This window comes from Clytia hemisphaerica, unplaced genomic scaffold (genome assembly GCF_902728285.1).
Source record: "Clytia hemisphaerica strain Z4C2 unplaced genomic scaffold, Clytia hemisphaerica genome assembly, whole genome shotgun sequence".
Taxonomy (NCBI): domain Eukaryota; kingdom Metazoa; phylum Cnidaria; class Hydrozoa; order Leptothecata; family Clytiidae; genus Clytia; species Clytia hemisphaerica.
Genome location: NW_027104489.1, coordinates 1,039,053 through 1,161,017, shown reverse-complemented (window position 1 = coordinate 1,161,017; position 121,965 = coordinate 1,039,053). Strand labels below are relative to the sequence as shown.

General features: G+C 35.6%; 5 protein-coding genes across 5 annotated transcripts; 2 read left to right on the top strand and 3 right to left on the bottom strand.

Annotated features, from left to right (window-relative positions):
- Positions 1-895: 895 nt before the first annotated feature.
- On the bottom strand, positions 896-26,065 carry LOC136821555 (uncharacterized). Its single transcript, XM_067077781.1, has 21 exons — positions 25,569-26,065; positions 23,979-24,299; positions 23,012-23,657; positions 22,408-22,644; positions 22,129-22,197; positions 21,439-21,536; positions 21,102-21,177; positions 15,088-15,284; positions 14,413-14,551; positions 13,036-13,291; positions 12,253-12,472; positions 11,681-11,849; positions 10,445-10,585; positions 9,486-9,673; positions 8,905-9,091; positions 8,296-8,453; positions 7,588-7,659; positions 6,799-6,897; positions 5,930-6,134; positions 1,564-1,719; positions 896-1,123 (listed from the first exon to the last, which is right to left on the bottom strand). Exons 1-21 carry the CDS (start codon positions 25,851-25,853, stop codon positions 912-914), a joined length of 4,131 nt encoding a protein of 1,376 aa, XP_066933882.1. The 5' UTR covers positions 25,854-26,065; the 3' UTR covers positions 896-911.
- An 8,081-nt stretch (positions 26,066-34,146) lies between these two features.
- On the top strand, positions 34,147-46,269 carry LOC136821512 (uncharacterized). The gene is made up of 12 exons (XM_067077744.1): positions 34,147-34,945; positions 35,252-35,464; positions 36,182-36,307; positions 37,510-37,694; positions 38,214-38,241; positions 39,847-40,065; positions 40,861-40,959; positions 41,265-41,357; positions 41,898-43,276; positions 43,585-44,329; positions 45,033-45,164; positions 45,878-46,269. Exons 1-12 carry the CDS (start codon positions 34,430-34,432, stop codon positions 46,031-46,033), a joined length of 3,891 nt encoding a protein of 1,296 aa, XP_066933845.1. The 5' UTR covers positions 34,147-34,429; the 3' UTR covers positions 46,034-46,269.
- A 667-nt stretch (positions 46,270-46,936) lies between these two features.
- Positions 46,937-109,379, bottom strand: LOC136821507 (DNA (cytosine-5)-methyltransferase PliMCI-like). Its single transcript, XM_067077738.1, has 42 exons — positions 109,225-109,379; positions 99,035-99,059; positions 98,696-98,736; positions 98,354-98,402; positions 97,793-97,932; positions 97,148-97,190; positions 96,796-96,876; positions 95,887-95,996; positions 95,468-95,586; positions 95,089-95,181; positions 93,714-93,799; positions 93,460-93,525; positions 93,272-93,349; positions 93,016-93,125; positions 92,705-92,762; positions 92,037-92,239; positions 91,462-91,537; positions 91,208-91,273; positions 90,608-90,691; positions 89,765-89,995; positions 89,117-89,220; positions 88,008-88,116; positions 87,087-87,151; positions 86,629-86,703; positions 85,967-86,012; positions 84,895-84,985; positions 84,341-84,422; positions 82,537-82,610; positions 74,034-74,155; positions 73,600-73,671; positions 71,935-72,070; positions 69,529-69,680; positions 67,941-68,072; positions 60,231-60,377; positions 51,785-51,840; positions 51,446-51,557; positions 50,829-50,975; positions 50,182-50,348; positions 48,539-48,705; positions 48,091-48,164; positions 47,592-47,708; positions 46,937-47,202 (listed from the first exon to the last, which is right to left on the bottom strand). Exons 1-42 carry the CDS (start codon positions 109,266-109,268, stop codon positions 47,026-47,028), a joined length of 4,227 nt encoding a protein of 1,408 aa, XP_066933839.1. The 5' UTR covers positions 109,269-109,379; the 3' UTR covers positions 46,937-47,025.
- LOC136821508 (uncharacterized) lies at positions 62,603-67,678 on the top strand. The gene is made up of 5 exons (XM_067077739.1): positions 62,603-63,010; positions 65,054-65,120; positions 65,531-65,632; positions 66,138-66,206; positions 66,492-67,678. Exons 1-5 carry the CDS (start codon positions 62,685-62,687, stop codon positions 67,545-67,547), a joined length of 1,620 nt encoding a protein of 539 aa, XP_066933840.1. The 5' UTR covers positions 62,603-62,684; the 3' UTR covers positions 67,548-67,678.
- A 2,039-nt stretch (positions 109,380-111,418) lies between the features above and the next one.
- Positions 111,419-119,047, bottom strand: LOC136821526 (dipeptidase 1-like). Its single transcript, XM_067077750.1, has 7 exons — positions 118,920-119,047; positions 116,791-117,053; positions 115,469-115,742; positions 114,464-114,600; positions 113,632-113,837; positions 113,000-113,205; positions 111,419-111,977 (listed from the first exon to the last, which is right to left on the bottom strand). Exons 1-7 carry the CDS (start codon positions 119,008-119,010, stop codon positions 111,712-111,714), a joined length of 1,443 nt encoding a protein of 480 aa, XP_066933851.1. The 5' UTR covers positions 119,011-119,047; the 3' UTR covers positions 111,419-111,711.
- Between the last annotated feature and the right edge of the window lie 2,918 nt (positions 119,048-121,965).

The following is a 121,965-nucleotide window of genomic DNA, read 5'->3' as shown; positions in this document are numbered from 1 at the left end:
TTGGTATATAATATGTCTATGTTTAAAGTTAAAATCCGCCATTATGGAAATTTGTGTCTGATCCAAATAACGCCACACACGTTTTCTGACTCTTCAAGGACTATACTTTCATGATCAAAAGAAAAAATTACTATACGCCGATGTGCATACGAGAACTAGCACAGCCCCTAGAGTATAAATGACTGTATTCTGTGAAACTCATCGTGGGTATACTTACGATTTGGTCAATTTTCACCCTACTATTCTTATAAAAGATATTTTTATAAAAAAAGCGTATATCATCGAGGGCGATAAAGTCAAAAATACCAAATATTTCATAAAGCAGAGATATAAAAAATTATAAAAGATTTCGCAAAATCGGGCATTTTCAAAACATCGAAGGGTTCAAACCATGAAAATTCAGCTTGTGAGTTTCTTCTTACAATCTATTAAGCCCCCAGGAATTAATTCCTAGACCAAACACCAAACTGATAAATCAAAATAAAATCTCTAATAATACCAGAAATCACCATTTATACAATGTTGAATTCATAATTTCAATGAAAACCATATTGAGTAAATCAACCCCTATAGGGTAGCAAATCTCTGAAACTCCGATCAAACAAGGATGGCTTAGGTATCAAAGACGAAAGTTTTAAAGGTTTTGTTTTTACATAAGTGTTTCCGTTTCATATCAGACACATATTTCATATCAGGACAGTGTCTGCCTATTGTTATATTGTGCTGATATAAGCAAAAAAAATATTTTCTTTTCCTCTTTCTGATCAGTTTTGCTCCACATCCGTGTCAATCCAATGCGAAAAACCTTGTAAATTGAAATTGTAAATGAAAGAGTAAGCAAACGCTATCACTCTTATCTAAATACAAAACCAATTATTTCAGGTTGGATCAGTTTATAAAAACAATATTCCTCACCTGTGCCATAGAAGACTCAAAAACTGCATCAACAAAACAAAACCATAAATGAAGAGGAAAGCAACAGCTGCAAAGTCTGATCCAAGAACGTTCAATTTGTCACCTTGCGACATGACAGTAATCATAAAGGCAAGCCATAATACGTTAGCCACAGTGAGTACCATCAAACATGTATCTCTGAGGTCGCCCAACTTGTTGACCAAATCACCTTAAAAATGTCAAAAAGAAAATGTATCAGACTTACTAGTGTCCTTCTTTATGAGTAATTCATGATATGCACCATTACAATGTCTTCTGACATTACATCATGGACCCAATAGCTGATTGTATTGACTGATTTTACGTCATTTGCAACCAATCAGCTGTTGGGTCTGTGGAATATATTGCAATGGTGCATATCATGAATAAAGAAGTTTAAATCAGTTTAGACAAAACATTTCAAAGAAAGTTTTTTAACACGTTCAACAAGTTTTCAGCAAAGATCTCTTTAAGCAGGGCTAATGGAGGATGATTAGAGAAATCAAGGAAGAAGCATAAATTCTTTTTAATAGACAAACTTGCCTAGATTCCAGTGGATAAAATTTATTGAAAATTTGATGATAGTAGTACGAAACCAAAAAACGAATATCGGAAAAACTAAAAACATACCTGATTGGTTAAAAGCGGCTTGTTCAGGTAACAAACAAATTTCACGCAACTCATTCCAAAATTCATACTCTTCACCCCCGTCAGCGTTATCTGTCTTCAATTGACGCACTGGCTCCGCCATCACCGCCTTCCTCGCTTCACGAATCTTTGTTTGAGCTAAGAAATGAGAAAAGGATAATAAAACCTACTTCCTTATGGCCAAGACTTAGATATCAAAACTCTTAGAACTGTAGCCAAAGGTAATTTAGGCATCAATAGACGATGCTATCTTCCGTTTAGAGGGTCAGTAAACGCGGGAAAATATATAAGCACAAAGTCAGGGCGTCAGGGCGGTTTAAGAATAGTGGCGGTAGAGTTTTGGAACAAAACTTACAATAATAATAATAATAATAATAATAACATATGTTTTAAGTGGCATGCTCCGAAAAATTCAAAAGCTTTTAGGCAGCTGGAGAATTGTTTCCACGAAGGGCCACTGTGAACAGAACAAGAACGAATACGGAAACTGAAACAAGAACGATAGGCAACAAAGAATGACTTCACGAATATTTAAAAAAAAAAGAAAAAAAGATATACATATTATATACTAATCTCTGTATGATTATTACTTACACTGTAAACACCTCCGCCACTGTTTACTCTGCCCCGAACTAAACTCGTTTTCAAATTTATCCCGCCTCCTGAATTATTCTAGGGAGGGGACTTAGAAAAAGAAAATTAGAAAGAATTTAGTGGCATATGTATAAAAAGAAGAAAAAAATCAAAAATTTTGAACGGGGACCCTTTTCAGGACCCTTTTCAGGGTCCCCCCGGTCCCCATTTCTGCAGGGTACTCAGCGCGACCCCGGACCAAAAATAGCCTAACACCAACTTTCTTAAAGCATAGTCATGTAGCATATCAAATTATCAGAAATTTTATGCTGATTCCAAAAAAACATTAGTAGTAGGGGTCAGAAATAAAGCTTAAAAAAGTTATGACCAGATCTTGGACCGGATTTTGAGTAAATTGCATAATACACGGGTTTCGAATTAAATCTGGCGCGAGAGAAAAAATCAAGTAAATAAAAGGAGCGATAAGGGGAAATGCCTTATAAAAGGTTGATAGATTTCCTTTCTTCTCTTTTGAAAGCCAGGTGTTCATTCAAAAGATGTTTTTCTATTTTAAATTCAATAAAAGAAATATGATTAAACGATTGACTTTTTATTTTAATGTTTTTTGTTTTCATAATGATCATAATGACCCATAAAGTCTGTCAAAATGGAAAAATGAGCTAAAATTGCTTGATACACGGCCAATTTTCGTTCTGTTTACTTGATATTTTTCGTGCAAATTTACATGGGATCAAAGCTAAAGCTAAGCAAAAATTTAATTCGAAACCCGTGTATTCGCAAAAAATTCGAATAGAATCTTGATTATGACTAACATTTCATGTAGTTAGTAGTTAAACTTTGGTATAATTCTCGTTGATTGAATGTAACTGTTTTCATGCTATGAAGACCTTTTCTGGTTTATTTAAGTTTTCTTTAGAGCAGAAGGATTATGAATGTAGACAATGATGGTGAAGCTGAGGTACTTCGAACAAGAGCAAAATATGTTTTATCAAGCCAGAAGTTGCCAAGTAAAAAATCAAAACAAACACAGAGAAATAAAAAGCATCACAAACTGCCACATGAGTGGACAGATGAATGTAAAGATTGTAATACCTGTGTTAAGTTTGAGATGTTGGAAAGATAACCTTTGGGTGTTCTACTAAATGTCAAGAAAGCGTCGGAATATCTACTCACCACTAAGATGGTCAATACAGGAAAGAGTAAGAATTTTGAAAAAACTGTTGAAAAGGGTGTTGTATTGCAATGGATTTCTTGCAATGTTTATCCAAAGAACTATTGAACAGTGGAGCACGATATTGAAAGATTTTTATTACAATTTTATCTTGAAGTAATGAAAATTATTGTTTCAATACTGACAGTTTCATGTTTTTTCAAACAATCCTCACTTGAAAATAAACTTTTTTTTTAAACTAGAGTTCCGTTGCTCTTACAAAAAAATAACATTGCAGGGTCTTCTAGGGTCTTGTAGCGATTTCAAGTTTCTCCGCGAGACAAAGTGAGCATTTCAGTGACGAACGGTTGAACGGTGGGCACTGTCGGATGGTTTTCCATGCGAATTTTGGCGATGGGTTTTTACGTTTAAACCTCCAAACTTCTTTTGACAATTCCATCTCTTTTTCGTAGGGGTGGTTTGCGAAAGAAGACTTGTAGTTTGCGAAACGTTTTTTGAAAGCAGGTTCAGCAAGTCCGATATAAAACTTCTCGTCGTAATCTGGTTCTTCCTCGCATGTCACCGTAGCTTGGTATACTGATCGCTCAACTAAACACGTTCCGTTCAGGGGCTTTTACCCTGCAGTTACACATTTATAAATAATTAAAATAATACATAAATAGTTATGAATCATTGAAAAAAAGAAGCACTTCGAAGAAACCAGATGATTACTGGCCTACATTTGAGAAGTACAGCTTAAAGAATTGTTTGACATTATTGGTAAGATTTCTCTTTGATTATTGAATAGTCAATTGCTAGGGCAAATTCTCTCCTAGGACTGACAAGTGATATCCAATTAAATTTTTTGCAATTTTTGTTTAGGTATACAAGTTGAATTCAATCCATAGACCATGATTATGACACCTTTAAAGTTTACATTTGCAGGATGCAGAATGAGGAGGCAGAATGGCAAGAGGTTGAGTTCAAGGGGGGTTATCAAAATGGGTTAAAAATATATTTTGAAGGCGCCAGATTAGCTACCAGTATCTCAATGGCAAGTCTTAAGAGCATCCTCAGTGAATTGGAAAGTAAAAAAAAGAGGGTCTATCAGTGAAACTGGTACAAAACCCTTCTAGTGGGATTTGTTTTTGGTTATTGTAAAATGTCCGGTCATTTTGCCACATTTTTACACCCAGGTTGTTTCCTGAAGCCTTACCCTTTCTTTTGAACCTTTAAATAAATTTAGTACCAATCAATGACTGTACCCTACAATTCCTTTTCAAATGAAAAGTAAACTTTAAAGGTGCCATAAATCATGGTCTATGGATTGAACTCAACTTGTATACCTAAACAAAAATTGCCAAAAATTGAATTGGATATCACTGTCAGTCCTAGGAGAGAATTTGCCCTAGCAATTGACTATTCAATAATCAAAGAGAAATCTTACCAATAATGTCAAACAATTTTTTTAATCCAAAGGTTATCTTTCCAACATCTCAAACTTAACACAGGTATTACAATCTTTACATTCATCTGTCCACTCATGTGGCAGTTTGTGATGCTTTTTATTTCTCTGTGTTTGTTTTGATTTTTTACTTGGCAATTTCTGGCTTGATAAAATATATTTTGCTCTTGTTTGAAGTACCTCAGCTTCACCATCATTGTCTACATTCATAATCCTTCTGCTATAAAGAAAACTTAAATAAACCAGAAAAGGTCTTCATATCATGAAAATAGTTACATTCAAACAACCAGAATTATGCCAAAGTTTAACTACTAACTACATGAAATTTTAGTCATAATCAAGATTCTATTCGAATTTCTTGCGAATTATGCAATTTACTCAAAATCCGGTCCAAGATATGGTCATAACTTATTTTAGCTTTATTTCTGACACCTACTACTAATGTTTTTGGAATCAGCATAAAATTTCTGATAATTTGATATGCCACATGACTATGTTTTAAGAAAGTTGGTGTTAGGCTATTTTTGGTCCGGGGTCGCGCTGAGTACCCCGCAGAAATGGGACCCGGGGGGACCCTGAAAAGTCCCCGGTCAAAATTTTTGATCTTTTTCTTCTTTTTATATAATTTGGCAGCTTTTGTGCATATGCCACTAATTGTTTTTTTCTAAGTCCCCTCCCTAATTATTCCCTTTTTCAGTGATGTGTAGACAATAGGATCGTCTAAGGCATTAATGACGTGACGTGACGTGACGGGGTTTCAAACTCTTATTTTGTGTATAAGAAAGATTTAATTAAAACATCCATGATTCTAAAATAAATTAATTCATAATCCAAAATTCTGTCTACAAACCCATTAGAAATTGAAGAAGCTTAGTTCAACTTTTTAAGTAAAATAAAAAATTCGAGGAGCACGAGGTTAGACCATCAAAACAAAATAAATATCTGAATATCAACCAAGTGTTGTAACTGATCGGTATAAAATTTGACAGTAAAACATTCGCCGATAAAAATGACGAAATTCTTTCCTAACGAATTTTTATTTTGTCGTCGAATTTTTTGACCGACACAGTTTCTACCGATAAGGTGACAATCGAATGCTCATTTGTATCTATTTCAACGAAAACTGAAAATGAACTCACATTTGGTAGGGTATTGAAGCACGGATGTGGCTGCTTTGATTCTCTTCAAATGACCTTCTTTAGATATCCCAAAGATGGTGGTAATATTCTCTGACGTCATATACTTGATATCTGCTAGGTCACGTGGTTCAGTGTAAGAAGATTCGTAAAATTTGGGCCAGTATTCTTCCAATGCTAAGTTGATCAACCATTCCTCCACGCTTTCCTATTATAGAAAGAGAAGGATTCAAACGTTAGAGATTCGAATTAGATAAAGTCAAGGGTCCAGTCTGGAAAATAAAAAGTCTAGGGGGTTTGGTTTTTCGGGGGGTCAGTAAAGTAGGGTGGAAAATCCAGTAAAATGAGGTTAAAAAATATGAGAAAAAGAAATCCAAGGGGGTCCTGAAAAATTGAAAATAAAATCTCAGGTGGGTCATATCCCCCTGGCTGACACCCTGCCTAAGGTTGCTCTTGGGATTCGAACACAATCCGTTGCGGTGCAAATCTGTGATCGAAACCTTCACACTACCAACCGGCAATAAGAAATGTAATTGGCTGTAATATCTAAAAAAAGTTTTAATCCATCTTCAGGAATTGTTCCATTATAAGGAGCAACCAATTCACACAAAACACAGAAGACAACCTCATTTTTTCAAAATCAGTTAATGTGATGTTTCTAGGTCGATGAAACAATAACCTCTACTTGCAAGCTCCTCTTGTCGATCACTCCCGGACAACTAACCACAAGGACAACGCGGCAAAAATAATTGACTGTTTTATGAAGATGATATTACCGAAAATTTGGAAAAATTGAGCTGTCACGTTGATAGGATGGAGCTCTTATTCATCTTTCATTTTATGGGACCAAAACATATTGGCAATCGACTTACTGGGACATCAGAGAACATGTCTTCTGGTGGCAAACTATCAATGAAAAACATCAGGCGCTTTCGATGACCACGATTTTCGATTCCAAGGTCCCGTAAATCCTGTCATTGAAGAAAAAAGGAGATGATGAATATACATATCTATATAAAGAATAGATCCTTTTTTATAAGCAACGGGAAAATCGGGTCGAGGCTCGATATGCTTAGCAAAATCTCATTTTCAGCCTTAATTTATGCTTATTTATATGCTTGTTGATTTTTTTTGGGTTCATGGAAATTTCGAATTTTTAAGTAGAAACATTGATTCGGCTCAAAAAATTACTAAGAAAGCTAAAACAGCTTTGAAAGTAATCCTAAAATGGTCAGCCTTTTAGAAAAGCTGCACAAGTTTTTTTTGCATTTCAGCTTGGAGGTATGCTTAGCATTATGCTTATTTTTTACCGAGTTTGAGCCGAAGTATGCTTATAAACGTTATGCTTACAAAAAAGAAGAGTGTACAACAAACAAAACAGGTCAATGACGTCATGTACAGTGACGGCCGAATCTCAAGGAGCCAATTCTTCTCGCAGAATGCCAAACAGATTTTTTTTACTAAAAGTTATGACCAATTAAATATACCCTAAATATCAGACTCCTCGAGTATACTCGTAGTTAATATCTTTCCAACTATGCGTTGGTGCAATTACAGTAACACAATTTAAGACTTACAGAGGCATATTCAAAATGCTCATCAAACAAGAGTATTACCAACATTTACAACAACAATCACAAAAGAACAGTGGTTTTTCTTACTTTTTCTTTGATGTTTCCAGCAATAAAAGCAACAGTATCATAACCTTGTTGCTTGAAATTTGGTGCATAATTCTAAAATAGAAATATAGAGAGAAGGGATAAATCGACTTTTACAGAAGATTTCATTCGACATTCCCGGTGGGAATTCCCGTTAAGGGGTGGGATTCACCAGGGGGGAATTCTCCGGATACCTGAAATGTCTAAGGAACCACAGGGGAAATATGAAAGATCAAGCTTAGATCTAGTTTTTTGTGTTTCTTAGGTCAGGGTTTTCAATAAGCAATTCAATTGTTGCAATGGCAATCGTTTAAACACCCCTGTCCTACAGCCCCGGTGGGACTTCTTCCCAGAGCAGTGATAAAATGGCGATGGAAATTGTATTGATCAAATGTATAATACTATAAGGAGGTTAGATATAAGATTGAGTAAGTAAAAGTCCTAATCAGCCTAAGAAAGTCCAATGGAGATGGTTTTGGTTTTCGAATGGGGATAATATCAAAGTCAACTTCTAATTAAGTGAATCTTAAGTGAAATCCTAGGGTATTTATTTTCTATAAATTACATAAATTTTATAAAGCATTTGTCTGTTTTTTTTGGGACAAATGCTTAAATAAAATTTATATAAACATTATATAAACAGTATATAAACTACAAACTTCGAATTTATGAAGAGCTGTTTTCATTATCTGGCAGCAACGTAATTTGTACCTTGAATTCAGCAGGTAGCCATTCATCGACAGTGGTGGCAGCATTGAGTTTGGGAAGACTTTTGGAGAATCGAACGTGTCCATGGTCACCAGGGAATCTGAAGCTGGAATTACTTCCACTGCTTGATCGCAATCTTTTCTCTTTCTCGTCAAGCATTTCTGAAAAGTTGAAAATTTTTAAAGGATAATCAGATGGTTTGAAATATTTGCCTGTAAATTATTGGCAATGGTTATGAGCGAAGCCTCCATATCTTTTTCTTTGATTTTTTTCTCGAAAAAGCCAGTTTCCCATCACAAAGGAACGATAGTCGATCATCATTCGGGCTCTACCTTCCAGATTGACAGGTGTAAATTTAGTACTGCATCGAGTGCAAGATAAAGATATAATGTTATGTCGATGTTGACTAGGAAATCTGTTTGACAATTTTAGGTTTTAAAAAGAAATACCGTATGATTTCGAATAAACGCCCACTTTTTTAAAAAAACCCTCGAATAAACGCCCCTCCTTGGAGGAAAGATTTTTAAAGAACGCCCACTCGAATAAACCAAAATATCAAAATAAAGACCCAATTCTAATCCAATGGAGCTTTTAAAATAATAAACTACTCACCGATACTTGGGAATCGTTTCAAAGATCCTGCTTTCTTCATTGCAGATTTTTTCGGTTTGAGTTTTTCTTTTTTCAAAAGAGGTTTGTTTGCGTCATCAACTTCTTCTCCGTCTTCTTCAATGTCTACCAAAAGTTTTTCGGTGCCGTCAGTTTCGTCCAAATCTTCACTTGATGTGTCATCGTCCGTCTAAAAGAAAATAAGTGAGTTTATTTATCATTCTACAACGGAGACGGTTTTAGTATTTTGATTTGATTTGATTCTGGTTAATTGAAGGCTGCACGCATCCCCTTTGATATGCTTTGATATAAGAGATGCTCATTGATTTTAGAAAATTTTTTTTCCTTAAAAGGCTCATTCAAATTGTATTTCTTCTCTCATATTAGTTTTAGTCAAAGTATGTCTTAAACAAAGGCTGCAACTTTTGATAGAATTCGAACTAGAAAGCGGTTTTGTCTGTTGAAAAGTTATTCAGGAGTGGAGTATATAATCAGAAATTCAATTGGAACTAGAAAGTTTACAAGACGGGTCAAAAGCTTGTAGAAAATTAAAAAACAAACTAATCTTTAAGTTAAAAATTCACCTCCTCTCCACCGTTTCCTTCACCTTCCTCGGTTACCACTCTCGTTTCTTGTTGGGCGGCGGGCGCTTTCTCACGTAAGTTGGGTGGTACACAACACCAACAGAAATACTTGAAATAGCCCGCTAGTTTCTCATACCAAGTCATATCGGCCGTTTCTACGGCGCTTGCTGTTTTTCCTTCACGCGTTCCTACGAGAAAAATATTTCAAATTGTTAAAGGGTTAAGATAGAATGTTTATAGTAGTAGTAAACAAATAATACCGGATGTTTACAAAAATTGGGCCATTCCATTTTATAACCATACAGACGAACATTTCCAGGGGTTAATCAGGGAAGAATTTCCAGAAGGTCTAAAGAAGTGTTTTTTCGTGTTTCTAGGGGGTAAAAAGCTATTCTTAAACTTTCCAGAGGGTAAAGGACTGATATTAGTTCGTCCACTCTCACTTTAAGTCATGGAAATAATTTCTCCAGTTTCTTTTTTGCAAATTTTGCTATTTTCCAGGGGACATCCACACATTTCAAAGAAATTCGTTTTGACTTGAAAATGTTCGTCCACTCCCCTGCATGGAATTTTTTTGCAACAGTCCATTATACAAGTTTGAATTGAGATACTGTGAAAAGGAGTGATGTCATATTGGTTTAAGGCGTCAGTGCAACAAATCATGGAGTCGCGGTTCGAGTCCCCACTATAGATTCTTCCAATGTTCTTGATAATAAAACTAACATATACGAAAGCTCTCCTATGGTGGAGAGTCCATTTTGATTTTTCATTTCTAATTGATTAGTACACTAAAAAACGGCCGGTACTAAAAAATACACGAACGTTCAAAAAGCACGTGTCCTAGTATTTATTCAAAATCTGGAGCTAGTATATTCGCAGGTGCTTTTTAGTTTATACAGAGTTTATATATCTAAACCTACCCTTGCGTAAATAAATACCAAATAAAACTCATAACTCACCCCAACTCCTGTCTGTCAAGTTTGCCACAGAGTAGATGGTCAATAGTAAATAACCAGACGGTAAACAGAGTAGATACCAAAATCCATGAATAATGCTCAACCCTTCAAATCCATGCAACATGGCCGTCATAAAGAAAATACCTAAAGTAAAGATGGATAAATAAAATGGAAAAGTTTTTTAACAGATAAACTGAACGTTAAAACGTATTCACATCTAACTCTCGAGCTCGAACGGCGAGACTAATTTGTTCGAATTAGAGAGAGATTCGAATAATAGAAAAAGCATTTCACAAAAGGTTTCCCCTTGACGGGGACTGAGAATTAATTCGAATTATAGAAAGATTCGAATAATAGAAGTTGGAATTATTGAAGAAGGAATTAAAGCCAGTTAATTAGCCTGTATCATTGATAGGCTTTTCTGAAAATCCGGAAATTCCAGGAGGGTAATTTCCAATAAGGTATAGCCGAAGGCTAGAGTCAAATAGCCTATGTAGGATTTCAGATCGCATATTTCCTGTATAAATTGCACGGCCTACGTGGATTTTAATAAACGCTTGTTTGAAAGTAACAGGTAACCAGGATTCGCAAAATGTAAAATACGAAAACAAAGCAAATACTAGATTCAATCTGCCATCCGAAATGATGCAAAATTATAAGGGATCGATTTTTGCTTTGCCTCGGAAAGGTTGAAGATTCCAGTGTAAGTGTAACGGTGGAAATTTCAGCAAATTTTTTGGCTCTAAGTGTTGAAATTTAGAGAACAATGCACTGCACGGGTATAAATTTCACCGATTTTATGCTGCACTATAATGGTACGATTCTAAATCCACACACACCGCCAGTGTGTTTGCCACCACTTCTCTTACTCAATAGATAACTAAAATCATGGTGAAAATTTATTGAGAATTTAGCTTATTTCCTCGTTTTTCGAAATTTGGAGTTCGGGCGAGAAAGCCGCTTTTGGGCTAATTGATAAATTTATTCGAGTATTTCAATTCGGGAGGGGTTTATAGACTTCCATGCTATATTCTGAGCCTTGTTAGACCATTCTTGAACTTTTGGATCCTTAGATCCTAAGCTCTTAAGTAATTTAGAGCGCTTCCAAATCGTTTGTGGTTATAAGATTCCGTACAGGAATTTCCCTTTTTTCTTAAATGATACGACTATGATTGTACACTGATCGTAAAAAGCTTTTTTGATGAAGTACTTAGTTTTTATAATAAAAATTGAACATACCTAACAAAATAAATAAATACCACGTGGGCGGGGTAAACATCCACTTGTAGGTATCGTACACAACCGGCGCTTTTGTGGTGGTTACAGTTCCGTTATGCCATCCAGGCGTTTCTGTGGTGGGCGGTTTCACAGTGGGCGGATCGATATAACGCCCCACATCTTCTACAGTCTGAAAGATTAAATAATTTAAAAATGTAAGTCATCACTTTTGAAGATTTAGCCTGTCCTAGTCTTTGCTCGTTCCCAGACCCCAAAAAAATAAAAATTTTAAAGTCGAACATCTCAAGGAATTCTCAGTAATCAAACTCAAGTAATTGTCATTTTTGAATAGCGAACCAATATGCAAACATCTTTATCGTGGTCAGCCTTTCTTAATATATCTAACATAAAATTTAAAAGAGTATATCCTAGAAAGTGCGAGCGCAAACGCAAACCAAATCGGGAAATCAAACCGGAAAGATCGGAAAATCGAACCAGACTATCGCGATTAATCGGATTTACGCACAATTACAAATGAAAAACACTGATTTTAAGAAACTCCTTGACCGGAGTTTAATTAAATTAAAGCCAACCTGTAAAATCATTCCAACAAACACAATAGCCATGATGATTGCGAAAACGAAAGTGAGAAATTTGGCCCATTTGAGTTGAGTATTTTGCGAGCAGAACAAACAAACAATGGTGAATACTGTTGTCATTATCACCATGGCAATTAGAGCACCAACCAAACTGATGCTTTCTTCGTAGGCGTATGAAAGACCACCAGCAATAACGAGAAGAACAGTAGCTGGCCTGAAACGGTGAATATAAAGATATTAGAATATTCGTTTTTTGAGGTTATTAAACAATACAGCTCTCACAGTGGAGTCTCTGTAACTCAAATACGCACCGAACGAACCCATTGTTAACTGAATGAAGGGACTAGAAAACTTGTGCAAGTTAAGGAAATATTCGAGTTAAAGAGACTACTATATTAACTCTTAACAGAGCGTTTTAGGAGACTGATGTTGATTCTGTCAAAGTCATCGAATGTTGACGTCATTCCCCCCGGGTAACTCTGAACCAGTCTCCCCTAGCTTCAAGGGTATATAGGTGTATTAGATTACTCCTCACTCCTACTTATAGCATCTGAGCGTTTTCCTCAACTGGCGCAGTTTCTTTAAGTCCACAGACCCTGGCAAACCTAATTGATAGGTGATGCTGGAGATAATCAGAACCCCAGAACGACTCCGCAATTAACAGTAACAGCTTGTGTAAATTTCGTGACCTTATTCTTGCGAACCTGAGCATTTTTAAGACGTCTTTTAAGTTAATCGACCATTCCGATTGTTAAACTACTACCATTGGTTACATACCCGATGATACTTGAGATCAGCAAGACCACTTGATAAATAATAAAGGGCATTGAGATGGCATCATTATTTTTACGAATCTCTGCATGTCTTTGTAACACAATGACTGAATTAGCGAACGTAGATGGACCCCATCGTCTGCGCTGTTTGAAAAACTCGTCAAATTCTTCAGGACAATAAGTACTATCTTCAGAAGTAGCACAATACTCAAGTTTCCATCCTGATTCAACTAACAGTGTACAAAACCATCGATCCTCACCTAAAAGATGAAATAACTTGTTAAATCAAAATAGGTTTAGGACAGAAACCGAGCGATCTCTTAAAATAGCTCTTTCTTCCCTCTCTAGAATATTCAATAAAAAATTGAGTCTCCATAACTCAAACAGGACACAAGGGGATAAAAATTTGTTCGAGTTGAGGAAATTTCGAGTTATGGAATAAGATATATGAGAGATCGCTAACTGAAGGAACACTTAGGAAAACTTATTTAAATTTAAGGAGACATTCGAGTTAAAGTGACTCTACTGTATTTGGTATGATAGGCAAGGCACTTGAAATTGTTAGTCTTTTGTTTGGTATTAATTTTAACTATTGTATAAGGCTACGAAAGGCTGTCTTTATAGTAAAGTAAGGAAGGAAGGTTTTTCGATAAATAACTAGCGGGAGCCTTCTATCAGGAGACAATATATAAAAGTGCAGTCGGAGTCTAGCTTCAACTCAAACCTCTACAGCTCCAATGTCTCCTTAACTCGAATAAGTTTTCTTGTCTCTTCAGTTAACAATACCTCGTAAACCAATCTCCATAACTCTACAATATTTGAAATTCCCTTAACTCGAACAAGTTTGTGTCCCCCATGTGTGTTCGAGTTATGGAGACTCAACTGTACCTTAAAATCTTTGAATTGTGGATGAATATAAAACAAACAAATCCTCCATGTCGTAAGTTTATTGTGGCCTGGATCACAAAATTAACGTTTGGCTACGTTTAATGTTTTCTCCACTGTATTTACTAGCACCCTCTGATTACGCATACTTTAGGCGTACAAACTTTCGCGAGCAGAAACTTTCGCGATGTTCGCGTATTTTAGCCCTTTTCGCGAAAGTATAAATGTCTTTGAAAATTCTTAACGGGGCAATTCGCGAAAGTTAATGCTCGCGAAAAATTCTCCAAAAAATTGGAAATCCTTAAAACCTCGAAATCGTAATAAAATGTCAAATTTTCGGCATATTATCATCCTTTAATGCCTTTTTAAAGTCGAAGAGCAACCGTCTTTATCGGATTTAATGAATAATTTTCACTTTTAAGGCAGTTTTTAAATTCAAAACCTTGCTCGCGAAAGTTTGTACTCCTAAAGTAATCTGAAGGAATAAAATCCTTACCCATGTCTTTGATCAAAAAGTCCATAGCGCAATCAACACCTGTTGCGTATTGAGGTAGTACGTCACGAATAGCACGTGCACGGTACACGCTAAAACAACCAGGTGAACACAACACTGACCCCATAACATGATTTGCAACCTACAGATAAAATGATATGAGAAAAATGTGAATTTCATAGAGTAAGATAGATAGATAGAGTCGATAATTTACGTGGACAGCCCAGTAATCTAGGATTTTTAGACAATCTTTCGATTGTTTTCACGGGGTCCACTGCCAGCCGGCCACGCTATCTATGAACTGAACAGAACGTTGGAAGGAGAGCCCCTGGTTTAAGACGTTGACGCCCTAGACCACTTGGCCATCGCGAGGACAAAAGTTTATTTACAGGCCTGACCGGCCATTGAAATTTGAAAATGAAAATTAACACCAGATATGGCAGATTGTTGCCGATACTAAAAACATAAATTGTGGAGTCTAAAACACCCGATTTCTGTGGGAAATAGAAAATACTCACATTATGGTGAAAATAAGCGCTAAGAACATAAATATAATAAACTCCCGGGCTATTCTAGGTGCTGCCGTCGAAAACATTACGTCATGAATATCATGAATAAAGCAGTGAATTTTATAACAGATTTCGTCATTCAAAAAAAATCAAATTGAAATCATAATACCTTCAACAACCAATGACCAATTGCATAATCGAATATTTGATACCAAACCATAGGTCCTGAACCCATCGGGTGAGTGCGTCCACATACAGCTCCCACTCTAGGGTTTCTGCTCATCAAATCCATCAAAGCCATGACGTCAGTTGGTGCAAATCTGACGTCAGCATCAGTGGCCAGGATATAGGTTAAATCGTCTTTCGCTGAAAATGCAAATGGTGGATAAGTAAGTAACAAAACAAAAGAACTGAACTGAACTGGTTTCTAAATGCCGTCATCAAAATAAATTTTTATTAGCAAATTTCAAGTCTAAAGATTGATCTTCACGCATATAGAACGTCTATAGAGAATTATCATTTGTATTTATGACCTTAGGGATTCATTTCAATTATACATTTTTTTAAACAATTAATCAATCCAAATTTTTCAACATAAAATCATAGCATTTGTCAATTTTCATTTGATAGCTGACCATTCCATAAAGATGAAACTTGAAGTACTATAATTAAAATTTGGTATTTCTTCTACACTGGATAGTAAGTAATCATTATAATAAAATTTCCTTTTTCGCCCTTTTTATACCGAAATTGGTGCTCCCACAAAAAGAAATTTTCGGCTGCCGTTAGTATTGATTTGGAGAGTAATTCAAAAACTTGAGACATGATAAAATATAGATCTTTACTTGTACATGTATCCGCAGAGTCCATAGAATGCTCAAAGAACTGAAGTTCTGACCTAGACGATCCTATCGTCTACACAAGATCACTAAAAAGGGAATAGTTTAGGAGAGGCGTGATAAATTCGGGTGGAGTAAGCAGTGGCGGAGATGTTTACAGTGTTTACAGTGTTTTGTTCCAAAACTCTACCGCCACTTTTTTCCCGTAAACCGCCCTGACGCCCTAACTCTTTCTCGCATTTACTTTAAACGGACGATAGCATCGTCTAGTTCTGACCGTAATACATCTCTTACTTATAAAGAGTATAGAATTTTGCATGTCCATGTTATCCCTGCAGTCCTTAGAACGTTTCAATCAAGGTTCCGATGATCGAGACGATATTTTAAGTGAAAAGATAGCTATAGCTCGAGCACCTCACTAAAAACCGGGATTTTTCATCTCGTTTCTTAGTGAGTTCCACTTTGACGATTTTCGAAAAATAGAAGCCTTTCAAGTGCTTTGACGCAAATTCGATTATTTATTATCAAAACATTGAATTCATTTGTGAGTTTGGTTTTGAGAAGAAAACATTTTCTAAAAATTAAACCTAAAATATTGTGATTTAACAGCAGCTGCATTTTCTTTTTATGACTATTAAGCAGTTATTGGACAAAGTCGAATCCAATCTGCAAAAATTTTGGGGGTGCAAGAATAGATATTGGATATCTTTTCTCTTAGCTTATGAGATTGCGTCCTAATAAGTGGTTTATTATAAAAATAAGATTTTTGAATATTATTCAGAATAAAAAAACCAGAAAGAGTTTAAAATCTGGGATATCGGAAAGAAATCTTCAAGAAAGCATCGTGATACAACCAAAGTCTTTCGTGTCATAAGCAGAACTTACTTTCTTCTTCGCATTTATACAAATTTATTCCGTCTCGCAGTCTGAAGTGGTGCTAGACAAGGTCGAAAAATCCTGAAGAAAAGACTACCGCAGTCAAGGTAGCGTGAGAGTGAGGGCGAACGTGTACCTCGAAGAAAAGACGCCCGCAGTCAAGGGTGCAGAGGGTCAGTTGGACTGACAGGCTCGAATATTAAGCCCGAAGAAAAATCCTCTGCGGCCAGGAGGTAGACGCGTCTCGCCGAACGAGTGAAGAGTCTAGAATACACCACACTTTACCCTGTCTTGCCTCAGAAATGGCGACAGGATGTGAAAAAGACGAGGTCCGTGACCAATCGACACCTGGTCCAGGCCTTAAGATAAGTGAAAATACGAAGAATCTTGCTTGTTCCTCGACAAAGACGATACAACCAGCGAAATCGTTCTTTCAGCTATTTTCCGAAGCAATAGCGAAACCTCGACCGCAGGAACAAGAAGTATCACCAAACAACAAGAACCTCCCCTTATCCCAACCAAGACAAAATCATTCAGAAACCTACTCATGTGATGTATGTGGGAAAGTATTTCAAAACAAGGGTGGAAGGACGAGACATAGAAACAAATGTGTCAAAAAGCAAGAAGACATTCCAGCGCCAACGACAATTTCACTATCAGAAAAAGTGACGTCAGAAAACCCAACCAACAATGACGTAAACGAGAATGTAAAAGCTACCCATGATGCGGAACTCAACCCATCCAACACGAATGAGCTTAACAACGAACCACAATTATGGGGTCCACACACAATCGAAGATCTATCACAAATTCTCAGCGCAACATACAACGAAACAACCAAATGGAAGAAAAATTTGTTCAACCTCCCCAGTGGTGCTGCTGGCAAGCGCTTTGTAGAAGAATGCACCCGCTTGATCAATGAATGGAACAACAAATCTACTTTATCGAACATCGCTCTCAAAGCTCTGTTTATCATGCCCTGTCTTTTGCTACAAAAACCTTCCAAGTCATCGAAATCCAAAGATCACATCAAATTTTTGGACCGACGACTGAATCTTTGGGAGCAGGGTGATTTTGACGAGCTGACAAGAGAATGCAGAGCTATCCAAAATCGAATTCTCAGCTCCACCATCAAGAAGATATCCACGATCAAAAAACGATTTAGTGATCTGATGTTCCTTGGTAAAGTCAACGCTGCATTAAAACTCTTGTCAAATGAAAGCTCGACTGGTCTGGTTCCGATCAATGACCAGATCATCAACACACTTCAAGAGAAGCACCCACAAGCACAACCCAAATTTGACGATCTTCTTCTTGAAGGTCCAGTGGTCGATGTTCATCCCCTAACATTTCATGTGATTGACGCAGAACTGATTCAGAAGATGGCGGCTAAAACAAAAGGGTCATCGGGGCCCTCTCAACTTGACTCAAGCATGTGGCATCGATTGTTGCTTTCAAAAAGTTTTGGTGACCGCTCACACGATCTGGCGAAAGCTATCGCCAAAATGGCCATCACGATGTGCACCGAAAAATGTGATAAAGAGAATGGCCGTGACATGGAGGCTTTTCTTTCGTGCACTCTCGTACCACTCAACAAGAATCCAGGTGTACGTCCCATTGGCATCGGTGAAGTACTTAGAAGGATTGTTGGGAAATCAATAACAACAATTTTAAAGAAAGACATTCAAGATGCTGCTGGAAACCTACAACTATGTGCAGGACAACTCGGAGGTTGCGAGACTGCTGTTCATGCAATGGCTGATATCTACAACGACGTTGAAACTGAAGCTGTTCTTCTGGTGGATGCAAGCAACGCGTTCAACAGCATTAATCGTGCCGTCATGATCCAGAACATAAAGATAATTTGTCCACATCTAGCATTGTTTGTTGAAAACTGCTATCGCCATGAAATTCGATTATTTGTAATTGGTGGCGTCGAGCTGAAATCCACTGAAGGTACCACACAAGGTGATCCCATTGCAATGGCTTTATACGGTCTAAGTTTGTTACCACTAACAACTCATCTCAAGAAGAAATCAGCTCGAATCAAACAAGTAGCATATGCAGATGATCTTACACAGAGCTGGCAAGATTAATGCCCTGAAAGCTTGGTGGGGGATGTTCTATCTGAAGTCGGTCCAAATATCGGATATTACCCGAAATCTTCCAAGTCGTGGTTGATAGTCAAACCAGAATATGAAGAGTATGCTAGAAGCGTCTTCGCAACAACTTCTATCAAAGTGACTGTCAAAGGACGAAAACATCTCGGCGCCTTGATCGGGAATGCAGCTTTCCGCAAGGATTACATCGAAGCGAAAGTTGCAGAATGGGTCAAAGAGCTTACTCTTTTGGCGACGATAGCATGTTCACAACCACAAGCTGCGTATGTGTCATTCGTAGTTGGATATCGCCAAAAATTTAACTACATATTCCGTACGGTCAAAGACCTCGACGAATACCTGATACCACTCGAAAACGTCATCAGATTCCACTTGATTCCCGCCTTCTGCGATGGAAGACAATGCAATGATACTGAACGTCGCTTGATGGCTTTGCCGACGAAATTCGGGGGACTTGGTATCATAAATGTAATAGAAGAAGCGAAATTCCAACACGAAACGAGTCTAAGTGCGACGGCCGAATTACGAGATCGTGTCGTAAAACAAAGTGAAGAGCCCGTTGATTATACAAATTCAATTTCCATAATCAAATCAAGAAAACACCAACGACTAAAGGACTATGAGAAAACTCTTCGGGAAATTGAGCCTTCTTTACCATCCATTGAGCGCAAAGCACTGGAAATTGCTCAATGTCCGGGTGCTTCATCGTGGCTGACGACTCTTCCTTTGAGGGAAGAAAATTTCATATTGAACAAGCAAGAATTCTTCGATGCGATTTTCATGCGGTACGGTTGGCAGATGAGGAGACTACCGGTCAAATGTGCATGTCAAGCATCCTTCTCCATCGAACATGCACTTTCTTGTCACCTCGGTGGTTACGTCATTCATCGTCACAACAACATCCGTGATGCGTTGGCGATGATGTTGAAAGAAGTTGCACATGATGTGAAAATTGAACCCGCATTATTGGAACTCACAAGAACTGATAGTGCTGATTTTAAGAAATCCGCTATTTGTGGTAATGAGGCAAGGGCCGATGTTAGTGGTAACGGTTTTTGGACACGGTTTCAGAGAGCATTCTTTGATGTTAAGGTTTCAAACCTTCTAGCTCCGAGTTATCGTGAAAAATCCGTTTCAACTACATTAGCAAGCTTTGAGAAGCAGAAGAAAAGAGCTTATAACCAACGAATCCAGGAAATTGAGAGAGGGACTTTCACACCATTGACTTTTGGTGCTACTGGCGGAACTTCCCGTGAATGTTCGATATTTCTAAATAGACTTTCTGAGAAAATCTCAGAGAAGCAAAATTGCATGAAGAGTGTCGTGATCGCCGGGATTCGACGCAAGATTTCCTTCATCTTGATCCGATCAGTTGTTGCTTGTCTGAGAGGTGAACGTGCGAGTCGCACATTTACCCCAGACCAAGTAGCACTGAAAGATCAAAAGCTGAACGAAGTCTTGTCGTCTTTCCGTGAGTGAGGTTGTGAGGTGTGATATTTAAAAAATATTTTCATTTTTATTTATTTATTTAAAGACAATTAACTTTTGTAACACAAAAGACCCGTGCCGGGACTGGCTCCGGTAATAGTATATACTATATATAGCAAATTTGTTCTGAAGAATTCTCTCAACATTATAATTAAAAAAAAAAAAAATATTGTGATTTTAATTATTTTGCTACTGCAGGAGCTTCGAAAGTTAAAAGTGACGTCAAAAAATCGAATATTAAGAGCCCGAAAACCCGGGCTCAAAACATTCGAAAAAGTTGGAAAGTGGAATAGACGTTAATTGCGTAAAAAAACGCGGGCGAGGTCTAGTATAGGCTAAGATAGCTAGTAATCTTATGAATTTTAAAAAGCTCTTCATATGGATTCACAGAGTCGACAGTTAGCCAGCAGAACAATGAAAGAAGTGGGGATTCAGACCAGCTCCTCATCCTACCTTTTGGTGCCTGACTTGTAGACTTTGCCGTAGCTCCTGCTATACTTATCATAACGATTCTTCAAAAACATTAAGTTTTTAAGTTTCCTTGTGCTAGAAAAGGTCCCTTTCTCCATGAATACATTTTTTTCTTTTATAAGAATAACGTTTATAAAGATCCACCTCCTCCGTTTATAAAGATATACAGGCTCAGTCTTTGGTACCTAAACAATGGCTCTATTGTTTGAGAACAATAGAATGCTAAGCATAATGTGAGCCTGATATGGGGTAAACACTTGCTTATAAAAAGAAAACAACATGTAAATGTGGTAAATCGAAATTTCCGAAAATATAAATATAAAACAAATGAAAAAAGAGACGGAAGACGAATGATAAGTAATAGGGAATATAATTTCAGCCCAAAGCACATACATTTATCTTGTTTGAAATCCAAAACATATATGACATATACATCACTTGACTCCATCTTTTCTTTGATTTCACCTAAAAGATAATTGGATCATTTTTAAAGGATTTGCGGACTCTAACCGCATGATTTCTTAGGAAAACGGTTAAAAATACTCACAAAATGGTGAAATTATGAACATGTGTGAAACATTTTTAGGCTTAAAACCTAAAAAGTTAAGAACATCCGAAGGCTTCAAAATTTTAAGATGTGTGTATTAAAGTGTATTAGAATAAACCATTAACCATTATAACAAAAATGTTATAATCTCCATGGAGATGACAATTGTCATTCTATACCTTCATTTTGTCTTTCAAATGAAGAACGAACGGCATTCCATTAGGCAGAGCCCATTTTAACTGCATCCCATATGGTGTTTCAAGTTTAAATGCTTTGGCTGAAATGAAATTAGAATTATCTCCGTGTTAAGCAGACAGACATGAGAGACTTAAATGTCCATTCATTAAATCTCTTTAACACAAACCACTCTAACCTGAATATTTCGTTAACTAGAACAGGTTTTATGGTCCCATCAGTCAAAAATGCCTCGTAAACCTTTAATATATTTTCTCTGTTTGTAAAAAAAACGTCACCGCCAAAATATGACTTCAGCAAAGATACAAACTTAGAGGATAACACGTTTTTTTTATAAGAATACATTTTATAAAAATGTCCATGATGAAAATGGCCAAATAATTAAGAATATGGTAAGAATATCACCATCATGGAATTTAGCAACTGAAGCTAAGCATGCCAATTTTAATGCATTTTAACCTGTAGATTGCCAATTTCGATCGTATAAACCTAAGAATACCGTAAGAATATTTTTGGATGATTTTCACCAAAAAGTTAAGAATATCCATGATGAAATGAAAAAACACCATTCTTATAAAAAAAGCATGTATAAAATGGTTTGGTTATTCAAAGAGTTATGAGATATTTTTCACAGAAATCAGCTTACGGACGAGAGAAGGAAATTTATATTTCACCTGGTTCAATACCCATTGTGTCTTTGACCAATGACAATAGTTGTAAAGCATATAATTTGACAACGTCGCCTTTATAAACATAAAAACAATTGAATCAAAATAAACAAACAAATTCCATAAAAAAGTAAATCAGATGACAAAGATTTTGGTATTATTTCAGCAGGGTAATCCAGGAAAATAGAGAAAACATCCGAAAAATGTTTGTGCCTTTTTAAATAAGGAGAGGGTGAAATCTTATTTCAAAAACGGAATATTTCAAAATAGCTCAAAAGAACTCACCCCTTGCACCATCATCAAAGAAGATATGTGCTTCAAACTGTCGACCACATTCTTTACGAGCCATGTCCACTTTGGATAATGATTCCAACAGCTGTTCCATTTCATAATCAGCTTCGTGATACATTGTTGTGCAAATGTATATACAACTATTTCGAACAATTTCATGGTAATTCACAAAATGTTCATCAACGACTTCATTCTTTCGGTTCAACAACATATGTTGTTCTAACAGACAACCTAAGAAGAAAAGATATCACCAGACACAATAAACAAAAAATTTTTTTGTAAGGGGAAAAACAACAAGCAATAAAATGATGCATAGTGTGTCTAAAAAAACATCATATAAATCTTATACCTAAATGGATTTTTATGGCCTAATTTTTATTTCATTTTTTCCGGACACAGTTTAAACGGTTTCCGGTTGACATATCTACTAAATTTTTGTGAACAGCTTCAAGTACATACTGGAAGAGTGCAGTTTTAAATAATACAGTGAACAATATTAACCTTCATGCTTCATGAGATCAAAAAAATTTAAGCTGGTATTATTACACAGGTTTATTAGAATTGTATTAAAAATACTATTTAAAGAGCTAACTCGTACCATTATAAGTTGGAAGCCAAAACAAGAGTTCTTCGCCAGCCATCAAAAATTGTTGTGATTTCCAAAACTGGAAACTGTACGAGAAGATTTGTGAAAGCCAAAGTAAAAGTCCAAGACCCAGCGTTTCATAATCGTCTCCTTTATAATTATGACATGGCTCCAAAGTAAGCCAATCGCAAACCTGGTTCACTGAGACTGCAAGAGATAATGGTGTTGCCAGGAGTAATGGAAAAACAAAACAAACCTTTTGTAGGTTCATTGTGCATGCTAGACCGCACATGACGTAACCTATAAAGCTACTGGCAATTTGCAGGGCGAATAAGGTGTACAAAGTACTATTGATGCTGAGATAACTATGTCCTCTTTTGAAAGCGGTAAATGGGTTCGTGTCATCTGTAATATGAAACAAGGCAGCCAAACCAAAAGAGATAAGAAAAATCAAGAAAATTTTGTAGAGTGAGCATATGAGAGTCATTTTAATTCGTGATGATTTTACACGAATGTTGTCGACAGGCGCTGCATTCATTTCTTCTTCTTCTGTAACTTGTTGCGGATTGGTTTGACGCTTAAAGATAGTTGGTGACCATGCCAACGAGATGCAAAGCATGAATAATGGGATGGTAATACGATCGGTCATCGATTCAGTCTAAAATGAAAGAAATGAAAAAGTCAGTTTTTCTAAAATGTTTTTCTCTGTCATTTTTTATGTATATTCTCAAATTTCTTTAACGAATCAAATCCTTCTTGTGTATTTGACACAATTTATGGTAGAAACCTCATTTGAAATTATACTTATTTTTCTTCCACTTCACATAACATTTTCGGAAATCACCCATTGAATATTCATTTCCAGCTTCCAGACACTAGTTGAGGGGGAGGATCCAATTTGGATTCTTTTTAGTAAGAAAACTAATTAACTTAATGAGAATAACCATTGTTTATTGTTAATGACAGTAAAGATATTTACCAGATACATAATATAGCCGAATCCACCAGCAGCAAAAATACCAGCAATGAAATATAGTATTGATTGACATAAATGTCGCCTCTTTGCTGCTTTTTCTTTCACTCTTTGTTTTTCACTTTCATAAGGTGCATAAACAGCCCCATCATCAGTGGTAGGTTTCTTGCTTAGTTTTCTACATTCCATAAGAAAGCCAAGTAATATTGGGAAGATGAATATACCGTTCATGTATAAGACAGTTCTACCAAAATTCTGTGATGTTGCAATTAGTATGAAAGCAAAAGAACTCAATCCAATGATTTCGAAGGTAGAGCCAGTTATTCCCTGTCAAAAGAAGAAAGAAATGTTTGGCACTGGACCTAGAATAGTTAGGTTTAGGCAGTTTTATTGTACTAAATATACAATTTTTCAAGAATTATGACATCACTACTAGGTTAGAAAGCATTGATTGGGCCCATGCTCAATGTTTTCATTGAAAAATTATTGACAAATTATTGATAAAAAATAATTAACATTGACTGTCAATCAATTTTCTTGAAAACTAAAAGAATATTTTGGCTGTCAATATTTACAGTCAAGTACCATGGCATTGACTGTTCATTACTTATATTGACAGCTGGCAACAAAACAATCAACAGTCAATACAAAGGATTCGTACAAAAGAAAGTATTGATGGTGAATGTAAGCAATTTGTTGTCAATAATTTTCAATTGACGGTCGATAAAAACTGTTGAAAGTTAATACAAAACTTGCTGACATTCAATGAAAAAACATTGAACATGGGCCTAATCAATGTTTTTTGACCTTAGTGATGTCATCTGAAAAAATACAAGAAATAATGTCGGGCGGGCATTTTCTAGGCAAAGTGAACTAATTTGCTTTACCTTTCCAAAATTAAAAATAAGGCATCATTCTCAAAATTAAAATTATGTTAGACTTTTTCAGCTTTTTAAAAAATTAGTTCTTGGCAGAATCAGTCTCCTTAATAATAAAGTATTCGCATAGTGTCTCCCCCCATGGATTCAGGGGGGATGGTTTTTTTGAGGCCAAAAGGACGTATGGCGGGAGGAAAGAATTTTTTTTTGAAACCAGGGTGGGGAAAAACGAGGGGGATGGAAACTGAAATTTTCATTCTAGGCATAGGAAGGAAAACTCACCAAAAGCAATTCAAAATTGAAAAACATCTGGTTTTATGAGATAATGTTGTGATCAAGAATATTAAGACCATAGAAGATTTGAGTAGATATATAACTTATCTTTTTAGGGAAAACAATAAGCGCTAAATTCATCAAATTACAGCTTTTTATGCTTGAGGGGGGGGGGTAAAAAATTTTGGAGGCAGGGTTGGGGCAAATTTAGGTGGAGAATTTTCATTCTAGGCATGAGGGAAAGAGACCCTGAAGGACACTGATGATTAATGATATGCACCATTGCAATGTGTTCTGGCATTACATCATAGACCCAATAGCGGATTGGTTGCAAGTGACGTAAAATAAGTCAATACATCACTTTCAACCAATCAGCTGTTGGGGCCGTGGAAGACATTGCAATGGTGCATATCATGAATAGAACAATATAGATGATCATACTTACATATATGACTGATTTACATGTAGGTAATGGTTCTGATGCAGAGAATGCAGCCTTGAAAAATGTACGTACGAAACTGATAATATTTGGTACCAGTAAGATGTAAATCATCATAACAAAAGCAATGTCAGAATTACAGCCTCCAGCATCACAAGTTTTATCTTCACCACTGAAATTAGCAGGTCTCATGAACTGACCTATTGAGATGACGGTGACTTTACTGGTAACTAGTGAAGCAGTTGTTAATAAAAACATGATCACTGTAGCAATCCATTTGATTACAGACATACCAATTGTTGTTTGTTTACCAGTTTTCAGTTTCTTATCATTTTGTTGTATTTGATCAATTTTTGAAGTTCTTTTACAGTGAATTTCTCAGGTTGCTTGTCACCCATTCTCTCTGTGAGGTTTGCTAAAAAGTTTGTGGAATCCATCTCTTTCACCAATGGATCGATATTATTATGAATATTACTTTGAGCCAAACATAGCTCAGAAATCCTAAAAAAGATTATCAAAATGGTAACAAGTTGTATTGTTGTAAAAACTGTTACAATGTACAGTAAACCTTAAAACCTTAAAACAGAATATTCAACTTTTGAAAGAACTGGTGATAAATTAATGAGAAAAATAAAATTCTTGGTGCGCATAGTTTTAGACTGGTTCTAAAACAAACCAACAAAATCCAGTCAGTCAGTATAATATGGCCAAATGCTCTATGTATTGCTAAAGTGTAGGAAAATACAGTAAGAATTTAAATCTGTTTTTAATGAATTTCTTGCAAACTTCTAAGAAGTAACTTGATATCATCGAATTTTTCCAACTACAAATTAGGGTAGAATTTGTTACTGGACACTGAAAGTTTAAGAGTAATGGATCAACATCAAAAAATACCAATCCAATTTTATAATCATAGCCATATAGAAACCAGCCCTCTTCACATGAAGAGCCGTTTTTTCCTGAACTTCCTGAACTACCTAATTAAAGCTAAAACAAGGGGATTTTCAATAGAAACGATCAGAACACTTTGGAATCAGAGAAGCGCTTTTTCTATTTCTTTCCATTTCTCTGGTTGAAGCCCCATAAATGAGTCTGAGATGCCAATAAAATGTGTAAAACAAATCAAAATGGGTGCGAATCATAACTATAGACAGATTTTTACTGTCAGACTTGTAATAGACCAATTAAGCTAAATTCAGTTAGTTACTACCGTAGATTCGTCTATTATCGACGGGAAAATAGGTTAAAGTTGATAGGATAGAGTTGCTTGTGGGTGTGGCTCTTATGCCCATGTCTTAAGCGTGCCAATTATTTTGATCACATGACTTGAAGCATAATATAAATAAAGTTGTAGAATTCCAATGGCGGACACGAGAAATTTAGCACGTGTCTAATGTGTTGTTGTGCAAAATTTAAAAGAATTTAAAGAATTTTTGAATGTTCTAGCTTGATGGGGGAACTTGTTTGATAAGAATTATATCAAGTAATTAAAGTTGATCCTAATAATTCTAGTTATAAGAATAATACCACATAATTTAAGTTGGTCTTAATATTGAAATAATCAAAATCTCCCCAATAAGCCCTCGTACATATCATAGTCGCTGAGATTATCGTACGCAGATGCTCTTTGAAATTTATCAATTGCTACGCACCGACTGAGGAAAGTACTGAATCTTCTAAAGACAGCTTTTATAGACTACTGAGAAAACAATTTGAATTGACAAATAAGAAAAATAAAATTCTTTGTATTGGGGATTTTAATGCAACGAGCTCGGCTTCCTGGTCCAATACATCTCTACATAAAAGTACTGTTATCGAAAACCTTACCCTAAATGACAATGGTTCATCAACTCTTCAACAACAAAACACTATCTGTATTGAACACCTGATTCACACACAAACAGTGCTGTCGTATTACATGGCATTCACCGGACGAAAAGACCAAGAAAGTGGACAACTTTATCCTTTCCTACAGCTGGCTGACGTCAATATACCACCAATTGTCGTGTTTATAACTCTTTTGACTTTGACAGTGACCGCAGACTCGTTATAGCTACCCTGAATACTCCCTCTTCCCAGAAAGCAAGATATACTGCATGAAAGAAATCACCTGATAAATCAAAAATCGGTTTCTCTTCTATTAATGATGAAATGATTAAAAATTTGTTCCATGAGAAGATGTCAAACTCACTAAATGATATTGAAAATTATAAAGTGAATACTAACTTGATTAAACATTTTGTTGATTCTGTGCAAGCAAACAGAAGCAAAGGCAGAATCTACTTTCCCAAAACAAACAAAAATCCAAACATTTCAACCGTGGCACAATGATGAAAAACTTTTCGACCAAAAATCTGAACTGATTAATTCAAATGCTGACCAAAAACTGATCACAGCTATTCGTAAAAAGATTAATAGTATGCGAGCTAGATGTTTGCAAAATGTACACTTCAGACAGGAAGCTGAAAAATAAACACCTTGGCAGTTAATAGACAACTTGACAAACTCTTTTGTCGTGCTCACAGCCAAGAGACCACCTTGAAACCAAAAGATAATGAATCATTTTCAAACCCACTTCAATCCAAATGATCCATCAAAAGATTCTTCCCCAGATGAACTACACAGTAATTTACCAACATTTGTTACAGTATTAAGGATTTACAAAAACTCTATGATTGAAGAAATCCAAAAGTATCTGCAAGCACTTAAACCAAATATACAATAACATAGAACCTGAGTTACTTCGCCATTGCAACACTCTGATAATGCTTGAAGTTATACACATGATTCTTGATTTATGGAACAATTTAGATCTTCCAAATGTGTGGGGCAACTCACAGTTAAAAACACTTTGGAAAGGGAAGGGATTCAAAAGAGATCCAACAAACTAAAATTGTGGCATTAGCATCGGATCAACTGCAAATTAATCATAAGTATATCATCCTATGAAATCTTGGTACCAAACACAACTTTCTGACGAGCAATATGGTTTTCACCCTAATCGTGGAACAACAGATGGTAATTATGCAATTAAAAGAACGCAGTAAATTCGCAAATCGAAAGCAACAACCATTATATTTTCTCTTTATTGACCTCAGTGCAGCATTTGATCATATTCTAGGAAAGTGGCTCTTCAAATCCATCAATTTATGATCATCTCCATTTTCATAATTTTGAGAAAGTTTCAAAAAATGCAAAGCTGTGACTCCATTTCTTGGAGTTACGGCTTTCTTTTTCCAAAAAAGGCTGTCTTGATGCATCAAGAATACATTATTGCAAGGCTGCACTCGAGGAAAAAATCAGAAATATCAAGTTTTGCGCTTCCAGACGAGGTGCATCTATACCTGAGAAATTGGCCCAAAAAGGTGAAAAATTGCGAAAATTAGCTGCATTTGAGGAGAAAATAGCGGAACTCTGCACTTGGGGTTAAGAAACGGTCTGCAGTTGCACCTGAAAACCTCAAATTGTTGAGTTGTGCACTCAATTTTTTCCGAGTTGATCTCACACTGTACTCTGCAAACCGGGTATCTTTAAACAAATGTCAAACAAGCTGCCTGTTCCTAAATGCCATAAAAATTTTCACCCACGAAACAATAAAAAACAAAAAAATTCACTGGTTCAAGTGGGAAATATTTAGAGACTTTGAGCTATCAAGGTGCTACTAAATCATCCTGTACATATTTTTTCTACCACCATCGTTCACGTCACAAGAAATTGGTCTATTCAGCATTCCCAAAACACGCCCTACAGTGTATAGCTAAAAGAAGACCCTTGTAGTGCACTCTATAAAAAAACAGCCTTACACTGCATGTCGAGGGTCTAAAGAGCTTACTCTTAAGCTTTAATTAAGGGCAGCATATATGTATCCCGTCATGGCCGTGGTGCCGTCCCAGACCAGGGGCCAGGCTGGTGTATAACACCATAAAGAAGCACATGAAGTTGCAATAAAACATAATTGTCTACAGTTCTTATGACGTGACCAGACCCCTAAACATTTATAAAACAAACAGTTCAATCTTGAAAATGAACGAAAATGAAATCCTAAAAAATGCCAAACCCATTTTCTTCGAAACAGAATTCCTAGAAAATACTTTCACTTTTGATAAAAAAAAAACTTCTCATGTGATTCTTTTTTTACGGCATCGAAAACATAGTTCAAGGTTCAGATTGAAGTTGTACGCCCGCGTTTTATCAGATAAACGCCCGCGCGCAACTCCGCTGGGGCGGGGATCACAAGTTACTTTATTTATTAGGTTAGTAGGATGTTAGGCCATGTACCTTTAAGGTTAGGCGTACAAACTTTCGCGAGCTGAAACTTTTGCTATTTTTGCTAATTTCAGCCTTTTCCGATGCCCTTTTCCTCCAAAAAAAAATTGGCCGATGGCGGGTAGCCTCTACCCCCTGCTGCCACCGACCACGCTATTTATTTTGGCGGGAGGCGGTGCGCAATAAGCATCAGGTGCATGCCATAGATTAGTCTAGCAAGACGACTAATTCAGACATATTAGAAATAAAGCAAAAAAGTAAATTCTAGTCGTCTAGAAACCATTGTGCACTAACTCCAAACAAAAAAAGTGTCAATATCGCAATTAAAAATTTTTTACCGCTCAAAAAAAATTCTTGAAAATAAAATGTGTGTGGATTTGTGTGTTAAAAATGTTTCATTTGAGTTGATTTTATTTTGAGAGTTTGTTGTTGCTTAATAAATTGTTTTCTCGCTACGCAAGTTTCTGCGTAGCTAGGCCCGGTATCTATAAGGCTGGAACACCGGATTCTTCCAGTCGTTTATACAAACTAAATCCCGTATCATTATTTGTGTTTATTATTAGTATTACATGCAATATAAACGACCCCAGTCTAGCCATAGATAGGACCTCACCGCAATACATAAAGTCATAAACAGTGTTTTCAAAAGACTGAATTCCTGGGGAATCAACCGTGAACCGTCACTGGCCCATCATTCACCGATAAAGAGTACTTCAATTCAACTTTAGTGTGATTGTAATTAGTCTGTCAGCATTTCGAATACCATAGTCGCATAGATATTTTCACCAAAGACCGATATATACCGTACCGGACAGAAGAAATGCCTATACTATGTTACCACCGAAAACCTTGAAACCCTTAAAATAATTTAAAATCTACAGGTATGTACTGCACGCAGGTATTTCGAGCAGATATGTTTGATTTTAATCGAATAGCAATGACATCTAATCTGTTCAAACTTTGCGTTCCATCGGCATCAGTTAGTAAATTCATTTCCATTTTCTCTCCTCTCTTCTTTTAAACTACTACCTGTAGTTTTGTAGAGGTCTAACATTCAGACTAAGTCAGCACTTCACCCGGATGAACAGCCGTAAAAGTGGGGAGGCTAAAGGCTTAAAATATAAAATTCTCTAGAAATTTGATTAAAAAATCTCATTTGCTCAAAAGTGGGAGGCCGAAGCTGGGGCTGAAGTCTCCCCAGGCTCCCCAGTCTCCCGCTTCCACCGCCGGGGTCACTTGGTTGACAGGACAAGTGTTACTTTTAGTCTATCCAGCTACAATAATGAGCCGGGGGGGGGGGTACTTAGGCAAATGGAGGGTACGGTATGTGACGCCCTTAAGGTAACCTTTTTGGATTTCTAAAGTCCCGCTAAGGGTCGGAAAAATCAGAAAATCAAATTTCAGTCACACTAAGGGTAGGAGAAATAGGAAAATTTTAACTTTTTGCCCCCAGAAAGATGGAAATTTGGTCAAAATTGGTCAAATTTGCCCCGGTAAGGGTAGTAAAATTCATTCAAAATCAAATTTTCCTTTGTTTTCACCTTTTTAGTCCCGGTAAAGGTCCGAAGGTAGAAATTCGGGCGACACCCCCCCCCCCCCCCCCCCGTCGGCTCCCAACCCGAGTAATGAGCGTTTCTCAAAACTAATAAAAACTACCAAAATTGCCAACTAAAACTCTCGCTTAGTCGAACTTCTATTATTCGAATCTTTCTATTTGTCGAACTTATTTCAAGTCCCAGTCAATGAGAAAGACTCTTAAAATAGTTTCTGTAATTCAAATCTCTCTGTTATTCGAACAAATGAGATTCCCCGTTGGAGTTCGAAATAGCGAGAGTTAACTGTACACATATTAAAATATCAAATCATCACCATATGTTAAATTACTTTACGTCTGTCGTCGATCACCATCTTTCTCACATGATATAATGATATGGACAGGAAACTCCTCTTTCCCAAACGGACAGGTATGTATACGAAGACTCATTGTGAATACAAATACTAACATGAACATAGCACGAATTTTGTATCAATAACAAGTAGAATGTTTTTGTTACAATACCTAATGTTCTCATCATGTTCGACTAAAGCTTCTCCTTATGATCCATTTTTTATTGACCCATACTCCAAAGAAATACTCTTCTAATTTGTATTATCTGTTTTACAGAAAAACCAGCAGTTTTCAACAGTTTTGTGTATGAAGTCAGCTCTGAAAGTGTTGTCTTACTCTCATTTCTTATAGAAAGTATAAATTATGTAATGCATGCCATGTAAATAAAATAAACAGAGTATTTTTGACATAAAGAATGCACGACAAGGCAAGAAAGAGAAAGTAATTCCTCGAAAAAACATCGTTGGGCAAAAGAATAAAATTAAAATTATGAATTGACCGACTGATACTTCACACATCATTTACTGTCACTCATTCCAGAACTCGTCAAAATCTGTTTTTTTTAATCAACCAACCAATCAATCCTTTTTTTTATTTTTTTATTTTTTTTTGCCACCGCAGGGAGCCTAAAGCGACCGAAGATGGCATTCATAGCTTCACGCCTAAGGATAGTTGGACAAATAGCTCACAATTTTGCGCACTTGTTCGTCACTCTTCTAACACCGGTAGCGCTCCACGTAGGTTAAACAAACGTGTAAGTACATTAGTAAAATAACATAAGACAGCAGTATCCTTAGATACACAGTTTTTACAGAAAGCCAATAAATTATGGCTCTGGGTGGGGTGTTCTGAATTTTACGATTTTTTCAGACTTAAATGTTCTTGTCATATTAATTAAAACGGAAATCTGTACTTCTCAGTAAAGACTGTTCTTAGGTTTTGGCCAAATTTCAGCATTGTATTTTTATAAAATTGTTCTTATAAAAAAGCGTGTAAGGCAAGGCACGGATGTTACCCTAAGTAGACGCCAAAACAAAATGGGCTTTACTTTTGAAACTATAACTGTAAATCACTCCCTTGACACATTTGTTAGCATTTGAAGATTGAATTTTGTCTCAGATCAGATTAAAAGTCAAAAATTACTGTAGGGCTAATACCATTCATTTTGAAAGCAAATTCAACTCTATGTGTTCGTTCTTTAGTGTGTTTGAACAACGATCTCTTTTCCTTCAATTTTGGATTTAATTCTCAGAAAAACTTCGTTTACAAAGATAAAGTTGCACAAGCACAGTTTGGTTGATTAAAATTGTATTTTAACATGATACACATTTTAATGACTAATACAATAAGAAAGAAAGGGCGATTAGGAGAAAGAGAATTCCACGAAATTGTACTTTTAACATAAGAAGGAAGAAAAAACTTATGAAGTAAGCCGTCTGTTGGACTCGTTTTTTACCTTTTTTTTAATTTGAAACAACATATTTGTGCCAATACCCAAGGGGAGGGGGGCACTCGATTAAAAAACGACCATACGTGCGGCCCAAAATTAGGGCCAAAATTTTGCAAATTTTGAGCAAATTTGAGCGACAAATCGACCCTTACCGTGCATTGTCTTGAACATTTTTGGCCATTCTTAAAATATGGTTAGATTTCCGAAATTTTACACCCCTAGAGTGCAATTTTTCTCATCTTTGCTGATTTCGACCCTTACTCCTGGGTACCTAATAGCCGGGGGGGGGGCTAATTAATTTACCCCCTAGGACATTCTTACTCCTTTCAATAACAATTAAAGAAAACATTTTGAAAGACAGATCCAGGTCTTATGTTATGATTTAATACCCGTATTTTTTTACCTTTTTTCGACTTTTCTGAAAAGTAATGTTTTAGCATTTAGACAATAACTTTTATCAATTTGACCAAATTTGACAAATGACCCCTCACAATTTAAGTTTAACTTTCCTTTTTCAAATGCAAAAGGATTCTTTCAAAGTTCATATAACTCGAGAAAACTCACTTCAAAGAGGGGGACATCTTTCTGGGAAAACCAATACTAGTAGGAATATCTGGTGGTAATCCAGTAATAAAACTAAAAATCATTGGTGAACTGCTTAGAGATTATAATAACCCAAATTCAAATTATTTTTTAAAAATACGTTTGTTGGGTTAGTTATAAATTTATAATCGATCTTTCTCGGATTTCCTGAATTGAACACAGAATATTTTCTCTGAGAAGATATGAATGGAAATTGAAATTCATAACCGTCAGCGATCGCAATAAAGATATTTTTCTTTTTGAATGTAACAGATGCATAATTTATGCATAACCGAGTATTCTCAGTCATAATACACGAGCGAAGATGAATTGATGAAGAATATTTCTTAAAAATTTAATTTCAATCCCCTTTCTACAAAAAAACTTTTATTATGGTCAAATACAAGATTGATATATTCTTTGATGAGATTTATTTTTCGAGTGAGATATCATTGAAGGGCCATTTCAAGTTCATATTGATATTTTACAAAAGTGTATCATCGTTATGGTTAAAGCTACAAGGCTTACAGATTTATGATTTTTAGTGGTCTATGAAATGTTTTAATTTTCATGAAAAAATGATTTAGAAGTCCAGCTGTCATAGTGGAAAATCGGAATTTTATGAAAAACTCATTGAACTCTAGAATTTTGAATGACCTAGGAGGAAAATTTTGGTGAAATATGGTCCACCATAACAAAAATCGAAAAGATAAATTTCAAAAACTAGCAGAAAAGAATGGATTAACATCGAGTATAAATTCGAACGCTTCGTTTGCATCCGATAGTAATCGAGGACAAAATAACAGCAGAATCGATAATGAATATGATCGACCGTTATCGAAATCATCGATGATATCTAATAACTCGAAACATGGATCGAGTAATCATCGAGTAAAATTCGCAAATGATCGAACGAATGATCGAGCGAATGAAGTCTCAAATAGTCGAATTCAACGTATTCGAGGTAGTTTTCATAAACGAAAACCGAATTCAACCAAAGTCTTATTATTACGTCGAAATCGGGAAATCGGGTTCGGATTTAGTATTCGAGGAGGAGTCGAGCATGGAACGGGTATCTTTATCTCGAACATAAACAAATATTCGGATGCGCAGGCGCAAGGGTTACAGATTGGTGATCAGATATTGAGAGCCAATAATGCTCTCTTTGAAGGTATCGTCCATGATGAGGCAGTTGGGGTAAGTTTAATTTCCAGTCGGTAAAAAAAAACGCTAAAACAACGTCATCTAATGTTGATAACAGCGAGGTTAAGCAAGTGTTTATTATCGGCTTGAAAAAATATCCGTAATTTGAGCCCGTACTCAATCTAGTCTAAATCGCAGATCTCTATATATCTACTTACTATAAGAACTTTCTCATTGGGGAATGAGTAGAGGCCTATCCTCATTTATCAAGGAAAACTTTGGTCTAGTGAAGATCAATTCCAAAGAGATTTAAATGAAGTGCAAAAAATGTCTCTCCAAACAAGATTCTTCACTTTTCAGTATATTCAACGACAGAAGATTTTACAACTGATTGTTCTCTCACTTGGAGTTATCCCTGGCAACAAGATAGCTTTAACAGAATATCAATGGATGGATTGTTATGGTCAGCCATGTTCACCGATGACGTCAAGAGCTGAAGAACGAATCAATGAATCTCAATTGAAAAGTATCAATCCTTCAAGGCATCTTTTGTCAGCAGAAGATGAGAGAAAGGTATATCTCGGAAGGCTAGTTCGGTAGCTTTAATAGCCTTAATATCTATTTCTTTTTGATAGACTGGAAACTGTACTTTACTTAACTCAATTCAGCATCTGCAAACATGCAAAAATTATTAGAAGGCAATGTTAGGTAAGACGCAGATTCTAGTCAACAGCTATAGTCGTCCCCAACAAAACTAAATAAAGTCATCTTTTGAGCCGTTAAGACTTAGAACCGACTAATTCGATCTTGCAGTCCTCTTAGCTTGTGTAATCAGGAAAAGTAGGCGATAAATTAGAATTCTCACCTCTTAGACTGGCGAAATTCTATAACATGACCTCCTCCGGTAGAAATTTCGTGCAAGAATCAGCTGTACTTTTCTACCAGGGCCGATATCTATAATATATTTATACTGATCATGAACATCATCGTACTGTCTAATAGTTATAGATTCATTGTTTAATCTATGACAGTCAGACAAGTTAGAACCTTTAAAAATGATTGAGTATTAACAGTGAAGTAAGCGATTGAAGGATCTTGTTCGGTTCCGTCGTCTATTAGTACAATCTAACTGTTGTAAATTGAACCCAATCGTGGACACTGTTTTTGACAACCAGCCTTATAGCCCTGATCAGACCCTCTAACATATCAAATAACTCTGTGAGTAACCCCTGCACTCAAACCGTAAATTTACAGCTAAAACACATCAAATAAATTTCATTTACTAAATAGATCAATATCGATGTTGGTAACAGTGCAACATTGGGGTTGTTGATTCGTGGAGGTAGTGAATATGGTCTCGGTATCTTTGTTGTTGGGATTGATCAAGACTCTGTTGCTGACCAATGCGGTATCATGGTAAGAATGAGCCTATTCGCCAATTTTGGTGCAATTTCGCGATTAATAAAATTTCTAACTTTGGCGAGAATTAATTTTGGCGAACGACCCATTTTTTGTTCAATATTTTAGTTGAAAAAAGAGGAAAAAAAGGGTTTTTAGGAGAAATAGAGACTAAATTGAAAGAAAATTAAATTTGGAGAGAATTTATTTTGGCGGATGACCTATAAATTTAAATTTGGCGGAAAGAAATATTTTCCCTTAAGGTAGCTTATAGCAAGTATATGATATTATTAGCATGAACATGATAATAATGATAGTTGCGATGTTCAACTTCCCCAGCTGGCAACACAACGTTGTTTCAACGTTCATCTAACGTTATATGGACGCTGTGAACGTTAAAGAAACGTTGAAACAACGTTGTGTGCCAACTTCAGTATTTCGCAAAAAAACGCTCAGCAAAGATTTGTTCCCAGGCCCCGAAAACAGGAAATTTACCCGATGTTCAGCTATTAAGGAAAAATTAAAAATCCTTTAATTTTTGTCTCGATGCTGCCAAAAAGCTCAAAAATTGAACCCCGCTCCTTCTGTGATCCAGATAAAACAAGCTTCTTAAAATCAAAGAATCAATTTTATCTATCAATGATAGTTTAATCATGTTTTTCTATCAAAATCTGTGAAAGTCACCATAGAGGGTATTCTTACAATTTTTCCAATTTTCTTTATGATATTCCTGTAGACAAGATCGTTTAGTCTGCTGTCTAACAAGAAGCGTTGGAAAAACATATCGAGTGAGCGAAAAATATGAAAGGAGTTCTCCTCTCTTCTTCATAAGAAGAATGACTACATAACAGAGGGTTTCTCATTCTCTATAAAAAATTCGAGGATGTTCTTTTTCCCATGTGTAGCATACACCGATATCTTACTACCTGATTGGATCAATATTAATATGTCCAGCTTATCAGCTGTCTTGTCAGCCATGTTGTTTACATTTCTGGAATTTCTGATTTCTGATGTTTGATTTCAACCAGGGGATTTGAATGCTTTGAATCTGAAGCGTTTGAAAAACGATATAAATAGAAAAAAAACATGGTGGACTTAAACAGCTCAAGCGCTGGACACACTTCCACGGAAAATCTGTGGTTAGTTATCTAGTAAAGGATTTTGAGATCTGTTAAACCTTATGAGTGGAGTTAGTATGTTTTATCAAATAATCTTTTTAGGTTGGGGAGCAGATTCTTGAAATCAACGGTATCGATTTTGTAAACATTACACATGCTGACGCAGCAGAAATTATTCGAACCAGCCGGCGAATGACCATGGTGTTGAAGGACGTCGGTAAAATCCCTTTATCTCGGGTTGTTTATGATCGACAGGAATGGATTCGGAAAAAACAAATCATGCAAAGGTAGGATCAAAACTGCTTCACACCAGACAGTTTCTCACTCAAAATATTTGATCAGTAAAGTACATACAGTATAGAAATTGAAAGAGATAATTAAAAACAAAATTTAAATGTTTTACCTTCCGGACATTATGACTTTTGACCACCCGAACAGTATGTCTAACCCCCGGAACCCCCCGGACAGCATGTCTAACCCCTGCTCGGGCAAGCATTAGATGAACAGGAGTTCATTCAAAATTACCCTCAAACAGAGGAATTTACCCCCCCCGGACACTATATCCTCCACCCCCATGTATGAGCATTTTCTGGAAGAGCCCAAAGGCTAAGCTGGATGGATGACAAAAGTTGTTTTAAGATTAAAAAAAATAGTACTTTTTTATGACCAATACCGCTGGATTCATGCACCATTTATGCAATCATCAGTTTGGTTATTAGAAAAAGGAGTATACGTTACGAAAATTATAGCTCAAACAGTATATTTGTATAATCTGATAACAAGATTTACTTTTTAATTTTTCTTAGGGAACAACAAATCAGGGAAAGGAAAAAGGTACGAATCGTTTTCAAATCCAATGTAGATTTGGACAATTTCAAACACACCCATCTATGGTTAACTTGAAAAGTGAATTTACCATCGCCCGGGTCAGCCCATGCCATGTGAGATATGCCTGGCTCTGTGGTGTGGCTTCTTCTAGCTCTGTTTATCGCGAGCACGAGTTGGCAGATAATCAGGAAAGCGCAGTAATTCCCCTGTAATATGATACAGTATATGGCCCCCAAAACGGAGACGGCCCCCAAAACGGAGGTTTTCATTAAAATGAAGATTCTGACTTGTAGATTTATCAGAATTAAACGATATTTGTTTATTTTGAAAGGATGATGGTTATACTTAAAAATGAGCATGTTTTTGCTGGTTTGAGACGGATTCAAAATAACATATTTGCGTCTAAAGGAAATATTTTAACACCAAAATTAGATAAAAATTGCATATAACTCACTCTAGCTCCTTGGATATTGAAAATAAGTTATGAAAACGGGGTATAGGAAACTTTCTACACCTAATGCCGTTCAGAAAATGCTAATACATCTGTGACTTTAGAGGCTGGGTAAAAGATATAGCATCTTGAAAGTCAACCAGTATTTTGGAGCCCTAGAATCAGCATTGACAAAACCGAAAATTCTAAATATGAGAAAAAGCAAAAAATCTTGGAATTCTATTCCTATCACCTTAAGTTAATAGTTTATAACAAAAAATTGACATTATATATAAAAAATTTTCGCTGAATCAGCAAAAACGGCAAATTTTGTCATTTTTTTGCAAAATATAGGAGAAAAATATCTTTAAAGCTTAATATTTTCAGTTTCAGTTAAGCTTTTTTTCTAAAATTTTCACAGCTTATTCCATACATGAATGAAACTATTTTCGAAAGAGATTTGTTTTCAAAAACTTGATTAAGACGTTGTTAAATCAAAATTGTCATTTTGAAAATTTCTAAATTTTCAGTTTGAACTTTGCAATATCGAAAATCTTGAAATATTTCATAAAAATCATAAATTTTACATCCACCGGGTCGTAAATTTAAGGGAAAACACAAATATGTTCATAGTTTTTCCCCCTATTACCACCGGGCTTAATAATTTGATTTTAGCTACACCTCCGTTTTGGGGGCCCCAAACCTGCATTTTGACAACCAGGGGTATACTGTAAAAATTTTATCAAATAGATTTATGCCCAAAACCCTCTAAATCATATTTCAAAACTATGGTCAAAATTTTGTATTTATATCTTAAAGATATCTCGAGAAATCGCTAAAATTTCAAACCTCCGTTTTGGGGGCCATTAGAAAAAAGCTACCTATCTTTAAGCGATTGACAAATATTGTTGAAATTGAAAATTTTGAAAAAGAACTTCCAGGAAATAAAGTAGAGATGTTAAAGGTTTTCATGCAGCAAAAATTTTGTAAAATCTCGTTTCCCCTAGATTTGAGAGAAATTTCAAATTTGATCGCCGTTTTAGGGGCCACATACTGTAGTGAATGAATGCTGTCCTAGATAGAGCCTGTGCGGTTAATCTCTTTCTCTCAATCCTGCAAGAAATGTGTACATTATCGAAAATCATTAATGAAATTCACTCAGCCCAATTTTCTCCTTTTAGGATTTGATTATCCAAGAAGGTTTGCCAGGCAGGCTATCCAGTCACCAATCACTTGCTAGCCCTGTCTCCTTCCAATGGGTGGAAGAAAAAGCAAGAGGTCTCCTTAACCAAGACGAATGGGCTACGTTGAAATATTACATACGTGAATACGCAAGGCAAAATTTGACGGTGAACGAACTTGGACTGTCACTACTCGATCTGTTTGATTCTGATGAGAAGGTGATTAGAACATGTATTATAGGAAATTATTTCAAAACTTGTGACACTAAAATCTACAGCTAATCTGATATATCACAAAACATCGGGCCTCGTGTTTTAAACATGTGGCCGCGCATTTAAGATTATTCAAGATACGCGGCCGGACGTTTAAAACACACGGCCGCGCATTTAAGATTATTCAAGATACGCGGCCGGACGTTTAACACACGCGGCCACACGTTTGTGATTTTTCAAGATGCACGGCCACACGTTTAAAACACACGGCCGCGCATTTAAGATTATTCAAGAAACGCTGCCGGACGTTTAAGACACGTGGCCTTACGTTTTTGATTTTTCAAGATGTGCGTCCGGACGTTCAAGACACGCGGCTGCACGTTTGTGATTTTCAAGATGTGCGGCTGGACGTTTAAGACACGCGGCCGGGCGTTTATAAAACAGAACACAAACACACTTGTCTAAATCAGCCACGGTATTAATGTATCTAAACTTGGATTATCACTCCTTGATCTATTTGACTCTGATGAAAGGGTGAATAAAATTTTGTTTTGAATTTTAAAAGGAAAAAATTGTTTTTTACGCCTCCCTATATATTGAGAAATAGTGGAAAAGTTTGAGATACTTAAATCCAATCCAAGCCGATACAATACAATAGAATATGTAATATCAATTTGTCTTGTTAATTTAAATACAGTCCACAATCTAGAGTGAAAATCTAATTCTTAACAACTGAAATACCAGCTTTATCTTTAACTTTATCTAAATATAGCGAAAAAATATAATCCGTTTTTCATCCAGATGACATTGATAGATGAGATTCGAGGTATAGTGCCACCGCAAGACATCGAACATTTTGATGAGCTCATGTTGAGCATGGAAGTTGCATCAATGACAAAGGTTTGTATAACGTGATTGAGATACAAGTGATCCTTTGAATGAAACGGAATATTTGACTTCAAGAGCAGATCATTTATATTTACGGGTGCATATCGTATAAACTAGGCCTCTTAAATCTTTCTGGAGCAAACATGACCAGCCTGCTTGGTTATTTATCATTAATATAAGCGTGAGCCGGAATGGAAATTTATACATGAATTGCAGTGATTTACCTTTGCCAATTGCGTTTCCCGTACGCGTAGATGAAGCTGTGTATTGATGTACAAAATCTTTTTGATACGTAGTGATCTTTCTTTGTTTCGTAGAACCGTTCAAACAGACAATCATATAGAGCAGACGTTTCGCTACGAGGCCGTTTCCATGGTAACGATGAAGAATACGATGAAGAATATGGTGACGTAAGCACTTTTTAGCTACCGATATCGACGTCATATCAAAATAGAAGTAAATCCTAGTCTATAATATTTACTCCGATCAAAGATGATATTAGTCTATTTCAAAGGATTTGCGTATCTGTATCATTCAAGCTTGGTAAAAAATAAACGAAATGCAAAAAAAACTTGTGCAGCTTTTGTAAAACGCTGACCTTTTTAGGGTTACTTTTAAGGATGTGTTAGCTTTCTTAGACCAAAGAGTTTCGCCTGCGGCGCCAAATCACAAAAAAACTGTAATTTTTTGAGCCGAATCAATGTTTCGACTTAAAAACTCTAAATTTCCATGAACCCAAAGAAAATCAACAAAACGAAGTCTTAAGCATATAAATAAGCATAAATTAAGGCTAAAAATGAGATTTTGCTAAGCATACTACGGAGCCTCGACACGATTTCCCCGTATGCTTATAAAAAAAGAGTGTTTCTACTGTAGTACTGAAAAAACTCAAATCGTTCATAATTGAAGCAAGCAAATATTTTATTCTTGTCCACTTGATATTTTTTCAGCAAAATCTTGCAAACCGAAAAGGATCACGCGTTGAGTTTGGTTACCAACCCAACCCAAGTAACACATTTGTCGGCGATACGACCGATTTCAATTATGGAGTTTTAAACGAAGACACTTATCAATCGGTATTCGATGAAATCACCGATGAAACTGATCTAAGTACGACTCAATCGACTAAACATCGAACATTACTCGATGATGCGATGAACGGATTCGATAAACTCGAAACAGTGGATGAAAACGAGGATGAAATGGAAGATGAAGAACCGTTGTACGCGAAAGTCGTTAAACCGAGATTAACCGAATATGAAAATAATCGATCACCACAACAAGAATTGAAGACATTCCAAAGCCCACAGAATGAACGACACATATATCAAAGCCCACCTAAAGATCGAAAACCTTTAAAAAGTCCCGCCATTATGAGGCGTTGGCACGACGACGAAGAAGAAAATGAAGAGGAAAATCAAAATGGTGGAGAAGAAGCAGGAATTGATAATCTGGGATTTGCATTTTCGTTTTTGGGTTCACAAGAGAATTCGAAAGAAAATTCACCGAAGATTTCTCAAAGGGAAGATATATATTCTTCTCCACATTTGTCAAATTATTCACCGAAAACATCACAGAGGGAGAGCGAGAGGTCTATAAACAGTAGAGGAGGAATGGGGAATAACACTTCCCCGTTGGTGTCAAATGGAGTTTCACGGGAAAACAGTTTTCATTCTTATCAACCAAAATCGTTCGGTATGTACCAACAAGAACCGTTAGGTCGCTTTAATTCTTATGAAGAAAAAAATGAAAAAAGAGAACAAGAAGATAAATCAGAATATAAAATTGTTGGTAGTTTTGAAGAAGCTAGTTATTCTAACAAAAAATCAGGATCGTCTCCCACAGTCGACGAACCACCAGAGTTCAATCTAACAAAATCCTTAGATAAACACTATTCTAATTTCTCGGTCAACGATATTGTACGTCAAAATTTCCTTCCAACAACGAGAGTTTACGGAGAATCAAGCGAGCAAGAAAACGAAATCAAATCCATAATAAATACTCGGAATAACTCAACAAATATCGGGGAATCTGGATCGGGAAATCGATTAAGCTTAACCCGATTAAGCAGTTTGAATATTCAAAACCAGTACCAATACCAAGAAACATCGCGCTCGTTATCCCCGACTCCTGAAAAAACAGATTTTCTCGGTTCTTCACAGACTTCAAACATCCTTTCTTCAGAGACGTATGGTAAACCGGTGGTATCACCAAGACCACCCATTGAGAATAATTCAACGCCCTCAGAGAACACCAATTTCACACCCTCGCCTCTACCACCGCCCCCGCCAAGTTTACTGGAAAATACACCAGACAACACGATTGAAAGGTAAGTTCTGTTCTGTTTATTAAAAGCGAAGTCAAAACCATTACTTATGATATTAAAAATCTTTTAGGAAATTGGGGTGTTTACATCTAATTAACAGCCTATTACCTTATCGGCCCTTTTTACACCGGCCCTTATTGGCGTTATTTTTGGGCTCGTGGCGTAATAAGGGCCGGCGTAAAAAGGACCGATAAGGCAGATAGATCCCTCCCTCGATTTTTGTCACGCGACCCTCAGCAATCTCAACCTCGAAAAAAAAATTTAAGCCTTGCTGTAATGATATAAAATTACATTTTTCTACTTTCTTTTAGACTTGGTAAAATATTTAACAGCACAACTACAAAATATACTCGACCAACCCGATTATTTCCGAACGGAACAAATAATCCGATTACAGAACCCGAAATTAATTATTACAGTATGGATCGATTAAAGAAAACTGAACGAGGTGATGCGTTATTGGGTCGAGGAAATGCATCGATTGAAAACCTGAATAATATCGATCCACAACTTGAATCACCAGTTATCGAGTATAGAGCATCGAAACTATTAGGAACAATGTCGTTAAGTATCGAGAAACTCGATGAAAACGATAACCCAATTATAACATCACCGCCAAGGAGAACGTCTCAAAACGATAGAAACCCGATAGATTTCGCATTTCAGAGTCATGAAAACCGATCACCTCGATTTGATGTTTCGCCTAGGAATGCTTTATCGAGCTATAATACGGAAGATATAAACATAGTGCGAGGTTCACATCAAATCGTGGAGGGAGAGACAAACGTTTCCACTCTACGAAGAAGAATAGACCAATCCATACATCTACAAAACACATCAGCGGTGAAGCCTAAACAACACTCCGCCATTGTGACTGAAAATCAAAAGACACTTCCGAAATGGGTTAAACAAACGGATTTCAGACCAAAGGTTACCAACCCGAAATATAAAGATGTTGCATCACCACGCGAAGCGTCGAATCAGTTGAAATCGCGGATCGATGTTTTCTCGAAACCGAAACATGATCCGCAAGCTTCGATTGAGAATTTCAGAAAGGTAAGATTTTAATCTTATTTTTTTCCTGAGATGCTTTTAAATCAAAGTTTTTGTTTCTCCTAAGAGTCGAAAAACACTGTTTTTAAAGGTTTTGATTTTAAATAAGAGTGATATCGTTTGCTTACTCATCAATTTTAATTCACAAGCTTTTTCACATTGGATTGACACGGATGTGGAGCAAGATTGGTCAGAAAGAGGAAAAGAAAAACATTTTTTATGGTTATACCAGCATAATATAACAATAACAAGACACTGTTCTGATATGAAATATGTGTCTGGTATGAAACGGAAACACTTATGTAAAAATAAAAACTTTTTCACTTGAACAGACCACTTTCTTGAGTCTCTAACATTCGATGCCATAATCTTATGGGGCAAATATTTGCAACGTTAATCAGGAGGCTTAAATTAACTCTATACTGGAAATGGAATTACTGGCACTAAAGGATACACTTTTTCTCCTTCATTTTTTGTTTTTATTTTTCATCTTAAATGTTAAAGTACTCTGAATTATATTTCCAACGGTAGTTTTAAATTTGAACCACTAGTGAAAAAAGGACAAGGAAAAAATTATTATGCACTTAAAAACAGATCGAATTCGAACTCAATTTTCAAAGAAATGTGACCCAACACCTCAGCTTAAATCATTTGCAAATACAGGTTTTTTAATAAGAATATTAGACTTTTATCACTATATTTTCAGATTAAGAGGGGAAATGACGGATTACCACGGACAGTTTCAATACCAAACATGAGAGACGACGACCCTGGGTTTTCCGTCAATGTGCGAACCAATCAGAATGGAGAACAAGAAATTTACGTGGCCAAAATAACGGTAAAGCGTTTATCAACAACATATATCCTGGACTTTGGGATAGGAGATAATCAATGCTTTCTATTTATAAAATATTGAAATGACTTGGGCTCTTCCAGAAAATGTCCGTACATGGGGGTAGAAGATATAGTGTCCGGGGTGTAGTGAAAACTACAAAATGTACCTTGTCCGGGGGGTAAATTTGCTCTGTTTGGGGGTAGTTTTGAATATCCAAGGGGTTGTCTAGGGGGTTAGACCTGCTGTCCGGGGGGTCAAAAGTCACAATGTCCCGGCGGTAAATTTCCAAGAAATATTATATCCTGCACACCCCAAATTCAATTTTTTTCTGGAAAATCCCATTCACACAATTGATAGGCTGATTGCATCCCCTCTGATATGCTTTGGTATAGGGGATGCTAATTGTGTATAAAATTCTCGTCCGAGAGTTACCCCTAATTTGGGGTAACCTGTTTCAATTTTCTTGATCAAAAAGATTTAGAAATCTAATGATTGCATTACCAATTCAAATTTTTAATGCAAATTTAGATCTCTTATATGAAACATACAAAAGCATAAAAACGGGGGTAACTCTTGAACGGGAATTTTATACACGATAAGCATCCACTATATCAAAACATATCAGGGCGTGCATCCTATTTTGAACCTTATTATAAGATGCTTGTCTGAATTTGCAAATCGAAATATGATTCCTTTTTCTTCTTCTTCTTTTTTAGAAAAATACATTACACCAGATAGAGGTCGATGACGTCATTATAGTTGTTGGTGATCATAAATTCAAAGCTGGTGTAAAGCAAGGATTAGCGAACTTGATTATCAAGAATAAATTCAGCTCAACAGAAGACAGTGAGGTTACGTTGACAATAAAGTGATTTTCGAAATTCCTAGAAACGCTAAATTTTTTTGGGAATAAATTTCCCCATTTTTTTCCCGGTTTTTTATCTCGAAATATCTATTCAAAATGGTAGCCTTTGTTTTGATGGGATCAATTTTTTAGCGAAAAAAAACGAAATAAGAACTTGGAGCTGGTGGATCATAGAATAGCATGTACTTTGTACTAAATATAATTGTAAATTTAAATGGTGAGATAGAAAATGATTATAATGCATTTAGTTAAAATTTTCAAATTATTTATTTCCAGAATTTTTATGATGGTACATACAATAAAATAAAAGTTTGCTAAAACTGATTAAATCTAAGTACAGTAAAGTATCTTTTAATTTTTTTATATTAAAGATTTAACTCCAAGCACTTTAATTTTTCGAGTGAAGAGATGGCATAAAGTGTTTTCAAGTTTTAGTAGGTCGACATCGTAAAAAATCTATCCTCTATGGTTAGCTTAAAAAGAATTAACAAAATAGAGAAAGGAAGGTAATACCATTTTCAGTTAAAAAATATTTTTTACGCTAAAAAATCTTACAATTTTATTTTCTATACATTAAAAGCAAAAATAATGGCATGGCCTTACTAAAAAATTGCAAGTATAACAAAGGAATAAAAACTGAAATATTTACTTCAAATTTTCCGGTACTTAATAATAAAAATTATGATGAAGTATGGAAAGCATGGATTGTCGAGTTATATTCCAAGATGATTTCCACCGAAAATTCCACCATAGATCCAAGTCTTTGAAAGTATGTCTTTTAGTGATATTATTTGAATATTGAGTAGCCTTTCAAAATGGCGAATCATCCTCCTCAATACCAAATTTTCCAACATGGCCATGAAAGGTTTTTAAGTAGTTTTAGGTCTGATGAGTTGACCTGACCTTTAAAATTCGATTAATCGTTCAGGTGTGTATCGATCGATAGAAAGGCAACTTTAACCGATTTTAACGTTAACTTCAATTTTAATTAAGGTGTGATCATTCTTCTGACTTCACACTTTCATCCTTTTTTTGTACATTTTCATCAACTCTAATATTTTCTTCATTTTCTTTTGATTTTACGATTTCTTCATCCTGCTTCAACTTTTGAATGATCGATTTGCGGAGTTCTTGGCCGATTGCTGCTGCCATGGGCGGTGCTACAGCGTTCCCAATCTAGATTTAAGCAAATCGAAAAATATTATTACGCAATGCGAAATAAAAGGGGCAACTAAAGTACAGTGACCAAAGCTTATAGGTATAGATTTTATGCTGCCCTGTATAGTTCGTTCTGATTTGTAGATTAAAAGTTCGAAAAAAGGTACAGATCAATTTCACTTCCTAAAAACTTTGAACTGAAAAATCATTAAGTATTGAATAGCTTTTATTGGAATATCTACACAAATGCCCTGTTGTAATTTATTATGACTTAGTAAATATCTCCTGGGCCCATCGTTAATAATTCTGGTAAGCTTCAAATTGTACGGAAGAAATCATCAAAAAGACACCTAGAGTAGAAAATGAGTGAAATATGAAAAGATGAAAAAGTGAAGAACGGTTCTTACCTGTCTATGTTTATCCAGAATGCTGCCATAGAAACGCACCGAATCGGGAAAACCTTGCGATCGTGCACACTCACGCACACTAACCACACGATTTTGTTCTGGGTGGAGTACGCGACCCTGAGATAATATTCGCGAAGAAAATGATTTTTTTAATATTGTGTGAGCCTGCATTTCTTGATTGCTCAAGAGTAATGATTATCGACAAGTAAATGGTCACGTTAATCTTCAGAGCCATTAAAACCACTTAGGGAGTAATTTGTGTTTGTGCAAAGCGTAAAAAGGCCACAAGCCCAGGAAAAATACCATTAATATGCGTTCTACTCGAGAAAAGGACATATAAAACCTTCCAGAAACAGCATTGTTTCAATATGATTTCTCTCAATCAAGCATCACTCGCTTTTAGGAAAATTAAAGAAATCGTAAATTCAACCAGCATTTAGTTTCAGAATAGACAAGAGCCCGAAATACATGAATGAATGCATATAAAATTTAATCATACCTGCTTTCCCATTGGTTCAGGGTTAGTAACAGTTGTACTGAAAAAACCATCCCATTCCAATCTTCCGTAGAGACCTATGAAAAGAAGAAAAGAAACAATTATGTAGACCTTCCTCGACAAGAGAGTGTAGTAAAATCCATAGATGTTTTAAGACTTTTTGTCTGGTAGAGGATTCAGACACTAAAAGGTAACCTGATGATAAAAGCTGGTCATAACTTTCTTACGAGCATGGTAAACCTCTGAAGGCCCTTTAACCATCTGAGGGAAAAAGTCCTCTCGCGGGAAATTCTACAATAAGAATCTTTTTGAGCGCCGGAAAGTCAAAAACTAAATTTTCCTGACACAGCGCCCTATTCATAAACACAATCACGCAACTTTGTTGTCATTCCCAGCAAGAATCGGCTAGGAAATTCGAATTGAAGAGAAAGTATACGAGTAGATGAATTACCAGCCCAATGGTTGTGTCTGTTACTTGTGTGAGGTAGACACCAAGGGATTAACGTGTTGAATTGTCGATCTGAAGAATCACATTGGTTGCCTGAAGCGCATGCGCACACACCACGTAATCCACCGCTCTCGTTACGACCTTGTTTCTTGTCATCATGTAAATAGTGCCTAATCAGAAAAAGTAGATGACATTTATATATTGTTTCCTCCATGAAGTGCCACTCTCTTATAAACACCACCCTCTTTTAAGAGTCGCATCTGAATTTTGAGTTTTGAAAAAAACATAACAATAAATAATTGAGGAAATAGCGTAGGTATTTTGTAAGTGAGGTTTGTGAAACTCTCTCTCAATAATATCATCATAGGATTTCTCGCTACTGTTGAAAGAGCTACAATGGTGAAAATAAAGTAATTCGGCTAGAGTTCAATCTCTAACCTTTCTCAGGCAAGAAAAAGTGAAGCCTTAAAAAATGCGCCGCAATTTTGACGACAGATTGAATCTAGCAATTCCTTTGTTTACGATTGATATTATTTTCGAAATTTAGCGGTAAATTTTAGTTTCAATCTGTCATTTGTGTAAAAACACCAGGCGAGCCGCTCAAGGCCGCGCAACTTTGGTAGGATTTGTTGGCTTCAAATCCTACCAAGGAGATTGACTTCTAGCCCTTCGGGCTTATACTTCATTGGTAGGTATATGCCAAGTGAGGTTTGTAAAATTCTAACCAAATGATGGGGTAATAGAACACATAGTGTGCAAGGGGGTTCCAGGTCCCACCTGAAAATTCAGGTCCCACCTTATCCTAAAATTCCCACCTTCAGCCCAGACTCCCAGATCCCAGCTAAAAATAAAAAAAATATACTAATTCGAGGAACAAAACAAAATTTCTTTACCTTAATATGAAGATGCAATATATTGTTCGTCAATATACGATTATGATTGTTAAAAATAAGAGCAAGAATATTTCTTGCGTATTGTGTAAGTCTAGTTTTTATCATTATTTTACTGTGGTAATTATTCGTATATGTATAGTTCCATTTCTTACATTTTGGTGCTTCTCAAAATACCTTATTACACTTATATAACTAATCATGTTATTAATGCGAATTGCTTACCTCGCGTTAATTACAAATGTTTAAACAAAATTCGAGCCGTGGTTATTTTCGAAAACCCTGCATTTCGCGTTAATAAATTCTCGCACTCATTTTAACCGCGTACTTTTACTTGACTAGTTATATAAGTGTAATAAGGTAAGCAAAAGTAAAAAAAAATCATTCTTAAAGATATTTATTCACACATCAAATGACCTGTAATAATAAAAAGAAAAGTTTAGCATGGTAAAAAATTATTTATGAAGTATATAAAGAAAATATATCATAGAATCTGAAAATAAGAAATTTTACTTTAACTTTTTCCAAAACACCCAAAGTCCCACCTAAAGAAATTAACTCCCACCTTAACTTGTTTCTCCCACCTAAAACCTGGAAAACCCCAAATCCCACCTGAAAATTTTCGACCCAAATCAACAAAACCCCCCCCCCACTATTCTGGGGGGGGGGGTGCACACTATGGAACATCACCACCATTGGCTTTCTCTGTCATGGAAAGACCTGGCATGGTAAAAAGCTAAAACATGATTTACTTACAGTATTTTACTGGAGGAACCATCTCGAAGTGTGACCACCATATTGGGTAAATCTCTCCAATCAGAGCCAGGTTTACAAGGAATATATCGCATGCGCGCTTCAACCAATGGACTCATGTCTTTACAAATATGATCACGTAAGACTTGTTGGTTATGCATGTTCCTCATCTATGGAAATTCAAAAAATAAAGTTTTAACGTCAAAACAGACTAACATATAGGGTCGGTATCCTATTGAATGGAATTAAAAGGTGCACGAAATAGTAATCGTTATGAATGTGAAGAAATCTCATATTATGTCTCTTTTGATAAAACCAATCCTCCATTCGTGTAATATATAACACTTGAATGACAGAGATGGATTTCTTTATACCATAGGGATTTGAATTCCGTTCTAAAGCCTCTCAAAAGTCCCTCTAGATACCTGGGTCAGTTCAAATCCGTTGAAAAGACCGATTATTATCATTTTTCTTAATTGAGACATAAACACAGGGGCACACTACGAACGTATACTACAAAAAACTATTAAACAATATATAGTCCCTTATACCGCTACGAACTTAGAGTGAATCAAGATTTTCTGAAGTATTTTGCAGATGTTTCCAATGCGCTTATTAGATGATTAATCACGAAAGTTAGATTTTCTTACCATTTTTTGAAAATGTGAGATAGGTTCTGTATCATAACTGATCTCCAATTTCTGGTGACCGTTTTTAATTGTTGGTAGATCGCTCATGGCATCGCGAACAGTGATCGTACGGTATGGTGCCGTGTGTAGACGTTTCAAGGCTTGGAACTAGAAAAAAAAATTACTAGTTACGAGTTACTATTGATAATCTATAAATTCTATGGATGTTGTTTTTAATCGAAGGATGAAAAGAGAGGCTTCAAACGATCTAATGTGATAGTATGTTTAGGGGTGTCCCAAAAGCCAGAGGCGACATCTGGCTCAATGTTTCCACCCATTAAACATTGATCCCTCATTTAAAAATTTAAAGCATCAGATAAATTGATATTAGACGAAGTAATATTTTTCAAGTACTTTGGACTATCTGCGGGTTGTAAATGTATTTTGAAGTGTCCTGAAGTACGTTCACTATCTTATTTGAGCCTCAATTATTCGAAACTCGGGTCTCCTTAGCTGCTCACCATTTTTTCGTTTATTGTAATAAAGTTTTTGGTCCCTTAAAAATCAAATCAGAGAGTCAAGCACTTTAAGCTGTGGGTGAGGAATTTCCGGAAGTGTCCGGAAATAGTTTGTCATACCTTTTTCTCGTCAATCATAACTGAAAGTGAAAGTCCTTTAGGTGAAAACACATGTTGTGGTTCTGGATATTTTGGCAACACCTCTCCCGGTGCAGCTGCTATCAGAATAGCCCTGGAAAATGAAGAACGGTAAAATATTTGAAAAACAAAACAAACACAGGAGACACAATGAAATCAATGAAAAGTATAGGGGTTTTATATGCATTCTAAACGCTTTTTAGCTAATTAATCACAAAAGAGTTTTTTAACATCGTTTAGAAATGCGAGATAAGTTTTCTGCGATTCAATGAAATTTCGATTCGAGAGACCATTTTGAATCGGGTTAATCAGTATACTAACCTTCGTCTTGTTTGAGGAACACCATAAGATCCAGCTTGCAAGACACCAAATTCACACTACGAAGGATAATTAATAACAACAAAAAGGTGATAAAACTTGAGCTTTGGAGAAGCTGCAAAGTACACAAGCAAAACTATATATTTGAAATTTAAGGATGGAAATCGTGGCTATTTTATCGCTGAATAGTTCGTTCATTTTATAATACAATAATGACCGGTTAGTGAGGGCTGTACTGAGAAATATTGCCCGAGGTCAAGTAACGACCGAGCTTGCGAGGTTGTTACGTTGACCGAGGGTAATATTTTCAGTACAGCCCGAAAAAAACCGGTCATTATTGTATTTGTTAACCGTTTCCTTCAACTTTGATTGATTTTTAGCGCTTTATCAAGGAAAAATAGCGAAATAAAGCAGAAAAAACAAGCGAAAAGAGATAAAAAATTGCTATAATTTCTGACGTCAGAAATAAAAATGAGAGAAATGATGTCAACGCATTGTTCATTTTCCTTTGAAAAAGTGACGTCACAATGAATTTTCCTAACGACGGGCAACTCTGGACAATGTAGGCCCGTCGTCATGCGAAAAGAACCAATTGCATTGCGCAAAAAGCCATGTAGCCCGCTTCGAAAAAGTAACCGGTTAACAATAAACAGTAAAGTACGAAAACATAAAGGTCATATCGGCTAGTACGAAACGCAGGGTCAGGTTACAGGGTTCAGGGCCAGGGTTCAGGTTTCAGGGTCAGGGTTCAAGTTTCAGGGTTTACGTTAACTCTGTCTACAATGAAGACTGGCTTTTTCAAATTACTGACCTTGCTCTTTACTCCTCTTTTTCGTGTGCAGAGCAGAGATGTGGAGATCAAGCAAAAAAGAGAGGGATGAATGTAACGCATTCACACCTGACTTTTTCTATCTTAACAAGGAAATTCTATTAAAAGATAGAAGTTATAGAAGTTTTTTTATCTTAATAAAAGTGTTTACAATAAGTGTTTCGCTTGAATAATAAAATCAACGTTATTGCAAACGACGGACGATAAATTCTTTATAACACAAATTCGACGAAAATTTTATCAACGGAGAGAAATTTAATTTAGAAAAAATTATCGTTATCTACCGGGTGACCCACGAAAAAGTTCAGACGTTTCCCGACATCTTGAGGCCGAACAAATGTCCCAAAGTGCTTTGAGTTTTGATATTTAGAAAGTAGATATCCTAACTTAAAATTTGAGCTATCACTTTTTAAATTTGACCAACTTGTTCTCTACTTATGAGCTTTTAAAGTCAAAATTCATTTTTCGGAAAGTGTAAAAAACACGTAAAATAGAGGTATTAAGTTTATGCAATCAATTAGAAAATCACTTACAAATTGACTTATTTAACGAGTTTTATGACATTAATAATTAATAAAAACACCTTTAAAAGTAATTTTTGTTTAAAACAAGACTAGTTTTTATAAAAATTGGCGCTTATGATGTAGATTTTTCAGATTTTTTTCAAAAACTGTATATCAAAAACGTCTAAAAATACCAAATTTGATACCCCTTTTTTAATTGTTTTTTACACTTTCCGAAAAGTGAATTTTGACTTTAAAAGCTCATAAGTAGGGACAAATTGGTCAAATCTAAAAAGTGATAGCTCAAATTTTAAGTTAGGATATCTACTTTCTAAATATCTAAACTCCAAGCACTTTAAGACATTTGTTCGGCCTCAAGACGTCGAGAAACGTCTGAACTTTTTCGTGGGTCACCCGGTATTCCAGCCAATTTCATTATACCAATATCTTAAACAACGGATAAGGGTCTATTTTATGTGTGATTCTTTTCTTGCTATGAAAGAAAAGTTACTGAAGTTACTTTTGAAATCTCGGAGAATTCTTGTTGGTTCTGGTTCTGATCTTACTCTTACAAAAAATGATAAAAGTTTTGTAATTTTCTCTTTCGTCATTATTCGGGACAAGCTGGAGTTTTTACAAGATAGAGAAATGCTGAATTCTGCAGAACAGCATCAATTCATCCTTTCTTACTACAATATTTAAAATTACAAAGTTACAGTCATTGAAATACTGAATAAATCGAAATTCTATCAAAATAAAATTACACCATACTCAAGTCCCGAAGTCCCGAAGTCCCAAATTGAAATACATCAACTTTTTGAAAAAAAATATTACACCAACCCAAAGTCCCGAGGTCCCGAAGTCCCGAATTGCAATATATCAAAAATCTATTAAAAAAATCACACCATACCTAAGTCCCGAAGTTCCGAAATGAAATACATCAACTTTTTGAAAAAAAATATTACACCAACCCAAAGTCCCGAGGTCCCGAAGTCCCGAATTGCAATAAATCAAATTTCTGAGAAAAAAAATTACACCAACCAAAAGTCCCGAGGTCCCGAAGTCCCGAATTGACGTATGTCAAAGTTCTATCAAAAAAAAATTTACACCAAACAAAAGTCCCGAGGTCCCGAAGTCCCGAATTTCAATAAATCAAATTTCTGAGAAAAAAAAATCACACTAATCAAAAGTCCCGGGGTCTCGAAGTCCCGAATTGAAATATATCAAATTTCTGAGAAAAAAAATCACCCAACAAAAGTCCCGAGGTCTCGAAGTCCCGAATTGAAGTATGTCAAAATTCTATCAAAAAAAATTTACACCAACCCAAAGTCCCGAGGTCCCGAAGTCCCGAATTGCAATATATCAAAAATCTATTAAAAAAATCACACCATACCTAAGTCCCGAAGTCCCGAAATGAAATACATCAACTTTTTGAAAAAAAAATTACACCAACCCAAAGTCCCGATGTCCCGAAGTCCCGCAATAAATTTCTGGAAAAAATTACACCAACCAAGTCCCGAGGTCCCGAAGTCCCGAATTGACGTATGTCAAAGTCTATCAAAAAAAATTTAACCAAACAAAGTCGAGGTCCCGAGTCCCGAATTTCAATAAATCAATTTCTGAGAAAAAAATCACACTAATCAAAAGTCCCGGGGGTTCGAAGTCCGAATTGAATATATCAAATTCTGAGAAAAAAAAACAACAACCAAAAGGCCGAGGTCGCGAAGTCCCAATTGAGTATGTCAAATGCTAGCAAAAAAGTTACACAACCCAAGTCCCGAGGGTCCCGAAGCCCGCATGGCCGATATCACAAGCTATAAAAAATCACACAGACCGAAGTCCCGAGTCCGATTGAAATACATCAACTTTCTGAGAAAAAAAATTACACCAACCAAAAGTCCCGAGGTACCGAGGTCCCGAATTGAAATATATCAAATTTCTGAGAAAAAAATTACACCAACCAAAAGTCCCGAGGTACCGAGGTCCCGAATTGCAGTATGTCAAATTTCTGAGAAAAAAAATTACACCAACCAAAAGTCCCGAGGTACCGAGGTCCCGAATTGAAGTATGTCAAAATTTTATCAATAAAAAATTTACACCAACCTAAAGTCCCGAGGTCCCGAAGTCCCGAATTGCAATATCTCAAAAATCTATTAAAAAAATCACACCATACCTAATTCCCGAAGTCCCGAAATGAAATACATCAACTTTTTGAAAAAAAATATTACACCAACCCAAAGTCCCGAGGTCCCGAAGTCCCGAATTGCAAAATATCGAAAATCTTTTTAAAAAAAATCACACCATACCTAAGTCCCGAGGTCCCGAAGTCACGAATTGAAATGCATCAACTTTCTGAGAAAAAATATTACACTAATCAAAAGTCCCGAGGTCCCGAAGTCCCGAATTTCAATAAATCAAATTTCTGAGAAAAAATATTACGCCAACCAAAAGTCCCGAGGTCCCGAAGTCCCGAATTGAAGTATGTCAAAATTTTATCAATAAAAAATTTACACCAACCTAAAGTCCCGAGGTCCCGAAGTCCCGAATTGCAATATATCAAAAATCTATTAAAAAAATCACACCATACCTAAGTCCCGAAGTCCCGAAATGAAATACATCAACTTTCTGAAAAAAATATTACACCAACCCAAAGTCCCGAGGTCCCGAAGTCCCGAATTGCAATATATCAAAAATCTATTAAAAAAATCACACCATACCTAAGTCCCGAAGTCCCGAAATGAAATGCATCAACTTTCTGAGAAAAAATATTACACTTATCAAAAGTCCCGAGGTCCCGAAGTCCCGAATTTCAATAAATCAAATTTCTGAGAAAAAATATTACGCCAACCAAAAGTCCCGAGGTCCCGAAGTCCCGAATTGAAATATATCAAATTTCTGAGAAAAAAAAATACACCAACCAAAAGTCCCGAAGTCCCGAATTGAAGTATGTCAAAATTTTATCAAAAAAAAATTTACACCAACCTAAAGTCCCGAGGTCCCGAAGTCCCGAATTTCAATAAATCAAATTTCTGAGAAAAAAAAATTACACCAACCAAAAGTCCCAAGGTCCCAAAGTCCCGAATTGAAATATATCAAATTTCTGAGAGAAAAAGTTTCCACCTATGTCTCGTCTTAATTGATTTTTACCCCTACTCTTTTCATACTGTTACTGCCACCTCCCTTTACATCCATCTCACCCCTTTCTCACCCTCCCTTTGCATCTACAGTATCTCACCCCTGTCTTCATGTATATCTCTGACCTCTCTTTACGGGTCATCTCACCCTTTATCTTGTGTTTCATCCAGTTTCATCAATCATTTATTTAGCCCCTCTTTTTGCTTGAGTTTCATCCCACCCTTGCCTAATTCAACAATCCGATCCCCCGTCTCACCATGTCTAATCTATCATTCTTTTTCTCCGGTCCTTTTTCAACTTTAGTTCCACCCCACCCGTTTTCCTTCCTTATGTGAAAATTTTATCCATGTCCATTTCATTAATCTCACCCCTGTCTCACTGTATTCAATTTATCATTCATTGTCTCCGCCCCTCTTTCACCCCACCTCTTTTGATAGATTTCCAATCTTTGTTTATGTGAAATTCACTAAACTCTCCCCTCTTCCCACTCGAGTTTCCCCCAACTTTGTGTGGAAATTACACACTTGTCTATTTCATCAATCTCACCCCTGCCCAATCAAATTTAATCAATCAGTCATTTCCCCCGGTCCTCTTTCTACTTGAGTTTTCATATTTCCATCGGGACTTCGAGACCTTGGGATTTTTGATTGGGGAAACTTTTTTTCAGACTATACTTTGGTAAATTTCCATTGGGGACTTCGAGGCTTTAGGTTGGTGTAAATTTATTTTTATGGTAGATTTTGATATATTATAATTCGGGACTTTCGGGACCTCGGGACTTTAGGTTCGTGTAATTTTTTTCTGAGAAATTTGATATATTTCAATTCGGGACTTCGGGACCTCGGGACTTTTGGTTGGTGTAATTTTTTTTCATAAGTCTGATATTTCGGGACTTCGGGACCTCGGGACTTTTGGTTGGTGTAAAAAAATTTTTTTGCTAGAATTTTGATATAATTCAATTCGGGACCTCGGGACTTTCGGGACCTCGGGACTTTTGGTTGGTGTAATTTATTTTCATAAGTTTGACATTTCGGGACTTCGGGACCTCGGGACTTTAGGTTGGTGTATTTTTTTTCTTCTAAATTTGATATAGTTCAATTCGGGACTGTCGGGACCTCGGGACTTTTGTTTGGTGTAATTTCTTTTTCATAAGTTTGACATTTCGGGACTTCGGGACCTCGGGACTTTAGGAGGGTGTAAATTTTTTTTTCTGATAGAAATTTGATATATTTCAATTCGGTTGGTGAATTTTCTTTTCAGATAGAATATATCTCAACTTATTCTGTTTTTGCGTTCTGTGAAATACACATCAAAAATCATGGCCGACGTTGTAAAAGTCCAGCTCATCCGCATTATTCTGTTCGCAAATACATTCTTAAATAATAGGGCATACCGGATAAGTGGGATGGGGGAACCTGGGAACCTAAAGTGGGAACCTAAATGAACACCTGAAAAGTGGGATGGGGGAACCTAAAGTGGGAACCTAAATGAGCACCTGAAAAGTGGGATGGGGGAACCTAAGTGGGAACCTAAATGAACACCTGAAAAGTGGGATGGGGGAACCTAAGTGGGAACCTAAATGAACACCTTTTTTAATTATTAATAGAATTGAAATATTTTTCTTTAAAAACAAATACATAAAGATAAGAAAGATATTATATGCAAGGAAAGAAAAAACCTTTTATCATAATAAGAACACCAGTTATTTACTTTTTACATTACGGTTCGCAAACAATAATGTTGAAAATAAAACAAAGGGAATTTATTTATTCAATTAGCTCAAAAAAGCATGTTTATTTATCAGCAGTTTTATAGTGCATCTTTTGAAAGGTTCTTTTTAGTAAATTGACTTAATTGACTTTAAACTTTAAACTTTAAACCGTCATATCTTCAAATCTAGAAGGAATTAGAAGTTCGTTCATAGCTCGATGGATAACTTAGAGCCTCTTCTTTCTTTTGCACGGATCTAATTTGCTTGAATACAGAATCTAGTAAAACATTATTTACGATCTAGTTTTTGTTCACTCTTGATGCAATACACATTGTTTTTTTATTAGCAGCTCCAATTTTCGGGTCAGGGCTGGGGTCGCTTAGCATTTAACGGATTCTAGCTCGTTTTTCTTTCTGTACCAACCAAACAGTACAGCGTGTGAATACACTTCATTAATTAAAAAGTTTTGATAGTAAAATAGAAATATTGCACGGCTTGCCACGTTCAATACACATAAGCATAGATCCACGGGGGGGGGGGGGCACTCAAGGTAAACGACCTACCGTACGTGCGGCCCTTTTTTCCAAGCTTCCCAAAGTACACTGTAAGGGTGGAAATGAGCAAAAATGAAAATAAGTGCACTCTAAGGGTTTAAAATTTGGTCAAAGCCAAGTCCGGCTTTTAGAATTTCATCCGAACAAGTGTCATGTTTTAACACTGGGTAAATTTTGGAACATCAAATATGTCCATCCCTATCAGGATCTGTTCTAGAACGTGTTGACCGAGAAAAAGATCTAGGAGTGATAATCGATAGTGACCTGAACTATGAAGCCCATATATTCAGTAAAATCAAGAAAGCTAACTCTATCGTTGGCTTGATTAGCAGGAGCTTCGAATTTCTCTCACCAGATATGTTTCGAACGCTTTTCATTGCATTTGTCAGACCCCATTTGGAATATGCACATGTAGTATGGTCTCCAAAGCTAATCAAACATATCAATGTAATCGAGGGCGTCCAACGAAGAGCTACAAGGCTAGTTAGTTGCTATAGAAACTACTCATACGAAGATCGGCTACGACTCATCAATCTACCTAGCCTAAAGACCAGGCGGCAAGTTGGTGATATGGTGGAAGTTTTCAAGAACCTCCACATTTATGACGAGTCTATAAGATCAGAGAAATTTACTCCTCGAACACGACCACGACGTCAGCATGATTACGAGCTTCAAAGGAACTTTGCTAATGACGGTATGAGAGGCTACCAAAGCAATTCTCTTTTTTACAGAAGTGTGAAACCTTGGAATGATCTAGAAGAAGATATTGTTGAAGCACCATCCTTACAAGTCTTCAAAGAGCGTTTGATAAAAGAAAGGGAGAAAAAACTTTATAAAATGTAAAATCAAAAGTTCTGTTTCATAGGAGGTCAATAGACGTGCGAAATATATTGCTATAAAAAAAAAAAAAAATAAAAAAAATAATAAAAAAAAAAAAAATTAGGTTCCCACTTAGGTTCCCCCTCCCACTTTTCCGGTGTTCATTTAGGTTCCCTTAGGTTCCCCCATCCCACTTTTCAGGTGTTCATTTAGGTTCCCACTTAGGTTCCCCCATCCCACTTTTCAGGTGTTCATTTAGGTTCCCACTTAGGTTCCCCCATCCCACTTTTCAGGTGTTCATTTAGGTTCCCACTTAGGTTCCCCCATCCCACTTTTCAGGTGTTCATTTAGGTTCCCACTTTAGGTTCCCAGGTTCCCCCATCCCATTTATCCGGTATGCCAAATAATAGTAATTGTTTTTAGTCAATGTTTTAATCTATACCCTTAATTGTTTATTCAACAAATTTTATAATATTTTCTACGTCATTCTTATAAAAAAGCGTGCATTATACCAAACTGGTGGTTGGGATAACTATCATTTTTCCCATTCAAAAGAATCGCACAAAAAAGTATTGTTCACCTCAAAACCATTTGAAAAGTAAATCAATATAAATTATGATACAAACTCACACTTAGCATACGATGGTCTACAGAATATATCCCACAGAGAATTCTGGTCTGTATTGTAGACAATTTTAACCTGAACCCTGAACCCTGAACCCTGGCCCTGAACCCTGTAACCTGACCCTGCGTTTCGTACTAGCCGGGTCATATATAACTTGACTTTGTCTCCAGTAAGATACTTTACAACAGTTTCGCCGAGGAATTTCACTTTTATACTGAATAACCCTGTGGGATCTTGATGGACAGAAAAATAAAAAGAAGTAAGTTTTTTTACCTGGTATCCCATTTTCAACAGTGTTTTCATAATCAGTTTCAAAACCATGCCTTTCTTGAACGATACGAAATTCCGGACATTTTCAAGGATGAAAAATCTCGGACGAAAGTAATCACAATAACTCAAGTACGAAACAACCAATGAATTCTAAATAAACAAAAGTAAAAGTTCAAAACTCTAAATTATCACTAAATCTCAAGACTTTGAGCATTAAAGGTTTTCTACGGGAATAAAAGGAGCTCATTTTAGGCAGTGTCTTCATGCTGAGTCAGATAAATTAAAGCTACTTTTTTACGCAACGATATCGTGCAAACAAGTGAAAGATCGAAAGTTGTATCGAAATGTGACCTCACATTCTATTGCTTTTGTAAACAAAAAAATAGCAAAGTTGATTTCGACTCCGAGAAAATTTACAATCGAATGCCCGGGGGGGCACTGGGTTTGCGGACTGACGGTATGTGCGGGCCAAAAATTGGCTTTTAAAATTGCACCCTTACAGTGCAGCAAAAATCAGTGAAAATCATACCCTTAGAGTGCATTTTCCCCCAAATTTTCGATCCCTTTCGTGCAAAAAATTGTCAAAATTCTAGCATTTTTGGTCAAAATATCTAGATTTTTCAAGAATTTTCTGAAATTTCTACCCTTACAGTGCATCTCTAGTTTTTCCGACCCTTACAGTGCATTTTAAACATATTGGAAAAGGTACCCTTAGGACCCGCACATACCCGTCGGTCCTTTTGCCCAGCTGCCCCCCGGGATCGAATGTTTTGATTATAAAGATAGAAAACGTTCTATTTATTATAAACATAAAAACATTCGAAAGAGTATCAGTAAAAGTCCCTTTGTTTGTGGAATGTTTTTTTACTCAACGTATTTTCATTTTTTCAAAACCTTTTTGTATTCTTGTCGCACTTGTTTCTACTACATCACCATCATCAGACCTTTCAATCAAAACAAAACTTTTAACAATGGTGAGTAATTGAGTCCAAAACCCAACGCTGTTCAGTTTCCAGCATAGACTCGGTTTCGCGGGATTGTTGGCATCAGAGTATCGTATTATTTTAAATAATCGCCCTAACCGTTTATTAATTTTTTGGTATTTACGAGGGTCGTTTTTCGAGGGGGCGTTTAAAAGATTGGGGGACGTTTATTCGAAGTAATATGGTATTTAAAGAAGTTTTTTCTTATGGCTTTGGGCCCAGAAGATGAAAAATACCATCTAAACAAAATCAAATGTATCCTAGCTCGATCTAAATCACTTAATAAAATTGACTAAAAACCTGACTTAAAAAAGGGGTTATTCATAAACAAATAAACTTATACACGTTTTTTTTTATATAAGGAACACGTTTATAAGGAACTCGAGGCTCAAAATGGTCCAAAAAATAAGGAATTGTTTAGGAACTGCTCAGGCTGAGAATAAGAAAACAAGTTTTAAGGAACAGTAAGAGATGGTTATCCAAACTTAGCAGCTATGTAAATAAGGAACTCGATAAGGAACTTTGAGGCTGAAATTCTCTGTAAAAATAAGGAACTCCAGGCTCAGAGCAAAGTTAAGGTTCCTTATAAAAAAAAACGTGTAATGCACTAAATAATACTAAAGAATTCAAGTCAATGAATATCCAATAGGTTTTAGGACAGACAGAAATGTGTGTTGATATAGTAATTTTGTCATTACTAGTTTGATGTTTAGAATTTAGAACCACAGACTCCTTTTAAAGGTTTTGTTCTTTAATCGTTTGCTTACTCATCAATTTTAATTCACAGTCTTTTTCAAAATGGATTGACACAGATATGGAGCAAGATTGGTCAAAAAGAGGAAAAGAAAACTTTTTTCGCTTATATCAGCATAATATAACAAAAGGCAGACACTGCCCTGATATGAAATATGTGTTTGATATGAAAGGGAACACTTATGTAAAAATAAAACCTTTAACTAAAAGTTGGGGTGCTGCGCTAACGAAGTGGTTCGGAATGCTGCGCTTGAGATCGATAACTGATAGTAATATTTAAACAGATGATAGAATAAAGAAATCTGGATTTGCGTCACTACTATCATTGTTAGAGGAATTTGTACTAAAAAATGAAAGTTGTTTTCTAGCATATACATATTTACACTTCCTATACCGGGGGTTTGCATTAATTGAAATTAAGAAATTAACTGCTAAAATCGATAATATGGATTTTGAATATAAATGCAATTCACACAAGCTTTGATATTGTGCATTAATTATATGTGGTTACATATAACTTACTACTTAGTCTTAGTTTTAATTTGACATTCTCTGTCATTCCATAACCCCCAAATTTAGATAAAAATTACATTGACTGCAAAAAAATGCAATGTGTACTTGAGTGGTAAAAAACCCTTCACTCTGCTGTTTTAACTGGTTTATGAGCTGTTGATGTGTTGTTTAGTGAAATTAAACTTACTAATCGATTGAAAAGAAAGTTATGGCTTCGAATAAACAGCAGATAGAAATCGAGGAACAGCAAAGCCTAGGAGCATGTGCTATCCCTGGGGACAGTACGCAATGTTCTATATGTATGGCACCGTTAAAAGAGGACTCTGTATCAAACAAATGCAAGCAATGTGTCAAGAAGATGAATTCAGTGCCAGCTGGGTTCCCATTTGAAACCGCTGGACCGGATCGGAAGGAGTTTGAGTGCGCTATCTGTTTGTGTATTATCAGGAACGCGACAGAATTACCTTGTGAACATCTAATGTGTAAGGAGTGCTTGGAACACTATGAGAAAGAACAGATCTCGCAAGCGGAAAGGTAATTGATTGTTGTTTTGAATAATAAATTGAATAAACCAGCTGAGCTGGAAGCTCCGGCTTAAGAGATTAAAAGATGTGAAAGATGAGCTCGTTGAGTTAGTTGTGTCAATCAAATCAAGAACTTGGAAATATTGACTTCTAAATGTTTATCTCATTTAGCTCCAATTTTGAACTTTTTAGTCGAGGATGAGTAGGTGGGGTTGGTTCTTTAGGCAAGAAAGTGCATGTGTAATCACTTAGAAGAGCTAAACTTCCAGCTGATTGTTTCTCATACTCGATTGTCCAGATAAAATTTCGGGGAGAAAAATAGCCTAAATTAGAGGCAACGGGCTTTTAGCTAAGCATTATTTTTTCTGTTGGGATAATACTTGGGGGAGAGTAGGATAAACCAAATAAAATGGTACAATAGTGTGTATGTAATAGTGGTATATTTGGAAAAAACGGGTTTGAAAAATCTTCAAATAGAAGGGTCGCCCCAGCCAATGAAATTACGACAAAGTCCAAAAAATATCATTTTCAGTTATAACACTGTGAAAATTTCTCCGATCTTGTTCAAATTTACACAGGAATTGTGTTTTAGTATCCTTTATTGAATTCTCATAGTGATATGTTTGTAAAATATCTGTGTCGGGTTTGAAAAATCAAAAGGAACGGTCGCCAGCCGCGATGAAATTACCGCCAACTGCTCCAACTTGGGACTATCTTACGCAACATGGGAGGGTCATTCCACCAACATTTCACCGAACCTCAAAAGTCATTAGATTTGAGTTTAATGAATCGCGTATTAAAAAATACACGATTTCTCTTTCGATTTTACAGTAAGTGAAAATATAGACCAGATATCAACAAGTCCCATGTTGCGTAAACTTGTCCCAAGTTGGAGCAGTTGACGGTACGATACAAAGTTAAAAAACAATCATTTTCAGCCATAATAATGTGAAAATTTCTCCGATCTTGTTCAAATTTACACAGGAATTGTGTTTTAGTATCCTTTACTGAATTCTCATAGTGATATGTTTGTAAAATATCTGTGTCGGGTTTGAAAAATCAAAAGGAACGGTCGCCAGCCGTGATGAAATTACGACACAAAGTCCAAAACGATCATTTTCAGCCATAATACTGTGAATTTTTTTCCAATCTTGTTCAAATTTACACAGGAATTGTGCTTTAGTATCCTTTATTGAATTCTCATAGTGATATGTTTGTAAAATATCTGTGTCGGGTTTGAAAAATCAAAAGGAACGGTCGCCCAGTCAAAAAATGATGAAAATAAAACCACAAAAACTGCTCAGATCGTTTTCAAATTTGCACTGTAATGTTGTAATTTTAGTATTCTCTTTCGAATTCCAATGGATGTGTGTTTGAAAGTTTCATTCCATTGTCAATTTACAGAGTTTTATGGTTTTGTGCGTCCATAATAAAACTAGAGAAGTTAGCCATATGCAAGATTTAAGCACTCGAGCAGCTGACGATTCATGGCCAAAATTTCTCCAAAGTCTTTCCACATTGTTATAGACCAGTATGCATCAAACTTCTCATAAATCATGTCCAAAACATCATGAATAATGATGAAAATGATCACTATCTTTCACTGAGATTTGCAGATAAGCCCACTTTCGGCAGCCAGCTTTTTCTAAATACTTTCGCAATATTATCGAAATCCAGATAATCCGTTTTTATTAAATCGGAATAGATCATCGGATTAGATAAACCAAAAAAAATGTCTTGACCTTCTTGACCGTCGTTGTCGGAAGAGAGAATTAAAGGCTCCTAGGCCGGAGCAATTAAAAAATGGCTTCATTATTTTAAAACACATTTTAAAATTGTCGTCGTAGTATTCCCGTAGAGTCTCGTGAACTCGAAGAACTCAAATTTCTCCTCAACTCGAACTCACCCCTTAACACAATGCCTAACAAACATTACTCCATATCTCGAAATTTCCTTAACCCGAACTCCAGTGCAGGTTCGAGTTATGGAGACTCCGATGTATTTTGGTTTTGATGAAAAGTACTGTAAACATTTTCCATCTTTTTTTTTTTAGGGATGGAAAGAACAAAGAGGCAGAATTTTTTTGTAGTGTTTGTATCACAAAATATGATGTTAATAGTGTAAGTTGACCATATACTATTAATGCCATTCCAAATAAAATTGCATGATAGCCCCTCTGTATACGCACAATAAGATAAGACGCACTAAGCTAGGTATGACTTGTCCGGCCTTATGCCTCTTCCCTTAGATTCCCTAGCCTCGACCAAAAAAACTCATTATAGTTCAAGAAACCTTTTGGACCTTTTTCCCAAAAAGGGGGAAATCCCAATCTTGAGACTTTTTATCAAACCCTTATTATATAGAGGCTTAGGAAGGTCATAAAACCGACCCTTACCTTAAACCTTAAGACTAAGTACCCCGGGTCTTTAGATTAACATAGCACTAAGCTTTCTGATTAATTGTGGAATAAGTGAAATACATTTTAAGCTTCTGTTGTTGTAACCTTTTCTGGTTTTCCTCTCTTTTCCAGAAAACTCCAGTCAAGTCTGTTGACCGCATGGCTCAAACAACTGTCTCAGTCAAATGTTTGCAAAAAGATTGTGATTGGATAGGTTGCATAAAGGATTACGTTGTACGAAATGACTATAACTCATCTTATTTATCATTAAAGTCTTTTTCATGACATAGAAAGGCGCTCCTTTTGACTATGCTGATAAAAGCAGAATAGTCAATAGGCCTTTTCATAAATTATTTTGAGTGAAACGAATGCCTCGTTTTGAAACAATCACCATCAAATGGATCAAATCCCTTGAGTCTTCAAGTGTTACTTTTATAAATAGAGTAAACTTCTTCTTATGAACTCCTCTGGGAATTCATTACCATAGCAATATTTTGAAAAAGATGTAAGCGTTTCTCGTGACGTAATTTATGAAAAGGTCTTAAAATTTGTGCTCGCGCAGCGCGGATTCTTTATAGTTTAGAAATGCTGCGTAAGCAAATGAAATAAGATGCGTTTCTTCACAACCACCTTTTTTTGCTAAGGACCAATGAAATAGAAAAAGATTCTTTCCAAGGCTCACTGTCCATAAATAAAAAGACCAGTTTATAAAAGTTCAATGTTTTTTTCTCCCTTTCAGGGTCACGAAAAGAAATGTCGCTTCATTGTGGTTCAGTGTCCATATTTTGATATTGGCTGCCTGACCAATGTAAGTTTACAATCAGCAGAGCTGCTGTAGTAATTGTAAAAAAAAGATTATTTGTGTCGCTAAAGAGAAGCAGGGTACGCCTAGAATCCTTAAAAAAAGAACCAGATTTTATCACATAAAGATGCATTTCTGGATTCGACTTTCTCAATTTGAATAAATTGAGCCCCGACATTCAATTTGAATAAATTGACCCCAAGATCTGTTCACGGTTCACAAGCTGACATCAAACCATAATTTGTGTACGGGCCTCAACTCTTTAATTATATCCTTTTTTGTTAAATGTAGATCTACCGTGGCAAATTGGAAGAGCATAATCTCAAGGAGAAGCCAAAACACGACTCGCTTCTCTTAAATACAGTCAGTTCACTCGTAAAAGAAAGGATTGTATTCCAGCAGAAAATTGACGACCAAGATATTCGTATTGGGAGGTTAGGACAGGAAAATGTGGATCTCAAGAAGAAGGTTCAAAAACAAGAAAGTGTCATCAAAGACAACGCCAGAAACATAGAAAGAATCGAAGAAGAAAAGTCCCATCTGAATAGATATATTTCCGAGCAGAAAAATACCATCCAGGACTTTGGCATAAATGTTGATATGATGAAAAAGGAGAATTTGGAAAAAACATCCGAGTTAAAAGCAATTGATATAGAGACCAAAAGAAACGGCAATACAATATCAAGTTTGAAGCAAGACCTACAGATACAAAAGAAGAAGTCATCATCTTTGGAAAAATTTGCTGAGCAGATGAGTCTTCTTCATAAAACTTTGAGTCAACCTCGTTCATGGTTTGGTAAGTATACCACAGCTCTAGTGGACGCTGTAGTGGATGCGAATTATGAAGATCATAACGGTGCCAGTGAATGGTTCAAATTTATCGATGATTGTTACAAGAGCGAAGATGAGTGTAGCTATCTCAAGATATTTAGGGAAGCATTGAACCGTTATGAGAATGTGATTTATCCAAAGAATTGGTCTTCGTTACTTAATCACACATGCCTTGTGTTGAATGTTGGAAAAGTTATAGATTACGTTGTTTTACTACCAGCTAATCCCATGCGAAAAATATCGATGACACTAGCCAAATCACAAGAAGAATTTAATACAATCACAAAGCAAGAGAAGTGGTGCAAATATTCTGAAATAATCGCATATTATAGAGATTGGGATAGACAGTGTCTTTATGTTATCACGTATCTACCGATCGCTCTAAAAACTATTTGGCTTCTCGATCAAAGTAAAAAAGATAAGAGAAGAGAATTACCCATCAATGGGGAGATCGTGAATCTCCAAAAGGGAAATTACATACAATCCAGAGTATTGATCCAATTTGAACGCGCTTAAACCCAATTTGAACTTCAATATAATTTTCAACGATAGAACACCCGTTTTATTCGATACAAAAACCGGATGGAATGGTCTTGTGGTCCTTTGCAGGAAGCTGAGGGACTTTTAGACCTTGTTCAGACGTTACGGTTCTGTTCCGTTCCAAACGAAACGGTTCCGGAACAAGTGTGAACGTCGAAATTCGAAACGTCAAAAAAGAAGACGTTAAAATAAAGCAAAACAGATCGAAACGGTTTCGCTCCACTTTTTTTCATCGGAACGGAACTGCTCCGGTTTTTTGCTCCGAAACGTTCCGAAACCAATATGGAGGAGCGGAACGGAACAGTAACGTGTGAACATGATCTTAGTGTTGTATTATTTGTCAGTTAACAGTACTATAGAAAATCTCACCTTGAACATAGAATATTCTCTTGAGTTGAATCGATTCATTCCACTGAAACCCTGACAAGGTGGACCGCCACATAATAAATCTACTTCTCCTTTGCGTGGAAGACGTTGTCCAGAATCATCCGTTTCACGACCCTTGAAAGAGAAGAAACAACATATAATAAGATGTACATAGACTTTTAAAAGGGGCGTTGAAGATATCGGGCATTCCAGGGAGAGTATACCTTAGAGGAAGAAATTTTCGCGGGTAGCAATTTTTGCGTAATTTAATTTCGCAGTTGAGAGCATTTTTTGTTTGAAATACAAATATTAAATTCCGCGAATATTTCTTCCCTTAAGGTAAACAAAGGGGTTAGATATTCGGGGCGGGTAAGTCAATAATATTTTGCAAAAATATTTTACTTTTCAGCTAAGAGGACAAATATTTTAGTCCAAATCACAGAAAGAGCCGAATAATAGAGATTCGAATTAGAGAGAAGTTGACTGTATTTTGTGGGTATTTTGTCAAAAACTGTCTATATCGACGCGGTCCAACAGTTTTATAGGAAATTACACGAAATCTCAAATCCCCCTATATATCTTCTTTCTGAAAAAGTCTAAAAGTTTCCAAGAGAAAATTTGACACCCGAAGATGTACTTCTCAAATTTAGACTCTTCGGATTGATATCTAAACTAAAGGTTTAGCTTTGTAAATTGTAACATCTTATTATTATCTTTAATCATATTGCACTTGATAAACTATTTTGTAAAATTATACTTAAATTTAAAATAGATATTAGTTCATTTTTGACTTGAAAATGATTGTCAGTATATGATAGTTTTCATTTTCATTATATTCTTAGAAATGCCTCAGCGGGGAAACAAAACGCAGGGAAATGTGAATAAATTGATGATAATGTCATAATTTCTTCCTTAACCTTAACTCTCAAGATGGCTTTCTCACGGAATATCTCCATTACATCTAAAGTCTGTCTCAAAAGTATGTGGACAAAAAGAAAGATGTTCTCGAGGTGAATTATAAAGATTGAAGATCTTTTTAAAGTCGAAAATTGAAGAATTTTTCTAGTGGTGCAAATGGCATGACATGACACTGCTGAAAATTCATTTATTTTTCAACATTTGAACCTCGCCAATTTCATTCAAATCTGTGTTCAGATCGTTTTTCGTTTCTTTCTTTAAACTGGTCTTAAAAAGACTGAAAAAGTGCTGACATCATGAGAGTTCTCCACATAATTTTTCAGATTTTCCGAACGTTTGAATCATTGAGTTTCAAGTCCGAAGGGCTAGAGACAAAACTTTAGGCAAGAGAAATTGAAGCCACTTATTTCCCAACCAAAACGCACATAGAACGCGCCGCAATCATGACGACGGATTGTATCTAGTGGTTCCTTTGTTTTTGAGGACTACATATTTTGAAATCTAGCGATAGATTTTAGTTTTATACCGGCGTTTGTGTAAAAACTACACGCGGGCGTTCTGGATAGAAAATAAGTGGTTTTATTTCCCGTCCAGGAGTCTCGCCTCTAGCCCTTTGGGCTCGAAACTCAATGGTTTGAAAAGCTGCTATTCTTATGCTATCAAAGGAAATTACCTCCATAATCATCTTTAATATATTATTACAATCAGCATTGAAAACCACAGCACCTGGGTTATTGAGACGATAGGCTTGTGCAGCAGATGGTTCAAACTCAACTGCCCAGCGACTGTCAGCAACACCAACTTGATGTAAACCTTCAGATAAGCCTGATGAAGAAGTAAATAGGTTAAAAAGAGGAAGGCTCTATGTTAAAAGTACTTTCAGGTGAAGTTAGGGTTAAACTTTCAGGCTTTTAGGTTTACTCTAGGAGTAGGAGTAAGAGTTTTACGCTCAAAACGAAGGGAAAGATTAAGTAACATTAGTAGATGCAAACGCACTAATAGACCTTTTCCAGAAGAAGTCCGTACCCCCTGTTGAGGATATCGGATATCCAGGGGGTTAACGATTTTTGTTCAAAAGTGGATATCCAGGGGGTTAAATATCTACAAGGGAGCGGATATCCAGAGGGTAAAGTGTCTTTTCAATTAAAAAATACGATCTTTATAAGAGAGGATATCCAGGGGGTTGAGCATATTTTTAAGAGTGAATATCCAGGGGGTTCGATACTTCGAAAAATCAATATCCTCAACAGTGGGGTAAAAACTTTTTCTGGAAAAGCCCAATAATAAACCATCAACTTTTAAAAGTTTCCTTTCATACTGTTAGTACTATGAAGGTCATTTATCAAATACAACTTGACATCAAGTGATCCTACTAACTAATAAGAAATCTGGTTAGTCGTAAGGAAAAGTGGGGACGGTCTTTAAGAAAACAAGTGATACTTTTATGGACCTACCTGGTTATGCATTTAACACATATATATATTTGATATCTACATAAGCGTGACCATTAAACAATCATTAAGAACACAAATAGTGACGATCTATTAAAATTAGTCGTTTGTTTCTTATAAAAAACACGTTTAGAAACCAAAATTTCATGACATTCATGCTCTTGAAATATTCTTTCATATTCAAGACTTCGAGAGCAAAAAAACATCTCATCAAAACATTCAGTAATTTTAAGAAGATTGATGTATGCTTATTAATAGTGATTCTTATAGATAAATATGCGTTTTTGAGCTGAAAAATTCTTTTTTTACAAAAATCTGCTTGAGCCATCTTTTTTACCTACTTTCATGCAAAAAGTCAGAAAATAACAAGTCCAAAAAACCCTTTTTTTAGCCGTTTTTTAGCTGAAATTTACCCCAATTTTTTTTCTTCAAAAATCGAGCTCCGTCACATTCGAGGGTTTATAGTTATGCATCTTTGTGCAAAAAATCATAAAGAATAAAAGAGCCGATCTCGAGAAAAGCTAATACCTAAGTAATTGATAGTGTGCTTATAAAAGAATATCGAATTTGGCCAGTTTTTCTATAAAAACAAGCCAAGCAACCAAAATTTCATGTCTAAACACATATATTCTTTAAAAGTAAGCCCTATGAGCAAAAAAAAACATCTATCTCATAAAAAATTGAGTAATTTGACTAAGAACATTGATGTATGCTTATTAATAGTGATTCTTATAGATAAACATGCGTTTTTTGAGCCAACTAAATTTTTTTGGAAAAATCTGCTTGAACCGTATTTTACCTATGATGGTACCTTACTTTCCTGCAAAAAATCCGAAAAAATTAATGATCCAATTTTTCACAAAGTCCAAAAAAACTCTTTTTTAGCCGTTTTTGGCCCAAATTTGCCCAAAATTTTTTTTGAAAATCGGGCTCCGTCATATTCGAGGGTTTAAAGTTATGCATCTTTGTTCAAAAAATCGTAAAGACTGAAAGAGTAAATCTCGAGAAAAGCTAATACCTAAGTAATTGATCATAAAAAAATATCGAATTTGACCAGTTATTCTATAAAAACACGCCAAGCAACCAAAATTTCATGTCTAAACACACATATTCTTAAAAAGAAGCCCTCATGAGCAAAAAAAACATCCGTCATATTCGAGGGTTTATAGCTATGCATTTTTGTGCAAAAAATCAGAAAAAACTAACGAGCCAATCATGAGGAAAGCTAATAACGAACAGACGAACGAACGGACAAAGGTTAATTTATAGGACCTCCACCGGGGTAGGTCCAAAAAAAGCTTTAAAGGTCAGAATACAATGATATTTTGATTTTAAGACTTGTGATTCTGAATCCACGTTTTTTAATAAGAACAAACTATATAAGAACATGTGGTTTCAATGGCCAAAAAATTAAGAACAAGTTAAGAACATTTTAAGGCTTTGCGAACTTTCTTAAGAAAATGGACAAAAAATACTCACAAAATGGTGAAAATAAGAACATGTTAAGAACATTTTTACAGTTAAAACTCAAAAAGTCAAGAACATCCGAAGGTTTCAAAAACTTTGTATGTTCTAATAAAAAAAACGTGTAAGAGACCTTAAAAGAGCAAATCAGTTAAAAATTCTACCTCCACATCCGGCGAAGATATCCAAAGTGCGTAATCGATCAACTTTTTGGTAGATGGGAAATTCAACATTGTATGTATTCTTTTGGAAGAGAGCTGATCCTTTCTTCGCTTTACCTTTCCCTTTGCCACGACTTGCCTAATAATAGTAACAGATGTAAATTATTGTAAGGAAGGTATTCCTTTTTTTCGTAGATGATGATATGAGCCCTCCCCAATGGGGAATGGGTCCTGCTCCTTACGAAAGTAGGAATTCCTCCTTTTTTTCAAGTCAGAACGCTTAGCGCTTTCCAGACACCGATGGTTCTGTGCACGCGAGACACAGATACCATGATGCATAGTGATGACACTCGAACTACACGGGAGAGCATATAGCACGTCGAAGGCGAAAGTGTGTTAATTTGTGAACCGTAGTACTACAGTGGGAATCGAACTCGGACCTCCCAGACCACTACGCCTCTTTTTTTGCAGATAGTTAAAAAAACACGAAAAGTTAATAGCTTGAAATTTACAAAAAGAAAGTGCTCAAAGTTGCTTTATTTCTTGAATTATCAACTTTGACTCTTAAAAACAATTCGCTTTGTGCCTTTACTCCTTGCCGCCAAATTTCAATCACCGTAGTGTGTATCCCCCACGTCGTAGTATTGATTTCGAATCTCATATTCAATTAGACTCATTGGAAGGATTGCGCTCCTTTGTAACAATAAGTGTATTTTCTCGTAAGTTATATACCTGTGTTAAGGTCGGTCTCCACTTGCGCGCGCTTCGATCGCACTTTTTCAAGCAATGCTTCTACGCCATTGGTCAAAAGAAAAATGAAGCAATTCCATTTGATCAATTCGATCTGAAGTAACGGTTGAAAAAAGTTGAAGCGTGTTCGACTTTTTTTTCGAGCGCGCGCTACATTTTTATGACGTAATCCAAGCAAAAAGGATTGAAGCCAAAAAGTGCAATTGCAGCACGCGCAAGTGGAGACCGGCCTTTAGGCCTCATGAGCGAGGGGGCTTCAGTGGTCGTAATAGCAGTCGGTTATCGACCCGAAAATTTTCAGATTTAAAGAGATACCCATTAATATTTGAGTGATCTATATTTAATCCTATACTTTTTGGTTAATGTTGGTCTAGTTAGCTTTGGGAACAATCATTTTCATTCTAGAATTTTCAAGTCATTTTCTCTGCTATGCAATGATCTATCTTTCCTTCGTTCAAAAGATTCATTATTAAAAATAAACCATGTCATCAAAATGAGACAGTTTTAAGCCAACCATGGTCGGCCTTCCGCATAAATTCAAAAAGCCCGAAGGGCTAGATGTCGTGCTTTAAGCCATCGCAGGCAAAAAAAAGTGAATATCGGAAAAATATTGTTGCAATTGTTTTTGAAAACCCACGAAGCTTTTGATTGATCAAGCGCTGAAATTCTATTGTAATGTCACGTGACTCAGGTAGGATTTCCTACTAACCACGGCACACTTTTCAGCAAAAGCTTTACAACTATGGCAATCTATGGCCTTCCAGTGACACTAAACACGAGCGATTCACTAAAATAACCGATCACAACGAAAATGGTTATTTCGACCACTGAGGCTTTAAGTTTTGGGTAGAACCAGACAAGATTGGTGAGGAGTTCTTGATAGTCCATGGATCTATGGAATATATGTTTCATACATACCTTGGCATAAGCGAGTTCAGATCGCGCTTTGTTTGGCGGAATGTCAAAGGATTCGCTGTCCGCATCGTACGACTATAAAAAGAAGGAGATTTGCAAATAGGTAGGGTAGCTTAAGTAAAAATCTTTTAATGACTAGTTCATATAGACAATTCAATACAGCGGGTGTCAGACGAGTCGAAAAAATGGCGGTGAGGTGTCAAGCGGTATAGTCTTTTTAAAAGTGATTCTTATTTTTCAGGTGGAAAAATAACGAGATTATATAAATCACAATCATTAAATAAAAGCGAAAAATTTTGTGAAAAAGCTGTTTAGGTAAAGGGTTTACTCGGGTAGAAAATAAAAAGTGATTACTATCTATTGATTTCAAGAAATTGAGACTTCAAAATTTACGAGCTATCCTATTTTCAAACTGAAAAACCTGCTAAGATACATACCTCATTAAAATAGAAGCGGTCAGGTCCGGCGTCCGTATATTCTGCAATATTGGCTTCTTCATCATCCGCATACAATACGAAACATTTGCCTTCCACGTTTTCATTGAATTCGATAGTGGCGTCTGAAATATAAGAAAGAAAATATTTTCGACACGTTTTTTTTATAAAAATATTCAAAATTTTTGAAGCCTTCGGTTTTCTTTAACTTTTGGAGTTTCAAGCGTAAAAATTGGTCTTAACTTTTTTCCATTTTGTAAGTATTTTTGTCTATTTTCCCAAGAAATTGGATGTTTTCGAGTCCACAAAACCTTAAAAAGTTCTTATACTTGTTCTTAACATTTTGGCTATCGAAGCCTTAATATGTTCTTATAAAAACGTGCATCTATCATGAAATGAAATATACTGTCGGAAACATGAATATTCAGTTGAGTCTCCAGAACTCGAACAAGTTTGCTTGTCCCTCCAAATTTTTTATAAAACCGTCACCATAACTCCAAATCTCAATAACTCGAACAAATTTCAGTTCCCCGTGCGAGTTCGAACTATAGAGACTCCAATGTATTACATCGAGTCATTATGATAAAGACACTTTAAAAATCAGTATCGTTTAAAGGGTATATTTTTGTAATATACAGCATTGCCGCTGTGCCCTTTTGAACGCCGTCTTGAAGTGTCCAGTCTCCAAAGCGCTTATCTGATATTCCGATGGCGTATTGGCGGCCGCCCACGCTAAAGCTCAGAAGGAGCGGGCCAATATACCATCGGAGACCTATAGTAGTCATCGTTTGATGACCCGCATCACAGTCGTGTCTAACTGTCCTTACACTTTTTGCCTGACTATCGGTTGCACCCGACTGAATTTAGCATGAAAATCTCTGCTGCCTGAGAAGTCCTGAGAAACATTCAAACCTTCGATTGTTGGCTGTTTTTGGTTTATTTTGGTGGATTTATTGAAACTTGACAGGTTCATTACTTTTTCAGTATTATATTTAGTACCTAGTGTAATTTCTTAGTAAGTGCACCAAGTTAAAAATGATTGACATTGATTATTATCTTTTGTTATTTATTTGTTTTTGGTGGTTGACTGGTTACATCAAAGAAAGCATATCAGGTATGTTTTATTTAGTTTTATCAATAATTTTTATGCTGGAATTTTAAACTGCTGCATTCCAATTTAGACCTTTAGAGCCTGGTCGACCGCCCTCCATGCAGAGCAGCGGACCGCCGAACCCCAACCGACATCAACAAACTTGTTGATCATGACCTGTGTGTTGTTTATTTGGAAAAGCCAGAATCCTCCTTCATCAATAACAAAGTTGGAGGGAGGTTCCCATATATTGTATCAATATCTTGGGGACAAAGCTTTTATTTTTTGCAATTTTGGTAAACAGGACCATCTTTGCCTGTTTCGCCTAACTTAACTCTATATTTAGAGGCTGACATGCATATTTCAGGTAGTGAAAGATCTAATGCAGGTGTAATTTTCATTTGGTGTGTTGAGGCAAGCTTAGTGATTCTGCAAATAGCAAAAAGTTCACATATTGCTGTATAAATTGGACTAGATTGAGGGATGAAATTTGGCTCATGGCCACTCTCTTCTAACTGTTTGGTTCGTGACATTGCTTTTTTACTTTTTTAGGCAGTGAAAGATCTTGAATAGGTGAAATTGTCATTCGATGTGAGGAGACAAACTTATTTATTTTAGTAGCAGCAAAGAATTTGCATTTTATTGCTATAAATTGAACTGTAATTGGGTTTGGGTTTAGAGCCACTTTCAATAAATTTTTAGTTCGCGTCCTGCTTTGTTTACATTTTTCAGTTCGGAGCACTATGTAGAAATCGCACGGGAAATTTTTTTTGCATGTACACTCTTAGTTCGGGGCACTAGTAACTTTTTACCGTCCCCAGACTCTTTCTAAATTTTACGAACGCGGTCAGGAGAAATTCCGTAACCCAAAGGTTCCAGATGTTAAAATATGCCCGACCTTTAGAGCAAAGCGTGTCGTAGCATATTTCCACATCTGGTACCTGCCAGATAACCAAAGCGCGTGACGTACCTTTGCATCTAAAATGAACCTAAAGCAATTAGCAATTTAATTTATGTTCAATCTCTGTCAGAAGGGGGCTAATATATATAAGAGGTATAATAAAGTCATATGCACTGAAGAAAATACAAACGAACGACTGACCATCTGTAATACACGGGTTGCAAAATTATATCTATGCAGTCAAAACATATTACTCGAAAAAGTTTGTGATTTCATTCCTATACAGCTGGTAACTTTATTAGTGTCAATAAATTCGAACCTATCAGAAATAAATGTCATGTAACAAGCACATTGTATGTAACAAGCACATTAAAATTTCTAGTAAAAGCTTTATTTGTCTTCGGACTTTTTATTTTGCAACCTGTGTATCTAAAAAACCCAATATACACTATATTATAGTATATTATAGTATGTGGAATAGTATCGACATTTAGGCTGAAGGTGGCCGATGGACCCAGTTATCACACAAAATGAAGGTTAGCTTTTAAAGATCTCTTCCCACAAAACTTACTGTAGAGTTAAGACCATTCCGGCTGTTCACAATATACCAAACTTTAGTGTCCGAAAGTGAATTTCTATTTCAGATATAAATATGTAATTACCTTATTACACAAATATTACTAGGCAATTAGTATATGTAATCACATGATAACGAGTGCAATTCGAATATAATTGCACGAGTGATTTTTTTGTTATTAATTTTCCGAGTCCGAAAGGACGAGGAAAATTTGAAACAAAAAAATCACGAGTGCAATTTTCGAATTGTACGAGTTATTATGTGATTACAAGCTAATCGCACAATGACTGTCACTACTTTTTCCCAGTTAGGAAAGTAAATTACAGAAATAACACTGAGATTTTAATCTTTTTCTCTTCTCTTTATGTCTTTCTTTTAGTGTTGTTTTTTGATTTTCTTTTTCACAAAATAAATTTCGAATGCAATTAAAACGTTCGATGCAAAAAAAATGTAAGAAAAAACATTAAAATCAATTTTGTGAACATTGGCGCGGCATTGGAGAGTGTGATTAACGATTAATTGCTCTCTACAGGATGCAATTAACGATTAATTGCTCTCTTCGAGGGCGTGCCAAATAAGAAAAAATAACCCATCGTGCGATTGAATATTTAACGGCCTTGAAATTTGCACCATCTTTTGATTAAGGGGTTTTTGTTAACACGAAATTTTTCAACTCGTGTTAATAAAATGACTAGTAATATTTGTGTAAGGTATTTGGAAAGATGATTAGAAAACCCTGTCATCACATGAACTTGAAAGTGCAGGAAGTGGACATCGACAAAATTTGAAATTTGAGACGAAACATGCAAGCTTGTTTAAGAAGGTAACTCTCATCAAGTTCTGTCAGAAAATTCCACAGTAGTACTAATATATTTATTATTAGAAAATTCTCAACAGCGGTCATATAAGCGGTAAGAACATTTTAATAAGACAATCTTCTTTATAAGAGAGTCCTCCTAATCCTTTCCCACTCCAAGCAGATTCCGAGATTTCGCGCATTGCACGCATTTATTCTCTACAGGCCATTGTTCTGTAAGAGAATCTCTCCAAGTTATTAATGCACAGCTTTGATCTTTATTGTATCCAGATTTGGAGTGAATATTGAATGAGTTTTTGAGCGCGGTGATTGGCTAAAGCAAAACAATTCATGATATTCATGACGTAATGTTTTCTACGGAAATACCCCGGTTGTAGCCAGTAGTGACAAATTTAAACTAGACAAAAGTCGTATAAAATTTGCCACTACTGGCAAAAACCGGGTTCTTTCCGAAGAAAACATTACGTCATGAATATCATGAATTGAAACAAAACAAAAGACAAATATAAACATTAGAATCAATCACTTGCACTTTCGTTTTTAGACATAACACTATTTTTACTGGACAATCAGGTTAGATCCATTGAGTTTCAAGCCCGAAGGGCTAGAGGCGAGACTCCTGGATGGGAAATGAAACCACATATTCCCCATCGAGAACGCTCTTGCGTAGTTTTCACACAAACGCCGGATTGGAACTAACATCTATCGCTAGATTTCAAAAAATGTAGCCATCCAAAACAAAGGCACCGCTAGATACAATCCGTCGTCATGATTAGGGCGCGTTCTATGCACGTTTTGGATGGGAAATAGGTGGCTTTAACTTCTCTTGCCTAAGAAGGGTTAAAGTTTCACCTCTAGCCCTTCGAACTTGGAACTCAATGGTTAGATCGTTCATTTAATACATCTATTTAAAGCAGAGAGTTGTGTGGGCAGAATGGATGATATATAACGATTATAGTTTCATCAGCTGGAAAAGGTACGTAAGGGAACTTTTAATAGTATACCATTATATTTTGTAATATGTTTCTCGAACTAAAACATAATCAATTCTATGTAAATAATAGGACAATAATTTATCCTCTCAAAAATGCCATGTTTGTTGTTGACAATAAAAAAAAAACAATAAAAAGGGGAATTTTCAAACCTACTTTCATTTTAAAAATTTTTGTCAATAAAGCAAGATTGAACGAATTAAGGTTATAGACTTTTCTTTGGTTTGGTTGATGTTTCTCTGTTGTCTAGGAATTATTTTGAACTTTCAGTTTTAATATTTATTCAGCCCTAATGAAGGGAGTAATGCTAACCTTTAAAAAAGGAGGGTCTTGGGACTAAATTGAGTGGAGTTTGGAGTCTCTTTTACTGGAACCTCCATAACTCGAATGTCTCTATAACTCGAACGTTACGTAAAGTTTTATGATCCCTTCAGTTAACAATGCCTTAAGCTTTACACTATAACTTAAAATTACCTTAAATCGAACAAATTTGTATTCCTCGTGCGTGTTCGAGCTATTGAGACTCAAGTGTAAAACTTATAGACAAGTTCAAAATTATCCCCGGATCAAGAAGGAATTCGAGATAATTTATGTTAATTTTGCATAATCTTTGAATAAAGGAGTAAAAGAAGAATGGGGACTAAAATGTCGCGAAAGATACCGTCCAAAACATACACCAATGACATAAGCCTTGAAGAATTAAAGGAGATTGTTGCAGAGGAATTTCATTTTTTGAAAGACTCAGATGGTGTATGGTTGGAATTACTTGATTCCTCCTACGATTATGATTTTTGTGATGAAGACGATACGAATAATGAGTTTTACAGGGGAGGAGAGAGATATTATCGACCGATTGGTTGGAAAAGATATGCATTGAAAGTGAACGGGAAATATGAAGACGATGACTGGCTTGGAGGTTTATCGCAATGGCCTGTCGCTTTTCACGGTACCGAGGATATAAATGCTTACCCGATTTCCTCTGGAGGTTTTCGTGCCTCAAAGGTTGGATATTACGGTGCTGGCGTTTACGTTTCACCCTTGATTGAATTTGCATCAGCTTACGCAAGACCGTTGGTTTCAACCAATGACTTAACAATGGTGATAGTATTGCAAGTCCGTGTTAAGCCAGGCTCTTATAAAAAAGATCATATTGTAGAAAAGGTTTGTCCGAAAAATTGGTGTGATCCACCGTGCATAAAACAGTTTAAATTTTTTAAAGGATCTGCTCTTGAATGGATTGTAAGTGATCCAAAGAATGTGAGACCATACTCTATCTGTGTTAAAGTTCTCAAACCTGGGGAGTTAACACGATATTCGAAGTTTGCAGATGATATATCAAGCCTGCATGCGTCTCCTAAATTATTTATAGGAAAGGATTGGGTAATTATTGAGGATCCATGAACTTTATCATAATTTTTTTGTAAAGTTTGTTTTCATTTGTATTTTTTCCCCGCAAATTCGCTTCTTAAAGGTTTTACTTTTACAGTGTTCCCGTTTCATATCAGACACATATTTCATATCAGGCCAGTGTCTTCCTATTGTTATATTATGCTTATATAAGCAAAAAAATGTTTTTTTCCCTGTCTGACCAATCTTGCTCCACATCTGTGTCAATCCAGTGTGAAAAAGCTTGTAAATTAAAATTGATGAGTATGCAAACGATATTCAAAAACAAAACCTTTAATATGTATACTACATAATTCAAATTAAATTCTTTAATTGTCCAGATGAGATCAATTCAAATTTGTAACTTAGATTTATCTTGATCGCATTATTTTTTTATTTCATAATAAATTTGGGGAGTTTCTAAACATCGACCAGAAATGGCGACCACGACCAGCGACCACGACCGACGACCAGATAAATTAAGGGTCATTAAGTATGACAGGGTCATTAAGTATGACAGGGTCATTAAGTATGATGTTTGTAAGCCTTGTTACACCAAATATTTTAATTATGCTGAATGAGATGCATTTAGTATGAGTAGATAGAACTTGTCAGTAGGAAAAAATTGGGAAGGCCAGTTTTAGAGATATGAATCTAATCAATTATTCTATTGTCCTTATGCTGACAAAATGACTAATTTCGACAGAAATAACAATCTGATGATGAAATAGAAAGCTTCTCAAACCATTTTCAAAAATTTTTGTGCCACTAATTATTCTGATGCCGATAACACAAAAGGATAGAAATTGCCACCACAACCAAGCTCCAAGAGCGTCGAAATGGTTGTTTTACATATTTGACACGCGGCTTTAAATAGATGAGACATGGGGTGAGCTTACTCTTCAATATGATATAATATTCAAATGATTAGGAGAGACACTCTACGTTGGAGAAAGGAAAAAAACTCGATAACCCAGATTTATCTGGTCGCTGGTCGTGGTCGCTGGTCGTGGTCGCCGGTCGTGGTCGTCATTTCTGGTCGACGTTTAGAAACTCCCCTAAATTTGACCCATCTCGTAAATGAATTGTTCTCAGGATAAAAGAAACAGACAAAACAAGGTGTTTATTTACATTATTTAAGTAACATTTGGTAAAATCAATTAAAATGCCGCCAACAATAAAAAGGCCTCCTGAATAAAAATTAAAATTAACGCACAGGCGTTTACATTCGAAGTAATTCTGTACATTTTTTCCTTTGTATACCTTTGTATGTGAATCTATAATTGAGGTGAGTGATTTGAACTGTCTATTTATTTATTACATTACAGTGTCGTATCAAAAGTGAAAGTAAAAAAGGAGAAATTAATATGTCAAGAAAAACACCACCCGGAATATATACCAATGACATCAGTATTGAAAAGTTACGAGAAATTCTCAAAGATGATTTCAATTTTTTGCCCAACTGGGTGGATCTTGTTGAACCATGTTACGATTTTGATTTTTGTGGAGTTAATGATGAAAAAGAAGCATTTCACCGGGAAGGACAAAGGTATTATCGACCGATTGGTTGGAAAAGATTTCCATTGAAAGTTATTAGAAAATATGAGAATGAAAAATGGTTGGAAAAAGATTCGACATCGTGGCCCGTCGCTAATTAATGCTAAACCCGATATGTTCCAACGGCTTTGCTAAATCAAGAAATGGCTACTATGGATCTGGCATTTACGTCTCGCCCTCAATAGAATTCGCTTCAGCTTATGCAAAACCTGTTGTGTTAACAAATGGCTTGACAATCGCAGTGGTTTTGCAGGTTCATGTGAAACCAGGGTCTTAAACTTCACACCACCTTGCTAGCAAACAATGTCCAAAGAGTCTTTGCAGCCCACCATGTAAAGACCAATTTCCGTTTTTCAAGGGCTCTGCTTTAGAATGGGTTGTTAACGATTCGAAAAATGTACGACCTTACGGTATTTGTGTTAAGGTTCTTACCCCAAGAGAGTTAACCAAGTATAGAAAATCAGCTGAAGCAATATCGAACTTACATTCTGATCCGAAAACTAACCGCAGTGATGACAAAAGTTGTTCTATTATGTGACATTCAAAACGAAATGGATAATCATGAACTTCTTAGAAACTCTCTTTTAACTTTTTTTGAAAATTTCATGTGGTGATGAGTAATCTTTTTATCCACACACTTGGACAGTATCACTGATAATATTATGGTATACTATAAAACGCATTTGCAATTAACAAGTTTGGAATCACTTTTTATGCTGTTATCACGAACTTCTTGGAAACTCATAAGGTTTCTTTTATAAATTTTCATGGTGAATTTTAATCTTTATATCCAAATAAATATCAGGCATTTGTATTTTACAAGGTGTGAATCTTTGAATCACCCTTCTGCTTGCTTTTTTTCAAGTATCTGTTGTTCAATTCTAAATTTTAACGAATAGAAGATGTTTCTCCAAAATGTTTTTTTTTGATTTTCAGTTTGTTTTTTTGCATTTTGGAGAAACCATGTGACTAACTTTTTCTAACTTGATGATCATTTTATTGGCATTAACCTAGAGGAGAGGTGTTTATTCAAAAGGGCGTTTATTTGAGGGGGCGTTTATTTAAAGTTTTTCCTTAAGGGAGGGACATTTAAAAGTAGGGGGCGTTTAAAAGGAGTAATGGGGTAGTCCCCTGCGTAACATGCTAGTGACACTGTTTCAGGGTATATAAATATGCTATGGTGTACCTTCATTGGACCAGTACAATAAATTCAAATCTGTATTGTGGGTGCCTTTCATTCCAAGGTGTGTGTTCTCAGGTCTAAAAAAAGAAAATTGTTGAAAGAAATAAAACCTTAGAAATACTTCGTAACGCGTAAATCGTAAAGCTAAAGGCCATATATATTGGTTTCAGTGAGTCTGCTAAATTGCGTGGGTTGCGTGGGTGCGTGGGTGCGTGGGTCGATATTTTTGCGTGGGTCATTTTTTTGCGTGGGTGCGTGGGTCAAAATATTTTTTGCGTGGGTCAAAAATTTTGCGTGGGTCAAAAATTTTGCGTGGGTCAAAATTTTGGTGGGTCAAATTTTTGCGTGGGTCATTTTTGCGTGGGGTCATATTTTTGCGTGGGGTCATTATTTTTTGCGTGGGTCAAATTTTTTTTTGCGTGGGTCAAAATTCTCTCTGTAATTCGAAAAAATGCCTTCCCTTGAAATTCGAACTGGTCACATCCAAAATGTTGGATGTGTTTTACATAACACGTTTTGGTTTATTTTGTTTATTTTGCATAGCTGTAGCTGTCTTTTTATAAGAGGAAGCTTTATAGAATCGTTTTAGAAGCTTTAAAGCTTCTTATAGCACGCTTAAATCTTTTGGGTTTGCTTTGAGTGTTAAAGAACAAAGCAAATGGCGACAAAATCTGAAAATTTTTCTACAGAAGTTTTATTCTTTAGGCGACGGATTACTAAACAATTTAATCGTTGTCAATTATTTTGTCCACCCCACTTGTAATTTCTTTGATTTAAGTACATTAAAAATTGGACGAAATAAAGACGATGTACTTTTTTTCAAAGCAATAGAAGAACACTGGAATCCTGAAATATAGCACGCTAAAATTCAAAAGTGTGATCCTGAAGTGGTGTCTACAAAAATTAGACGGGTGTGTGTTGATTCTGTATAATGTTATAGTAAATAAGTGCAGCTATGTAAAATAAACCACAAGGTGTTACTACATAAAAACTGTGTGCTTTTGTTTAGTTTTCGTAGATATGTACACAACACATTTTTGTATAAGATAACTTGAAAAATTTAATTTGACAAAAAAAAAAAACGTCTTAGCTAACTCGAAAGTTTTTATTTGGTAAAAAAAATCGAGTTAGCTAAAAAAATCACCAAAAAAAATAGTGACCCACTCAAAAAACTTTGACCCACGCAAAAAATAATGACCCACGCAAAAAATGTGACCCACGCGAAAAATAATGACCCACGCAAAAAAATATGACCCACGCAAAAAATATGACCCACGTAAAATTTTTTACCCACGCAAAAAAAATTGACCCACGCAAAAAAATAATGACCCACGCAAAAAAAATGACCCACGCAAAAAATTTGACCCACGCAAAAAATATTTTGACCCACGCACCCACGCAAAAAAATGACCCACGCAAAAATATTAACCCACGCAAAAATATTGACCCACGCACCCACGCAACCCATGCAATTTAGCAGACTCGGTTTCAGTGTGGAAAATTGAAAACTCATTTCTTTTTGGGGTCGGGGTAAATACAAGCGTACTATTACAATGGTTTTAGCGAAGGATGAAGGCCGAATTCGAAATGTTAGTCAGTTCAGTAACGGTTTATACTTTGGAAACACCACGGCTGATAAATTAACCAATATACAAGACGTTAACGTTTTTCTTACGTGGTAACTTCTATTCTGTATAGACATTTCTTGTAACGTTCTGCCCAAAGGTTCTTGGGGTTAATTTTTGCAGTACACTTTCAAACAGATAGACACCCGATCAGACCCGATGCAATAGTTTCACATTAATACCTGTAATATTTTCGGACTTTGATCAAGATGTTCTTATCTTCTCCATAGCTCCCTTTGGATTGTTTAATCTCCATGATACAACCTGCAAGGAAAAAATATTAGTTGATTTTTTTTCATTAATTGTCCAATTTTTTTATTTATTTTTGGCACATGGAAAAATCAGGTAAAAAATAAATTATGGTAAAAAGCAAACATTACATAAAATTAGATTACCGTGCGTTGAATCTATGCCTAACTTTTTTAGCCCGATATACCCATAATATTGTCTAAACGAATCCGATGGGTAAGTTTCAAGAATTATTACATCGAGTTTTTTCCACAGATTTGTAAAGCCCGAAGGGCTAGATTTCGGTAGGAAATCCTACCGAGGTCACTTGACATTACAATAGGATTTCAGAGCTTGACCAATCAGAAGCTTCCCGGGTTTTCGAAAACAATAGCAACAATATTTTTTGCGATTTTTTGGAAGAGCTTTAAAAGCAGGCCATTTAGCCCTTCGGTCTTTATACCGAACTTGTTGTTTTTTTCAGACAGTCTGGATAATTTCCTTTTACCTATCCTGTATGGTGATGCTATATTGGCGTTATTTCCTTTGATGTAATCGTTTGATTTTCGATACAGCTCTGGATATTTTTCTTCGTCGTACTATAAAACGAAAAATAGAAGGGACGATTTTCTTACAGTAGGTTGGTTGTTGGATCTATTTAAGAGTTCTGAAATTCAATCAAGTTGAAAATAATTCTAATTAGAAGAGTATTAAACTCACTGATCTTCATATACCCTGGACAAAGTTTCTTCATCCTGGCCAAGTAAAATATTTGATCGAAGTTTTTTGAAAGTGGTGCCCTTACGGCATCGAGAGCAATAGATCTTCTTTCCTCAAATACTTTTGATGATGTACTGTAGCGCCGTTATAGACGTTAGTTTTTAACAGGTAGCATACTAGTGACATACAGGTACCACTTTTAAAAAAACTCCGATTAAAGATGGGGAACATAGCTTGGTTCAGGGCGTTTTGAAGGTCAGTGATTTAACTACAACATTTCAAGGATGGGCTCAAAATAGAAGCTGTATAATAGTCCTAGTCAGATCGAGTTCAGAAAATAAATCTCTTAAAGATGATAGAAGATAGGATTTGAAGTTAATAAGCCATTCCACAGTCGAAAGCAATCATGGGTAATCAGGACCAACCGATGAAGTATAAGCCCGAAGGGCTAAAATCGAATCTTTAACCTTTCTCAGGCAAGAAAAAGTGAAGCCTTAAAATATGCGCCGTATTTTTGACCACGGATTGAATCTAGCGATTCCTTTGTTTTCGAGTGATATCTTTTCTCGAAATGTTAGGTGTAAATTTTAGTTTCAATCTGTCATTTGTGTAAAACCAGGCGGACCGCGCTTTCAAGGAGATTCGATTCTAGCGCTTTCGGGTTTATACTTCATTGGGACCAACACACTCTTATAACGACTTTCTGTTGGCCTGAAAACTTTCGTGTCCAATCAACGAGAAGCCGTTATGGGTGTGCAATCAATCAGTCCTGATCACCCATTTCGACCGTGACCTTTGGCCTATTACTGCTTTTTATTTCGAATGGAAAACTTGTGTTTGAATTGGGTTAGTAAACTTACATCAAGATCTCGTTTATATTTTGAAACATCATTTTTGACCTTCTTTCTATGTAAAAACAAAACAAAACATACACATTAAAAATGATCCAGATTAGGCAAAAATAAAAAAAATGTAGTGTTTCCGGAAACCGGCGGGGTGAAATAATAGTTGACCGTTCAAGCTATCAAACGTCGTTTGGTTAGATATTCCCGCTTGTAAATCAAGTTGTGTTCGTTAGTAGTCGATACATTAGTATTCAGGGCTTACTTGCTTGTACATAAAAGTTATCTTTAAATTCTATTGCAATGATCTTAAGTTATCAAAAATAGCCGGCCACATGATAGCTTTTTTCCTTCACCCGCATTCCGGAAACACTACAATTTTTATTTTCACCTTAGAAGCATCGTTTTAAATAAATACCTTCATATACGAATATAATTAGACTGAATAAAAATGAAACAAAATATAAAAAATCCATGATAGTTTCTTGCCAGTTTAATTCAAAGTTGTTTACTTGCCTACTTTAGATTCATGTAATTAGATATGTTTCGTGTCTGCTGGTTTCATTGAAATAAAGCTCCTTTTTTATTCTCCAGGCCGGGTCCAGGCCGGGTCCAGGCTTTAGTTTAATCTTTATAACATCATTTTCTTAAGGATTTTTCAAAAAAAAAAAAGAGCTTACTTGAATTTAAAAGTATCCGGGTGTATGTAAACGCAATCTCCAACAGAGTAAACTTCATTTCTCCAAGTCAAATTTCTATAAAAGAATGAATCGAGATTGATTCAAAATTTACTTATAAAAAAAAGTTACTGATAAAAATACCAAATAAATTTTCGGTAAAAAGTTTGTCGGCAAAAAAGTGACGAATTTCTTACCGACGAATTTCTAACCGACGAATCTTTTGCAGACGGATTTTTTTTACGGCGGATTAAAGTAGTAGATACAGAAGATATGAATAAACACTTTTGAGGGCGGTGATGAATCATAAGAATCTTTAACAGAAGAAGTTGAGCTTCTTTTTAAAGGGGACCACAAAGTGTAAATCACTTCAAAATAAAAGACTGACAATTAGAAAAGGATTTCTTGAATTGTAAAGTATTTAACCCCAATACGAGTATCTTTAATTTCAATCATCTTACTTGTACAGCGTCTCGTCAGAATCGAGACAATCTTCAAGTTTTTCAAATAATGCGGGTGTGTTGAACTGGAGGGAAAATGATATAATGATATATTTATATGTTAATTAATAATTATAATAGCGGACGAAGAGTATGAAGGCTCCCACAACCCCTACAGGGCGTGTTATAGACCTTATCGGAGTTTTGGATTTTTCTAAAAAAGCGATGCATTGTGTGATTGTTTTGAGTGTATTATAATAAAAATCTCTTAGGAATTCCTCGAGGGAATTCTATTGTAATACACTCGAAACAATCCCACAATACATCGCTTTTTTAGAAAAATCTAAAACTCCGATAAGGTCTTTTTGTATTAAATCTCGACATCGCTGTCGAAGGTGCCCTCAAAGATTCCTCCACCGATAGTTACCCTATCTAAAAAAGGAAGCGTGCGAACCGTGGTGCAGTGGTAGAGTATCCGTCTACGGTTCGCAAGGTCTTGGGTTCAGCCCCAGCCGGGTCATACCAAAGATTCCCAAAATGGTACTTGATGCCTCTCTGCTTTATGCTCAGCAATTAAGAGAAGGATCAAGGGTAAGTGGAGAAATCCAGGGAGAAAGAGTGGCGCCCTCCCCTACCTTCGAGTAGATAGCTATCGAAAGAGGAGCCTTCGGGTTACCTCCGACTGCGGTCGCAGACTTACTTACTTTACTTTTTTAAAAAAGGAAGGGGAGAGTGCAACTCTTTCTCCCTAGATTGCTTCTCTTCCTCTTGAACATTGTCTTTTACCGCCCAGTATAAAGTAGAGAGGTATCATGTATAATTTATTATGGAGTCTTTTGTATGACCCGTTCAAAGATTGGACTAACGACCTTGGACATCGTAGCCGAAAGAGTGAGGTGATTTGTACTTAAAAAAAAATGTTTAAAGAAATGATAAAAATACCTTTTTCCTTTTGTTATCTCGTTCACAGCATGGACAGTATCGTTCCTCGAAATCTTCTTTCAAAAATTCTTCAGGGAAATCTATGAAGCATCCATCTTCAACGTCGTACCTATAGAGGCACAAATATCATATTCTTTTGCACACTAAAATAAGTTAACTGTTCACAGATTTCCCATGGAAGTGTGTCAAGTTTTGACGTTGACTATGCCTCTATGCCTCTCTATGCGTCACAATGACTCAAAATCTCTACTCTTGTTGAGTAAATATATGGCATGACATATTTTTTTTGTCAACGCTGACAAGGCGTGATAGGTGAAGTTTGAAATTTGTATCCCTTGAAAAAGTCCATCAGTAGAGAATTATCAGGTTTTGCCAAAGTTACACGTAAGTTAAGAAGGGAAATCAACCTTTGTGCCAAAGTTGAAAATTATAAGATCATGTTCACACGTCACTGTTCCGTTTCGCACCGGTATAATTTTCGTTACAAACACGGACCGATCGAGTGTGATCATATTTTCATATTGGTTTCAGAACGTTTCGGAGCAAGAAAGCGGAGCAGTTCCGATGAAAAAAGTGGAGCAAAACCGTTGTGATCTGTTTTACTTTGTAACGTCTTCTTTTTTGACGTTCACACTTGTTTCGGAACCGTTTCGTTTCGGAAGGGAACAGAACCGTAACGTCTAAACATGGTCTAAAGACGATTCCTTACGAAAATCAAACGTTTGATTCAACACAGGCACATAACTTAGACAGACTACTTAACATCCACACACAAACCAACAAAAATACATCAGATCCTTTTAAAGGAGCCATGGTCATATTCTCAGACAACCCTTTAAGGGGTGTTCAAAAAAGCCTCAATTAATTGGAGATTTGGCCTTTAGTGGGGGGTTTGGTTATAGGGGGAGGTTCAAACTTTTTAACCAAATAAATTTATTATTTAAAATTTTATCCCAGGGTTCACGACCTCGGTTACTAAGGGGGGGGGGGGTCTAAGAAATTCATATATAGCGAGGTTTGGCCTTTAGGGAGGGTTTGATTATATAGGGGTTTGAATCACCCAGGAAACTATGGAAACTTCGGGAGAAATGCATAATGAAGGAATTTACCATTTTTGTACGAACAGATCGTAGAGATGCTCTTCGGTGTCTTGGTCAGGAAGATCAGAACCTCCAATGTCTTTCCAATTGTCTTCTGTCTTGTGACAACGAATCTGCAATAGTAAAAAAAAAGAAAAATCCGTCTAAAAGAGAAATTTTTTTAAATTGTTTAGGACGGTCGGTCTTTTTAAAATTCGGCATTGTACTACAAGACTTTTTCTAGCTCAAACGAAATCGTTTTCTGGGTATGAGACACATTGAACTTTCTAATATAATTTTCTAATTCTGAAATTATAAAAATTATTGAGCCCAGTTGCCATTAATTTGAAGAAATATTTTCAACATTTTTTAGTATAGCACTGACGGTCACATTTTTATACCAAAAAGCTTCTTCTTATTCAAATAAACCTAGTTGTTTAAACTCATCAAGCATTTCGTAATAGCGCTCCGCGTCGCATACGTCACAATTATTTCAACTCAAATTTGTACGAAATTCAATCCCATAGTTCATTTCGAAATGATCGGAAATCCGTGAAGTTGTTACCTTTCTTTTATGTTGTGCACGAGCAATTACCGCAAAGGAGTATGGGATTGCAAGTCGTTCAAACGAATTGTTGTTGTTGTTTTTAAATTCACCGCGGTACTCTATTCACTTACATTGCATTTTTCCATGATAGAAGCGAGCGGATTATTATCGCAATCATCAGAGAGGAAGAATTCATTAGGATCACCAGATTCACCAAGGATGGTTTCGGATGACCTATACAGCCATTGTGCATGAAAAGTTTTCTTTCCATTAAAGTCTTCCCACATGTAACGCACTCTGCAAACATACAAAGGATCGGATGGGTTTTGAGGGCACACTTTAACATAGTCACCAACCGAAATCTATGAGAAAGTAAAATAAACATCAATCGTTTTTTCACCGTCAGTAGAACTGTCCCAAAGATGCAATAATCCTAAATCGCTTTCCCAGCCTCCTCCCTGGGGGATCTGTAATTTCTCAAGGTTTGGGGGTACCAACGGAGGGGGGGGGCGTTTTAAAGAGAAGATTAGGGCCGATTCAACACAAGCTATTCCTATCCCTAATCCACAACATGATTTTTGATCACTTTTTTGGTCGATAGAGATTTTTCATGTTTCGCTTTACTTAGCAAAGATAACTAACATTATCCAACTATTCAAAACATTTTTCCCTATGAAACCCCACCAGTGCTTTGCCCCGGACGTACTTGAGGGCCCCTAGACCCCCGACTTCATCAATGTAAAGCTTCGCTGAGCTGAATCCCTTTTCAGGTATATTAGTAACTCGATCAAAATTTACAAAAAACGGCCCCAGATAAAAGTGCTTAGAAAAATCCCTGAAGTGACGCCAGTTCTTTGAATTGGTACTCCAGTGACTCAAATAGTGATGTCCTTGCCCCCCCCCCGGATCACGGGGAAATATTTGCAAAAAAGCTACAGATAGCTTAGCTTTTCATTTTCTCATCATGTTTATACCTCGTTTCCATTGATGATAACACTTTTGTAGAGTTTTCGGTTTTTCTTTTCAAGGTGAGGTTCACATGCCCACTTGATGGAAATCTAAAATAAATGTTGCGTACAGCATTAAGAATCTGGTAAGTACATAAGTCTGCGACTGCAGTCGGATGCAACCCGAAAGCTCCTCTTTCGATAGCTATCTAACCGAAGGTAGGGAGGGCGCCACTCTTTCTCGCTGAATTGCTCCACTTATCCTTGATCCTTCTCCTAATTGCTGAGCTTCAAGCAGAGAGGCATCAAGTACCATTTTGGAAATCTTTGGTACCCCCGGCTGGGGGTTGAACCCACAACCTTGCGAACCTTAGCCGGATGCTCTACCACTGCACTACGGTCAGAATCTAGGAAACCCAGGAAAATATATAACTATGCATCTGTTTGACGCTTATAAACGTTTATGTAATACTGTACAGTAATTTATTGGAATAGACCTTGTATTAAAAAGCATCTTGTCTCAGCTTGTTTAGAAATATTTTACGCGATTTAATCCTTTTGTTTTGCCCTTGCCGTTTTATAAGCTCTCTCAAAAAAATTATTTGTTCCAAAATTCTTAAAACTAACCTTAGAACTATTGCTTTTGCCTTTCCTTGCAGGTTTTGGTGATTGTTGATCCTTTAGTGGCGATTTCTGAAAACATAACATCAAATATGATGGGATATAAAAGACTTTCTACAAAGAAAAGATCATAAATTTACTAAGAACTTAATGACCACTTTGGGTTTTGAACAACTAAAAGTTCTTAAACATCTCGGAGCATCTCTACAGAATGTGTTTAATGCAGTAAACTGTCTAAAAAATTAAAAATTTAGGCATACCAAATCTGGTTGAGCATCTTCATCTTGGCTGTCAGCACAACTTTCTTCTGCCTCTTGCACAGCCATGTTTGGACATCTGAATGATTGAAAATAAATCAGTGCAATTAGTGGTGTATTCTGGTGTGGAGTGCATTACAGAGGTTAAAATTTAAAAAAATTAGCCAACAAAAAAGAGCCAAATCGATATCTTCAAGATAACGCTGCATTGAAAGAGCTGGTTGTATTTTTGATATGCGTAAGTCATTTTTTTAACGGAATCACCCGAAAAAAGCCGGGATTTGATTCCCCCTCTGTTATACTAAGAAAAAGAAACACGGTGGTCAAAATCCGGCTTTTTTGGGTGCTTCCGTAAGAAAATATGACGTCATGTTGACTTACGCATATCAAGAATTATGCCATCTGGGGATGTCATCTCTTAATAGGTTTGTCAAGAAAGGGGGGGGGGAACGACTCACCCCGCTTTGGGATGTTGGAAAAAGAAAATTTGGAGGGAAGAGTTCACTTTTCAAGACTTGAATTGATGTGTGTACAGTTGAAAAACCATAGTCAAATTCTAATTAAAGTAATTTTAATACCTTCTATTGATACAGCACTGCTTTGCTCTTCCAGTTCCTCCAAATTTCACCATATCTTTACAAGCTCTACAATTCCCACAGTCAGGTTGCTGGCAAACATCACAAACACCACATCGACGTTTCCTTTGTGCTGACCCTTTGACGTCCAATTGGTCTTGGAAGAAAGTGTCAAACACATATCTCACCAAAGGTGTAGTGGTTGCCTAAATGAAGAAAAGATAATAATAATTAGATAAAATATGAATAGGTTTTATAATTAAAACCTTCTAACTGGCTATTACTTTAGTTGTACAACACTTTTTGAAGTCAAAGGTGCATTATTTTACAAATACTTTCAGGAATTTTAAGAAAAAACATTTTTGTGAGCAAAAACTTGTGTGAATTTTTGGATAAAAATGATGAATTTCAAGTGAAAACTGGTTTAGCAGTGGCAAATATTTTTTAAATCCGATAAAAACGGTTGTTTTTTTGACTTTAAAAGAAGATCCTAAAGGCTTAAAATTAAATTATTATTAAGAATTCAAAGTTTTGTAAATCTATAACTTTTTATTAAGGAATAATTCCATGCGCATCAGAATTTCTTATTTCGAAAATAGGAGAAGACCTATTCTGAAATCAAATTTACAAATTTGGATCACTTGAGTAACTATAAAAAATAGTTAACTTACGAAAGTTGGTCCAAGAGCTTTCTTCTTTTCCTTGACTTTGATACCCCTCAAAGCTCGTCTATAAGGAAAATCACGATTTTATACAATTTTATATTTAATGTGAAAAGTACCAGGATTTTGACTCGAGTGTTTCTGAAATTAGAAAGAGTTGCTACGTATTATTTGGAGAGTCAAGAAAATTATGACTTTCGAGAAGCCTTTGGAAACAAACGTGACATAGAAGATTATCAGCTTCGACATAAAGTTAATTTTTTTCATTAAGTTCTTTCAAAAGATTTAGACACTATTCATTTTGTAAAGAATAAAGTTACCTTTTTCCAAGAGTAACACCAGCCAACTTGATCAAATCTCGAACACACATTGATGCAATCAAAGGTGGCTCGTCATCCCCTTCAGGAGCAGCAGAATCATAACTTTCAACCTATATAAAAAAAATTACCAAAAAAAATTCAATTTCAGCCTAAGCATTAATGTCAAGTTCTAGGTATTCTCATGATTCATGTCTTAGATAATAACTCATGAATTAAAACAGCTAGCACATTTTCATCAAAATAATTTTTTACTTACTTGTTCAACAAGAAATTGTGCATGTCTGAGAAGTGAATCTTCTGTTAATTTGGAACAATTTTCTGGTGGGACAGTTGTCTAAAAAGCAAAAAGTTAAAATGTAGGAGTTGTTAAAACACATTTTGAGGACAGATAAAATTCATTAAGTAGCATAAAAATCGAAGGTTAAAAATAATTTTAAATTATACCTCTAATTTATTGAGCAACTCTTCATAAGTTGCATCTGGGTCACTTAAGATCAGCTCAATCAAAATCTAGAAACGAAACATGGCAGTAATATTGATGATTTCAAAATTTGAACTATCATACCTGTACTTTTAAATCGACTTTCTAAAATTCATAAAAAGCTTTTTAATTAAAAAGGTTCCTTTAAATGCGTGCTTTAATTAGCAAAGTGTAATGTTTGTTAGCAAAGAATTAAGTTAATTTTGAAAAAGATTACCTTGCTCATACAGATTTTTTCAGAGACAGCGTTCATGAAAGGAGCATAGTCTTCAGAAGGACGAACAAGCACATACTCAGCAAATGCTAAAAAACAAACAAGTCTCATATTCAATTTCTTAATCTGAAATGTGTTGCAATTTGAGGTCAACAAGTGATACTTTTATGGACCTACCTGGTTATGCATTTAACACATATATAATTGATATCTACGTGAGCATGACCGTTAAACAATCATTCAGAACACAAATAGTGACGATCTATTAAATTTAGACGTTTGTTTCTTATAAAAAAAACGTTTAGAAACCAAAATTTCATGCTCTTGAAATATTCTTTCATATTCAAGACTTCGTGAGCAAAAAAACATCTATCTCATCAAAAAATTGAGTAATTTGGCTAAGAACATTATTAATAGTGATTATTATAGATAAAGATGCGTTTTTTGAGCTGAAAACTCTTTTTTTACAAAAATCTGCTTGAGCCATCTTTTACCTACTTTCATGCAAAAAATCAAAGTCCAAAAAACCCTTTTTTCAGCCGTTTTTAAGCTGAAATTTACCCAAAAAGTTTTTTTTCCAAAAATCGAGCTCCGTCACATTCGAGGGTTTATAGTTATGCATCTTTGTGCAAAAAATCATAAAGAATGAAAGAGGCAATCTCGAGAAAAGCTAATACCTAAGTAATTGATAATGTGCTTATAAAAAAATATCGAATTTGGCCAGTTTTTCTATAAAAACACGCCAAGCAACCAATATTTCATGTCTAAACACACATATTCTTCAAAAGTAAGCCCTCATCAAGCAAAAAAAAAACATCTATATCTCAGAAAAAAAAATTGGGTAATTTGACTAAGAACATTGATGTATGCTTATTAATAGTGATTCTTATAGATAAACATGCGTTTTTTGAGGCAACAAAATTTTTTTGAAAAAAAAATCTGCTTGATCCATCTTTTACCTATTATGGTACCCTACTTTCATGCAAAAAATAAGAAAAAATTAATGATCCAAAAAACCCGTTTTTTAGCCGTTTTTTGGCCCAAATTTGCCCAAAAACATTTTTCTTCAAAAATTGGGCTCCGTCACATTCGAGGGTTTATAGTTACACATCTTCGTGCAAAAAATCAGAAAAAGATAATGAGCCAATCTTGAGAAAAGTTGGTAACGAACGGACGAACGGACAGAGGTTAATTTATACGACCTCCAGAGGGGTAGGTCCAATAATAAATTCAGTTGAGCGACCCATAGTTGGGGAAAAAATCAGGAGCAGTAATTTTATACAAGACTGGTGCTGAGCTGAAATATTATACTGAATTCAAAGATAAACACACTGGAAACCAATGATAAAACTAAATTATCCTAATAAAACAGAGTTACCAGTTCCAAAACCAATCAAAGCATTTTCACCACCATCAAATCCAGCAATCCACCATTCGTTAATTGGACCCATCTTCTTTGTGCAAACTCCCCCTGTGAAAAGAATGTAATGTCATTTTAAGACAATTATATAACAGAATAAGATACGAATTACCTATACTTTATGTTAGTTTAAAAAAGCTTTTTAAAACCCTCAATGCACAATGGTTTTTCAACTTTTAATAATCTATCCGTCTGGTAAAATTCTAATTTCAACGTCTTTTTTCAAAATTATTTTCTCTGTAATTATTACCTCTATGAATATATAATGGATAGGCAAAATGATTTACCTATTCTCAAAACAAGGTTATTTACATATAAAAAAATAGGAATCTTTTACCTTCTTTATCAACAGTTTCATCATAAATTGGTTTGACGTAACCGCTGAAGAACAACTCAACATTTTTCTCAATCAAACCAGTATCAAAAGCTGCCAAATGACCGCATTTATCATAAACACTAAAAATACAAACAACAATCTTCTTTTTAAAATTAATTAGAATTGATCTAGATCTATATTATTTAAATATCTATCCGAAAGGACATTTTAGAGTCAGTCCCTAACCTTTTTGGACCAAAGCTACTAAATTAACTCCTCCTCAGCGTCTCCAAGGGGAGGAATTCTTGCTAGTAGAATAGTGTAACAATGTGTATCATCAGTAAAAGGAATTTTCAAAAATTTTGGAAAGGATAAAGCTGAGTATACAGTGTTGTAATGTTATTTTGTTGTCCAGTGCAAATTTGATAATCTTTCCAAACCTGAATTCAGTCAACTTGTGTTGAGGTCTTTCATCATAACTTTCAAATTGTTGTTCATCACCGGAGAGCAATGAGAGGCGAGGATCACAAAGCATAAGAAATTCTTCAACCTTAAATTTTGAAATCAAAATAATAGATGTAACATAATCTAGATCCAAGTTTTTAACAATGCATCATAATAAAAGCTCTTTGAACTAAAAATGAGATTTCAATATAGCGCTCTGCAACGCATACGTCATTATTATTACTTTTCACTTTTTTTTAAATTGGTAAGAGTGGCAATCCCGCAATAAAATGCGGCTCAATAGACGATATCGGCTTTCCGAATTCTCCCCGAATGATTACCCATGATGCATTGCATTGAAAGTCAATATCGTCCATGAATTATTTTGCGCAATGCATCATGGGTAATCATTCGGGGAGAATTCGGAAAGCCGATATCATCTATTAAATATACCTGTAAGTTGTTATATACCTTTTGTCAAATGACGCAAAATAGACTAAAGCAAAAGTTGATGGAATTGGAACTAATACAAACACATCGAAAGTAATGATTATGTCAAAAATAAATTCTATCTTTAGATTCAGTGCGGTGCACTTACTGACCTTTATATATCCCTGGACCAAGCTGTATCCGCCATCTTTGATCGAAGTTTTTTTTGAATTGGTACCTGGTCTAACGATGCTATATCATCAAAAGTTTTCGAGGGGAAGTAGCGCTCTCGATGTATTTACACTGCTATTGAGTAGTGCCGCCATTAGGGTACCACTTTAAAAAAACTTTGATCAGCTTGGCTGGGATTGAGAAACTTGGTCCAGGGTATATAAAGGTCAGTGGGTGCGCTATTCCAGCAATTTGTGTGAAGGGTAATGTCAATAAAATCGTCTAGAAAAATATCTTTAACATACAGCATCTTCTGGATCACCTTCATACATCTTGATTTCATCTTTATCAATGACTTGTCTGCACTCTTTACATCGTTCAACTCCCTGAAAGTATATTGATTTGGGTAAATTATTATGAATGAAACAATTTAAAAGCCATAAAATCTATATAGTAATTTTTATTGTATCTCAGTTTTTATGTATAAGGGAAATTCAAATAAAATCCATTGAACCAAAACATTCCATAGTCTTCCTGACAAGAGAAAAAACAATTAATTTTCATTTCTGTGTGCTGGTTAGACAGAAAATGTACATAACTGATAAAACCAGGTTTATAGAATGAGGAAAAGTCTTTTAAGTTAATTTCTGACTGCACCTTTTTATTGATTGTTGTTTCCATCTTATTAGAATCTTTTTCCCTACAAAAGAAAATAAATAGCGCATTTTTACTTAAAGATAATAACTTTACAAAGAATTTAAAATTTCAGACACTTAAACTTGAGGATGTTTATTCAGTGAAAATTTCAAGCTCTTTAATATCCAAAAAAATCAAATTTTGAATGGAGTTTAAAACTCAATATTTTCTTTTTGTGTCAAGAAATGTCAAAATGATGGAAAGAAAATGAAAATTACATTTCCCTCTATGATTGAAACTGAATTGAATTTTATATATATATTTTTCGGATACTTGAAAACAAAACTTCAAAAGGGTTTCATGTGGGCTCTAAAATGTTGACATTTGCGACACCAACTCTGAAGGCCAAAACTCAACTTCAAAGTCAAAAAACAGTCAGTGATTAAAGTGCTTGGAATTTTGACTGTTATTAATGAAAGGAGTTGAAATCTTCCCCAACAATGTGAAGGTATTTATAAAGGTTTCATCAAAAGGTACGATGCAAAGAGCTTGCTATACCTACAATTCTATATCAATATTGAAAGAAGATGTAAATGATATTTGAAGAGGAAAAGACATCACTCTGCTTCTGGAACTTATTTAGAGCAAATTGAAATATTGACTCACTCTGCTTTACAAGAAGCATTTGAAGCAGACTTTGTTGAAGTTTCTTCAATTTGTTTGCTTGAGTTTCCTAAAGAGCTTGGGCCAGCCGAAGACCCAGAGCTACTTCCTGCAGCACAATCATCTTCAAGTTTTAGTTTTTTCTACAAAATGAAACATTTTTTTTTTAAATAACTGGTTGCTATTCATTTGATAAAAGAAGGTGACCACAGAGGGAGTTAAGATTTAGAGGGAGTTAAAATCAAAACAAAGCTTAAGTGTCGATTTGATACTAGAAAATAATTTTACCCCCACTGTTAAGGATATTGATTTTTCGAAGTATTGAACCCCCTGGATATCCTCCTTATTAGTAAAGACCCCCTGGATATCCTCTATATAAAGATGCTTACCCCTGGATATTTTTACTTGAAAAGACACTTTACCTTCTGGATATCTGCTCCCTTGTAGATATTGGATATCCAATATCCTCAACAGGGGGGGCACAGACTATTTCTGGAAAAGCAATATGTAAAGTTATACAAATAACTTGCTCGAGAAAATAAGGTCAAAAAGTATTTAACTAACCTTTTCTTGTTCAGCATCTTCTGTTTTGTTTACTTTCTTTCTTTTGGAGCTGTAAAAGAACATAGAGATAAAGGAAATACTTTTTTTGAACTATAATAGAACAGTTGCAAAAGTTAAAAACTGATAATTGCAAATTATTTCCAATTAAATTAAATTTGAACTGAAAAGAGGAAATTGATAAAAAATTGTCCTAGTCATTAAAAAAGCAGGAGTTTAGTTGGAGAAAATTGGAAACCAAATGTATCGTAGTTACAGTTCACCAGAAGATTCCATTATTTGTACACCAAGTTAAAAATTCATTTCACTGGATTTTAAAGGAAAGGAATGTCTATTTTTCTATACCTTTTTTGAAACAGGGAGCTAATTGTTGCTTGCTTCTTTCTCTAAAAAAGACAAATTGTACTTCGAAGAAATCCTTTGTTTTCTATCATTTTTAGATACATTGGTATAATTTTGTCAATAAAAACAAAGTCCACTTGATGAGAAAAGTAACACCTAAATCCAATAGACTTTGTAAACATAAATAAAAGGTGTACAAAATACCTTGTAAATGCACTTGGCAGATCAAGTCAAAGATCTGCAAAATAGCAATTCTTTTGAATTTGTAGAATTTTATTTATGATTAAAGGTGCTTAAGTTAGATTTATTGATAAAAAGATGTCAAAAACAAAGGGTTCTTACCGTTTTCATCCTTGATGTACTTTCACTGAAAGTAATAATTTGAAAATATCAATTGTCATTTTAGCCAAACAAAACCTTCTGTGAATAAAATTAAAAATCCTCTTGAAGATTCAACAACCCTAATTAATTTCAAAAATTTCATTATTCCAGACCTGATCAATTGAACGACCTAATATAATCAAACTCCATTGCACAAATTGAAGTTCAAGTAAAAAAATTAATTTAACCTTTTTATAGAGCAATCACAAATTTGGGAGCAAGAGTTTGATTATATCAGTAAAAAGCTATTAGTTCAATAATATCCAATCTGCACCCCTTTTGTTCTGTCTTCTTTCACTTGCAAAAATGTTATTGGGACACACATTGTCCTTGAAAAAATAACTAACTGATGGCTTTCAAAAATTGTGTGAGGTTTTCAAAAACAGCAAAAAAAAAAGAAATTTGAATATCCTTTTTAAAAATAACTCTTTTCAAACGAAACTTCATAATCTATATACTAAAAGTCTAATTTTCTATGAGCCGTGGGGGAGCCATTATGGATTTTTTTCCAAGTCTCTTTTTAAATCGAGCTCCGAGCGGGAAAACAGTACAGTGTTCTTTTTTTGAGACGGAGTACGTTTTATTTTTAGACACGGCACCGGAAAATAGCCTACGGTTCCTTGCCGATCGGGAAACGTCGCGCGGTTCGGAAGCGTATCTCCGTTTTCGAAATTCTACTTTACTGGTAATTTTCGTAAAAGTAAATATAGCAAGAAGCTCAACAGCTATTTTGCTTTTTCTTTCTTTGGTTTCTTAATATTGATTGATTGATCTGGTTTCTCTGCTCTGGTCACTGGTGCCATCGTTTGTACATGGATAGGGAATGGTCTAATGGTCATGGTATCCTGTTTCTTAAATAGAGAACATTTTGTTATGGATTTGTACAGTTGTTCTTCAGAAGTTATTATGGGGCTTATCGCAACCAACCATCTTAACAAAATAAACAAAGACCAAAGACCGACCAATGGAAACATTTACTTTAGCCCTCTTGAAAATTGAGAGTGGCATATTTTTGCTGCATGGTAATACGTCCAAGTAATTTGGTAGTCTTTGTAGGCGGCAATCACAAATATGTTCGTTTCAACGACCGACTGACCGACCAACCGGCCGACTCACTTTTTAGATCGGCCGACCGCCTCACTTTGTAGACCGACCGACCGCCTCACTTTGTAGACCGACCAACCGACTCACTTTGTAGACCGACCGACCAACTCACTTTTTAAACCGACCGACTCACTTTTTAGGCCGATCGACTCACTTTTTAGACCGATCGACCGACTCACTTTTTAGACCGATCGACCGACTCACTTTTTAGACCGACTCACTTTTTAGACCGATCGACCAACTCAATTTTTAGACCGACCGACTCACTTTGTAGACCGACCGACCGACCGCCTCACTTTGTAGACCGACCGACCGACTCACTTTTTAGACCGACCGACTCACTTTTTAGACCGATCGACCGACTCACTTTTTAGACCGATCGACCGACTCACTTTTTAGACCGACTCACTTTTTAGACTGATCGACCGACTCACTTTTTAGACCGATCGACCAACTCAATTTTTAGACCGACCAACCGACTCACTTTTTTAGACCGACTGACCGACTCACGTTTTAGACTGACCGACCCACTCACTTTTTAGACCGACCAACCGACTCACTTTTTAGACGGACCGACTCTTTATTATATAAGAACACTTTATTTTCCATCATTTTTATTATGTTGTAAATAGGAAAAGGTTATAGTTTATTGACACCATCATATGATAAAATGAATCATTCTAATTTCATTCAGATTTATATACATTAAATTTATCACTAGCACTTCTTCAATTAACACTAAACCTCATTATAAAAATATTGACATTATCCTATCTTCCATTTCTTTGCGTTCCTTTAATATTGAGCGGCTGATAGTTTCATTTTATACCGTACAAGTTTTCAGTCCTCGCTAAATTCATATTTTCTGTCTAAATGATTTTGGCCTTCGAGCTTAGCTTCTTGCTTTTAAAGTATTCAGTTATTAATCATTATATGTCTTTTTAAAAAGTAAAATGGTTAACCGGGAGGGAAAAATTGGAAAAGTAAACTTTTTCTAATCTGTCACACATTTTTGTTCCTTGTGTTTTGTTTATATCGGGAATCCGCCATTTTTCTTTAAATCCGTTCACATAGCAACGTGATATACCGTATATTTTATAGCCTGGGCTTTTACGGAAGATAGCTTAGAAACTCAACAAGGCGATATCTCGAGATTGAAAAGGAGTTAAGAGATGGTTGACCCCTCATTGGATCGGGAATTTAATAGAGAATAAGTTGGGAAAGGTAAAAGTGGGCATAAAGAGACTTTCAAAAATACATATATTCGGCCCGATGACGTCATCAGAACCTAAAAAATAGAATATCTAAAGTTTGAGAAGGATTTAAGCAATGGTTGACCCCTCATATTGTATCGGAAATCATCGAGAGAATCTTTTCGGTAAATGACAAATTGATTTCAGTCAAGCAAAACATTCATTACCCTTTCAATGACGTCATTTAGGACCCAAATGACGTCACAAAACATTAAATTTGCAATATTTTTAGTTTTCAAGTTCATCCATTTAGAGTGGTAATTTTTCGTTGTTTGGGCTTACAAATCAGATCTTTTTACCCTCCCCACCATCCAAAGGGCTTATGATGCGTTCAGCTTATCTACTCCTCGGCGGGTGCGACGCCGGGTGACGGCTAGTATTGGTTCTAAAGGTGATATAAGAGCATGAGTCTGCTAATGTCACCCATTTTCGGTTTTGTCAACTTGTCAACTTTAAGGCTCCAGTGAAAAATCTAGGTGCATGCAATAATGATACAAGCTGATGTATTTTATCAGTCTTGATACTGGCAAGCTTAAACAGTCATTTTTTTCACTTTAGAAAGTACACAATTTTTTCAGGACAGCTTTTTACATCAAAATGTGAACGGAAAATGAGGTTTTTAGCAAATTGTCTAAGTTCATTATTTGATAATCTAGGCCAATCATCTCTGATCATACTTAATTTTTGTTTTTATTACAGCCAATAAATATGAAAAACAGAATCTACAAAAAGATTTTTTGAAATTAAGTTTTTCCCAGAATAAATGCAAAAAGTTGCGGACATAACTTTTTCCGTTCACAAAGTTATGTCCGCACACAATTGATTTGTTAGAGAAGTGAAAGTGTTAATATCTACAGTTATTTGATTTTTAACCCTTCCCATCCATTAGAGAACCAAACCAAGTAACACTAAAATACCAGTTGTCCTTCATTTAAAAATATTCAATTTTGAAGTGAACAGGGTATGATTTCCGTTCACAATTTTGAGTTATGTCCGCACATTATTTTATCCTTTAAATTTTCAAAGGAGTTATCCTTACTCAGCTGAATCATTTTTCTACATCAAGGGTCATATTTGGGGACATTTTATACAAATTTGAAGTCTCAAAGTCTACTTGTTGGGAGACGGTGAAACAAAACAGTTTCCCCAAAAATTAGTTATGTCCGCAACAAAAAGTTATGTCCGCAACAAATCATGAAGTTTTCTCAACCTCCAAACACCAATTTTAGGTTTCTTTGACAAATTATTACATTTGAGGTCATTTTAAGTTGGTTACAACCAGAAAAAAGTCTGATAATTTTCCATTGGCAAGATTTCAGTCTTTTCACCTCATATCATATGTATTTCATGTTGCGGACATAACTATTTCATCTAAAATGTTGCTGATAAAATGTATTTGCAAGCTGGCATGATGTTTTATTATATGGAAGTAGTGCTTAGGCTATTAGAAATAGAAAACAAGTACTCTGATGCCAAGTTGAGGTCCAAAATGAGAATTTTAACAGAAAAATAACTTTTTTTGTTTCTTTAAAAATGACGGTTCTGAGCCTGCGAGCTTGAATAAAGGATAAATTATGCATTAATTTGCATATTAAATTCATTGTGTAGTGTTCACACAACATAATCTACTACACATTCACTTACAGACTGGTTAGATTTGCTCCAATAGTTCAAAACAGAGTCATATTCTGTAGCAAATTGTATGTTGCGGACATAACTATTTAAGGTATTTATCAGATTTTTAACCCTTTTGAGCACTTATGCTAATACTTTGACAATACTAAAGAGTTACATTTGTAAAAACCTTGCATTTACTTGCTTTTTTCAATTTTATGTGTCCTCTAGGGTCGTTCGTCTATTAGAAATATGAGAAAGTTTTAATATCATTGATAAGTCTTCATTTGTTCTTTTCAAAGAAAAACATGTAATAGCTGAATTCAAACCAAACCAAATCTTTTGGTTTTATATTGATTTAGTCTCTATAATATTCCTGAAATTTTGGCAACAGAAAAAGACACTCCAAAATTTTAAATAAATGATGTATAATGTTCTATGGTTCTACCCTGGAAGAAAAAAAGTTATGTCCGCAACACATCATTATTATACATTTAACCCTTTCTATTGAAAAGGTTGAGTGACTTTCACGGAAAAATGATATTTACTGATTATGAAGATGTACAGCAGTTGATGTCAAGCTCAAATCATATTTTTTTAAATTAGATTTTAAACAAAAAATGTATGTGGTTGGATTCTCTTTTACAAATAAATCTTCAATTTTCAGGAAATCATAGTTATAAAGACCTTTCAAGACAACAAATTTCAATGATTAAGTTTTGGTTCAAGTACAGCAAAGTTTTAAAAGCCAAAAATTAAATAAATTTAATGTCTATTGCTGATTTTGAATCAAATTTAACAAAAAGTTATGTCCGCAACCAACAAGGTTTCATTTTCTAATTTTTTATTAACTAACTGAAATATAGCAAACTTTTGGTTTTTTGGAAGGCTTATGATGAGTCCTTCAAATCTAGAATGAAATTACCTGACCATAGCAAGTTTTCTTTTCATGAAGTCAAACTTTATGGGAATGTTTTTTAATATTTTAGATTTTCTTTCGGAAAAAGTGTCAGAATTTGAAAAATATGACATACTGGACGGTAAAAATTGCTTTTCAATGCAGCTTAATATATTAGCCATGATCTGAAATCTAAGACAAGTATTAGATTATGCATATTTTATCTCAAATGAAGTGTAAACTACAAAAAGTTTTTTGCCAAATTTGTTTGATTATAATTACTCTAGGTCAAATTTCTTGACCAAGCCAGTTTGATTAAGCCCTGATACTTATGTTTTCTGAAAATTGAAGTCATTAATAAAAAAATTATCCAGGAATAAAAGTGAAAGTCAAAACTTTATTTTTTCCAAATTTTTTCACCTATTTGGGTGACATTACCAGACTCATGCTCATAAGTAGGTTGAAAAAAAAAATTTGTAAAAAAAACTTTTTTTTAAAATAACACTGTATTGTGTCAGATTATGTTTATTTTGCATCAGGCTTGGCAAATATTCATGTTTCGAAAACAAAACCCAACCTGGAATTTGTAAATTGATAAATTAGTGATTGAAGCCACATTTTAAGCTGTTTTAAAGCCCATTGAAAACCCCGCAGCCACAAATTAAACCCATAAGTATCTTTATCAGACCTTAAACTACCAATTCCAAGAAAAACGGTTAAAAAATATTGAAGTCTTAAAGCAGGACAGCACATATAAGCCAACCCGTTGAGTGAGCCACATGACATAGCCTCAAAACCTGCCCTCACTTTGCCATCTTATATATATTAAGACTGAATCCCTCAACTTCAAAGGGAGCCACATTTTTGGAAAGCTCATCAATTTCCTTATTTTATAGAATTTTGTACTACACAGCAGCCACAAGAATGTCAACGCTGTGGGCTAAAAAGTGGTTGTGATTGAAAACCTCACTTTTTGGGGTTCTATTTTTGAATGCAATCAACTCGACAGTTTCCGGACCAATGTTAATAGTTTACCAAGATATTTATCTATCTAGAGAAGTAGCCCCTCTGCAGTGCTGCTCAGTTGATGGCGTTGTAACAGATACAGAAAGAAAAGTTTGCTATCGGAAAAAATTTCCTGATTTACGTTCCATATTTGACTTTGAAAACAAAAGTTGATATTCTACGGAGTGCAAGAATTTGTCAAATAAAACTTTGTGTCCAAATGACAAAATTTGGAATGAATGTTCCTGAGTGGTTCTAAGAAAATCCTACAGTTAGTCAAACTAGGAAATTTCAGAAAAATCACATGGTCTGTTATGGCCAATTAGAAGAGGCCAAATGCTCACCGACTTCTGCGTTCAAAATATGAATGCGCGCTTCGCCCAAGCCAGTTTTTCAAGGCAAACTTAAAATTCTGCTCATAAAAATCATTAAAGCACCGATAACGCTATATTGTTATCAGCCGTATCTTGGCCTTGTAAAAACTGGCTTGGTTAACCAGGCTAATGTTGGTGGAAGTATCAAAACAAATTAGTTGTCAAAGTGATTTAACAGTAAGACGACCCTACCGACGCACCAGACTTTACGAACACTGGACATGCAAAGTCCGGTGTCAGATGAGGATACTTTTAACACCGGACTTGAGTTTGGTGCGTCAGATGGGCATTATTTATTAAACAAACTTTGTCCGTTGTCCAGAAGTTCAAAAAATTAACACCAGAACTAACAATGGGCAAAAGGTTTCCAGTGTGGCTGAGGGATACTTTTTGGCACCGAACAAACACACCAGACTATCCGGTGCATTGACAGGGTTGTACAGTAAGTGAAAATACAGTCCTGATATCAACAACAACTGTTCGAAGTAAGAGCCTTTAACGATACTTATTTAAACATAGAATTATTATTTATATAAAAAATAGAATTAGAATCCAGCAAAGATAGCTTTTGTGCTACTTTCTTATCTTTATTACTGCTGTAACACTGCATTTTTTCTGTGCTTTTAAAGCAAATTTGAGTATGTACTTACCAAAAAGCTGGTACAGTACATAAGTAAAAAAGTTTAGAGAAATAATTATTGTACAATAATTATTTCTCTAAACTTTTTTACTTATGTACTGTACCAGCTTTTTGGTATATTATACCTGTGGATTAATTTTTTGGATGTTGGAAACATCACATATGAAAATACTAGAGTAGAATTGTCTAATATTGACATGTGTCTTGTTATCTCGACATACATAGCTGTAGGCTGGTCTTCAAAATAAAAAATCAAATATAAGCAAATACATAACAATCAATCACTAAATTGTACCCTGCCTATATCATGTCACTGATTGTTGATAACCAAATCAAAACAACTATTTGCAAAATAATAAAACGAACCCGGTCTCATTATGAATTTAATGTGACCCCCAAACTGGCCATCACGGCCAAAAATAGGGAGTTGTATGTGCATGCGGCCTCTTAGCGCCTAGAGCGTGCGTTTGTGATAAATAAGGACAGGGAAACCAGGTCGACCAAGCGCGTAGATTATTTTAATCACGTGACTTGAAGCGTAATAAAGTTATAAATTTTAATGAAGGACACAAGAAAGTTTGCATGCTTTTCATGTGTTGTGTAAAATTGCTTATTATAATTTGGCTGCTTTTTTGATTGAAAGAATTGCAATGTTTACTGAACTTCTAGTTTGATGCATAGCTGTCAACTTCACCTCAAAAAAATGCGGGAGAGCTCTAAGTCTGAAAAATTTTCCCCGGTTAATCAAATTTTTCCAAATCAGAGAATTTGGAAATCTAGGGAATTTTCCTGCGAAATCTTGGTATTTCTATTTCTTTTTTTCTATTTGGTTGAGTTGCAGGAGGCTTTGAGGCCTATTTTCGCAACTATAGACTCTTTTGATGGGCGCCCCGTCAGCACCTTGGACTGACTACCCAATTCCCCTCACATGGCATGGGTTGACCTGGGCGAAGGTTCATCATTCACTTGCCAAGTGAACCGCTGCGAGTGGGAATAGAACCTCGGTCGCCTGTGTAGCAACCAAGGGTAATGACCACTATTATCACATGGCCTATTTCTGAATTTTTCCTTGAGTGCAGTCTTGCCATACTTTACAAACTGGGTCTCAATTTTCCAAAATCAGGAAATTTTGCCATTTTTTTGATTTTTTTCTTCAGAAATTGGGAAAGTTTTGGAAACGTGGGAGATGCAGGAGAAAATCCTGAAAATACGGGAGATTCGGCTACATTTTTGCCCCCGAGAGAAAACATTGGCATGCGGGAGTTAGCAGACAGCTATGTTGATGGCAGCCTGGGAATCCAAGCGTTAAACTTTGTTCACAGTCTAGTTTATAATATTTTTGCTGCTTGTTTAACCCTTGGCACAGGTAACTTGCCTGCAGAGAGATTTTTCCCTGCAATGCAGGTTCGGCCTGATTGGCCAGCTTTTGGCGTATTACTAAGCAGTACTTTCGCATGTATTTTGATGATTTCGATGCATGTGCATAATTTATGGAAAAAGCTGACTCTGCAGAAAAAAGGAAAACAAATGAAAATGAAAACATAGATTCATTTAGAAACAAAATGGCTGTTCGCTGGAAGTCTAAATACATGTGGCTGATGTTTTGGTGTGGTTTTTAGTAGTTTTGAAAGTCTTTAGAGCTTGTGGAAGAGTTTTTATGGTAAGTTGATTATGTGTATTTGCCTGGGTTTCCAAAGTTAAGAAAGTCTGTCAACAAGGGTTCACACATAGACTGTTTACAACATTCTGTGTCAGACTAATCCACCTGCACCAAGCTCTTATCTTCTAATCTTAGAACTTTGTGAAGTGAGGTATTTTTTGTTTAATTTCTAAAATTATGTGCTTGAATTTCCAGGCTATGTTGATGGATGAACTTGTTCGATAAGAATGATATCAAGAATTTCATTCAAGGTTTGTTTTGATTATTTTACAGATCCAGTGTCGACTTTAAAGGAGGGGTGTCAATATTAGACGATTCTACGGTATGAAATATGTTAAAAAAGAGGTGTTTTTTCATTAATTCATGATATGCACCATTGCAGTGTCTTCCACGGACCTAACAGCTGATTGGTTGACTTACAAACAATCAGCGGTTGGGTCCTCAGAAGACATTGTGCGCAATCAGTGCATATATATCATGAATACCCCTTTTTGTTAAATTTGGTGAATGAACAATATTTGAAATATGTGTGGGGATCAGTAGCAATTAGCCACTGATACAGTTACAGACAGCCTGAATGTCTAAAGATCATTCACTGGCGAACAGAGCATTGTGCATAACCCAGACCCAATAAATCAAACTTGTCGATCCAATCGAACAAGCCAACTAATCGAACACCATCGAACGATTAAAGTTTGATTAAAAAAATTAATCAAACTCTAAGATTTTGAAAATATTGTGGTGAGTGTTCGATTAAGGGGTCACTCACATATCGATTCTTCCCACGACTAACGTCAAATTGACGCGAAGGGGTGGGTGGGTAAGAGTCTTTGACGCTAAGAAATTTCACCAGAAATATCGATTTTTAATACGTTTATTCCGTGACAAATGTTACTTTCCATATTTCTTTTCCTCCTTTTACATACCTAAATATTCGTTCGCTTCGCTATTTTACGGAAATTTTAACCAAAACAAACGGCCCGATGTTTACGTCTCGAGTTCCTTTTGTTCAGACGGTCTGCACGGCCCTTGAATTTCGCCGACGGTCGGTCCTTTTTTTGTGAAATGCGGCTTTTCTGTTGATTTTGATTATGGAGATAATTAATTCCGGCAACTTTCTGAAAAAAGTTTAGAAAATATCTCCATTATTTTTTTAATGTAAACTGCCTGAGCAAGCTGTAGCGAAATTAAAGATGGCTGACGAAACAACGATGAAAGTGAAGGAGAAAATTTTCATCGATTTTTGATAATTTTTTAACTTTGACGTTAAGAGGTGGGGGTGGGGGGGTTTTCAAATTAGCGTCAATTTGACGTTAGTCGTGGGAAGAATCGATATGTGAGTGACACCCCTAAGTTTGATCAATGACAATGGGTTTCGGTTCGATCAGTTCGATAAACCAATTTTGTTTGACAAGTTTGTGCTGTAAATCAGGAAATTACTTCCGATAATGGATTACACACTTTTCCTGTATCCTTTTAACGTCAGAGCAGAGGCGGTTTGTTGGCAGTTACATCAATATTGGAGCAGTTGAGACGGTATAAAACATAAAACCTCTCTATAACTATACCTACACTTAGGATGATAATACAATAACAAACATACCATTGATCACTGGAGCTTTCAGCAACTTCAGCTGGAACAGGCATCTTCACTGCCAGTTCTGATTGAAAATATTTGAGTTGTAAGTCAACAGGTCAAGAGGTAAACACTGAAAAAAACACGAGATTCTCTACCTTTCGCGCGCTTTTCTCTTTTGTGGTTTCAATAGATATGAATTAGATAGATGAAACCAAATCCTTTCCGCCCAGCCAATTTGGGCGGAGCGCCTTTTAACCTTATATCGAGCGCGAAACGAGTTGCAAATTTTCTCGGAAAACGCAGATTGTTCCAATCTCGTACCCTTTGAACCATAGATGCAGAAATTTCAGGAATATTGACCCGCTTCTTTAGAAACTTAAAGTATGGACAGCCCACGCCCTATCCACGCCACCACCATCAGTACCGGTTTGGTATCTGGCACTATCAGTAAGTAGTAGCATCAAAAAGCTGATAATATCCAGGGAACGAGGTTGGAATATCAGTTAAATCTCATACTGATAGCGCCAGCTTAATAATATTCTCTGGCGTCTATCAGTAACGTAAATTTAAATGAATCCTGGGCTGTAGGCGGACTCTTTTTACGGTTACGGGAGTATGGTCTTTAGAGTAAAACATAATATGCGTGGAGAAATCAGAGGCTGCTTGGAGATTAAGAGGCACTTACACCACTTTTTGATTTTTTTGATTATCATAACAAGGGATTAGCGTGTAACTAAGGGACTTGGTTCATTTGTTTGAGAAAATTTGGGAAGACTTTCTTCGTCGATTTCTTCGTTATTAAATAGAAAATGGATTATCTGATATATATGAATGAAGGATATTGAAGAGGCCACTTTACCCTGAACATCTAAAATAAAAGAATGGGGAAATTAACGATATTGGCTTAACGTGAAAACTCAGATTTGACCCCCGAGAATAGACGATATCGGCTTAACATGAAAACTCAGATTTGATCCCCGAGAATAGACGATATCGCGTTTAGATAAATGCAATGCATTCTGGTTTCTCGGGGACTCTCAAAGGAATTATAATGTCGATTATATAATGATCTGGAATAGATTATAATTCCCTTGAGGGTCCCCGAGAAACCAGAATGCATTGCATTTATCTAAACGTGATATCGTCTATTCCCCACAATGCTTTAGGCGGAAAAAAGTTCGCAGTGAAATATTTTCCGCGCAAAGCTATGTGGGGAATTCTCGGGGATCAAATCTGATTTTTCATGTTAAGCCGATATCGTCTATTGTCGGAGAAGGAGTTATAGACAGCCTTTGATCACGGGGGGGGGGGGGGTATAAGGGGGTATAAGGGGGTATGTCCGGAGGGGACCTCCGAAAACTAGTCTGAATCGCAGACCTCTATAGATATACTCCCTATAAGAAACTTTTTTCGCTAGAGGATGAACAGAAACCTATCCGAAAACCGGCCTTTAGAGAGACAGACTTTTGCCGAAAAGGTGAACCCTATTAGGTTAGGAGAGACTTTTTAGAAAAATTTTCTTTCATTTTATAAAAAAATCCTACCCTTAGAAATTTTTTCTCTCGAAACCAAGAAATATCCTAAAAATTGAAGATATTCAAAATGAACCAACAATGGTGACATTTATTTTTGACAATATATATTTCGATCTTGCGATCATCCTCAGGTCTAAAATCAATATAAACAAGAATTAAAAATCCGTTAAAAATTTTTTTTTATCAACATATCTGAAAATATATCTACAAACATGTGATTTTCCCGACCCTTAGAGTTAGAGAGACTTGGTGAAGAAATCTACCCTTACCGTCTGCACATACCACCCAGCACCAATTTTTGCCTAAGAACTAAGAACCCCCCCCCCCGGGCCTTTGATGTGCCGCATCCCTAGTCAGACTCCTGCACATAATCAAGAAAAGATTTTGATTAGAATCCGACAATTCCTGAAATTGAGGAGCTGGGGTTCAGCAGACCTCCCACATCGAAATCCTTGATGCCGTCCCAGCTGGCACACAACGTTGTTTCAACGTTCATCTAACGTTGCATGGACGTTGTGAACGTTAGATAAACGTTGAAACAACGTTGTGTGCCAACTGGGGTGGTCTACGAAATTCTCGTAATCTAAACCTTCCAGATGTTTAAAATTTTCCTGACCTTCAGAGCTTTAGCGTGTCGGAAAATAAATTCCACACCGAGTTTAAGGTTTGAGGTTTCTTGAATATTTTTGAATGAAATATTTATTATTTACAAACAAATTAAGTACATTTAAAATCGTCACATTATATATAATTTTATAAAAAAGGCACGCTATAATAACAAGTTACAATTTGTCGGAAATTATGTCGTCAGTAAAAAAAATCAAGAGAATAATAAAATCTAAAAAGTAGTGAGGCTGAAAAAATTAAAAATAACTAAAAAATAAATAGATGATCAATCTGTTTTGTCCCCGTTTTTGATGACTGATTTTTGAAATTCATAAATTTCTGATACTCAGTTCTTTTATCATTTCCGGCTTCACGCATCACCAGAAATGTTGGTTTCAATGGCTTCCAGGAGTCCAGTTCTACAAGTATTATTGCTCGCCTTTTCTATGAATTTATCAACTGGCATCAAACTATCAATAGGTTTCATTGTTTTTCGTAATCTTTTTGAAACTGTTTCAGCTTCACGAAAAACTCGTAAAAGATTTTTACCGGCAAGTTTGCCAAGATCATCGTCAGACCATCCTTTATTTGCAAGTGCTTCGAATAAATCTGGAAATTGTGCAACTGTCTCCAAACCTGAAAACATATTATTATGAGTTCTTGTTGGTTAAATATTTTTGACATGTTTTCGATCGAAAACATTTGCCCTTATTAAAATGAGTAGTAGCTGAGTGGTCTAAAGACCTGCTTAGACTACACAATATATTGGCGAGCAATATTCGACAATATGTTTTGCGGACCGTAATGTACGACAAGTAACAACGGGTGCTCTATTATGAAAAGGAATTTTCTTTCGATAAACAAATCCAACGTTCATCTAACGTTATATGGGAACCCCCAGTCAAACTCTCACTTTTATCATGTTCTGTTAGCTTCATATATAGCAGCCGGTTGACTGTGTAGACCCCGTAAAAGGTAAAAAAAATCTGAACATCTAAGTCATACAATACGCAAGCACTAAAGAATATAAATTTTATGGAGACTTTTATTTGTTTAAATTGCTTAATTTTGTAGATTTGGTCTCCAAGAGTGACAAGGTTAGGTTCATGCAAAAATTTCAAAATGCAAAAATGCAAAAATGTAAAAATATACAGCGACACTGTACTAAAGCCTATTTCAAATTAGCTAGCAGTGTTTTTTAAAACCTTTTGATTAAATTTGAATTAGTTAGCGGTTTTGTGCTCGTTAAAAAGATAATCCGGAGTGGAATATTATCAAAAATGAAAAGAATTCAAAAAATGGAAATACGAAGATGAAAAATGAAGAAGAAGAAAATCAACTTCTTATAAAATAGTACTATGATCTTCATTTTGTATAAGAAACTCTTCAATCTTAAACGTCATAAATACGAAAAAAAGATTTAAAAAATATTCATTCAATCAAAAAATACAGCTTAAAAATTTGTCTGGTTGACATAAAAAGGGGCTCTTTTTTATTGTTTTTTGATGATTTTTGAAGTCAATCATTGATAAACTTTGGACTATGTCTTTCGATGGAATGACTTTTTTGAATCTTTTTTTCACATTAATGATGTTCTAAGATCAAAGAATCGCTCGTTTCGTTTTCGTTTGTCTACATAACATTAATAGCAAGAATACCTTTAGGAACAGCGGGTACTCCATCATAATCACTACCCATACCGACATATTCTACGCCAATCAGATTCTTAATATATTCAAGATGGCTGACAATGGTGTTTATCGTAGTTTCATTGGTTGGTTCGGGATCACAATTGACGTATTTGTTGTAGAAATTCACCATGACGATACCACGATTCGCTTTCACTTTATGGAGGACTTCATCTCTAGAATGAAAACAAGGCTTTCAAGTCACATTGTTTTTTTATGATATCCTTAAAATCCTTTATATTCTTTCAGTTAATGAAAATATTCTGACAATCCAATTATTTCAGTATCCGTCATATTCATATTTGACAATTGCCAGTAATTTCAATTGAACGCCTGATTAAATAAACTGGCGACCCAAAAAGATATGAATCTTAAAAAATGCGCTCCAGAGAATTGCATCTGATATAGATATGTAGTGTATTATTTGAAATTTCATTTTAACACAATATTGAAAATTTTGAATCGAAATTATTCAAAAACTTGTAATTTTGTCAATTCTAATATCGCTTTTAATAATGCATTTCGAATAAATTGGATCCGCCTGAGTATTGAATTTAAAGTCTTAAATATATTGAAAGTAATAAGTTTAAAAGTATACCTACCTGACATTTCTGTTATGATTGCAGACAGCATAAGCAGATGAATGACTATAAATGACAGGTGCCTGTGTGACATCCAAAGCATCTGACATTGTCTTATTGGAGACGTGAGAAAGATCAATAAGCATACCAAGTCGATTCATCTCACGAATAACGTCTTCACCAAACGTACTGAGTCCGTTGCTTCTTGAGTCATCTTTAGTGCCGTTCTAAATGGTAACGTTTTGTGTAAAAAGTTAAGAATTCGTGACCAAGTGGGTAAATAAGGTTTGTAACAGGGATAGTAGCAGGGATAAAACGATGCTAGGAAATTCTAGGGAAATATTTTCTGGTAGGGAAAAGATTCTCATGTCAAATTTCCTGTCACTGGTAAAATAAAAGCTAAGCTCGATGTTAAATGGATGATGCATACACGATCTAAAATTGCCAATATACCGAGTCCCAGAATTATAGTATTAGTTATATATAACTTCTGACAACTTGATTTAGAAGGGCATATACCGAGTGCTTTTAGACAGGGTATATAAAAAAATACCTTTTCAATGGTACCAAAACCGTTGACTAGCTTTCAAGCTACAAGCTTTTATGCCAGTTTGAAATTTTGGATTTAAAAATAAAGTTGAAAATTTTCACATCTTTCAAAAAATGGTTAATGAATCATTTTGTTAATAGCCAGCTAGGAAGACCGTCAAAAACAAATAGATGTTGATTAAACAAAGCTTTGACCAATCCGTTGCTTTGACAAACTATTGAGAGGTATAATTGAAAGGAACTGAATAAATCAAAAAAAGACAAGTTGAACAGATAATAGTTATCCATTTTGCAAGATCAATACCTGTGTGTTATCAACTTTCCAGTTGTCAGCCCATGGCGTATTACAAGAATGCGTTAATGTCATGTATCGGGCGCCAAGCTCATAAAATTGTCGTAATAATGACAAGGATGAATCAATTGCATGCCCTCCTTCGATGCCTGAAAAAGAATTAAACGTGCATTTTAAGTAACGAACGTCATGTATGCGTCTTTGATAGGGTTAGTTCTAGCTAATAACGGCTCAATAACGGCCAACCGAAACTTTTGATCGGAGTTCTCTTTTTGATTGGTACCATAATGCTAATGTAATACTCAAGAGCGCTACAATCAGTGCCATAATATATTGGCACTTTTAGCTATAATTTACCATTTTTCGAAAATTGAAGTTCGAGCGAGAATGTCAATTTTTAGGCCTTCAACTTGATTTCATCGATTATTTCGATCTGGGAGGGATTTATTGGTTTATAGGCTATATTTCAAGCCCTACTGGACCATTTTTGAACTTTTGGATCCTCAGATTCTTAAGTTTTAACTCTCATGTTAAAACTCAGAGTTAAAACTCTACCCTTGAAACCTACTTTAGAGCACTTACAAATCGATTGTGGTTTCAAAACACCCCAGTGAATTTCCCTTTTGTGCCAAGTATTTTGTCACTGATTGTAGACCTACTTTTTCTGGGCACTTCTAATGTACAGCACCATTCGACTTTAGTTTTAAATATACTGTAATAGCTATCCCCCAATAAACAGCGCAACGTTTTGTTTAAAAGAACCCATCTCATCGATCCTCCATTTGCTTCCCAAAGCTCGAAAACATTTGCTTTTTAACAAAAATACTATCTGACGGTTTTTTCAATGGTACCAAAGTCGTAATAAAAGACTTAAATATTACAAATGTTAAGCTCAGCTAATATACGATTTCAATCTCGTAGAAAGAGTTACTTGCACCACTTTTTTATAGTCGTAATGGAATCATAAAAAAGTGAACGAAGGGACTGGGTTTGAGTTTGATAAGATTTTTTACCAACCAATAAGAGATGCAATTTTCTTTGCTTTATGGATCCTCACAATATCATCAACAGTCTTGGCAAACTGAAACACATCTGGATACTGATCAACGAAACGTCTAATAACATCAATCTGCTCCATGGTTTCACGTGTTGAAGTTTTCTCTTGTGTTTTGCACGATGTATAAGCAGCCCAGAACTGACCACCAACTTTTCCCTTTTTTAACCATGGAATCGTAGTGTGACCATAGTTTTCTTGAAATACGCCAGTGATATTATCAGTATTGAGATTAACCTGAATTTGGAATAAATGAAAGGAAATCGTCACTGATGACGTCTTCACCACAACCTCGTCCCTGTGTATCCCAGGCTTTATTTTATTATTTATTTTTTTTTAAGATAAATGTAAATATTTGGACCAAGAGATATACATTAGAATAAATATAAATATTATAAGACTAAATTAGTTAAAAACGGCTTTATTTACGTTATTGATGGTGTTGGCTGATGCTGTTTTGAACTTCTCAAAACAATACGTCATAAAAAAATCTGACGTTACAAAGTTACACTGCAATGCAATGGTTTCAAACCCAGGAACGAATGAAATCTGACGTTTTGTTTTTGAGTTACGTAATCTTACGCGTTCGAAAACCAGCCAATGCCAGGGTATTATCTAGTGCTATCAGTAAGCATCAAAAGCTGATAATGCGCAGGGAACGAGGTTGGTCTTCACCATTGAGTTCGATCAACGCGATCCAGTACTCAGTGCAACTTTCACTAATTTGGCTGTGATAAAGTCTAAGGGGTTCGTGATGAATTAAGGGACTCGGTACAAGTTTGGACATCATACTACAGTCGTTTCGACTATTAACCCGCTTCCGAGAAAAAGATTCCACTGCCTATCAGGAAAATACCCGGACTCCAGGAGTGAAAAATGAGCTTGTGAATTTCTACTTTCCGTGCTTTTAGAAAATATTTCCAACCATGGTTATTCCAAAAAAAAGCAGAAACATTTCGGAAAAGTAAGTGGACTTTTATCCAAAATGACAGTAATTTCAAAAAGAAGGCGTTGCTGCCGTTGCATTCTTCACATCTGAAAATCTAGTGTGAACTTTGGGGACATTGAATTTGACAAGTTACCGCCCAAAGGTACATTGATAAAGTGACCTGTCAATAAAAACATTTTTATAGTTAAAGGGGTTATAGTAAAATTGTTTTCCCTAATAATGAAGTTAGATATATACCTTATCGGCCCTTTTTACACCGGCCCTTATTGGCGTTATTTTTGGGCTCGTGGCGTTATAAGGGCCGGCGTAAAAAGGGTCGATAAGGTAGTTACACACCTTTTCTATCTGATTTCGGTAGCTTTGTTGAAATTGCCAAGGTAGATCATTATGTCCATCAATCAACGGTACTTCATCCAAGACCTGCAAAACACGTTCTCGAGTCGTCATTGCTTTACTGCCAGAAGATACGACATCGTCGTCTTTATTAGAAATGACGACGGTGATAATGACACCGACGACAATAAGAATGGCGACGATCATAATAATCGGTAGTAGTCGTTTATTACGTGACGTCATGATTTTATTCTTGCTTTTGGAGCCTAAAAGAGCAAAACAGAAATACACGTCTTTTTATAAGAACATCCAAAACTTTTGAGGCCTTTGGATGTTCTTAACTTTTTGAGTTTTATGCCTAAAAATGTTCTTAATATGTTTTTATTTTTGTCATTTTTTGACCATTTTTACCCATTTTCCTAAAAAATCGGCTGTTTTTGAGTCCATATGAAGCCTTAAAATATTCTTAACTTGTTCTTAACATTTTGGCCGAAGAAGCTTTATGTTCCTATATAGTTTGTTCTTATAAAAAAAGGTCTCGAGTGACTTAGGGCAAGTCTCAGAAACCTAACAGTTTACCCTAAGTTTTCGCTACCAATAGCAGCCATTCAGAGATCCACTTAGGGCTCGAAAGTACCTCTATACCTTAAGGTATCAGGACCCGGTTGTTACGTAATTAAATATTAACCTAAAGATTAATTATTAAAGAAATTGTAATCATGACGTCATAATTTGATCGAATTTGGTGACGTCATGAATCGTATAATCGCTATAATATTAAAAATACATGTCCAATCTTTCCCAAATTTGAACCAAAGATGCATCTAACTGGAATGTAACTTTTTTGAAAAAAAAATTTTGGAGAAATTTGCTGACGTCAGCAAAAAATCGCATTTTACGATTTTTTGCATTTTTTGCTGACGTCATCAAAATTTTCAAAAAAATTTTTCATTGAAAAGTTTTGCACCATTAAGATGCATCTTTGGTCCAAATTTGAGAAAGATTTGACATGTACTTATAGAGTTAGAGCTAATTTACGATTTATGACGTCATAATTTGATGACGTCATAATTCACACTTTCTTTAATAATTAATTTTTAGGTTAATATTTAATTACGTAACAGCCGGGTCCTGAAACCTTAAGGTATAGGTCATCTAAAAATCCATAAGTGAATCCCTGAAAATGGGTGCTATTGGTCGCGGATTCGGGATTTGTGATTTTTTAAAATCTAGACAAGCCCTAACTCACCCGAGGTTTCGACAAAGCATAGATTGTGATTGAGATCTAATGAATTTGCTATCATTTGTGTAAAGACTGTAAATATTGCCATGAATAATAGACTGAAAACAAAAACATTGAAGTGACATCCCTGTCTCACAGCCCCAGTGGAACTTCTTCCCATAGTGGGGTTATCTGATATTCCGATGGCGTATTGGCGGCCGCCCACGCTAAAGCTTTGAAGGAGCGGGCCAATATACCATCGGAGACCTATAGTAGTGATCGTTTGATGTATCGAGTACCAGATAAATAGTGGGGATGAAAATTTTTATCCAAATCCTAATTAGGATAGAAATTCTATTGTTCTAAGGTAAAAAAATCCAGGGGAGTGGTTTTGGAGTGCAACTTTTAACATTATAGGGTATTCTCTCCCCCACCCCCCGGGGGAAAAATTTTGGCCAAATATTTTCAGTAGATTTGGGGTCCCATTAGGTCCGTGACACAGGGGTGAGTATGTATTTGAATTGTAAAATATCAATTCTTAATGGATACAGCTTTCTTACAAAACGAAAATGGACAAAATTTGGGCCTTAATAAGCAAAATGTCAAATGCAAATCGGATCTTCTTTTCCAAAACTTACCACCTGACAAAGTGATAAATTCAAGTATATTTTTGTTGAGTTCTAAGTGACTTCATAAGCCTTTTAAATACCATTTCAGGAACTAATAAAAGGCGCTCTGATCAGCAGCAACATGCTTCGTACCCAATTTTTGCGAATACCAAATAAAATCATCAATAGTCATCAATACATTTAAAAAGTGCAGTAGCGCGGAACTCGGAGTAGTGTACTTTTTTATTTTGTGGTGAAAGATATCTTTTAATACCAAATAAAATCATCAATATATATTTTACCTTGGCTTGAATAATCAAGTTTTTCAACGCTTGTGTAGTCAGCCATTACTCCTTTCTCCTTTCGTCTTTCTCTAAAGTTGTATTCTGACATGGTATAATTCAGCGCCTGCACTTTCTCATTAAATATGATACTCGACTATCAAATATGACTCAAAAGCATGATAAATGACTGCTTTGTGAATAATGTGTTATATGGCTTTCTCGTTAGATCGTTATATTTAAAACGTTCAGTATTTTGGGACTTTTTTATAAGACCGAATTCATAATTGGATTGGCACTTGATTGATAATGGGATCGGAGTTAAAAATGGAATATTTTTATAACTCCGCTAGCATTAAATGTATATATAAACTCTATATCTCTATTTATTAAGCTTAGCTGATTAATATACATTTCTTTAACCTCTGATCCAAAAGCTAATTAAAGATGATTTAAGTTTAAAAATGGCAAATTTAGTCTTTATGCATATTTTTAAAACAGGAACAAATCGACGGAACCTCAGATTGCACTTTACACTTTGCAATGAATAGCATACCGCGCTGAATCTAAAAATAGACATTGATTTTTCTGTTTGACCGAAATTCAATCCCATCACCCTTTGCGTTAACTACGCTTGCATGCAAATTACACTCAACTACAAAAAAAAAGTAATGACTTTCACGATTTTCATGATCATAATCATTCGAGCAAAATAATTACTGAATGTTCAGTCTTCAAAAATAGCTACAGGACATGAAAACTCACACGGCAACTACCTATAATTTTTTTTTGGAGGGGGGTTAGATCTACAATTTTAGTCGAAATATATTGAGATTTTAGTCGATTTTAAAGTTTTTTAGAATTTAGAGTTCGAGCGAAAATTACTATTTTAGTACTTTTACTTTCTTACATTGAATATTTCGATTTTTGAGAGGTTCGCCGGTGGCTTTTAGGCTATATTCCAAGGCTAAATTTGACCTTTTAAATCCTGAGATCCTACGTTCTAAATTTAAAGTCCCGTGCTATGCTGCTTAATATTTTGTAAGGAAATCCCCTTTGTATCAAATCTTTTGTCCAAGATTGTAGAGAAAGTCGAATATTGGCTATCTACTTGAATCCAAAATGTTGTACAGAGTTGAAGGCTTGTGAAAGTTATACTAGCTAAGAGAGTTCTATGGGAGCTCTATAAATTCAGTAGCGTAGACTAGTAGTAGCGTTTAAGTTTTTTGAGGACTGCATTCTTTGAAATCTAGCGATAGATTTTATTTTCAATCCGGCGTTTGTGTAAAAACCATGCGCGGGTGTTCTGGGGAATAAGTGGCTTCATTTCCCATTCAAAAAGCTCAAGTCTAGCCCTTTGGGCTTAGAAGTCAATGGAAAGGGGTGAAGAACGATCCGCGTAGAAAAACAGATTTTTACGACAAAGCACTTACCTATAATATAAACTAGCCATAACTTTCATTATGGTGCCACCGCAGCAAAACGAACACATAGAGTTGAATTTGCGTTCAAAGGAATGATCTTAGCCCTACAGTAATTTTTGCTAAGAGTGACCTCTCGTCTGAGACAAAATTCTTTCAAATACTAACAAATGTGTCAAGGGAGTGATTTACAGTCTACCTAGAGTGACATCCGTGCCTTGTCTTACACGTTTTTTATAAGAACAATTTCATAAGAATACCAGGCTGAAATTTGGCAAAAACCTAAGAACAAATTAAGAAGAATCTGAACGTCAGATTTCAGAAATTACTGAAGAGTACATGTTTCTATTTTAATTAATATTGAAATTTAAGGCTGAATAACTCGCATAAATATAAGAGCAGCCCAGCCAGAATCATATGACTTAATGGTTTTTCCTATAAAAAGCGTTTATATCTGAAGATACTGCTCTTCATATGTTATTTTACTAATGTACACGTTTATTCGAATACTTTGAGTAGAGTAATATTTTTAACCTATGAAGAGCGCTTAATAACTACTTGTGAGATAAAAAGGGAATTTCCCAAAAAAGGGAATTTCCTTAGATTCATTTAACTCTCCAGGTATAAGAAAACAAGAAGCCGTTGCGGCGTGAAGGCCCAGCTGACGTGTCAAAAAATTTACCTTTAAATTATCTGTTTTCAATGCTCTTCAAATTGTATCAGTATTTAACAAATTGTATCAGTATTTAACAACTTCTTCAATGTATTGATAAGAGAAATCGCTTTTTTGACGAATCTTCTGAAACTACATGTGACTTGACTATATATTGGTAAGTTAACGTTTGCAGCTTCGACTTGTTGCGTGAATTTCTGTGATTTTACGACAGCTTTGTTTCCAGTCTTTTTGACGAACCGAGTCGAGAACAAGCGGAAAGAGGCTTAGTCGGAAGTTGCTATTAGAGCGTGAAGAACACAAAAATACTAGTCTTTTATAAAGCGCCGGTTCTCTAGAAAAGGACAGACAGACACACGGAAGGAAGGACGGAAGGACGGACAGAGTTGCAAATGAAAGGCCCTATCGCTAGCGCTGGGCCAAAGACAAACTGACATTTCAAAATGAGTAATCAGATCAAAATAACTCCGGAAAAGTCTTTTTGATGATGATAAAACAATAGAGAGACCGTAAGATAAGAATGCTACCGTTAAGCGGAACTAAAATACTGAAAAACGCGCGCAAAATTATGAGATGTTTCCCCAACTTCCTTATGCGTGATGCTATGAATGCCATCCTCAGAAGTTTTAGGCTTCCTCCGATGGCAATTAAGATTTTAATCTTAAAAGATGATCATCCGATTACACACTTTTTTTTATGAGAATGGTGTTTTTTCATTTCATCATGGATATTCTTAACTTTTTGGCAAAAATCATCCAAAAATATTCTTACGGTATTCTTAGGTTAAGATCGAAATTGGCAATATCTACAGGTTAAAATGCATTAAAAATGGCATTCTTAGGTCCAGTTGCTAAATTCCATGATGATGATATTCTTAGCATATTCTTAATTTTTGGCCATTTTTATCATGGACATTCTTATGAAAAGTATTCTTATAAAAAAAGCGTGTATCGTCCATCATTATAGCATCAGC

What these genes read in the sequence shown, in the direction of transcription:
- LOC136821526 (XM_067077750.1), bottom strand. Translation starts at nt 119,010, where the DNA reads ATGTCAGAATACAACTTTAGAGAAAGACGAAAGGAGAAAGGAGTAATG. An exon ending in ACTTGATTATTCAAGCCAAG is followed by an intron (nt 117,054 to 118,919) that starts GTAAAATATATA and finishes TTGCTCTTTTAG; the next exon opens with GCTCCAAAAGCAAGAATAAA. An exon ending in GGAAAGTTGATAACACACAG is followed by an intron (nt 113,838 to 114,463) that starts GTATTGATCTTG and finishes GTTACCATTTAG; the next exon opens with AACGGCACTAAAGATGACTC.
- LOC136821508 (XM_067077739.1), top strand. Translation starts at nt 62,685, where the DNA reads ATGGCTTCGAATAAACAGCAGATAGAAATCGAGGAACAGCAAAGCCTA. An exon ending in CAAAATATGATGTTAATAGT is followed by an intron (nt 65,121 to 65,530) that starts GTAAGTTGACCA and finishes TCTCTTTTCCAG; the next exon opens with AAAACTCCAGTCAAGTCTGT. An exon ending in ATATTGGCTGCCTGACCAAT is followed by an intron (nt 66,207 to 66,491) that starts GTAAGTTTACAA and finishes TGTTAAATGTAG; the next exon opens with ATCTACCGTGGCAAATTGGA.
- LOC136821512 (XM_067077744.1), top strand. Translation starts at nt 34,430, where the DNA reads ATGGTCCACCATAACAAAAATCGAAAAGATAAATTTCAAAAACTAGCA. An exon ending in AAGTTGCATCAATGACAAAG is followed by an intron (nt 40,960 to 41,264) that starts GTTTGTATAACG and finishes TTTGTTTCGTAG; the next exon opens with AACCGTTCAAACAGACAATC. An exon ending in ACGATGAAGAATATGGTGAC is followed by an intron (nt 41,358 to 41,897) that starts GTAAGCACTTTT and finishes ATATTTTTTCAG; the next exon opens with CAAAATCTTGCAAACCGAAA.
- LOC136821507 (XM_067077738.1), bottom strand. Translation starts at nt 109,268, where the DNA reads ATGCCTGTTCCAGCTGAAGTTGCTGAAAGCTCCAGTGATCAATG. An exon ending in TCTGACGAGACGCTGTACAA is followed by an intron (nt 86,704 to 87,086) that starts GTAAGATGATTG and finishes ATTCTTTTATAG; the next exon opens with AAATTTGACTTGGAGAAATG. An exon ending in GAGAATATTCTATGTTCAAG is followed by an intron (nt 60,378 to 67,940) that starts GTGAGATTTTCT and finishes TTGTTTATTTAG; the next exon opens with AATTCATTGGTTGTTTCGTA.
- LOC136821555 (XM_067077781.1), bottom strand. Translation starts at nt 25,853, where the DNA reads ATGTCTGTAATCAAATGGATTGCTACAGTGATCATGTTTTTATTAACA. An exon ending in TTCAAACAAGATAAATGTAT is followed by an intron (nt 15,285 to 21,101) that starts GTGCTTTGGGCT and finishes TTGCATTTTCAG; the next exon opens with CGAAAGACGATTTAACCTAT. An exon ending in GCTTCAATACCCTACCAAAT is followed by an intron (nt 1,720 to 5,929) that starts GTGAGTTCATTT and finishes CTCATTTCTTAG; the next exon opens with CTCAAACAAAGATTCGTGAA.